Source organism: Phycodurus eques, chromosome 9 (assembly GCF_024500275.1).
Source record: "Phycodurus eques isolate BA_2022a chromosome 9, UOR_Pequ_1.1, whole genome shotgun sequence".
In the NCBI taxonomy this organism is placed as follows: Eukaryota; Metazoa; Chordata; class Actinopteri; order Syngnathiformes; family Syngnathidae; genus Phycodurus; species Phycodurus eques.
In genome coordinates, this window is record NC_084533.1 from 16,816,939 (window position 1) to 16,931,315 (window position 114,377).

General features: G+C 42.0%; 5 protein-coding genes across 7 annotated transcripts; 2 read left to right on the forward strand and 3 right to left on the reverse strand.

Annotated features, from left to right (window-relative positions):
- Window positions 1-43,071: 43,071 nt before the first annotated feature.
- On the forward strand, window positions 43,072-44,687 carry nkx2.5 (NK2 homeobox 5). The gene is made up of 2 exons (XM_061686211.1): window positions 43,072-43,387; window positions 44,086-44,687. The coding sequence occupies exons 1-2, from the start codon at window positions 43,072-43,074 to the stop codon at window positions 44,685-44,687; spliced, it is 918 nt and encodes a 305-aa protein (XP_061542195.1).
- A 2,845-nt stretch (window positions 44,688-47,532) lies between these two features.
- bnip1a (BCL2 interacting protein 1a) lies at window positions 47,533-50,780 on the reverse strand. The gene is made up of 6 exons (XM_061685856.1): window positions 50,682-50,780; window positions 49,959-50,051; window positions 49,800-49,891; window positions 49,345-49,449; window positions 48,178-48,296; window positions 47,533-48,054 (listed from the first exon to the last, which is right to left on the reverse strand). Exons 1-6 carry the CDS (start codon window positions 50,760-50,762, stop codon window positions 47,858-47,860), a joined length of 687 nt encoding a protein of 228 aa, XP_061541840.1. The 5' UTR covers window positions 50,763-50,780; the 3' UTR covers window positions 47,533-47,857.
- An 828-nt stretch (window positions 50,781-51,608) lies between these two features.
- Window positions 51,609-55,007, reverse strand: atp6v0e1 (ATPase H+ transporting V0 subunit e1). Its single transcript, XM_061686039.1, has 4 exons — window positions 54,805-55,007; window positions 54,341-54,388; window positions 52,017-52,128; window positions 51,609-51,896 (listed from the first exon to the last, which is right to left on the reverse strand). The coding sequence occupies exons 1-3, from the start codon at window positions 54,906-54,908 to the stop codon at window positions 52,035-52,037; spliced, it is 246 nt and encodes an 81-aa protein (XP_061542023.1). The 5' UTR covers window positions 54,909-55,007; the 3' UTR covers window positions 51,609-51,896; window positions 52,017-52,034.
- Window positions 55,008-55,654: 647 nt separating this feature from the next.
- rpl26 (ribosomal protein L26) lies at window positions 55,655-60,641 on the reverse strand. Of its 2 annotated transcripts, none has more exons than XM_061686510.1 (4): window positions 60,587-60,641; window positions 59,653-59,824; window positions 59,430-59,570; window positions 55,655-55,817 (listed from the first exon to the last, which is right to left on the reverse strand). In XM_061686510.1, the coding sequence occupies exons 2-4, from the start codon at window positions 59,818-59,820 to the stop codon at window positions 55,689-55,691; spliced, it is 438 nt and encodes a 145-aa protein (XP_061542494.1). In that variant the 5' UTR covers window positions 59,821-59,824; window positions 60,587-60,641; the 3' UTR covers window positions 55,655-55,688. The 2 variants fall into 2 exon arrangements, with proteins under 2 accessions (XP_061542494.1, XP_061542495.1); XM_061686511.1 differs by having other exon boundaries at window positions 60,577-60,600.
- Window positions 60,642-61,295: 654 nt separating this feature from the next.
- LOC133407754 (serine/threonine-protein phosphatase 2A 55 kDa regulatory subunit B beta isoform) lies at window positions 61,296-111,422 on the forward strand. 2 transcript variants are annotated; one of them, XM_061685974.1, is made up of 10 exons: window positions 61,296-61,470; window positions 95,750-95,847; window positions 96,913-97,078; window positions 97,759-97,871; window positions 100,941-101,118; window positions 101,237-101,401; window positions 104,464-104,633; window positions 107,847-107,938; window positions 108,021-108,144; window positions 109,583-111,422. In XM_061685974.1, the coding sequence occupies exons 1-10, from the start codon at window positions 61,392-61,394 to the stop codon at window positions 109,736-109,738; spliced, it is 1,341 nt and encodes a 446-aa protein (XP_061541958.1). In that variant the 5' UTR covers window positions 61,296-61,391; the 3' UTR covers window positions 109,739-111,422. The 2 variants fall into 2 exon arrangements, with proteins under 2 accessions (XP_061541958.1, XP_061541957.1); XM_061685973.1 differs by lacking the exon at window positions 61,296-61,470 and adding an exon at window positions 85,492-86,121.
- The last annotated feature ends 2,955 nt before the right edge of the window (window positions 111,423-114,377 follow it).

Here is a 114,377-nt window from a genome sequence, read left to right on the forward strand (position 1 = left end):
ATTGCTAACACTTTGTCAGAATGCAGCCAAACCCTACTCCAATTTTCTGCCTGACTTTAACGGGATAATTTTAGCTGCATGCATGTATAATGTCATGATTTACTGCGAGGATTAGTTTTTCAGCAGCCACAACGTAACCGAGGAACATCTCTCAAGGGTCAGTGAGTAAATTTCCCTGTCAGTAACTCTGAACCCACCATCCACTACACACACACACACACATAAACACACTGTGCTCTTCACCACACTACGTACACTAATTTTTCCAATAAAGTCCCAGAGCTCAGCCAACTGCCGTACTCATGCCAGCAGACAGGGACGTGCAGTAATACTTAGAGGGACATTGTTCACGTACATAACCCCAAGACACAGACACCTTTAATTTAAAAACACAACATTGTGCCATAGGATGCCTTGAACCTAAAATCTATTTCTAAAGGCTGATGTGAGTTTTTACCTCATATTTATGCTGTCAAATGAATTGGCCACTGTGCACAAAAATGAAAGGAGGCCTGCGACAACCCGTTTCTTTCAATTACAAACACAAGTCTGACTAGAACTATTTGTTCCATGACTACATCGTTACCATTAGTGTGCTTGACAGAGGGGATGCACTGACATTGTCTACTGCAGCAGTGTCAAACTCATTTTCAACGCAGGCCACATCGTAGTTAGGGTTCCCCTCAGAGGCCCATTATGCATGTGAAAACCAGCGCCGTCGTTAAAGCAATTTTACCCCCCACCTCAATCAATTAGGTGTTAAGAAAAAAAGTAATAAAAACAAAAGAAATGGAGCAGCACTGGGAGCAAACCCGTGACCACCGTCCCCACTGGTAAGGATGCAAGCCCACTAGCTAGTTGACAGTGTTAGCCAGTGGTGACGCTGTTTTCAACATCAAATACGGAAGCTTTTTAGTCGTGAAGTTACTCTGGTGATCACAAAACGCCAGCGTGCACAGAAGCTGCATTTCCCCGGGCAGTTCCTTAAACCTAAAATGCATCTCTTCCATTTGACATCACGTTTTGTACCACAACTGGATACAGTGGCAGAGAAGGGGGCGCCGGTGTCCTCAGTCTCCGAACACTTAGCCTATAAATTCCATTGTTTGTGGAGCGACCCCAAGACATCCAGAACATATTTAAGGACAAACATTCAAGTGTGTCCCGAAGTTACCATAAGAATCGCCCGCTAAGCTAGTTGTCAGCACTCAGTCTGCAAACATCAATAGCTAACAACATTGCACTAACTTGTAACATGTCCTTCGACTATCCTTTGGTGGCTGGAAAACAATTTTTGGTGCTTTACCATTTGTTTTTTTCCTTTTTCTCATGAAGAACAATGTACTATTTAAACCAGTGTGGCCAAATCTCATTCTGGAAATTACATTTTCCTCCTGTGTCATCCTGTATGTACTTCGAGCACTGTCCACATGCCTTTGGATATTATAATAACTTCTCCTTTTGTTTGCTTCATCCCACTCCGATTGCCAGTTCTCCTTTAATAGGTATGTTACTAAATCCAGATACCTGGCCGCCATTTTCTTTCCATTTCACTGTGCCGGATTTCCCACACTTGGATTTCGCAGAGGCCCACCAAAACCACGTTTCTCATTGTTTCACGCAAAGTAATCTTTGTTTTTTCAGGTCGATGACATTGTTGGAAAATCACTTTACCACCTCGTTTTTTAAATTTTCAATTCAGATGAGATTTTCCGTGGGTCTGACAGAGATGAATATGTCCCTCGATCTCAGCATCCAAAATCACACGTTCATAGGTAAGATTAATTTGCTCTTGTGTGGCCCAGGTTGAGATGGCTCAAACGGACGCCGCCACTGAAGAATCTGAAAATGGCCTGCATAAACATCACATCTTTTTCTAATAAGAAACATAGGAGCATTCTTCTTCTACCAAAACATTTCCTATTTATTTACACTGATTTCTGGACAAGTAAATTTGGGCTGATTTGTGACATAAAAAATGGCATAAAATCCTTACTCCTTATCCAATCATTACAAACTAAGGCTCGTTTTACTTGTGTTTAAATCTTTATATAATTATAGTCTTTATTTTGATATGCAGGTGACATGTTTTTTATGCTCTTTATCTCTGACTTACTATAATTGATATTTTGGCTCACCTCACCCAAAAACTCTGCTTCTTTGGCATTCTTGTCTGCCAGTTCATTCTCTGCTACTCCCAGGGTTGAACTGGCCATCGAGCACACCGGGCACATGCCTGTGTGCCAGCCGTCCTTTTGGACCGATTGCAACACTGTTTTTTTTCTTCCCTTTTTTCCAAGAGACCGGCCCAGAATTTAGAGGGGGTAGCACAGTGGTCCATATTGAAAATGGACAGGGGATTGAATCAATCAGGATATAGGACGAAAGCGGCCCCACCCCTTACTTGTGGGGTCAGTTTTTCACACTCTCGCAGTGTGACAGCCGTGACTCACCCTTATCCCCCTCAAAGAGAACAGTGTGCATTAAAATCCCCACACCAAATAACATTCCCACTTAAATTTTCCCAGATCTCATCGAATTGACCCTGATCTGTTTACAAGGAGTGTAGAAATGTATAACATTCACACTTCCCTCTTTTGTCCACACATCTGTGACTATGTATTCTAGATCTTTAACCCTCTTTATAAATTTTACACACCCTCCACCATTTATGTCTCCCTTCTAATGCTTGAATACCCTTCAATAACAAAGTCTAACGATATTTTAAGCCAAGATTCCTGAACACAAATTACAGTATAACAGGCTTGCTTTCCAAGTCTTGCACTAAGCCTTTAAATTTTTGCCTATTGACAATTAGGCTTCTCGCATTCCAATGTACTATTGAGGTTATCAATGGTGAAGGTGGTAATGGGTGAATTGTCTCTCCCTGCATAAGGTGTGCCTGAATCTTTTCCCATGACAGATTCCAATGTTCAAAAATGTTGCTGCTGTTTTCACAATCATTCTTGTTATCCATTTTTCTTCTCAGCTGGTCTGCACAATTTACCACCTAAGCATTAAATAAAATTACATTTTCTGACATGACCATATTCTCCCTTGGGGCTTGTCTCTGACTTTTGCTTGTCACTTGCGGTTGTGGACCCTCTCCTCATTCTCTATTTTGACCACCTCAGCATATGATAAATTCTTAGTTGCTCATATTTGTACCACTACTTTTTCCTAGCTGGGCAGCCGCTGAATGATCCCACCACAGTTACAACATTTCCTCCCCTCATCCCCACATTCTCCATATTCATGCTCCACACCGCATTTCCCACACATTTGCTTTCTTCTACAGACTTTTGCTGTGTCCATATCTTTGACAATTACTGTATAACACCTGACCGGAGAACGTTTATATGCTCAAATATCCTGCAGTATTTTACCCTCAGCGGCACGGTGGCCGACTGGTTAGAGCGTCAGCCTCACAGTTCTGAGGACCCGGGTTCAATCCCCAGCCCCGACTGTGTGGAGTTTGCATGTTGTCCCCGTGCCTGCGTGGGTTTTCTCCGGGCACTCTGGTTTCCTCCCACATCCCAAAAACATGCATAAATTGGAGACTGTAAATTGCCTGTAGGCATGACTATGAGTGCGAATGGTTGTCTGTTTGTATGTGCCCTGCGATTGGCTTGCAACCAGTTCTGGGTGTACCCTGCCTCCTGCCTGATGACAGCTGGGATAGGCTCCAGCATGCCCGTGACCCTAGTGAGGAGAAGCGGCTCAGAAAATGGATGGATGGATGGATGGATTTTGCCCTCACTACCAGCACATTCTCTTTAAACTCTAACTGGGTTACTACTGTTTCTCCTTTATGCGTTCTTTTTTTTGTCATCTAGATTTTCCATTAATTAATACTAGAAATGACTCCTCTTGCAACGTGTTAGCCTAACATTCTCACTTCAATTACAGTATATCCCTCTTGCAAACAGATTAAGCCTTTATGACATAAAATACATATAATTGTTGTCGAACAGCACTGCATCCTTCTGAGAAGTGTTAACATTTTCAGTTATTTCATCTAGGAACAAAACATTAAAAAACACCTCTGGGTATGATGCAATGCGGCAGCTGCAGTGAAGCCCTCACAAACACCTCCAGAGAGGAAAACTTGGTCTTCAGACACTCACTGACTACTAAAAACATGCTACACACATAACAACAATAAGAAAAAATGTCAGCATTTTCCCTCCCTTGTGAAAAGCAAAGACCCGAGTTTAAGATGTCTCTGAAAGAATATCCTGAGAGATTTCCCTTTAGTGTGGCATGTGTACAAAATAATTTTTCCACCCTGATCTGCTTAGTAAATGGTCGGGGCTATTTCCATTTTCTTCCACTTATCCGAGGTCGGGTCGTGGGGGCAGTAGCTTTAGCAGGGAAGCCCAGACTTCCCTCTCCAAAGCCACTTCAGCTCTTATGGGAAGACTCCGAGGTGTTCCCAGGCCAGCCGGGAGACATTGTCTCTCCAGCGTGTCCTGGGTCATCTTCGGGGTGTCCTCCCAGTGGGACGAGCCCGGAACACCTCACCAGGGAGGCGTCCGGGAGGCATACTAATCAGATGCCCGAGCCACCTCATCTGGCTGCTCTTAATGTGCAGCGGTTCTATTCTGAACCCCTCCCGGATGACCGAGCTTCTCACCCTATCTCTAAGGGAGACTCCGGACCCCTGCGGAGGAATCTCATTCGGCCACTTGTATCCAGGATCTTGTGCATAGGACAGAGGGTAGAAACGTAGCTCGACCGGTAAATTGAGAGCTCGCCTTTCGGCTTAGCTCCTTCTTATAGTGTTCTGGTGCCAAGTGCACATATGGACACCTTTATGCTTGAACATTGTGTTTGTTATGGATAATCCGTGATGAGCACAGCAATCCAATAACAGAACTCCACTTGGGTTCTGATTGGGGGGAGTGGGGGGGGGGGGGGGGGGGCGTGCTTCCCAATCACGCCCTTCCAGGTCTCACTGTCATTGCCCACGTAAGCATTGAAGTCCCCCAGCAGAATGATGGAGTCCCCAGCGGGAGCGCTCTCCAGCACCCTGTCCAAGGACCCCTAAAAGGGAGGGTAGTCCGAACTGCTGCTTGGTGCATCGGCGCAAATAACAGTCAAGAAACCCCCCCCCCCCCCCACCCCACCCCCGAAGGCGGAGGGAGGCTACCCTCTCGTCCACCGGGGTGAAGCCCAATGTACAGGCGCCAAGCTGGGGGGCAATAAGTATACCCACACCTGCTTGACGCCTCTCACGTGTGCAACTCCAGAGCGGAAGGGAGTCCAACCCCTCTCGAGAGGACTGGTGCCAGAGCCCAAGCTCTGTGTGGAGGCGAGCCCAACTATGTCTACACGGAACTTCTCAGCCCCACACACCAGCTCGGGCTCCTTCCTTACCAGAGAGGTGACAGTCCACGTTCCTAGAGCCAGCTTCTGTAGCCGGGGATCAGATCGCCAAGATCCCTGCCTTCGGCCACCAGCCAGCTCACACTGCACCCGACCCCTATGGCCCCTCCCACAGGTGTTGAGCCCATGGCAAGGGGTATCCACGTTACCTTTTGGGTACAGACTCAGCCATTAGGCACTTGCCTTCAAGCCCCACTTCCAGGCCTGGATCCAGAGGGGGGGCCCGGTGACCCACATCCGGGCAAGGGAAAATGTGATTCCATCGATTTACTGATCATAGGGGGTCTTTTAGTTATGCTCTGTCATTTGTATTTGGTGATTAGGAGAATGGAGTGTACACATTCTGTTTTGGAAGAAGAAGAAGAAATAATCAAAATGTTATTAATTTTGTTTAATCATAAAAATGTCTGAAGTAATATTCCAATTCATTTTATTCAAGTGAAAAAATAGGTCATGTAAGTAAAAGAAGCAAATCATTTCATATGCTTTGATGGTGACACAGCTGAGATGGAAAGACACGCACCCAACCACAGTGGTTGGGATTAAATCTCTTTGGCAGGCTTTCAGTCCACACTGGGAGCTGCTATTGCTTGAGCGTGTCTTGCCTGGGGGCCAACTGAGGTGAGAAAACCATTGTAAGTCATTTGTTACACTCATGACTGAAAAGAAAAGGCCTGCATCTTAAAATCTCCCTGAAAGCCACTAAAAAAAATCACCAAAAGACCCATTTTTAAAATGTGAGAGAGCCCAGACATGATGAGGGGAAAGGTTTGTGCTTAGTGTTTTTATGATTTACTGTGTGGGGTGCTCAATATGACATAAACGGAACCCCACACATATAACAATAGCTCCATTAACAAGTGCAGATCTCACCTCCCAAACTAGATGTCTGTTGTGTACTTTGAGAGGCAGCATAGTACCACAGGGCAGCCAGACTGCCGGAAAATACAAAGAGGCCAATTATTATCTTATCTGGTAACCACAATACATTATGTTTGCAATGAACTCTTCTTGTCATTTTTACTGTAGTGAACGAGTTGGGGTACATGTTATAGGAACATTCCACACAACCAGTTCCTCCTCTATTTGCGTCTATCGACAGCGCATGAGCTTCAGGTCGCTTCGTTATTGGTTATCATCACAATCACAGAGTCCGTGGCTTGGCCGAACTCTGTTGACCACAAAAATAAGGATTTGCTATTGTAAATATTGAACATTTACGGTTGTTGGCCCGACTGTTTTTCAAGCAGTCAGGGGAAGGAAAATTACTCTTAACACTACCCAGACCACACGATCGTCTTCTGCAGCTTTAAATGGATGCGCAGCCGTGGCCAAGTGGTTAAAGCGGAAGGAAACCCAAAATTTTGGGGGGCAAGAAAAGGTTGAATGTGCCCCCACTAGTCCAAACACGGTATTCTGAGTAATATTGCATTCATGGAATAAGAATGAATCCGATAAATTCATCAATTTTCACTGATACCAGGGGCAGCCATGTTAGGCAATATCACCCTCTGCTGTTGACTGAAATTAACTTCACAAAGTCACATGACCAAACCCGGAAATCAGGATAGCGGGCTTCCCCGCCGTGTATGCTGCAATAACTAGTACAACTACTGTACAAGTTGATTACATGATGGTTTTAACTCAAACTTTCGAGACTATTCCTCAACTTAATTATCCATCCCTCAATTTTCTGAACCGCTTATCTTCACTAGGGTTGCAGGTGTGCTGGCGTCTATCTCAGCTGACTTTGGGCAAGAGGCGGGGTACATCCTGAACTGGTGGTCAGTCACTCGCAGAGCACAAATAGACAAACAACCATTCGCACTCACATTCACACCTATGGGCAATTTTGAGTTTTCAATGAACCTACCATGCATGTTTTTGGAGTGTGGGAGGAAACCCACACAGGCACGGGAAGAACATGCAAACTCCACACAGACGAGGCCGGATTTGAACCCGGGTCCTCAAAACTGTGAAGCAGATGTGCTAACCAGTTGTTCACCGTGCCACCAATTTAATTATAAATTTTTAAATAATACATTTTAAAAATATATATGCCCTGCGATTGGCTTTCGACCAGTTCAGGGAGTACCCCCACCTCTCGCCCAAAGATAGCTGGGATGGGCTCCAGCACGCCCACGACCCTAGTGAGGATAAGCGGAAAGGAAGATGAATGAAAAAATATATAATTCTTTTTCCATGAACAATCAGAATATTGTTTCGACTAGTGGGGGCACATACAACATATTCTTGTCCCAAATATTTTTTGCATTTCCTTCTCCTTTCAGCCCATCGTCACTGTTGTCATCAACAGGCAGAAGAATGTGAGCAAACAAACAAAAAAACATCAGCCTGACAGAGCTTGAGAGCATGCAGCAATTGGCCAGCCACAACAACATTCCCCGGACCCACGGCTGTGGTGTCATGAGCAAGACACCAGTACCCAGGGTTGCTGCTCCAGTGTGTCCCACTAACAGTGTCTTTGCTCTGTGTTTGGTTAAATGCAGAGGAAACATTTTGTGTGCATGTGTTCGCGATAATAAAAAATGATTCTTCTTTTGTTACTCTGTGAAGCAACAGTAACATAGTGGCATATAGTGTAAAATTACCATCACCCACAGTTATCCTCCTACTACTATAATCCAAAAAAACAGTAATAATCAGTCAAAACAAATTACCAACACTCACCGTTAAATTAGGGTAACATACATTCATCCATAATACAGTACAATACTGTTAAAATAAATTACGGTAGAGGTATTGTTAAATTTCAATGACATATAGTATTGCACTCCATAATATAGTAGCATACTGTTAAATACATTACATTACTTAATTATGGCGAGAATGCTGTAATCCAAAATATGGTACTAGCATAGCACTGTTAAAATCAAATTACAGTAAATGCACTTTAAAATAATAAGTAGTAATTTAGTCTTTTGTGGTGAAATTCTTTAGTGGTGAACTGCATCATTTATAATCAATAGTAGCTATTTTTCTGTTAGTTAGTATCCAATGTATAGCCGCAACATTAAAGTGGTGTTTTAGTTTATTATTTTAACACAAAATCTAACCTATTTTATATGCATTTATATACTGATAGCTGTGAATGGCTGGTGACCAGTTCAGCGCGTTACCCCACCTCTTGCCTGGGATAGACTCCAGCACGCCCGTGACCCAGTGAGGATAAGCGGTATGGAAAATGGATGGAGGAATATTGTTGATAGACAAAATATATTTGTTGATAATTAATTTTCCCTTCTCTAGTTTGTGTGTATGTGTTCCTCTTCATCTAAAAACCCTGATTCCAATGAAGCAGAGGCAACAAAGACTGGGAAAGTTGAGGAATGCTAAAAAAAACAAAAAACACCTATTTGAAATATTCCATAGTCTAAAAGGTTAATTGGCAACAGTTGTGTGTCATGATTGGGTATAAAAGGAGCATCCCGAAAGGCTCAGTTGTTCTGAAAACCAACATTGAATGCCCATGACCTTCGATCCCTCAGGCAGCACTACAATTTCAATGTGCCATCATCAAAAATATCCGCTTTGTGACAAGTGTACTGTACCACCAAGGACTTAAGCTATCATGTCATGATAGCTTAGCAATTAGCATGGCTTCTCCATCTTTCTCCTGTCATTACACCTTGTCCTCCCTTCGTGATAATGATACTTGTCAGAAATATAAGTAAATCTCCGCACTGGAGGCGATGATTCGTGATTTTTGCTCCGCTGACAGCCAGCTTTCACCTTCGCGGCTCAGCATCATATTTAGCTCCTGTATGTTAGCTGGCCAACTGGAGCTTGTAGGTAGCTAAAAAAATAGCATGCACCAAGAATTTCCCAACATGAACAATGGAAAGCAGAGAGTTTTGGTTACTTTAAACAATATCTTGTTTATTTATCAAATTATTTTATGGAATTTGAACTGGCTGGCATCTGAAGCGTCTTGGTGGCCCGACACAGCGAGCTACTGGCCCTGGGCCACCGTTAATGTCTGACGCTGGATTTTTTTAAATATCCGGGAAACAATAGGTCGTAATGTCCAAGGTCGTCCAAAGCTCTCTGCCCATAGTCGTCATAGTAATGAAAGCTGGACTTTCCATTGTCCCAGCAGTATAGTTGGCAGACACGTACAGTCACTTACTTGGCTAAGACAGGGTAGGCCACTTAAAATGAGCTAAGTACAACGAGATGAGAAATAGGGTGTGTAAATTGGACTATAATTCTTTATTCCTGCGGTATTTTGACTAGAGTGTGTCACCGACATGTTATTAAAACACTTGGTAAATATTTAAAATTGTAAAAACAAGCAGCATATGTCTACTTTAAAGCATTTACATGACCAAGTTTCTAATTCTTTATCTCAAGCAATTACTGCATACAGTATACAGCACATATTGTGGATCATTTTCAGATACATCGATCATCCACATTATGAGATCATGCGCAATATAATATTATCCAATATAAGAGACATAGCCAAAAGAATGCATGTCAACCTCCAGTATGTCGCAACCGTCCAATCCAAATCTAGTTCACCACTAAAAAAATGTGCCACATATCATTCATAGTGCCTAACAGCTGCTTTACGCATCAAGCAAGCACACACGAGCACTGAGATGATGCATCATGTTCCACACATGTAGCTGAGGGTAATTGCACAAGCAGTTATAAATAGTGACATATAGTAAATAACATTCAATAGTATTATTATTATTATTAAATAGTAAATTTATATTTTAAATATATGCGGTGTCATGTATGCTGGAGGTTTTAGTCTGACTGAACCCAGAGGTGACCATCTGCAAATGGTCTTGCAAACATGTAAACAAACCATAATGCGTGTGCATGTGTTATTGTGATGAAATGCATGTCCAGTGTTATTAAAAAGACAAAAAATACAGCAATAAAATTTATGCATCACAAACTATGTAATACGAGCCATCAGGTTGAGCCTTGCAGGTTCGCAGCCGGACCATAGTGGGCTCTTACACCAGTGTGAGTGCTATAGGATTGCATACAATAATTGGATGTGATTTCCTGGCTGATTTGTGCTGGGATCATGTTGCCCGGGCTTAGAATGCTGCAGGGTGTTTGTTTCCATCTACTGGTATCAGGTCAGGTCCATAGCCCCCAAACGCATTTCTCTGCTCGTGATTTGGAGAGGGGAAAGTGATACTGCAAGTATTATTCCCTAACTTATTGAGGGTGTAAATAGATGTGGAGGTTTGCACTCTTGCAGGAATCTGCAGCTCCAAGCCAATTGTCCATGTGGCGACAGTTTCAGCTTCACACAGAAATGAGAAGCATGCAGCAGGCAACGCTGGCTGTGGCAGTTGACCAACCATATCAGGTGCTCTCGGTCCCAGATGCAGTGTGCGCCCTGTGCTCAATGTGCTCTGCTCATTCCTCGGCTGTACAACCCCAATTCCAATGAAGTTGGGACGTTGTGTTAAACATAAGTAAAAACAGAATACAATGATTTGCAAATCATGTTCAACCTATATTTAATTGAATACACTACAAAGACAAGATAAACTTGATTGTTTGTAGCAAATAATCATTAACTTAGAATTATATGGCTGCAAAACATTCCAAAAAAGCTGGGACAGGGTCATGTTTACCACTGTGTTACATCACCTTTTCTTTTAACAACATTTCAATAAATGTTTGGGAACTGAGGACACTAATTGTTGAAGCTTTGCTGGTGGAATTCTTTCCCATTCTTGCTCGATGTACAGCTTCAGCTGTTCATCAGTCCGGGGTCTACGTTGTTGTATTTTACGCTTCATAATGCGCCACACATTTTTAATGGGAGACAGGTCTGGACTGCAGGCAGGCCAGTCTAGTACCCGCACTCTTTCACTACGAAGCCATGCTGTTGTAACACGTGCAGAATGTGGTTTGGCATTGTCTTGCTGAAAAAGTGCTTGGAAATCCTTGGATGGCAGCATATGTTTCTCCAAAACCTGTATGTACCTTTCAGCATTAATGGTGCCTTCACAGATGTATAAGTTACCCATGCCATTGGCACTAACACAGCCCCATACCATCACAGATGCTGGCTTGTGAACTTTGCGTCCATAACAGTCCGGATGGTTCTTTTCCTCTTTGGCCCGGAGGACACGACATCCACAATATCCAAAAACAATTTGAAATGTGGACTCGTCGGACCACAGAACACTTTTCCACTTTGCATCAGTCCATCTTAGATGAGCTCGAGCCCAGAGAAGCCGGCGGCGTTTCTGGGTGTTGTTGATAAATGGGTTTTGCTTTGCATAGTAGAGTTTCAAGTTGCACTTACGGATGTAGCGCCGAACTGTATTTATTGATATTGGTTTTCTGAAGTGTTCCTGAGCCCATGTGGTTATATCCTCGACACATTTTTGATGCAGTGCCCCCTCAGGGATCGAAGGTCACGGGCATTCAATGTTGGTTTTCGGCCTTGCCGCTTACATGCAGAGGTTTCTCCAGATTCTCTGAACCTTTTGATGATATTATGGAACGTAGATGATGAAATCCTTAAAATTCCTTGCAATTGTACGTTGAGGAACATTCTCTTTAAACTGTTTGACTATTTTCTCACGGACTTGTTCACAAAGAGGTGAACCTCCCCCCATCATTGCTTGTGAAAGAATGAGCAATTCAGGGAAGCTCCTTTTATACCCAATCATGGCACCCACCTGTTCCTAATGGGGTTGTAGAATGATAGCGCACAAAGATTGCCTTTGACTCTCCTTTTATATTTAGCTTTTTATTAGTTTTTTTTCCCAAGCAAGATGATCATTTATCACCTCCTTTCACTATCATGTCAATGTTCCTCCTAAAATGGACCACAATGGGAGGAATTTAAATGGAAAGTTTTTTACTGTAACTACAGGCAAGCATCTGGTACATGCAGTTATCCATTAAAAAGTGTTTAGTTTCGCAATCTTCCTTTGAGAGTTGAGGCTTTCAATATGGGGATTAACTGTGAATTTCATTTGAACTGTTAGATTACACAAGACTTTCATAAGTACACGCTAAAGAATCTGAGCCGCTTCTCCTCACTAGGGTCGCGGGCGTGCTGGAGCCTATCCCAGCTGTCATCGGGCAGGAGCCGGGGTACACCCTGAACTGGTTGCCCGCCAATCGCAGGGCACATAGAAACAAACAACCATTTGCACTCACAGTCATGCCTACAGGCAATTTAGAGTCTCCCATTAATGCATGTTTTTGGGATGTGGGAGGAAACCGGAGTGCCCGGAGAAAACCCACACAGGCATGGGGAGAACATGCAAACTCCACACAGGTGGGGCCGGGGATTGAACCCGGGTCCTCAGAACTGTGAGGCTGACGCTCTAACCAGTCGGCCATCGTGCCGCCGCTAAAGAATCTCACTGTAAAAAAAAAAAGAAGAAAATACTGGTAGCAGGAATACAGAATATTTTACAGTGCATTTACTGGAATTTTATTTTTACAATATAATACCGTATTTTGGATTACAGCATTGTTCCCGTAATATAACAGTGCATCTACCTTAATTTATTACTCCTGTTTTATGGATTGCAGTATGTCACCGTAATTTAACAATACATCTCCCGTAATTTATGTTAAAACTATATTACTGTATTATGAATTACTGTATGTTACCCTAATTTAATAGTGAGCTTTGGTAATTTATTTTGTATATTACTGTATTTTGGATTACAGTATGTTACTATAATTTAATGGTGAGTTTTTACTGTATCTAAACAGTATGTTACTTTATTTTTGATGACAGTACACAATAATAGGATAACTGTGGGTTATGGTAATTTTACAGCAAGTATGTTACTGTTTCTTCCCACACAGAATTTACTGTCATGAACACATACACACAATTTTTTTCCTCTGCATTTAACCTATCACAGTTGTGGACATAGCAAGCACACACTGTTGGTGGTGACACACACACTGGAGCAGGGGGCAGTTCAAGTGCCCGGGGTATAGGTGTCTTGCTTAAGGACACCACAGCCGTGGGTCCGCGGAATGTTGGGGTGGATGACCCATTGCTCCAGGGCCTCTTATTTGAGGCTAAATGGCAAATCAATCTGGACCCAGCCATGTTCATCATGACAGCCAGTTAATATCGGAAAATCCTGTTAGAATTCTTCTTTTGACTGTAATGAGGAGGAGGCTTTGCTTTCTAAAACCAATTTAGTCACGTCTTCTCACTCAAAAATGAGTAGCATAGTTTGACTAATCACGTGTTGCCACAAAAATTGTCAATCATCAGTAAGATGCTGGTTTGGGCATATGACCTAATGATGGTGCCTACTTCCATCACTTGAGAGCAAGCGCAGGGTGTCTGTGGTTCAGTTGGTAGAGCCAGTCATCCACTGACCAAAGAGTTGGCGGTTTGAGTCCCGGCTTCGACTGTCTGCTGTTGAAGCGTCTGGGCAAGACACTGAACCCTAAATTCTGTCCAGGTCGGCATTGTAAATGAGGAACACTTCTCAATTCCCTTAACTTTTTAAACAAAGGAAATTATTATTATTATACTGTTCTAAACTGTTAAATTACAGTTCATGTCAAACAGGCATTGACGTTTAATTTATTTGAGGGGGATGACAATTTAACAGTGTTTTACAATGATTAAAAAAGACTGTAATATACTATTGTAAGCCACCATTATTTTCCAGATATTAATTAAAACATTTTGTTTCATGTTGTTAAATTACAGTTATTTACTGTTATTGTTAAATGACTAATTTAACTGTTAATTTACCAGCAAAGGATGACTATTTAACAGTCGTTTACTTTTATTTAACAGCAATTCGTTGGAGTGTAGGACAGTCCAATAGCTCTGGAGAATTTGCTTGCTGTGTTACACGGATAAAACAAAAGTTCTGGGAGAGGTTTAGCAGTTCATGCCCTCAGTTTTTATGTTCATAACAGCCATCATTATGATTTCACAGCTGTACAGCAAGCGGAAAGTCATTACAAAAAAAATCTCAACAAACTCTCAAACAAATATGCCTTGAGCAGCTCAAGACATGGTGAAGGACCAGTTGCTTTTTAATTGCATGCCAGTTTAAAAAGAACACAGCAAGAACATTGCGTCCCTTTTTTTTTGGAATGACATGATGTTTCTCCTTGAATTGAGATCCAATAAACCTCTCTGTGACCCAGATGGGACCGGACCAGCCTTCGCTAACGTCAAAACATCATTTTCCTGTTCTTTTATGGGGACTGACGGTACAATCCAAAATTGAAAAGTGCATCAACAGTGATCTTTGAAGAAATTATGCCGAACGTCTTGCATGCTTGCATTTTGTGATGCCCATGACCCACCTCCACATTATCTCTCAAACAGCTTTGCATTATTGTCTTGTTAATAATGATCGATCGTGCGTCATCTATGGTCCTAGATGTGAAAGCAACTGGCAAGATTGTGATGTTATACTAACTGTTCTTCTAAATGGCATCAGCAAAACACTGTCCGCTTTCAAGCCAGTTTTATGTATCTTCTTGTAAATTGCCTGATTGTCCCCCGAATGGATGTACAGTCAGAGACATTTCATCCAATCAACATTTCAGTTTACAAGACTCTGCCTTTTCCTAAACAGTTCATGTAAGAAAATGTACAAGACGCACATTATCATGGATCATTGTTTCTGTTTCCCCGCTTGGTAACTGCTGACCTAAGCCCGGCAGCTTTTAAATGCCTGACCTTCTTCAAACTTAATCTATCCGTGCTTTCCCAGATTTGTGAATTTAACTCGTGAGACAAACTGCCTGACATGTAGTATTTAGTATGTCTGGATAAAAACGGGCGGCAGGGTGGACGACTGGTTAGAGCGTCAGCCTCACAGTTCTGAGGACCCGGGTTCAATCCCCGGCCCCGCCTGTGTGGAGTTTGCATGTTCTCCCCGTGCCTGCGTGGGTTTTCTACGGGCACTCCGGTTTCCTCCCACATCCCAAAAACATGCATGAATTGGAGACTCTAAATTGCGCGTAGGTGTGAATGTGAGCGCGAATGGTTCTTCGTTTGTATGTGCCCTGCGATTGGCTGGCAACCAGTTCAGGGTGTACCCCGCCTCCTGCCCGATGATAGCTGGGATAGGCTCCAGCACGCCCGCGACCCTAGTGAGGAGAAGCGGCTCAGAAAATGTCTGGATGGATGGATGGATAAAAACGTATCCGTTTCCAGTTTGAAATTTTGGGATGTTTTCACTTTCACAGTTGAAGTGCTGACTTAGATTTGAAGATTTAAATTACTCAAAACAGTTTTGCCATGCAAATCAAGTGCACTGTTAATCTTTCAGGTCCAGGTGTTCAAGTGTCCCACCTGAGTTATGAGCACCTGTCCAATACCCTAGCGTTGAAAGAGTTGGATTATTCATTGGAAAGTATGCTTAGGTTTAGTGTCTTTAAAAGGTGTTCAATTAACTCCAAAATGGTTCTCCTCTTGTAGCCAAACGGCATCCAATTGTTAGCTTCAGTCGGTATTTTCCTCAGGGAAACCTGTATGTGTCTAAGCTCCCTGGTTGATGTCCAGGTGTTGCAAACATAAAGCAAGACTGTGAGCAGCAGGGCTCTAAATACGTGTCCTGGGGTGTAAATATCTGGAACGCCAAACACCCATGCTCGGCCGAGATGTTTACCTCATGAGCAAAGTCATCAGTAGAATGAATGTCACTGCCAAGGTAAATGAAGCTCTCCAAAGTCATAGCACCCACAGATTTAGGGCTGGGAGCAGTGTCTGGACGTACTTTAATTGTGTCTCTCTGTGGCTGCTTATAGTGTATCATGGTTTTCAGGCTTTTCATTTTTAGATGAGTTTTAATTTTTTTATGTTGTTTAATAATGTTTTTTTTGTTTTTTTATGGAGTTTTATCATTGACTTTGTGAATTCTTGCTTCATTTCAGTGTTTACTGTGAGTAAAGTCAAGATCAGTGAGTCTCTCATCATCAACGCACCCACTTCAGTCCCAATCAGCTATAGCTACAAATTTAATGTTGAGGAATGTTTGTCATGAGCTGTGCCCTGTAGTTCTTTTGATGGAGCTTGGGTGGAGCTTCGCGCTCCTCTCGCCCTCTCTCTCTCCCTCCCTCTCTCTCTCTCTAATCAGCACCACCTCGGCCACGCGCCTGTCATCGATCAGCCCTCATCATCACCTGCATAAAAGCCTGCCAGATCCCGGAAGCCCTCGCCAGAGTAATAACGTTCTCCTGTGGTACAACGGCTCTCAAACCTGCACGTAAGCTACGCCAGTCTTGCCATACCTCTGACCTCCGTGTTCTTCTTTGTCCTCAGTGCTCCTTCCGTGTTGCCCGCCGTGCTGACCTCCTCCACCACACCATCAAGCTGACCACCTGCTCACGCGACCGCCTGCCATACGTTCCCTCTCCCGACGACCTGCCAACAAATGATACGCAACTGTGTAAGCAATAACTTTCCTTGACCCCTGACTTTCAAAATGAAAATAACATGCAGAGAGAAGAGGGTTCCAGGACTGGATCTGTGTATTAACAGATTATAAATAAGATAAAACATGTGCTGTAGTATTAAATATCTGCAAGAATTCAACACCTCTGTTGTTTTTTTGTTGTTGTTTTTTTAGCTATTGACAAAGTTGCCACACTATTTTTCTGTTTTTATAGCTTTCTCACACAAGCTATTTATGCAACACTCCTGTCAAGTTTGAAGTCCAATTTTGGAATGTTATTATTTTAATTGCATTTATTTTGTAATCTGTCCAATGTGAATTCACTCCCATGTAAAATTTGGGAAGCATCACAGAGCGTTATTTCGTAAATACCACTTCCATGGCAAAGACCACCATTGGCTGTGCTTCATTTCCAAATAAGTGTCTTACTTCCAAATGGGAATTATATGTTGGGAGCAATGAACCAAGTGGGAGACACAAGTCTGGTGTCACAACATGCTGATTCAATCATACTTCATTATGTTGTCTTTGAAAAAGAGCATGCTGTTGTGCTGTCAAAGGATAAATGCATGGTGGCTGACTATGTCCTGTGTTTAGCTGCCATTCACGATCCCCAACATGGCACTGTTTCAGCTTCAAAGTGGGGCCAACATTAATGTGGACTTGCAGCATCTTCCTTACAAACACCACAGGCGAAGCAATATTCCTCACTATTTGAGTGCTTGGTGCCATAAAGCAGGCAGATTGTCTGCTATTTATGGTAAGCATTTCTTCCACGAGTTAGCATTTTGCGGTGACTCCTTATTTGGATTAGTTACGGACAAATGAACTTTAGTTGTGCTAGTGAAGGCAAAAAAAATACAAAAATAAAAAAGACCAGTATCACTTGATACAAAAATACAGCAATTAATTTGGAATGCACACATGCTACCCAAACCAAAACCAAAAAAGACACCGGCGGAATATCAAAACTACAGCAAATGCGCAGACCGGCAAATATTATCTAACGAAATGGTATAAAAATATCATATTACTATTATCATGACCCAAGCTATTACCATTATATTGCCTTATCATGACATTATCATAATATAAACTCACCAACTCAATGTACTTTTTGGCAATACAAATTGTAAACAGCAACAAACAAAGTGTATTTATGTGCATGCAAAACTCCTTCAAATTTATTTGAGACAACAATGATATATTTAATAGAATTAAAGGCTTTGCTATTACATTTTTAATTTTAATCAAACAAAGATATTTAAGATATTTTCAGTCTGAATATATTTTTTTGATAATTATACATATCTGTGAAAGATGCAGCCCTATGCGGGGCACAAGGAAGTGCAATTTGTAGGCCGGTCCCAATTCCAGATAAATGCAGAGGGTTGTGTCAGGAAGGGCTTGCGGCTTAAAACTTTGCCAAACAAATATGTGCGTTCATCCAAAGAATTCCATATCACATCGGTCGTGGCCCGGGTTAACAACGTCCACCATGAACCTACAAGTGGCTATTCGGCTACGGTGAGTCAAAGACAAAGCAAAGGTGGAAAGCGGGTTCTTAGGCAGAAAAGAGAAGAGGAAAGCACAGAGCCTAGCACTGAATGTGGGGACTTTGAATGTTGGGATTATTACAGGAAAAGCTCGGGATTTGGTTGTGTCAGGGTTCCTGTAATGAGTTGGACCCAAATACAGAGGCAGGAAAATGGACGGTTCAAGAATGAATGTTGATTGGGCAATCACTAGGTCGGAGGCAGACAACTGCTGGTAGGTGAGGAGGGGGAGCTGGAGATGAACGGGCTTGCAGGGAACGAGTCTGATGGTCAGCGAGTAATAAGGATGTTTCTGATTCTGATAAACGCAGGCTTGCAGGGAACGGAGACAGGTGGCAGGCTGCGACAAGCGCAAGAACGGGTTAGAACAATTCTCAAAAGTCTCAAGGTTTAGGATTGCTCGATTACAAACTCGAAGTAGGTAGTAGATAATCTGGTGGTGTGGTGGAGTCCAGGGCCATCTTAAATAGGGCAGCTAATTGGGGATGGAAAACAGCTGCTAAGTAACTCCAATGCACCACACCTGCAAGAAATCACACACACACACACACACTCTGGGGCAGAGCTCAGGATGCTGAGACAGCAGACCTGACAGTACCCCCCTCCGATGGGTGCCACCTGGTGCACGACACAGGCGATCACAGGGTGGGCACGACGGAAGTCACGGCTCAGTGCCTTGCACAAAAGCTGCCGGGCTGGGTTCCAGCGCTGCTCCTCTGGGCCATAACCCTCCCAGTCGACCAAGTACTGGAGGCCACGCCCACGGCGCCGCACATCCAGGAGCTTGTTCACAGCGTAAGCAGGATGTCCATCAATCACCCGGGGAGGAGGAGGGGGCACAGTGTGCTTGCGGAAACTGGCTTAATCTGTGAGATGTGGAAAGTGGGATGAACGCGTAGAGTGGCCAGGAGCTTAAGGCGCACAGCACAAAGGTTCACCAGAGCCTCAATCTCAAACGGACCAATGAAGCGGGGTGACAATTTATTTGATTCTACCTTGAGTGGTAGAGTCCTGGAGCTGAGCCCGACTCTTTGATCGACAGTGTAGGCAGGTGCGGGAATGTGGCGACGGTTGGCTTGTGCCTGAGACCTCGCAGAGGATTGTAGCAGAGTGGAACGGGCGAGAGTTCTGAAAGTGATCGAGAATTTGGCCACACTGCGAATGCCCTGTCGGAGTGACATCAGCCGTCTAGCGGCCTCCCTCCCACAGACAGGGTGGTCAAATATCTTTCTCATCTCTGCCATGAAGGAAGAGCATATTGAGTATTGTTCTATAATTTATACTCTATATAGGAGTTTTGTTCTATACTATCACTTTTACCCCAAAATCATGACGAGTGGGGAATTGGGCAATATTTAAGACTTCAAAGTACAGTAGAACCTTGATAAAATGGACCCTGATATAACGGATATCGGATAAAACCGACCGTCGGGACTGAACAATGTGTCCAAAAATAGTTTCCATTTGTCACTTTAACTGCCGTTGACAGTCTGTTAGTTCCAGAATTGGCCGCTGTTGTTTACTGGCCCTGTGGCGCATTGCAGGCAGAGAATGGTACTGAAGTATTTCCAGGTCACAGATATACAATATGACAAGATCACATTCCAAAAGATGTGCCTCCCGTGCCCATGTTGAATGTGGGGCATTGACATGGCGGCCGTGTGATGATAGTTCTATCATCTATTATGCATAAAGCGCTGGTGAAGGGAGTGCTGCATCGCTGCCCCTGTAACTCTGACGAATACAAAACACAAGTCTTTGGAGTCTGCTATTTTTGGTACAGTAACAGTTTTTTTTGTCAAGCTTTTCACCTAAGGCAACGAGTTGGAACTAGGAAGCACATCAATTCCTTGCAGCTCATGAAAGCAATTCACCTATGGTGAGTACTGTACATTAACAATTCCACTACCACCATGACCAACCAAGTCAGTTACCAGTGGTAAGTTTGGATGAAATGTGAAAATGTCAAACATTTTAAAGCTTTTTTTAAAATATATATTTACAGTAACTTTGTTCTGTACTGGGTGTTTTAGGTGAAAAAAACCTACAAAACAATTTTGTACTGTACAGCAATATGGGTGCATATGGCCTCAAAAAAGTGCTTCAGTATAACGGACAATCAGCTATATTGGACGAACCCCTCACCCTATTAGTCCGTTCTATCCGGGTTTCACTGTACCATATTTACGGTTGCTAAAACTCACCAGCTCTACTTGCGGAAAAACAGTACACTTATTAGTACAACTCATGAACCATGCTACGAGTGTGAGTACAAGAGCAATTCTGGCTCTTTACAGTGTAGCGTATAATGATTTGGGATAAAACGTCATTTATTTAAGAAATCAATTTGTCAAAGGTGAACGCCTGCGTTCACTTCCGGGTTAGTCCGATTTACGTTTTTTAACGTTAAAATTAGACTATTTTATCCGATAAATGGGCACCACGTCTCTTTTTAGATGTATAAAACTAGGAAAAAGTTACGAAAAACCTCTATGTCTCATATTCTGAAGGTTGCTACAGGAATTAAATAAGAGTTCTAGATCCCAGAGGTCTCTTGTCGTATCCAAACACACGAACGATACAGGTAGTGGGTTTTATATAAAATTTAATGAACTCTAACAGGGGTCTAACTACAGGGAAACAATACAGAGAAAAGGTCAAACAAAGTACAGGTAAGCATTCGTAAAGCCGGTCAAACTTGTGGTGTAGGTGTGAAGTGAGGATGTACGGTGAGCAGTGCATAAAGCTGGGATTCCTGTTGCCGTTAATTGAAACCCAAAGATGCACCACGTTGGACTTTAGTAGACCGCACGTTGGATTTACATTGCTTGAAATACAATTTAGGCAGGCTGGTCGATCTCCCGGATGCTTGGCCGGTCCGGTCGAGAACAGGTGGTTTTGATGGAAAAAGGAGGAAGAAAAAAACAAAAAACTTCAAGTGCAGAGCGGCCGAAGCCCGTGAGTGGGCGCTCGGAGCAGACGTGCGCCGCCCGTTTCCTTCCCAATGGAGCTTTGTCCGTGAGCTGCCCAAGCACCCGCACAGGTAGCTTGGGGTGCTGGCAGGGTGCTGGCAGGGTGCCCTGCGGCGGGGGAAGGTCAGGTGCGTCCTCACCACCTTGTGGTGAGAGGTGGGGCTTCCTGGCTGGGCCAGGTTCTTCTACAAGGTGAACGAACGAGCCCCCTTTCCCCCATCTGGGGACCGAAAGGGAGATAGACCGCACCTGTTACTACTACTTTTTTAAATAACTAGGATTATTTGTGGTTTTCGTCCTGTGGATTAATTACTTAAATTGAATTAATTTCTTACTTAATTAATTACTTTTCTTACTCCACTATGCACATTTTCAAGATGCATAATGGAAGAGATGTAACCATAGGCCACATGTGGAGTTGAGAGCTTAATAGTTGATAGTGTGTTGTTACCATCTCCACTTAAAGCTACATGACCCTTCTGTTGACAGTTTTTCTTTGCTTAAAAAAAAAAAAAAAAAAGCAAAGCAGCAGAATTACGGAGTAAAAGGGAAAAAGAGAGCAAATAACAGCTCTTCAAATGTTTGGATTATGAAACCAGAACATTAGTGCAAACCATAATGGCTGGCCAAGCAACTTGCCACAACTTCACTCTCCCAGGCAATGATGTAACGCCTGCCATTTCATAAGAAACATTCGTTTGTTGCCTTCCTCATAGTCTATTTATACCTTTCTCCAGCTACTCAAAGCAGCCTATGTTCATCTTTTGCCCTTTAAATAGTGGATTTGTTCAAGCCACTGAATTAGAATACAACTGCAGTGGTGACTTCATACAATTATTACTAGGTTGTATTTTTTGTTGTTGTTGTTGTTGTTGTTTGCACTCATTCTTGTCTGGTGCAAGCAGTTGAGCTCCGTGAATAACTGACTTAGTGGGCATGACGCACAAGTCACATTTTGTGTCTGGTGAAACTGGCGTTACTGACCAGTAAAGTGTGATTTGGTTACAACCAAGCCTCGGTTTATACTTCACATCAGTTGTCTCTGTCTGTAATTTAATTTGTAACACTCCACAGTAATGTATTAGCGGCCCGTGACAGTGATTTTACGTATTTCTGACCCTAAACCGCACTGCACTGACAAATATTAAAAACAGAAAAAAAAAAATGCATGGGTGTGAACTGAATGGCTACCCACAGCCGTCTGATGCGAGTCTTGCTATTTTAAAACTGCATTTCACAGCGTAGCACCTTGTGTCTACCTATGAGGCAGCCTTGATTTTTTTGGGCTTATTTTTTTATTTTACCCGTAGTCTGATTTTCTAATGGCTCCACTGCTACCCAGGCTGTACATCAAATCTGGAGAAGAACAGGTTAAAGCATCTGGCAAGTCATCGTCAATGTAAAAACATTGCCAGTCTGTACACTCCAAGCATCCTTAGAGTGAGGAAATACTGTCGTCCGATCAGATTTTTATAGTCTTCTCGTGCTGATCTGGGTACCTGAAGGCGGATGTTAACACAGGCATTAAGTACACGCTGTTATGGTAAGAAGCACCATGAGACAGAATTGGCAAGGATCAAAGTACAATTACTGATCCAAAACAGAGATCAATGACAAAGACGTGTTCTTCTGCATCTTTAATGCAAGTTTTCCACTTAATGCTCGTCTGACTTGTATCTGATAGACTGGACATTTGACAACAGGATAGCAGGAAGGGAAGGCAGTCTGTGGTAGTCCAGCCTGAGATGTTTCAGTCTCCGACGTAATACAGCTGTTTTTCCTCTTTTCCCAATTCGATTCCTGCTTTTTGTGTCAAGTCTCTGGAGCTGAGCTAGGATGTCCGCTGGTGTATCGCGATTGATGTCCATAGGGAGATGACGAATTCACAGCTGAGAGAAACTCTCCCCAACATGCCATGTTCCTCCACACCATGACAGGTGGGGAAGTTTGGCAGCAGTGTTGCTATGCTCAAAGTTAGAATCCAGTGAACAAAAGTTCTCACAAACCACATTGCTGGGTTACTGGCAAGTTCAACACAAAAAAAACTTCAAAGAAATAATATTAGGGATGGTAAAAATGATCAACAAAAGTGTATCAGAACGAGGATGGGGTGGACTTCTCGGTCATGCACACACTGCAGTGCCCCCATCCACTATGGCTCGATCCTGATGCTAATGGATACCATTAAGGGTTAGTGTTTGGGGTTAGGGTTGGAGTAGGGCCATGGTTAGAATTTGGGAAGTGTTGAAGCCACATTACAGTATTTCTGTTTTTTGTATTTCTGACATGTAATTCCTGATTTGAAAACACAGTGGACAAAAAAGGATAAATTATAAGTAATGAGTGTGAGTTTTTTTTAACTTAAATATAGGTAATGTTTAAAACTACTATGTTTGAGCATTGATGGGCGATCAGACTAAACTCTTCGGACACGTTTCTTGTGAATCGTCTTATCGTGTTAAACGTATTAAATTCGGATCGTTTTGGAAAAGTGAGAAGTGGAATTGATTTAGTATGTTAAGTACTGGCTTTGGAATTTAGGTTTATTGTCGGCTGTGAATAAACGTACGATAGGCTTGACTTTGACATTTGTTTGTGCTCCAAGAACACGCGTCCGAAGAGTTTAGCCTGATCGCCCCTCAATGATCAAATATAGCAGTTTTTATTAGAAAGACTTATTGGTAAAGTATATGTTAGAGTCAAGGTTAGCGTTATTGTTCGCGTGACAGCATCAGATTTTCATTAAGGGATAGGGTTATGTTACAGTTTGGTTTAGGGTTAGTTTTGGGTTTAGCTTGTGGTAACAATTATGGTTCAAGTCTCAAGGTTGGGGTACTACTAAGGTTTGGAGATTAGGGTTAGTGTCGGTGAAGCATTGAAGTATTGTAAAGAATACGCTATTCAAGTTTTTCTATAGCACAAATATGAAATCGATATATTGACGTGGATCAATCACTCAGCACATCCACAAGTCCCACGAACCTCTGAAGCTCACCCACTCCCCAGCAGTCAGTCCCATGACACTCTCCCTCTTTCTCTGCCACAGTCTCCTCTTTCTTTCATACATTCACTCTTGTTATCAACACTGCCATTATCAGTCCACTTTGTTTGCAGCTAAATGTTCAGTCTGACCTCATCTGTCTGGAATAGGATAATTACCAAATTGGGACATCATGTTTTAACAGTAATTTTGAGGTTAACAGCTCGCTCACGTTTTCCTGGTATTTTTGTGCTCTTCTGTGAAACTTTCCAATGTTCCTGTTCATCCACCCCAACCCTCCTCTTTCAGTTGGTGCAAACAAGTCCATAGTGTGATTGCTGTAGGAGTAATCACTGTAATCCCACAGTTTCCCAGGAGTTGGCAGGGCACCCTGCTTGTCTCTGAACATTTTGTCTATGCAGCGCTGTGTACGTAGTGCGTCGCGAACACGAGTGTAGAGAATGTGGCACAGTTTTGCAAAATGTTGCCCTGTTAAGTTCACCCATGCCAAAGCTACAATTGTGTTTCAAATGATCAGCGGAGCAAACATTTAAAACACAACTACATTTTGCTTGGAAGAGACATTTAAAATTATTTCCTGTTTACCTTATCATCTTCTTTTGACATTCTCTAAGAGGATCTTGTCATTTTATTCCACTCCCCTTGAGCATGTGGAGGGGAGTGGAATATGGATGTACATATATAGTACAGTGCATACAGTTTACTCTATATAGGTCAGTATTAGACTGACTCATCTACTCAGGTCCAGTGCACGAGCTGTACCCAAATTCCTGGAGATGACCACAGTTTATCCCTGTGGCAGCAAATAAATAACTTCTCGCTACCTGTTGGTGGATCGTGGAATATCGACTCTGATGCGCTCAGATGTATGATAAATAGAAAAATACAGATAATACTGAGGTATTAGGCTATACACACATACTGTAGGTTAAATTGTTGATACCCTTCGGCTAAAGAAAGAAAAAAACCAGCAATGGTCATTGAAATAACCTGAAACAGACAAAGCTATGAGAAAATTAACTAATGAAAAGCAGGTGCAGTGGACCTGGATTTGGATGGACCCGGAGCTCGATCGTGAACAGCAAATTTTCTAGAATAATTGACACTCCCCTAAAACATTTTTATGATTGCCTATATTAATAGTTTAAACCATAAATATACCACAAACTACGATCCAAAAATACTTTAATAGCATTTCAAATGCTTAAAAACATTTTTCTTCCAGATATTATTTGTTGACCTGCTGGACAGCTAGGGGGCCCCAAAATGCTCAGGGCGCTAGGACAGTTCTCCCCATTTCTCCCCCCAGTTGGACGCCCCTGCCTGTATGTACACGTCAACTGTTCGAATGATGACGATGGTGAGGAATTTATGTTGTTGCTTAGTAGCCTGCTAAAGTAGTTAGTGCTTCGGTTTTTACTAGAGCCACGCAGTGACAACACTAACTGCCTTGATATGTCAGATGTTCTGCTGAGCTGTTGTTATGGATTCTGCTGATTTTGATGGCATGTTAATTCTTAGTTTACCGAAACTATTTTGAGTCAAAGCAGATTTGGGCACCGCCAATACAGTATCCCTCCCCTGCTGACTGTCGATCACAAATCTAACACGGCTGCTGCTAGATTTGTGATTGGATGTACAAGTGCACAGTCTGCACACACAACAGCCTTCAGCCGTGGAAGTTTAGTTGAACGGACAATTAGTTTGATGTTTTTTTTTTGGCTTACTTAGTGCTGACTGTAACCATTTGTTGTCTAAATTAAGAGACAGTACACAACAATAAATATCAGTTGTAGTATTCTGGTGAAGCCAACAGAACCACCTTTTCTGCAAAAAGCGGAGCTGCAATACTGAGGCCACCAAACCGGACACACTCTACTCCTGATCTGCGGCAAAAATGTTATCCATAAAAGTTATGAAGAGAATCGGTGACAAAGGGCAGCCTTGGCGTAGTCCAACCCTCACGGGAAACAACTCCGACTTACTGCCAGCAATGCGGACCAAACTCTGATACTGGTAGTACAGGGACCGAACAGCCCGTATCAGGGGCTTCGGTGCCCCATACTCCCGAAGCAACCCCCAGAGGACTCCCCGAGGGACACAGTCGAACGCCTTTTTCAAGTACACAAAACACATGTAGACGGGTTGGGCAAACTCCCATGCACCCTCGAGGACCCTGCCGAGGGTGTAGAGCTGGTTGGAGCAGGACCAAAACCACACTACTCCTCGTGAATCTGAGATTCGACTTCCGACGGGCCTTCCTCTCCAGCACCCCTGAATAGACCTTACCAGGGAGGCTGAGGAAGGTGAGCCCCCTGTAGTTGGAACACACCCCAGTCTGCCTATCCAGAGGCACTGTCCCTGATGTCCACGCGATGTTGCAAAGGCATGTCAACCAGGACAGTCCGACAACATCCAGAGCCTTTAGGAACTACGGGCGAATCTCAACCACCTTGCCACCCAGGAGCTTTTTAACCACATCGGTGACCTCAACCCCAGAGATAAGAGAGTCCCCCTCAGACACCCCAGGCTCTGCTTCCTCATGGGAAGGCGTGTCGGTGGAATTGAGGAGTTCTTCGAAGTATTCTCCCCACCGACTCACAACGTCCTGAGTCGAGGTCAGCAGCGCCCGATCCTCACTATGCACAGTCTTGATGTTGCACTGATTCCCCCTCCTGAGACGCCGGACGGTGGACCAGAATTTCCTCGAAGCTCTCCAGAAGTCGTTTTCCATGGCCTCTTGGGACTCCTCTCACTCCAGAGTTTTTGCTTCAGCGACCACTAAAGCTGCATTCCATTTGGCCAGCCAGTACAACAGATACGCAAAGGTGCAGAGTGGCGAGACTACTACAGTGAGTGCATGAATAATGTATATTTGGCCCGACACAGTTGTGACAACAATCCCATGACAAAAAAAAGCATCTGGCGCTAACAGTCACACTGGACCAGTTCTAGATTTTCACATGCTTTCCAATATGCATGTGGATGGAAGTGTGATTACAGTGTACAGTGGAGAAATTTGCTTGTCTTTAGTCAAACAATTTGACGCAAAAACAGGCAGCAGTGCAGGTTGGGAAAAACTATTTTATATTTATTAACACAAACCAAAATAGCCCTTGAGACAAACAAAAATTAGCATTATTAGTCTACTGGTTTACATTTGATTGTGCAAATGGTCGTAAAGGTTGTGAGTTTTCAGCTGGATGCCCTACGTGAACACTTGTTTACATCTTCATATAATTGTATTTGTTTGCAAGAAATGATCCTAACAAGGAGGTATTAAGATGACAAACCTGTCATTCACTGTTACGGGAGACTAAATTAAATCTGACACGTCTGGCCCGTACTTGGCCATTCATTCCTCAGTAGCACCTATCGCTGCCCAAAGTGCCAATTTGAGGAGCATTTGGGGAATATAACTCATGTTGTACGTGCCTTGAGGTTGTCACAGAAATGAAGCACATAGGTGTAAAGAAATGCTTGAGCCTCTCCATGGCTCCTGGCAGCGTGCTGGCGTGGCCCCGGCTGCAGGAATGCTGTGCCCATCTGTCAATATGGAGCTGCCTTCGCTGGCAGATACCACAGAGAGGATTTTGTTACCTGGCTCTGGGTGGATTTCATAACCTGGCCTGGAAGTAGCATTAGGCCTTAGGGCTCCAGGAAGCTTGTGAGCTTGAATAAGAAGTTGTAAATGCATGTGTGTACACGAGGACATCTGTGTAGTACACACAGTTGTTTACTTCAGCAGACTTTAATGAGCTATGACTCAACAAATATCGATCTGTACTGTGTGGTCATCTCGCTCTCAGACCTTCTCCTTTGCCTCCTTGCTCTGCTCCCATCGGTCTAATACTTATCATGAATGGTCTTCTCTATGTGGTCGCCTGAATATGTGTGGTCGTGCGGAGGGGTGCGCCACCTGAGCGATGATTCTGTCTTTCCTGCTCTCTTTTTACCTCTCTCTCACACTGACACATGCACACACTCACTGCTGGGAAAACAGTGTGTTGCTGTATCAGGGCTCTGTGGCAAGTGGCAATTAGAAAGATCCAGACAGAGCACAAACTCTCTTCTCAAACAGTCCCCACTAAAGAGAGAGAGACAGGCAGTGAGAGGAGACAGGGAGAGAAGCCTCACTCACTGACATTGCCCTACGCATCTATTCATCTGATTAATTTGTACTGCTAGGTCCAGAAGTACTGTATACTATTTGGAGTTTGGACAATGATGTATTTCATTTGATTTAAATAACAGTTCAGATGTGACTGAAGTGTAGTCAGCTTGAAGAGTTTTTGCAACCTTTCACAATAAGAGACATTTTGTTTCAGAATATGTCTACTTTTAGTGATATAATTGTTAACGCCCATCATTTTTATTACTTGGACGAAAATACTGCCTTATATCGAGAACATCACCAAATCATCATCATCATCACCAAATTGTTAGAGATGTCTTGCCATGCCTTCACTGCTGCCACCTTCACAAGCACTCGTTTGTGGCTTTTGATGCCTTCAGTTTTTGTCTTCAGTAAGTGAAAGTCGTGCTTCTTCGGATTCAGATCAGGCCACTGACCCTCGTGTTATATTGCGGATCCAACTGACTTGGTTTAAAGTAGTTTTTATAAATGAAACTTGTTCTGCTTGGCTTAGTAAGTCAACATGTACAACGAACATTGTTATACATATTTACAATGAAATGGTTAGTAATTGAGTTGATCATAAAATATAAATAGTGTTTATTGTGATTGTTTTATATCTGACCCTTTTGGATAATTAAACACGGCAATATTGGACAATATTGCTTTTCCTGAAAAGCGAATGCAGCAGGAGGGTTAAAGAACACTATAAGAACAGTTTACAATCCAAAGCATACCGCATCATGTGTCAAGCATGGTTGAAGCTGTTCAATGGCATGCCTACAGTGTGTATGACTGCTAATTAAACAGGATCACTTGTGTTTAGTGATAACGCGACTGCTGCCAGGAGAAAGAATGTGAATTGTGAGGTGGGTAGGCAACTCGAGACTTTTGTAAAGCAAAGAAAAATAAAGATTCTTTAATGTCCAACTCAGTAGCCTGATCTTAAGCCAAGAAACTGAGGATAGCAAGAGTGAAAAACAAGCAGCAAGTGACAGCGGCTGCAGTAAAATGCGGCAAAGCAACTCCCGAGAGGAATCACGGAATTTGGTAATAGCCTTGGGATGATTTTTCATCCAAGTCTTGAAAATGGTTATATTTACAGTTATTTTAATTGCCCAAATAGTATTGACCCTTTAAAAATAACTACTTTGTATGTTATTTCTAAATGGCAAATGTCATAGATTTGTGAAACCTCTTAAAGGTGAAGGTCTCGGATGGTGTATCAAGGCAAACTTGTCAAAACCCTGTCATTGTCTAAATACTTTTAGACCAAACTGCAATTTTTTACATCTTTTTTTTGTGTGTATGATTCTTTATTAGGACTGGAGTACAGCAACTCTTCCGCCACACACATCTTGTTGACTGTCAATGCTGTGAGTGTCCCTGGCTGTCAAAGCCAAGGAATAATGGGTTGGAACTAATTTGATTCTGTCAGACACAGTGCATGTGCCAAGATGACGACACCATGTTCGATGTTCTAAATACTGTAGGAGTTGCCACCCAATTAAAAAGTGGTGAAAATGGGTGCGGAGAAAGTCAACAGTGTGCGTTTGTGTGCAGACTTGATGGAAACCAAAGGGCCCATCCTTGACCAAACACATGCACAGACACCAGTGCTCAGCTTCATGTCCATGTGAACTATGTGTTGGGCCTAGAATGGTAATCAAGCATTATTATTACAGTATGTTTGCCTTTTGGTAGGTTAGAGGTGCTCTTACCTCCAACCTCTTTGTCTCAGTGCCCTGTGAATTACTGGCGACCAGTTCATGGTGTAGTCTGCTTTTTGCCTGAAATTAGGTGGGAAGCCTCAAGCTCCTCGCGACCTTGAACGGGGAATAAGTTTTATCGTGTCAGTGCATTTGTTGTTACGTATTATAATATGATTCTGCCCTCTTGTGGTCAAAGTGTGTGCAGTGTTTCCCAACTGTTGACTCAATACACATTTTACATTAGAAAAAAACGGCTCAGCACCGAGCAAAATTGCCCCCCCCCCCCCCCCCAAAAAAAAAACAATAATAATTTTTAAAAAGTGGATACAGGGGCCAATTATTTAGTCTCTGCCGTCTAATGGAAGAGAGTTTAATTTTCATTAAACCTTGCTGGCATAGAAAGATGAACATACTGTATATACATAATTTGTAGGAAATTAATAACAATTTTCAAACTACTTAATTGAATTTGGATAATTTTCCGTGGCACATAAAATGATCTCTCACAGCACACTGGTTTGTAATCCATCCATCCATCCATCGATTTTCTGTACCGCTTTAGCCTCACTAGGGTCACTGGAGTTAAATTACTGTGCTCAATGAACAAACGTTATTCCAGCTTCCATTGATTTGGGAAAGATTGGCACCAGAAGTTGATTGGGTCACGATGGGTCAGGGTTCTGAGGTAGTTCTTCCACGCCAAACTCGTCCAACCATATTTCCATGCACTTTGTCTTTTGCGCAGAAAGGGGCCTTCTCAAAACTGGTCCAACATAGAAGTGTAGGATTGCTCGAAATGTCTTGGCAAGTTGAAGATTTGAGGGCTCAAGCCCAAGCAGTAAACAGGTTAGTCCGTATATTGTATCATAGAAGTCAAGTTTTGGTGTGGAAAAAGACGACTGATAGTCAACAGAGAGCACATTCATATCCAGATCCATCCATCCATCCATCCATCCACTTTCTAAAATGCTTTTGCTTATAGGGTCATATATAAACAAACAATCATTCATGCTCACATTCGTCATTTGGTTAATAAAACAAGCCTGACCAACAGTGGTATTCTGTGTCGTCCAGCCTAACCTGAGCTCGAACCCACATTGCCACCATTATTATTGGTTAGGATTGAGGGTGCTTACCCCTGGACTTACTCATAATTAACTATGCTATTTATCATGCTCAAAAATAGATATACATATATTTCAATGTTTGTGTTTTGTTATGAATATTTTTATGTTTTTGTTTTTTTTTTGTCTTCAAGGAAAGTAATATGGTAACCACCGTGTGTGGAGGCGCGTTGCCCTTGCACCCTATGTTGACATCCTGCCATTGCTGAAAATATTGCCTGTACAGGTAGTACATGTTTTACGATGGCAACAGTTTGACCCTGGAACAGATTGTCATGGTCTGTGTTTTGGTTTGGGTTTAGTTTTGTTCCATTTTTTCCTGTGTTCCATGTTTTTTGTGTGCTCATTTAGTTATTGTGTCAACCTGTTGTCGTCAACCTACCTTGTGTCGACCAATCAGCTCTCTCCAGCCACTCGCGTCTTGTCCAGGTGTTCCTCGTTGTCTCATCAAACTGTTTGTAGTTAGCTCCCTGGTTTCTTTCAGGTCTTGTTGGTTCATTGTCATTGTGGTATGTCATTGTCCCTGTCTGTTCGACGTCTTACTCACCAGTCATGTTTTGTTTCTGTTTTTGGTTTATTCAAGTGTTTCTTTGTTACTTTAGTTATCTATTGTGGGACTTTGTTTAATTTGTTTGATCCATGTTGCTTGTTTAAATATTATTTTTGGAGACTCGCGCACTCCTGCCTTGTCTCCCTGCTTCCCTGCACTTGGGTCCTCCACGTTTTTGCCTTGCCTTCCTCGCCTTCAAAAAAACAACAATCGTGACACAGATTACTTATTAATATTTCTAATGGGAGTTGTTTCAAAAGCTGAACAATTGAAACTGTTGAAACAGTTGTGGGAAAAAAATGCATATTATGTATCCTGTAAAGGTAGTATTTCCTAAAATGATTAATTGTATGACCTCATGGGCATTTTACTTTAGTTATTAATCCCTTTTACATATCCTGTCTGTATGTCAACAGTTGTACTGTAGTAAAGTTAGTCCCTTGAAGTCCATTCATCAGCTCATAATGAAGTACAGTATCCTACTACTGACCTCAAACGTCAGCTGCAGGAGGACGTAGACAAAACTAAAGCAGATGCAGGGTAAATGTCATCCTGCCTGGTCCCCAAGGGGGCCCAAACAACACCTTCAACTCACCAAAGTCCTGTGTGAAGTCCTGCCAAACTATGACCTTGACCTGGCAAGTGTGTGAATAGGAGGGAGAAGGTTTCACGAAGATGTTGCTGGCTGCATCGCACACAAAATAAATGATGCACAGACAGACGGCACTTGACATAGATATCATAGTCTATTTTCCCTGAGAACCTGACTCCAGATCAGTGGATGCTTAAAGTTTCAGCAGTGCAATGTGATAAATGATACGGTTGACTGACTTGGGAGAGTCTTTGCTGCAACGGGACAGATGTGAATCTAGATTATGAGCTTTAGGGGGGCTCTGGTTCTAATCAAACTATAAAGCATTACTGCATTATAAAGCATTAGCAAAATAATAAAACAAAGGCTGAAAAACAGAACATCTATTTGCAATTTGCTGCTTACAACACTTTCAAAATTAGCGTCATGAGTTTTTCTTTTTTTTCCTCAAAATATTTCTAAATAAATAGAAAGCTTCACAAAGTAGTCAATATTATCAATTTTTATTCACTCCTGTCTCAGCTGACCATATGAATGTGTGTCGTGCTTGTCGTCCTTAAGGTCACAGGTGAGCTGGAGCCTACCCCAGGTGCCTTTGGCGAGAGGTGGGAACCACCCTGAAATGGTCGCCAGTTGATCAGAAAGCACATAGACAAACAATTACACACAAATTCATGCCTCTAGGCAATTTAGAGACTTTAATTAACATAATGCATGTTTTCAGAATTTGCAGGAAGCTGGCCTACCCGGAAAAAAGCCGTCTCCGTTCTTTAATCCGGCCCATCGAGGATTTACATGATCCAGAGTCCTGTCATGTTTTTGTTTTTTTCTAAAATTGAAGTGGTAAAGATATAAATTCATTTTATCTATTTTAAAAATTTATTTATCTCATTAACTAATTCTTTATTTTTTTTGTAAGTATTGTAATAAAATAAACAATGGCAAAATCAACAATTGACAAATACATTTTAAACTTGTTTCTTTTATTTTATGAAATATTGTGTTAAAACTGATTTATTGTAAAAATCCATCCATCTATTTTCAACACCGCTTTTCCTGGTTAGAGCGCTGGAGCCTATCCCAGCTGACTTCGGGCGAAAGGCGGACTAAACCCTGAATTGTTCGCCAGTCAGACGCAGAAGCATTTACGTTTAACATTTTTATTTATGTTATTACATACTTATTTAATAAATTAAATTATTAAAAATATTTAAATAATAAAATATAATAAAAAAATCAAGGTATTATAACAATTTAACTTTTTTTTTTTTACCTCATCTATGAATGACCTGCCCATCTGTTCCCCCCAAAAAATCTGTGTATGTATATATATATATATATATATATATATATAATATATACAAATATTGCCTGTAAAATTTTTTTTTTTTTTTTTTCTTTGGGGGGGAGGGTGAGATGCTCGAACACCCCTAAATAAGGGTTCAAATACTTCTATGCAACAGAATGGCAAACACTCATCAGCTTTACTGTCAGGACAGCTGGAGTGTGTGAGTTCCTCCATTAGTCACCACTTGGTGGCGACGTAGCACCAATTGGAGAGTCCACAGAATTAGAGACAAATTATTATTGCTGGATCCCAGGTCGGTCTGACCATCCTCTAGTAACTAATTTGCAAATAAAGTACAGTGTGAACTAAACGTGTTTTCCTGAAAACAAAATGGTTTCAAAACAGACGAAGTTGCATTTCCATCACTGGGAGGCTACAGCTGCACAACAGCTGTGATATCTGATGTGTTATGACGTGATTCAAGGTCCAGTTACGGGTTCATCTGAGGTTTAAAGGTCAATTGAAGAATTAAGTTTCAAGAGAGGAGGTGAAATCATTGTTGTTATTGAATCGATTGCTTGAACATATTTCAACAGCAAAAGAGAACATAATACTAGGTTAGCTATAGGGGACAAAATCAACTTTTTTATTTACAGCAGAAGAGAATTACTTGCGCCTTTGTACATACACAAATATACGACATGCAGTCAAAAAGTAATGAGCCCAATTTAATATTTATATATTATTAAATAATGTATAGTTTGTCATCGCCCACGACCCTAGTGAGGAGAAGCGGCTCAGAAAATGGATGGATGGATGTTTATTTATTGATAAATAAAGACAAAGATTTCAAATCTAAAAAAAAAGTGATGTTAAACTTTTATTTATTAATTTCATTGGCCATTTCAATTTATTTACATTTTTTTCTGTATGTAAAATGGTAGTTATTCTTTATAAAATATATTTTTTGTTCATATTTTTGGGTGTCCGGAACAGATTAGTTGGATTGACACTATTTCTTATGGCACAGTTTTCATACATTCAATTTCAGTCACACATTTTCAAATGGATTATTCATGAAAACCTTGGCTCCACTGTATTGTCTGTGTATACGTATATATGAACAAAACAAAAAAAAAGACCTATGTGATAATCCAGTCAAGAATTCAAGAGCCTGACTAAATGAAGCTCTTCTTCTCATTTCAACATAATTGTTTGACGGTGGCCGACTGGTTAGAGCGTCTGTCTGCCTTACAGTGATGAGGACCGGGGTTCAATCCGCCTGTGTGAAGTTTGCGTGTTCTCCCCGTGCCTGCGTGGGTTTTCTCCGGGTACTCCGGTTTCCTCCCACATCCCAAAAACATGCATGGGAGGTTAATTGAAGAGTCTAAATTGCAAATCAGCGAATAACAAAGGATAGGTCCCCCCCTCCAAAAAATCCACAAATTCATGAAAGCCAAACTGAGAATATGCAGGGTGTTCACTGTAGTACAATGCAGGTAAACAACACGGGTTGTGTCATAGGATGAATTTCGTACACATCATGGTCCGCTAAAAAACAGACGTGGCCCTGAGTCGCCCCCGGGCCGTAGAACCTTTGCACTTGGAAAATTGTGTGTCTCCAAAAATAAATGGAAAATAAATAAAGCACTGCGATTCACACCTGTCCGGTGACACCACTTCAGGACATAGCACACTGATGCCTTGCAACCAGAATCACTCCACTGTGTGTGATCAGGCAACTCACGGAAGACGTCTTCAGGATGCTCCCACCTGTGCACATTTCATACAAAATCCACACATGCGACATCCATCCATCCATTTTCTACCGCTTATCCGGGGTCGGGTCGCAAGGGCAGTAGCTTTAGCAGGGACGCCCATACTTCCCTCTCCCCAGCCACTTCATCCAGCTCTTCCGGGGGGATCCAGAGGCATTCCCAGGCCAGCCGAAGGATATAGTCTCTCCAGCGTGTCCTGGGTCGTCCCTGGGGTCTCCTCCCGGTGGTACGTGCCTGGAACACCTCACCGGGGAGGCGTCCGGGAGGCATCCGAATCAGATGCCCCAGCCACCTCATCTGTCTCCTCAGCAGCGGCTCTACTCTGAGATCCTCCCGGATGACCGAGCTTCTCACTCTATCTCTAAGAAAGAGTCCGGACACCCTGCGGAGGAAACTCATTTCGGCCACTTGTATCCAGGATTTTGCTCTTTTGGTCACGACCCACAGCTCGTGACCATATGTGAGGGTAGGAACGTAGATTGAGTGGTAAATCGAGAGCTTCGCCTTTCGGCTTAGCTCCTTCTTTACCACAACGGATCGATATAAAGTCCGCATCACTGCAGACGCTGCACCAATCCGATCTCCCGTTCCATTCTTCCCTCACTCGTGAACAAGACCCCAAGATACTTGAACTCCTCCACTTGGGGCAGGATCTCATCCCCGACCTGGAGAGGGCACACCACCCTTTTCTGACTGAGAACCATGGTCTCAGATTTGGAGGTGCTGATTCTCATCCCAGCCGCTTCACACTCAGCTGCGTACTGCTAAAGTGAGAGTTGGAGGTCACGGCTTGATGAAGCCAACAGAATCACATCATCTGTAAAAAGCAGAGATGCAATACTGAGGCCACCAAACCGGACCCCCTCTACGCCTCGGCTGCGCCTAGAAATTCTGTCCATAGAAGTTATGAACAGAATCAGTGACAAAGGGAAGCCTTGGCGGAGTCCAACCCTCACCGGAAACGAGTCCGACTTACTGCCGGATATGCGGACCAAACTCTGACTCCGGTCCTACAGGGACCGAACAGCCCGTATCAGGGGGTTCGGTACCCTATACCCCACAGGACCCCCCGAGGGACACGGTCGAATGCCTTCTCCAAGTTCACAAAACACAAGTAGACTGGTTGGGCAAACTCCCATGCACCCTCGAGGACCTTGCCAAGGGTGTAGAGCTGGTCCACTGTTCCACGGCCAGGACGAAAACCACACTGCTTCTCCTGAATCTGAGATTCAACTTCCCGACGGACCATCCTCTCCAGCACCCCTGAATAGACCTTACCAAGGAGACTGTGGAGTGTGATACCCCTGTAGTTGGAACACACCCTGCGGTCCCCCTTCTTAAAAAGGGGGACCACCACCCCAGTCTGCCAATCCAGAGGCACTGTCCCCGATGTCCATGCAATGTTGCAGAGGCGTTAACCAGGACATCCCTACAACATCCAGAACTTTGAGGAACTTCGGGCGAATCTCATCTCATCCCGGGGCCTTGCCACCGAGGAACTTTTTAACCACCTCGGTGACCTCCTCAGAGATGGGAGAGCCCGCCTCAGAGGACCCAGACTCTGCTCCTTCATGGGAAGGCGTGTCAGTGGAATTGAGGAGGTCTTCGAAGTATTCTCCCCACCGGCTCACAATGTCCCGAGTCGAGGTCAGCAGCGCCCCATCCCCACTATACACAGTGTTGATGGTGCACTGCTTCGCCCTCCTGAGACGCCGGATGGTGGACCAGAATTTCCTCAAAGCCGTCCGGAAGTCTTTCTCCATGGCCTCACCGAACTCTTCCCATGCCCGGGTTTTTGCTTCAGCAACCACCAAAGCTGCGTTCCGCTTGGCCAGCCAGTACCCATCAGCTGCCTCAGTAGTCCCACAGGCCAAAAAGACCCAATAGGACTCCTTGTTCAGCTTGACGGCATCCCTCACCGTTGGTGTCCACCAACGGGTTCGGGGATTGCCGCCAGGAACGGCACCAACCACGTTACGGCCACAGCTCCGGTCGGCCGCCTCAGCAATGGAGGCCTGGAACATGGTCCACTCGGAGTCGATGTCCCCCGCCTCCCTCGGAACATGAGCAAAGTTCTGTCGGAGGTGCGAGTGGAAACTCCTTCTGACAGGGGATTCCGCCAGACGTTCCCAGCAGACCCCCACAATACGTTTGGGCCTGCCACCTTGGACCGGCATCTTCCGCCACCATCGGAGCCAACTCACCACCAGGTGGTGATCAGTTGACACCTCCACCCCTCTCTTCACCTGAGTGTCCAAGACATGCGGCCGCAAGTCCGATGATACGACCTCATCGAACTGCGACCTAGGGTGTCCTGGCGCCAAGTGCACGTGTGGACACCCTTATACTTGAACATGGTGTTTGTTATGGAAAATCCGTGATGAGCACAGAAGTCCAATAACAGAACACAGCTTGGGTTCTGATCGGGGGGGCTGTTCCTCCCAATCACGCCTTTCCAGGTCTCACTGTCATTGCCCACGTGAGCATTGAAGTCCCACAGCAGAACGATGGAGTCCCTAGCGGGAGCGCTCTCCACCGCCCCCTCCAAGGACTGGGTACTCTGAACTGCTGTTTGGTACATCGGCACAAACAAGAGTCAGGACCTGTCCCCCCACCCGAAGGCGGAGGGAGGCTACCCTCTCGTACATCGGGGTGAACTCCAACATACAGGCATCGAGCCGGGGGGCAATAAGTATACCCACAACTGCTCGGCGCATCTCACCGTGGGCAACTCCAGCGTGGAAGAGAGTCCAACCCCTCTCGAAAGGACTGGTACCAGAGCCAAAGCTGTGCGTGGAGGCGAGTCCGACTATATCTTGTCGGAACTTCTCGACCTCACACACCAGCTCGGGCTCCTTCCCGGCCAGAGAGGTGACATTCCATGTCCCTAGAGCCAGCTTCTCTAGCCGGGCAGGGAACGGATCGCCAAGATCCCCGCCTTTGGCCACCGCCCAGCTCACACTGCACCCAACCCCTATGGTGATGACCCCATGGGAAGGGGGACCCACGTTACCCTTTCGGGCTGTGCCTGGCCGGCCCCATTGGTGCAGGCCCGGCCACAAGGCACTCGCCTTCGAGCCCCACCTCCAGGGCTGGCTCCAGAGAGGGGCTCCGGAGACCCGCGTCCGGGCAAGGGAAAACTGAGTCCATTTTTTGTCGTCATCATAAGGGCTCTTTGAGCCGTGCTTTGTCTGGTCCCTCACCTAGGACCTGTTTGCCATGCGGGACCCTGCCAGGGGCATAAAGCCCCAGACAACTTAGCTCCTAGGATCATTGGGACAAACAAACCCCTCCACCACGATAAGGTGACGGCTCAAGGAGGGGCACATGCGAAATGAAAAACAAAATTTCAGGAATATATATATATTTTTAAATAATTTAAAAAAAAAAACATCTAACACTCCTATAGGATCTGAGCTGTGGGACTCATGTTAAGGAAAAATCTGAGACCCGTCAGAATTTGTGACCCCGGGGACCCGAGGTGATATTGTACGAGCTGTAAATTACGTGTGATCAATGTCTTGCTCTCGAACTTTATTTCATTATTTATTTATTTAACATGAATATTCGAACACATACACCAAGACACATAAATGTGTATACAGTATTTACAGTCCAAATATTTTGTCACTATACAGATTATATTTATTATTTACAAGGGCCACACGAAATGATACGGCGGGCTCGAGCTGATGGACAGACAGACAGCCAGATAAACAGCCAGATAAACAGCCAGATAGATAGATAGATAGATAGATAGATAGATAGATAGATAGATAGATAGATAGATAGATAGATAGATAGATAGATAGATAGATAGATAGATAGATAGATAGATAGATAGATATCTGAAAGGCAGCCCAGCTTGCTATTTGAGTTTAGTGATTAGATGAATGCTTCCACCAGTGCAGACGAGTGAGGAGACGCCGAGTGGTTTGCTCAATGACAAATTCTGCTCCAAAAGTCACCCCGATGGGACTTTGGATGAAACAAAGGTCATTTGCATATATAGTGCAGTGCTGAACTCTTTTTCCGTCGAAGCACAACAAGTTGAAAATACCATCTCAAAGCAAGATGTGGTATTATGTGTGTTATATTTGGCGCCTGTGAATAATTGCAATTAATAAAAAAAAATTAAAAAGTTCAAAAGTGTGAATAATCTGATTGAAAAAAAATCTATTCACAGCCATATATATATATATATATATATATACATATATTGTTTATTTTTATTTTTTTAACAAACGCGACCCTAGTGAGGATAAGCGGTATGGAAAATGGATGGATGGACACTTAGTTACTGTAGACATAACACTCACACACACACATACACGCGCGCACACACACGAACACGCGCACGCAAACAGACGCGCGCGTTTTAAAATACCCACACATTGGCGAAGCGGAAGTTTTTAAGTCAACTTATCTGCATCTTTATCTGGGCTGGAGATGTGCTGCAGGAAGACAGGTCAAAGGGTACGAAGCATTAGGGATATGAAACACATGCCGGACGTTCAATTTACAGTCACCACGACAGTTTACAAGGCAGCTAACAGCTCAGGGTTTCATTTTGCGCACGTCTCAAATGGATCCACACTACGAGTTTGGCGCTTTTTGGCGAGCGAAAAATGTGGACAACGTCCTGGGTTTACTTTATTGGGCCAATAATTAGGACAGTGTTGACTCTCGGGATTCCACGTCCATTCATCAGCTGCGGAGGCGCACAAATAGTCTTTAAAACTGTAAACATCGTCCAGGTCGGAGCCAGGGGGACCCATTTAGCCCGTGGCTGTGCTAAACGCTGCAGATAAAACAAACGATAATACTGTCTGTCTCCTGGCACAGTCGCCACTCGCATTAAGCAGCTTCGCACATGCACACGCAGTAGACACACGCGCGGTGTTTTGCGCACACTTCACTCCAGTCGGTTCGCATTATTGCACTTTGTATTCATTTTAATCGATATTGTTTCATGTATCAACAAGCTGTGAATGCAAAGTAGTCGCATCACTTTCACCGTGATGCGATCTGATTACAAAAAAAACAAAAAGAAAAATGTTAAAAGTAGCTCAAAAAGCACTATTACGATTATTCGGCGATTATGCAATAACTGTGAAGCAAGCAAGTGCCAAAACCAGGTGACCCAGTATTCTTTCACAGTATAACAATACAAAATCAAAATCTGAATACCTTTCTGTCCTGTATTTTTCCCATTGCAAAAAAAAAAATAATAAATAAAAATAATGTTCATTGGACATTTAATCCGAAAAAATATATAATAAAAAAATAAATATTTCATTTTCAAACTATTGTGTAGCTTGACCTGCAAAAATACTATTTTCATCGCTTGTATTACAGACATATCATAGATATCCCAAAATATAAGTATTAAAAAAATGAATAATAATTTCATGATCCCCATAATCATAATCACTGATATGCGGCTGCTTCCCCCCCCCCCCCGCCCCCCTCTGGTGCATTGAAAAAATAATCATAATAAAAAACGAAATTTATATACCACCCAACCACCACCACTCAAAGTTAAAACCAAGCCAGAGGCAAATAACTTAGGCGCTGATCGGCTGGTTTAATTTGTGGGTGTCACATATGACACTTCTGTGGGATAACTAGGCTAGCAGCGTGGGTGGGTGCGCGCGCGCGCGTCCAGGTTTGTTGTCGTCTGTTATCGCGTCCAGATAAGGCCGACAGTGGCTCCAGACGGCGGCGTGTGTAGCTCCTGGTTTCAGGTTCCGCGTTCAAACCTTTTGTCTGCTCACTTTGGTGACCTCTTGGCTGCCCCATTTCCTCGTCCACGATGAGCGACGAGATGACACCCAAAGTGTGCAGACGCACCAACGCCTTGTTTGTCGAAAACGAGGAGAAGAAAAAAATCACACCGTCATTGTCGATATGCATCGGCCTACATTACTTAGCCATTTTAAAAATGAACCTATTGGTCACCTCACATGAACCCCTCAATCAAGGTAAAGCACTGAGCGTTTCCCCAGCCAATGAATAAAGAAAGGTAAAATTATAATCGATGAATAAAGGATAGTAATGAATGTCATACTTGTACAGTATTATCATTATGAGGGAATGGAAATTGTAACTGAGTTATAAAGTGGATGGAAATGTGCAAAATTCCATGTTGTATCAGGTAACTGAAATGTTTATGAAGAAAATAGATGCTGCAGTACAAGCTTAGCAAACCAATTCCGTTCAATTTGTTGTTTGAATCAATCAGGCTCTTATCTATATTTATATCATTATTTCCATTGTTCATAGAAAAACTGGAGTTACAGTATAGCCTACTACTTAAAAACAACTCAACCACATTAAAATATTGTATGTGTCTGTTTTATTTGGGTAAGGTGGGGTATGCTTGTAATGTAGCAGCGAGATTCTCGGTTTACGACGGCTTTTTACGCTGCGTTAACCTGAACGTGTACAACCCCGCGTTAACGAGTCATACTTACAGGAAATATTTGTATGGAAATACGTTCCGGCCATAAATGTAAAACAATCTATAAATACGACAGTATACACAGCGTGCTTTCTTGTGCCTCGTGACGACATGTAGTATATTCTTCTTGTATCTTGACCGCCGTAAACCGAGGCAATAAGTATACGAGAAGCCATGGACGAACACAGGATTCGATTGTGACTGGTGCGAATCGGTTCACGCCAAAAGAAAACATCTCGTGCAACGATAAACGGGGCTCATTTAAAGCTTCCTTTGTAACCAATCGATTAGAAAGAACCACCACAATAATAAACAATCTCTCAGTGTCGATGAAAACTGAGCATTATTTTTTTTTGTGAAGGCATAAAGATTTGATATTTGCATGTCATTGTGCAGGTGCGAAAGCAAGAATTGAGATTCTGAGAACATTTACATTCCTTTAATCATAGAAGCCGTGTTGATGTTTAATTGTTTAATTGGCTGATTGATGACTTTTTTCCCTTTTTTCTTTTAGCTATAGGAAATATTACAAGCGGTTCTCAATCTTATGAAGCGCAGTCCTATGTCACAATAATAAACAAGCACAGAAAACAAAACAAAAAAAAACATATTTGTGAACGAAATTACTATATTATTGTGTAAAGGTAAACTACTTCATTCAACCCTTGTTTGGCGTGTCATTGTGCACGCGTGTACGTTCCCTAATAAATTGATCTGTCGAGCGGAGCAGTTTACCGTCGTTATTTTCACTTCCCTTGCAGCGGATGACAACACATGGGGGCCCAACATGTGTCAGAGCTCAGTCGTGTCAGTGGGAAATACACCACAGGGACCATGCTGCGAAGTCTGTCTCACTCCCACCTTCTCCATGCGTCATTACGCACGAAAGAACAGAGAGAGAGAGAGAGAGAGAGAGAGAGAGAGAGAGAGAGAGAGAGAGATTATTTGTCGTTGAAAATGAGTGGCGGTCTATACTAAGGACCAGTGTGTGGTATACCAAAGAAATACTTCAATCTGGTAAACATTGCGAGGAAGAAGAAGGACTTGTCGTCTTTTTGTTGCCTCCACATGACAGTTTAATAGTCGCTGACGATGTTTCCGAGCCCCAGCACGTCCACTCCCTTCTCCGTCAAGGATATATTAAACCTGGACCCCGGCCATGAGCTCATGTCTTCTTTGGAGCTTTCTTCTCGCATGGATTGCTGCGGCGCAACCTCCTCCTGCTGCATGCTGGGCCGCCTCAGACACGAGCCTCTGCGGGACACGTCCGCCGGGGCGCCGCTGTTTGACGAGGACCTCCACCTCCAGCAGCCCAAATTGGCAGCAGCCATTTACGGGAAACCTCTCTCGCAGATGGACCTGGTGAAGGAGGGAGCGTCAGGCCCGTTAGAGGAGATGCATGCCAAAGGTTAGTTCGTGACAAAAAAGAAAGAAAGAAAGAAAGAAATGTCCGCACAAATACAGCATAAGACAAGACATTTGATGTGGGTTTTTTTAAACGTTACTGACTACGTGTCAAATAATATATGCAATCATTTAACATCGGGCCTAATTAGTGGATTGTTTGTAACTTTGGGGGAAAAAAATTGCAACTCAAAGCTATAAGTGACAAGGTCATAAAACAGTACAATATAGTACAGTGACAGAACATTTAACCCAATATTGTGTGGGAATCCGCTGAATAAATGAGGTAATTTGCTGGGGGCGAAAAAAAAAAGAGACTACTGAAAAATGATCCAATCTGGATTGAAATGCGACGAAACTGAAGCGTGTACGTCATTTTCTGTATTTGTGTCAAATGTGACGCAAATACAAAAGGCAGCACTGGCTCCGAAGTCCATCCGCGGTTTTCTTTTAAATCGTCTTATTTTTAATTTAATTATTGAAGCTTACAGTGGTCACTTGTTATTTATATATATATATATGTATATATATATATATATATATATATATATTTGTATTTTTTTATAAGAACTGAAAAGGGGCCATACAACTTAATCCACAAATGTACAGGTAAAAAATGTACAGGGGTGGGTGGGAAACTATTATTATGATGATTATGATTAAACGAAAACCACGTTTTCGTCTTTGGTTCCGATGAATTAGAAGAGTTCAGCCCTCCGGCCGAACCCGCCGACGACACGACGAAACCTGACGATCCGAGCCGACCGAAGGCCCGCAGGCGCCGCAAGCCGCGGATCCTCTTCTCCCAGGCGCAGGTGTACGAGCTGGAGCGGCGCTTCAAGCAGCAGAGGTACCTGTCCGCCCCGGAGAGAGACCACCTGGCCGGCGTCCTCAAGCTCACCCCGACGCAGGTGAAGATCTGGTTCCAGAACCGCAGGTACAAGTGCAAGCGGCAGAGGCAGGACCAGAGCCTGGAGATGGTGTCCCTGCCGCCGCCCAGGAGGGTGTCGGTGCCGGTGCTGGTGCGGGACGGCAAGCCTTGCGTGGCGGCCGAGGCGAGCCCCTGCAACCCTCCCTATTGCGTGGCTCACGTCAACCACTTCGCATACAACAACTACCCGCAATTCAGCGGCTACGCCAACAGCGCAAACTATGCGTGCGGTTATCCCGCAGCCAGCGTGCAAACGGGATCGTCCAGTCATGGGAATTACATGAACTTTGGCGTGGGGGAGCTCAACAACGCGCAGCCCACCTTTCCCTCACCCAACGGTGGGACCTCGCTGCACGGCATTCGGACTTGGTAACTGGCTGCGTGCATCATATTCATCATCATCATCATCATCATCATCATCATTGGGGCAAAACGTTTTGGTTGATTTGTTTGAATATTTAACGATGCCTTTTTTTGGGGGTCATGGGATTTTTGTGGCATGAGAACAAACTAATAAAAAGGAATAAAAGATCACAAAAAATGTGATACCGTTCTAAATATGCACTGATGATCATGTACATATGTTGCACATGAATAACTGACCTGAAAAAATTTACCACGTTTTAATCATGAATGTGCAACCTATACGTGTTCGAATTAAGTCAATTCAAACGACTTTTTTTTTCCACTGTGCATGTGACACATATTAAAACAAAATAAAAACAATTTAACAGACCAGCCAAAATATGACCACCTGCACAGACGTAATAACATCGAATTTATCTTGAAGAACAATATAAATTCTGTCATATATGCTCAGTTGGTGTGATGGGCACAAGTGTATATAAATTTAACTTTTATTACTGTGGTTGTAATTTAGCGGTGCACTGCATACATCATAGGCCTACAGATAGCGTGCAATTGTTGACTCTCTTATTAAGTTAAATAAATAAACCAAAATATTACAAACGCCGGCCACTGCAACAAAGTAAGTAGTTCTAAAGCTGGTCTTTGGCTGATCACTCTAACATAGCCTATCGTTGAAGGTTGGCGTGGAAGTAATGTAATATTGTTTTCTGCTCCGTGGATGATAAAAATACTCCCAAAAAAAAGGCCTAATCTCAATTGCACCTCAATAAAATAAGAGCATCCCGCAGACTAAAAACAAGGGGGTGTCCACGCTCAGCCCTCTTGCATATGGCTTGCGTCTAGTTAAAATGTTCAAGTGGCTATTATGAGGCTTCATTCAATGTTCTTAAATAAGGTTCAAAGGTTGTTAGTGGTTTACATGTTTTACAACCTGCTGTCATCCACATGTACACTGACTCAACTTGTTGAATGGCTGCAGCCGGCGCACTGATGGCTATACACTACATGACCTTGACTCATGCTTACATGTAGGGCAAAGACTTTTACTGTTATACAAAATAGAAACATAAAAAGGGGTTCAAGCTAATTCTGTAGTATTATTCAAGATGCATTTTACTTTACTCACAGTGGAATGTTAAGAATAGTATTTCATTTAGCATAGTGTATGAAAACGTAAATCATGGTGAATTACAATATACCTATTTATATAACACACTGTAGAGTTGCAGTGCAAAAGGTTACTGCAAATCCATTGAGATGTTTTTTTTTTTTTTTTTTTTTTTTTTTTAAAAGCACAAACAAACAATAGTTCGAGTAATGCAATTCGAGAGAAAAAAAAATAAAATAATAAAAAAAAAAGAAGGATTCAAAACAAGCTTTGCTCATTAAGCACATACATTGCCCCTGAACGTGATTGGTTCTGTTCTTGTCTGACACTTTCAACACTATCATTTTAAACATGAGAAAAGTAACTCAGACAACCAGAGGTTCTGGCTGAGTTGAACTCTTACAGGAACATGTGGGAAACTAACGGCTTCAACTTACTATCATCGACTTGACGCTCAAGAGCCTCTTTGGTTCCAGAACCGCAGGTACAACTCAACTTAATAACACATTTCAACCATCCATGGAGAATGGTTATTTATTCATTAAACATGAACATATTTAAAATGATGGCAAGGTGAGATGATTGCAGCGAGGTCACGCAGCTCCTCTGGACACGCTCTCCTACGAGGTGCTGAAAAGGCGACGTCAGATAACAAATCCCCACACACCAAAAATATCCCCCACCATCACAACTCAAGCCACATTGGAGAGGGGAAAAACGGGCGGGATAAACTTTGCTTTTCCGGGTCTTATCTGAAGAAAGACAGGGACGTGCGCTGTTCTGTCTCGGTCATTCACGGACGCTCATGGCTAGGCAGCGACATGCGCTTTTTCGGCTTGCAAGATTAACAGGTGCATTGTGAGGCGCCAACACACTGAACGCTTCAAATCGGAGTAAAACGCAATGAAGAGTTGTGTTTGAAATGTAAAAGGGTTCAAAAGTGTGACATTTCCCATCTTTAAAATGCTCAAGCACTTCACAGCGAAACCTCTAAAGTCTAACAGTCCTGAGGTTGTACAATTTCAAAGTTTTTAGGAAGAGTATTCCTCTAATGTCAGAGTTCCAACCGCATTAGAGGATTCATTCTGGATATGTGTGGTTTGCTTTTTCTTTGGCTTTTTGCTAATTATTTTAATAGGACTGTTGCTGTGGATGATGAAACATGAGACCTGAGCATATTTTAAGAGACAATCATTAAAGGATATTTTGCTTATTCTTTGGATTTCTTTTGTGACACTTAAACCAAAAGAATGGTCTATAACAAGTTATGTTGTGATTATTATTATTATTGTTAACAGAGGTTAACTGCTTTCTACACCCATGCAGCAGTTAACTATGTGAAAAAGTGAGATTCATTAAAAAAGATAAGAATGACTTTGTTGTTTTTACATTTAAATTCAAAGAGCGGGAGACTTCTTTTAATAGTTGGATATACAGTTAATAAAGGTTTTATCATTGCGACATTATTTCTATCCATTATTTTCTATGGAATTCGGTTTTGTTTGACTTCAGAGGTTCCACGGTACTTGCATTAGATAAGTACATAATTCGTGCCTATTTGATTGGAGAATTGATAGTTGATAGAAATGCAGAGACTTTTAACATGAACCATTACAAAAACAAGAGAGAGAGAAATTTAGAGACCACCATTGTCACACGAACAATATATTCTCAGGAGTACTTTGTTGCCCAAAAATCAATACTGTCATAAGATCATTCTTATTTTCATAGTACATGAATGTTTAGTCAAATTTGTGTCTTTATTTGTGGATTTTGTACTCACTACAGTGGTTTATGTTGGCACTGGTTGAGAGAACAAGTTTCACATACAGAAGCTTCAGACACACATTATGCTACAAGTCCGTCCTTTCTCCCCCTTTCTTTCTTTCTTCTTTTTTTTTCTAGAAAAATATAACCTATCCATTGCGTGATGTGCAGTATTTCGTTCAACATACTAAATGGAGACAGAGAGCAGAAGCCAGCGAGGTAACAAAACATGCAGGACGTTTGAAATCATTTACGCTCACTTGGGGAAAGTACTGGAATGTGGTCATGGCTTGCACTCCTCAAAAGAAGGGAAAGAGTCGCTTCTTCAAGATGTAGAGGACTGTGGCGAGGAAGAGGGCCAGCGCAAGGAAGATGAGCAGTTTATCAGTGAGCTCTCTGCGGTTGTACTTGGTGATGAGTTTTCTCCCAAGCTGAATGGTCCCTGTCATGGTCTTAAATTCATCGTTGGCCTCCTGGATGGTCCTGGACGAGGTTGCTAGAAACAGCAGGAGAAACCGTTTAAAAAGACTTCAAACAACCTGGCTCAAACTCCCTGAATTCAACCTGACACACTTGATTAACCCCTTCCAAAAATACAATAATTATTTATCAGTCCAACCTAGTGTGGTCATCGCCTCCTCGCTCTGATGAACTTGCTGGGCCATCATTCGACTGATGCTCATCAGATTCTTTGTAATGTCACTGGACGTCTGGGCCAGGCCTTCTTTGGTGGTCTTCCTGAAACACAGAATAAGAAAACTAAATAATGTTGTTGAAGCTATGATTACAAAACAAAAACAAAACAAACAAACAAAAAATACAGTGGAGCCTTCAAGGTTGCATGCTCCTTTATACAAATGTGTTTTTTGTTTGTTTTGTTTTTCATAGCCATTAAAATTGACATTATTGTGACATATGAAAACAGTACGGATTTCTCCACCTTTGCAGCATAGAAAATATGACTACAGAGGCAATAAATTGAGCATGCAGTGTTCCCCTGCTAAATCCCGGTTATTATTTGTGCCTCAACTATATCGCAGATTTTTAAGCCATCCTTTCTTATTGTTTTTGTACAGTACACTATGTGGCGTGCCTTCAGTGGAGTGCCGCGTTGGGTCGCAACACGCTGAGCAGCACAGACGTCTAGTGTAAAGGCCTTTTTACGCTGCTCTTGGTGTTCACTGCGGGGCAGCGCAGGGACGGCAGCGTCCCAGTGCAAGCTTGCCCATATTTGGAAGTGGTTGCTTTACAGCCTACAGGAAGTAGTCAGATGTTTTTCCCGCTGGTTTGGACCTGATATTGTGATATGATGTTATATGGTCTCTCTCTATCCAGATGTTTAGCTATTGCGGGTGGGATTGGAAGGTATCCCCAGCGATGCACGGGGGGTTCGCTGTACGGGAGTCCTCGGTTTATGTTGTAGTTTCATTCCAACGGCAGCAACAAAACCCATATTTGTCGTAGTCTATCACGAACTTACGCTACCTACTGCAGTGGTAATGTCTTATTTACTGTAAAAAAAATTCTGTAAAACATAAATATAATATAATATAATAAATAAAATAAAGGCCATAAATCCAAAACTATAATGATGTCAGCAACTTGACTCTGGAACGGGTTATTTGAGGTCCATTTGCTATGGCGAAAAGTTGGTGTTAAATTGCCACAAACTGGAGGTCAATCAGTGTGCCGGAATGGAATGTGGTTCCACTGTACGAGTTTCAATCTGCTCGAACTGAAACCCGACTCTGATGCGTTTACTGAAAGTGACACACAGTCCCCTCACCTCTGCCTGGCGCCACTATCAGCTCCACTAAGCAGCGCCTGCTTCTCCATATTGTCGATTGACAATTTGCTGGCCAGGTTGGACTTCCTCCAGGCAGTCTGGTTGCTGCCAGAGAACGCGTGCACACACACACCCACCCACACACAAAAACATACGTCCTTTTAGATCATCCCAGTCAGCACATTTGCACAGAAAAAAGTGACAGAAATTCCATTCGTCCATTTTCTAAAATGATCGTCCTCATTAGGGTCACATGTGAGCTTGAGCCCATCCGAGAAGGAGACTACACCCTCGGTTGGTCGCCAGCAGGGTACATATAGATAGACAACTATTCACACACACACTCACACAAAGTTAGTCTTCAATTAACCTAACATGTGTGTTCTTGGAATGTGGGAGGAAGTACAGTATGTAGTAATAGCCCAGTAGAAATTTGTATTTTACTAAAAAGTTACCTCAGCATCTGTTTCCTGTGTCCCTGTACTTGACTGATCAAGGCCAGCTTTTCAGACTCTTTGTCCTGCTCCATTGCCATCTGCTCTAAATCCTGCCACAGACACCATTAGCGTTGATAACGATATGCAATGTGCAAATTGTCAGATAGAACTTCTCACTTGTATGCGCAACCGTAGATTGTAAAAACTCTTTTTCACGTCAGCGTTCAGTTCCGTCAACTTGATTTGAGGACCTCTGCACTCGTTAATGTCCTGGTAGAATATGACACACAGCATTTTTATGGGATCACGACCAGCAAAAGGATAGTATAAAAGCACAAGCCCAGATGCTACAATAAAACAAAAGAAAAGCTTCATTATTAAATAACTGTAGCACATAAACGCCAAACATCCATCCATCTTCTATACTGCTAATCCTAATTAGGGTTGCTAGTGAGCAAGAGCCTATATCCCAGCAAGCTGGGCACGTCCTGGACTGGTCGCCAACCAATCACAGAGCAAATACAGACAAAACAAATACACACACACATATGTGTGTGTATGTATGTATGTATGTATGTGTGTGTGTGTGTATATATATATATATATATATACACACACACACACACACATATATATATATATATATATATATATATATATATATATTCCCACTGCAACTGAAAACAGAGTTAATTCTCTACGAAAATCCCGCGTTATGGTTGAAATAAACGTAGTTGTAAACACTGCATCTGCTTTTGTCCACTTTTCGTATAATCGCGCATAATTGTCCACGCACACGCAGCTAATTGCTCAATAATAGCACTTCCCTGAAACAACAAGGCCAAAGACCGCTGTATTCTTACACGGCCACAATCAACACTGTCAAATAAAAATTCGCACCTGGATGAGAGCCTTGACTTCCAGGTCATATTTTAATATTTCTTGTTCGCAAATTCGGACGTGCACGTCGGAAGACGCCATGTTGCAAACGAATTCAATCATCGATATGAAGACTAGATACGACGGTACCCTGTAAAAGCCCCGCAAACCAACGTGCATACGTTGCGGCCATGTTGGGAAGGTCGACGTTCCAATCAAAGGCAATACATTGAGATCGAAATTGAGTCGTAGCTTGCTCAATTTTCAACCGATTTTCACGAGGTTTATGTTTTGTCAACGCCAAAGTGTGTGACATTACTTTTTAAACATTTTACAAACATTTTTTACATTTTAAACAACACACCTAAAAGATATTGTCCTGATAGAGGTACGTCCTATTTCTCCTGTGATTGTAAAGCGTTGTGTGCAACCGTATAAAGTACAATGTGCCTGAGTTGGCATCCTTGGACCTTTGGCTTTCTTGTCATCCATACATATGGATTACACAAACGACTTTGACCCTTCTGTCCTAGCGTCACCGTAGGCACGCAACTGAAAAGAAATCTGTCGTATCTACCTATATATCTATGTCACAACGCAGAGCTGGGTACGGCAAGCCAGAAGGACAGTCCTACTTCCGCCTTCCGGCCACTAGTTTTCACATGACCTCCCATTAGTTTTTAACTATTTTATGTAATTAAGTCAAAACGTATAAATGAACAATTATGCTAAATAGAAAATGTTAAAGTATAACAAAAGTTCACAATCTATATGCAACAATGTATTCTCTAATCCAATCAATGAAAAGCAGTACCAATAGAAACATTTTGATTGGTGGATGGTACAATAGCTCACAAAAGCACTAATGAGTCAATTAAATAAATAAAATAGGTGTCAGTAGAAAATAATTTTACATTAAATGATAATTTAACAGGGTCTGCACAAACAAATGGACAAAGTATGTTTATTTTACTTATTTTATAAGTTTATTCCACTGAACAGCAGCACTAAACATTAGTATACCATACACAAACCAAAAACTATTGAGGATTTTTACAATAAGGCACACTCAGCATGGATACATTTTTAAAGAGATTAGAGATTGTATTTTGTACAAGGCACAGGTGCGAGCGTCACTCCGTAAGGCCACACAGGGATGCGAGTTTAAGGCATTTCAAAGGGATTGAACCACAGCATGAAGTGAAGAGAAGACACTCCCTGACACTGCAGCAATGTCTGTGTTGAAAGAAATTCAGAGTAAAACAATTTTTTTTTTTTTTTTTAGAATTCAGCAGTAAAAAAAAAATCACTACAACATGCATAAAATGATGGATTTGACAAGCCGAAATGTTTTACCTGCACTGTCAGGACCATTTAAGACCAGTGGTAGTTCAGGTACCAGATGGCATCAGTGGACAGAGAAGGCCCGAACAGTGGGTTCAGCTGGGCCAGAATGGCTATCAACCAGCTGATGGAAAGAATACATATGGAGATTACGTTTCCTGCTCAACAACTACCGTAATTGTCTCTGTGTTGCCCCCTTGTGTCCATGTCATATGTAACAAGACCCGAACTGAAAACTGGCAGCACAATGTCGGTCAATTATTCAGCTACAGGCGGCACGGTGGCCGACTGCTTAGGGCGTCAGCCTCACAGTTCTGAGGACCGGGGTTCAATCCCCGGCCCCGTCTCTGTGGAGTTTGCATGTTCTCCCCGTGCCTGCGTGGGTTTTCTCCGGGCATTCTGGTTTCCTCCCACATCCCAAAAACATCCATTAATTGGACTCTAAATTGCCCGTAGGTGTGAATGTGAGTGTGAATGGTTGTTTGTTTGTATAAGCCCTGCGATTGGCTGGCAACCAGTTCAGGGTGTACCCTGCCTCCTGCCCGATGATAGCTGGGATAGGCTCCAGCATGCCCGCGACCCTAGTGAGGAGAAGCGGCTCAGAAAATGGATGGATGGATATTCAGCTACAAACACGTTTTTCATTCGTGTTGCACGGTGTATGAGTGGTTAGCACATTTGCCTCACAGCGTCTGAATCCTTGCTCTGGCCTTCTTGTATGGAGTTTTGATGATCTCCCCATAGTTTTGCTACCGGTTCTCCGGCTTCCTCCCACAATCCAAAAACATGCAAAGTTCGTGTCACTCAAGACTTTGCTCTAAATTTTCCCTCAGTGAGAATGTGAATAGTTGTTTGTCTATATGTGCCCTGGCGACCAGTCCAAGGTGTACCCACACCCTCAAGGTCACACGTGAACTCGGGCTGTTACTATCAAATATTTTATTATTATTATTATTATTATTATATACATTTTTCCATCGATTAATCAAGTAATCAATAAATATTTGGCATGAAAATATTTTTTTCCTGTTTCGTGTTTAACCAATTATTGTTTATTTGGCATTTTTTAAAGACTAAAAAAACCCAAATAAACCCCAATAAAGCAATACGACACGCGAGGGCGGCACGGTGATCGACTGGTTAGACCGTCTGCCTCACAGTTCTGAGGACCGGGGTCCAATCCCCTGCCCCGCCTGTGTGGAGTTTGCATGTTCTCCCTGTGCCTGCGTGGGTTTTCTCCGGGCACTCCGGTTTCCTCCCACATCCCAGAATGATGCATGGTAGGTTGATTGACAACTCTAAATTGCCCGTAGGTGCGAATGGTTGTTTGTTTGTTTCTATGTGCCCTGCGATTGGCTGGCAACCAGTTCAGGGTGTACCCCGCCCCCTGCCTGATGATAGCTGGGATAGGCTCCAGCACACCCGTGACCCTTGTGAGGGTCCCACATCCAAAAACATGCATGGGAGGTTAATTGACAACTAAATTGCCTGTAGGTCTGAATGTGAGTCAGAATGGTTGTTTGTTTGCATGTGCCCTGCGATTGGCTGGCAACCAGTTCAGGGTGTCCCCCGCGCCGGCACGCCGTGACCCAAGTGAGGAAAAGGGGCTCAGAAAATGAATGAATGAATGGATGGATGGATGGATGGACATGTGAGGGAGTGATATTGTACTCCCCAGGCTTTTTTAATCTTAGCTACTTTTTGAGTACTGTTTAATGCGAAGGACTACTAGTTTGATACACAGTTCTGAGGCTGCTTCAGCTTCAACATGTCAATTACGCATTCATACAATGGCTGCAAATAACGATGATTTTTGTAATAGACTAAACTGAATATCCCTCCGCAAAAATATTGATCATTGTTTTTCAAGCTAAACGCAGATGTTTGCAAATAAACGAAATCAGAGAATATTTACAGTTGAGAGACTGAAATCATAGTATTTGGACAATTTGAAGGTAAACAACTGCTCGAAAAGATTGATTACCAAAATAGTTGTCAATTAATTTGATGATCGATTGTCAATTCATCGCTGCGCCTCTACACGTGACCCTAATAAGGATAAGCAGTGCAGAAAATGCATTCATAATAAAATAAACTCCTGTGAAGTGTTAAATTTTACTCAGCACTGCCTCTTCACAACACTGACATTTTGATCTAAAACACACAATCACACAACTAACATTATAATGAATCCTATGGGGATCATTTTGTTTAGTGGTGAAGTGGTTTCAAGTGATGTGTATTTTATTTTTGTTGTTGTGTATTTAAGACACATGGCATACAATTGTACACAAAGAGGTGTTAAGTGTTTAACACAAAAATTGCCTGATACTTACAACAAGTAGCAGCAAACAGAAGTTAACACCAGCATTGTGATAATAACTCTGTGGGGAAAAGAAGACTTGTTTGAGGAATAATCCATTTCAACACAACAGCCCAAGTTAATCACAGGCAGAAATATGGGAAGTTGCATTGTTTTTTCCATAGATGGGCTATTTTTATTCTTTAAAACAAAATAGTATGACGGCATAATTAAAAAAGACTAACATAAAATGTAATATGCGTTTAGGGCTTTCACACAGCAGACACTTAATTAGCTTCGTGTTGAGAACACCAACTTTTACTCTTGGCAGCTAAGTTTGTTTAACAGTAAACAACACTGATGCAATGCAAAATAAAGCCCGGCAGTATACACTTATAATTATGACACATGACCCACACCGCAAAATAGTAAAAGTGATTGAAATTATTTTGACGTTGCGTTCGTAGTTTGCTAATGAAGTGAAGCTAACGCACTCACCCTCTGTTTGGTCCTTTGGGGATAAACCAGGGCACCACTCCTCCAACTATGCCCCAAAATATGGTCATCACGGACATGGAGATGATAAAACCTAATTCTACCATGGTAGCAGAGGCCTTACAAGGGCGAAGATCACACGGCTACAAACTACAAACTTGTCGCAACTTGAAACTAGAACAGAGTCAGCGCGCGTCACGTGATCATATCACGAGCCCAGAAGATAGTACCAGTGCGCATGCGCGACTCACATCCACGGGTGCACACGGCTTGTAGTATTTTATACTATTTTCGAAACACGCTTAAAACCCTTTGTGTAGTCTAAGTCAACGCATGGAATATTTTTCTCCTTAACTTTGTCAGATTTTCAAAACAGTACGCGTTGGTAAGATTGCATCCATCTCTTTACAGCAGCACTTTTGGTGGCGTCACTCTTCAGTCCCACCAACTGCTTTTGTACCCAGGAATACAGTATCGTATTTAATGATTCAAAGTTGACGTTAATTTGGCCGGATAATACGTTTACGTTGCCATGTGTACGTGTGAAGGACTGTAAATAGTTGCACTAAACCTGAAACTGTTGCAGCACAGACGTCCTGTACGTTGGATAAGTTAAAAGTCAACAAATGTGTGACCAAAAAGTGCCAAACTAAGGATATGAATAGTCAGATATTTTCTTTAATGTCCAACAATATATTAGACTTTAAACCAAAAGTCATACGTTTCCTCTGCTTGGCAGCTGCAGCATTAACTGTAAAACCTCAATCTTGTGTGAATATGCGCAGGGTCCTTTGCAACAATTAACCCTTTTCCTTCAAATCGTATCCATACAAGAAAACATGACATGGACAAATCATTTTATACAATTTATTGATAGCAAAAGATGTTTACTCCTGCATCTTCTCAATGGTCTCCTCCTTGTATTTGCCCTTCTCCTTTCCATCAGCGCGTGATTTGGCCTTGCGCTCCAGGATCTTTTTGCGGTCCTTGTCCAACTTTAGCCTGGTGATGACCACCTACGAGGCAAAGAAATTTCATAAGGGTCATTAAAATGATTTTTGTGCCCCCTTGTTTGATCCTCACGCATCAGTATCGACTGAAAATCTGACCAGATTTGCTTTAGTGTCACCAACAGTTAAAGGTCCTAATCGTGATTGCCACTAGAATGATTGTGCGGATTGCATGTCTCAGGGTACAGTGGACATTCTGTTGATTCAAGTCATTAGTCCGACAATATAAATATTCTATTAAGTCAGGTCTCCTGAACACATGGGTTAGCACAGGTCTTTTGATTTGAGAGTTTGAGCATAATTAATGAATGTTGGATTTATAATAAAAAAACAAAAAAACAACAGCATGGCACAGTGACTCAAGAGATTGTAGAAACATTCAACCCTGAGAAAGGAACAAAGATGGCACTGTCTGGTGGGTCTGTGAGTAACAGGTGATCATGTACTCCTTTCACACAAAATCAGTTAGAAAGCGTTGCAGATTTTCTGTGACCTTGAACAGCATGAACAGGGCAGCACTGAATAATTGCTTGCTATCCTATTTGTGATGGGGCTCATTGAGAAAGCCTGATGGTACAAATTTACACTGATCACGACTTACAGTATGCAGAATGACTCCGCTACAACAAATGGCATTTTTAATGTCATTAGCGTCCTTGATTCAATATGCTCATTTAAAACATTACCTGTTTGGGGGATATCACCTATTGGAAAGTATTTGGAACAAGTTGCTCCCTAAAACCATGAGTAAAAAAGGAAATACTTCCAGATGAATTTTCACACGATAACTGGAAACCTAAAAAAGACAAATTACCTTTTTGTTTTTTCCCCCTCTTATTTTAAATGCAGATGTTGATATATATATATATATATATATATAAATAAAATAAAATTAATTTGTCTGGACTTTTAAAAATTCTGATTAATTAGGTGAATAACAAAAGAATTATAGGACAAGTCTATGCACATCAGCTTCTGATGTTAAGCTATTGGAATCTTCTTAGATTTGTTTAAAAAGAACGCACCATGTTGATCTTTAATTAGCGTCACAACAAAAATGCACAAAATAAATTATTTCATCGGTTTGATTAAAAATCACCAATTTGAACAATTCTTCTGGGTGTAGATGCATTGTCAAATCCTGATGTATTGAGTCATTGGGTGTTATCAAGATTATATTTTAATATGTAGTCGAGTCACACCGTTTACAAAAACCTATCACTCTTCTACATTTGAAAGGTATACAGATGTCAAGATAGAGATTTCTCACTTTTTAAGCACCCATGAATGCAGCATCTATGTTAGCTATTGCAATTAAGTGAATTAACTGTGGGGAAAAGGAGGATATTGAATAAAATGGGCAGAGTCAATGGAAGTAAACAATAAAAATGTTAGTTTTTTAGCACCTTTTTGGATAATTTTAAGATGAGTCAAGAAAGAAAAGCACCCGTGTTGCCAACAACCTGCGATTCACAAACCATGTTAATGCACCAATGTGAACAAAGTTAAGGCTTATGCTCTACTTACTGTCTTGTCAGGCCCAAAAATATTAGAACAATTTTTTTGTTGTTGCTCTAAACACCACCAAAATGGATTAGAAATTAAACAAACATGGTGTTCTGTTACTGCAGACTTTTAGCTTTAAATCGAGGCTATTTATGTCCAAATCAGGTTATCTGTTTAACGAATTACAGTTTGTACTGTATATGCACCTCCAATGTTAAGGGACCAGATGTAATAGGACAATTGACAGTTCAGCTGTTCTATGGCGGCCAGGTGCATGTCATTCCTTCATAATCCCACTTTCAAGGAGCAGATGGTCTACTGTTCATCTTGTGTGCTATTTCCACTCGGAATCTGTTGTTGTCAACTCTCAATAAATACCTAAGGGCAATTTATAATCTTCAATCAACCTACTACGCATGCAAACTCCACACAGGCGGGGCCGGGATTTGAACCCTGGTCCTCTTAAAAAAAAAAAAAAATGTAAAAAAAAAAAAAAAAAAAAAAAAGGAATGCAGCGGCGAGCTCAGCAATAACAAAAGACCACAAAAAACACCTGTGCTGGGTGACCAAAGAATTTTTTCACAGGTGAATAAAAACTGCATCACAACAGTTGGCCAGATCAAGAAGGTGGGTATGTGTGTCAAAGACAACAATCAAGAGAAGACAGAGTGAATAGAGAGGGTTTAACCTAAATGTAAACCATTGGTGAGCCTCAAAAATTTAAAGGCAAGACTAGAGTTTGCCAAACATCTTTAAAAGCTCTTACAGTTCCGGAACAAAATCCTATGGAGGAAACCAGGATTAACTTGTACAAGAGTGATGGGAAAGAGGAGTATGGAGAAGGAAAGGAACTGCTCATGATCCAAAACGTACTACCTTATCAGTGAAGCGTAGGCATGTATGGCTTCCAATGGAACCAATTCACTTATATTTATTGATGATTTGACTGCTGAAAAAAGCAGCAGGACAAATTCAGAAGTGTTTGGGGCAATTATTACCTGCTCATATTCAGCAAACTTCTTCAGAACTCATTGGACGGGGCTCCATGGTGCAAATAGACAATGACCTAAAGCATGCTCTGAAATCCAAGTTTTTTTTTAATGCAAAGAAGTGGAATGTTATGCGATGGCCAAGTCAATCACCTGGCCTGAATCCAATTGAGCATGCAATTAACTTTAAGACAACACTGAAGGGGAACTGCCTCAAGGAGAAGCAGGAACTCAAGACAGCTGAAGTAGAGGCCTGGCAGAGCATCAGATATGAAATGCAGCGTCTATACATTCCAGACTTCAAGCTTTGACTGCAAAGGATTTGCAACCAAGTATTACAAAGTGAAAGTTTGATTTGTGATTATTAATTTCTCCAATTACCTTTGGTGCCTTAAAAAGTGGGAGGCATATGAATAAATACTTTTAATTTCTACAGTAATTTGGATGGAGAAATTCTGCAGTTAAGCACATGTTTCGTGTCACATCCATTGTGGCGGTGTTTCAAACCAAAAAGATGGGAACTGTGTCGATGTCCCAATACTTATGGACCTGACTGTCTGCATGAAATTTCCCTCATACTTCAATGAGGCAATTGAGCTGAGGCTGAACATTTAGCAACACTAAATAAATCCACCCGAAGGCACAGCTTTGAATGTAATTTTCCCCAAACATGAGGGGGCAGTATCGCTTGTTGTTGCTCAAAAAGAACGCAAAACACTCGACCGGCTGCATCCATAGTCATATCCTGTAGAAAGCATAAATTTGCCTTATCTAGTGATTTAACCAGCAAACGGTCGCCGCATAATAGGTGGTAAGACAAATGTATCATATAAAGCAATTGTTACTAAAAATGTAAAGGGTAGTCCAGTCAAAGTAATGGAAATGTGTTACACCAAATGCAACTCAGGCAAATAATGGAAAGTACAATTATAACAACCAGTAGATCTAAGATATTTCCTTCAGCAAAGAAATTGCAAATTAACTGACAGACTACACTGCACCCATTTTTAAGATTTATTTCATTTCACTTTGGCAGGTTAATGTATGCACAACTCGCTTCAGGTTGGCACTCTTCTCATATCCACTTGGGCAAGCACAAACACTCTAAAGAGAAAGTGGTCACCTTGCTGGGATGGATGCCAACATGGACTGTGGTTCCGTTCGCCTTTTCTCTCTGCACACGTTCGATGTAGATGACGTACTTCTTCCTATACACCTGCACCACTTTGCCAATCTGCTGGCCTTTGTAGTGTCCACGGACAACCTGTGTGGAAAACCGGAGGAAAAAACTAATCAAGAACATGCACATTAGTTTTCTTACCAATAATCAAGTTTAATTTCAGTACCTGGACTTCATCATCTTTGCGGATGGGCATGGACCTCACATTGTACTTCTGACGAAGCTCCTTGGACAAGGGTGAGGACATGATCTTCCTCCTGATGTGTGAGGGAGCATTGAAGTGCCTCTTGCGGTTTTTGCGGCGGGAAGATGTTACAAACGGGTTCAACTTCATGATGCTGGAGGAGAAAAGGCAATTTTAAAGGAAAATTTATCAAGAGTTCATCGTCAAATATACACATATGCTATAAAACTAAATTGTAAACAGAGATGCTGACTGGTGCGGCAGAGGCCTAAACAATTAAAAATGCACACATAAATCACATCTTTAATTACTATTAAAACTTTATACAACAGTACTAATCACAGTAGTGATCAGGAATTCAAATGGTGGCAAACCATGACAGACAGCGTCACCTTTAGGGCTTTCTAAGCCGATGCCAATATGAATGGTTCAAAATGGTTCCACTTTTCTAGCTTGTAGTTTAATATTGTATCCATACGATAACAACGGTCCAAAAAGCACATACTATAGCTAGCTGAGCATGTCTGAACGCTACCTAGTGCGTTAGCATCGTTAGCATAATAGAGAACTCGGCCAAGGGGCTAAATAGTCTTCCCTTCGCAAAGTTGATCAACCCCAAACGCAGACTACATAATTGCAAGCGTACAAAGTCCGAATGCTTAAACATGTTTTCTTGCAGACGAGATCTGTTACATTCATTGACTTGACAACATGTGGATATTCACGGACGCTAATGGAGGGGCTAGCAGCAGACGTCGTAAATCAGTCATCGTTCATGAACATCGCTACAATATGGGTCTATTTGTAAGGTTGGACAGTTTTAAAGGGGTCTTCGGTATTTTATTTAGTACAATAGAAGTATTGTAACGTGGATGGATCACGATTCGTGAGCGAAACTTCACGCACAGAATCTTACCCTGAAGTGTACTCCGCTGTGGCCGGCGGAAAAGAGGCTGGCGAAGTACTTCCGTTGGCACAAGTTCACACTCATGTCTCGCGAGATGTCACATAAACCTAATCATAAACAACTATCCAGTATTTATCCTGATTTTGTCCTTCTAAACTTGCATTTGATTAGTTTAATTGGACAAATAATCGGAAAGTAACACGTAAACGATATGTGTCTCTTCTATAAGGGCTCACCTTTGTAACATTGTGGCGTATTTGTTTTTTTAATACGAAATATAACCACAAGATGGGGCTAAACGTGTTAATGTAGACTATAAACTAGAAATAAGTTGTGTATGATTCATCAAGTTTGATGTAGTATCTTTCTTGACACGAGGACATAGTTTTACAAATTTATGTATATGTTGGCCCACATTCAACATTTAGCACATATTTCACGTGCAAAAACGAACACCGTCAGCAGTAGCTTACTTTTTTTATTTTTTTTTAATACTTGAATACAGTGAAGGCAAAGATAGACAGCTACACATACATAATTCATCTTCCTCCCGCGTGAGAAGACGTCAAACAACATTGGGCCGAGTGACGTTCAGTTGCAGCTATCCCACCTGAGGAAAAAAAAAAGCGGTGGGTGGGGGGGAGTTGCTGTCATAGCCCCCCGCGTAGTGGACAAGCCGTTTCCCCTCCCAAACGACCGGCAGGCAGCAACCCACGGATTTCTCTCTGGCTGTCTGTCGTGGAGGCAGTGCGGATGTGGAACCTGCGAGCAAACACTCCACACCCGTTGGCCAGCATCGGAGAAGGAGGAGAAGATGAAATGTTTTTCCCGTTACCTTCCGTACATCTTCCGGCCGCCGAGCACCATCCTGTCGTCCACTTGCCACACCGAAGGTAGGGCGGGGACACGGAGGGGATCTCGAGAAAGGCAGTGAGTTGTTTACTTTGTGACATGGATGTGTACGATCATCTATAAATGATGCGAGAGCAAGTCGCAAGCGAGTAGGGATTTAAAACAGATGGAGAAGTTTTATGGGACATCCTTGAATGTCAATATTTGGAGATGGTACCACGGTTGAAAATGACTTTATGGTGTTTGTGATGCATGTTTTTTTTGTTTTTGTTTTTTCGAGACAGGGGTGCATTTTCTCTTTTATGGTGTTTGCAGCAAGAGAAATATATTCCACATGTTTAGTGATTCACATTTTGGACAGCTAATAGACTTCCCCTTGTTGAGTAGTAAAGTGCCCATATAAAAATGTCAGCAAAGTGTATGGGTGAAGTTGAAATGCTGACCTATGTCCACAATTAGAGAGCAGGTTCATTGAAGACTCTAAATTGTCTTTACTGTAGGTGTGAATGTTTATTTATTTATTTTTATTATTTTGATTTTTTTGTCTATGTGTGCCCTGCAATTGGCTGGCGACCAGTGAAGAGTGTACCTCACCTCTCACCTGAAGTCACCTGAGATAGGCTCCAGCTCACCCATCACCCTAAGAATAAGTGGAATAGAAAATGGATGGATGGAAGTTCATAAGAGCTGGTCAATTTATCCTGGTGGTGATTGCACTGTCAGACGTGATTGCACTGTCAGTCCACAAGAGTATCATCAGTATTTGCTATAACCAGCCGATTACTAGGTCATCGTGTGGAGACTGGGCCGCTGCATTATTTAGTTTTGCATGGTTGCCCTCCTTCCAGTACGCTCTGCCCTAAAGAAGGTAGACTGATACAGTACAGTATGTGATGGTCAAAGCCTGTAGAATACACTACAAGACATGCAAGCCATTCATACATGTTCCCTCAAGAGTATGGCTTTGTGGGCTAAGTTCAGGTCCTGTACTTTATACATTCACCATCTGCTGCCAACCTGCCACCACAACCTATATAGAGCTCTGCACAGCAAATGTATAGTACTGTATATGGTATGTACCGATAGTAACCAGCCACATTAGGTTCGCCTACTGTCTAGTTTTTGATTGACCCTTTCAGAGCTGTGCATTTCACAATTAACAGTGAAAAAAAAAAAATCATATCAAAAAGCATAATTTCAATATTCGTGCATATATTTAACTTGAGGATTTGAGTTTTCAGTCATGTCTCTCTGCTGGTCACAATAAATGTAACCTTCACAGAAGAAGCGTTATCAAGCTTATAATTTGGGGTGACACACACAACAACTGCCCTGTAATAAATCAAGATGAGTCACTGATGGTATAGTAATGGTATACTTACGTGACTTGTATGCAGGCTGTATGGGTTCAGTTCCCACTCAGTCACTGTTTGAATAGGAGTGTAAATGAGTGACTGGCAACTAATCTGCCTTTTTCCTGATGTCAGCTGGGATAGGCTCCAGACCTGCACTCCCCAATGACTAAAAAAAAAGGCAGAAAAAAAAAAAGGCTGTAGAAAATGTTGGAATGGAAGCAATAAGTCGTTTTTAAAAAGAGACCTTTGAGACCTGTATACAACAGTTTGCATTTTCCGTCTCCAAAACGCCATTGTTGTACAAATGTAAACCCAAACCTGCACTTCTTTTCTCCCATTCCCCCATAAGTGTCTCTGAAGCTTTCATCCATCACAGTTTGTCATGAGAAGACTACTAGAGGCATTTGAAAGTGCAAAGCTTTTCCCTGTGTACCAGTACTCAATAGCTCCTTTTACACTTCCTGTTGCAGCCAGAAATTATCCACGCTTTTCCCAGGTTGCTGTTCTGTATAAATGGCGTGAACACGGAACGGTGGGAATAATTTGGTTATCCAATATTTCGAGGTAGTATACTGCCAGAAAAACTCCTGTGTAAAAGGAAATGCCAGGACAGCGGTGTGACGTTTCACACTCGACACTCACTTCTCCCATTTTGTTATGCGTTGAAAGAAATTTTACTGTCGGCATGCACGTGCACATATAGAAACCAAGTGGTGCTTAAGCACCTATCCTTTTGCCCTGGATAAAAAAGTGGCCTTTTTGCTGCAGCCCCTTTTTTTCTTCATTGATCTTTTTGGAAAAAAAAGAAAGAAAATCATCTTCTCTGTCATCAATTCCACCTACAGTGTTTTGATATTCTAGGGACCTGTATTGGACTCCTTGCGAGAATATATGCACCCATCCTCATTTATTTGGGGTTATTCAGAGGTACTTTAAATGGTGGCAGGTGTGTGCTGACCCCCATTTAACATGAGACTGAATGTGATTACATAATTCAGCACAGCCACACAGCCACATCCCATTTACTGTATAAGAGGGTGTGTGCTCTCGTGCAACCATGTTATCACAGTTGTTGTTTTTTTTTACCTTATACTCCCCCCAAAAAATCAATTTAGTTGTACAAGTTATAGGTTAAGTAATAGTGGAAAAAAACTTAAAAATGAGTTATCTTAGTGTCATTTGTACATTACATTACTGATGCTTATTAAAAGTCACCTCTTTGTTAATAGTGGTATTTTTGACAGTGTTGATTGTGTTAACAGAAATAAATACAGAAGTTAAAAATATACAAGTTTTTTCTTAATTGTATAAATAATTTTGGTGATGGGTGTCCTTTTTCCCGCGACCCGCATGAGGATAAGTGGTACAGAAAATGGATGGATGGGTGTCCATTTTTTGGGCTTGAGGGCTTTTGAGCTTGAGGACCTGCCTCCAAAAATCTGTGCACGTGCCTGGCTGTCGGTTTTTATATACGTCATACTAGATGCCTGCAAGGAAGTTGCCACACATCTGATTATCTGTTTGCGGGAACTTGTGTTGCTCTGGGAAAGTGCACACAGATCTTCCACTTTGTCAAGCTCTGTACAGTTGAATAAATGCCAGCTATACCTTCATGTACATGATTTGATACATCAAGTTTGCTGGAACTCTTCAAATATTCTGTTTGCTTGTTCGTCAAGCAACACTGAAGTGACCATTTTGGATGTGACGTCAAATTGTACAGTATGTGAGGTATCTATGTTTTACATACAGCCCCTAAATGTGAGGACAGAATGCCAGTCCGCTCTGCATTCACTTGCCTGAGATGAGAGCTGGTTCTCTGCTGCTGTCTAAATGGAGGAATAAGAAGCAGTTAGCTGCAGAAAGCAAATGTGAGCTGTTGGCTGTATTGGAGCCTACTGGAGAATGATGACACAGCAGATGACCTTGGAAATAACAGCCCCCTGCCCCTTGCACGCACACAATCTATTGTACACTGTATGAGTGACTTGCAAAAATCAGAGCATACACATGTGTTCGCTTACATTTAAGTTTGATTCTCAGTGCGATCACACCAAACAACTTTGATAAAACTTGTATGTATGCAACTCTGAGCCCCTTCCTGTTTGCAGTGGTGATAGTTAGGCTGACAGATGCAATTAGACTGGCATCTAACAGGAGAAGGTTACATGGAAAAGGTTGACACGCTGCGGTGACCCCTAACTGGACAAGCCCAAAGGAGCAGAAGAGCAAGAAGATGGAGTAGATGCAACTCTTGTCCCCCTCCACCACTCATTCCCCACTCCACTCCACTCCACACCGCACGCCACCATTTCTCAGCATTTATGCCCACTCCAGCTGAGCAGAGTTCGCCCCAGGAAAGATGAGTGTGGAGTTACCATGTTAGTGGAAAATGCATTACATAATCCTGGTTGTTGACCACAGTGTTCCTCGTTTATTGGGATGGCTGTGATGGGCCGGCAGCACATGCATTCACCTAGGTTCTATTGCACGCATGTACACACACACACACACACACACACACGCAGCTTTGAACTTTTTTTTTTTTTTTTTTACTTCAGCACGTTAAGTCTGGTGTGACGGATTAAGTCTTTCAGGTTTCCGATGGCTATGTGCTGTTGTGTATGAGTAAGGGAAAATGGGTATCCACTCTGTGACACTTTGTCACAGCTCACATTGTCCATCAATCAACCAAGCAAGTGCCACCTCAGCCTCAGCATTGTCTGTATAGGGTCATCAAAAAACAGTGACACATTACTCAATGACTACAATAGATGCTATGCAAGGAAGTTTTGTGATGAATGACTTCCTTTGGCATTTACCTTATTATGGTTTTTGGTTCCCCCCATCCCCGTTGAGCTCAGGGTGATTCGGTTGGCATTTTAATGGTATAACACTTAGTTTTGTGAGTAAGGGGGAATGTGAATTTTATGGGTATGTTTGCTCCATCACCATACTTCAGGCAAGTTATCCTTTCATATCGAACATGTAGTACGCCGCTGTGGTTGCAAACACCCATAAGGCATGTAACATGAGTCCTCATCCACAACCTCTCTGATGCAATTTGACCAGCTATGCTGAGATGCTAAGAGTTTCTATGCTCTACTATTTAAGAGATATTTATTTGACTGTAGGCCTGCTATAGCAACACAAATCACCACCTTTTTCCAAACTTTTAGACCTCTCAAGACCTCTAGCATGAATTATGACTTCTATTCTTTTGTATATATGGAGAAAAATTACTTATATAGATTATATTCTTAATATTATATCTTAATATTTTTAATATTTCTAATATTATTAAATATTACGTATTCTGCTTTACTATCGTGCTATTTTTGGAAATTCATACTCAAGCATTAAATAAATATAAGAAATTGCTATGGATATATCTATCTATCTATCTATCTATCTATCTATCTATCTATCTATCTATCTATCTATCTATCTATCTATCTATCTATCTATCTATCTATCTATCTACCTACCTACCTACCTACCTACCTACCTATCTATCTATCTATCTATCTATCTATCTATCTATCTATCTATCTATCTATCTATCTATCTATCTATCTATCTATCTATCTATCTATCTATCTATCCGTAGCAATTTCTTATATTTATTTAATGCTCGAGTATGAATTTCCAAAAATAGCACTGTGATTTTCTGGATTCTCACTCCCTATTGTGTACTGTACTTCTTGAGCATTCACTCACTCAATTGTATCGTACTTTTCTCGTAAAAGAGATTACAGTTTAATTGATCAATAATATCTATTGAGACTGGCTCAAATAATCATGTGGAATATGATACTTGGGGCTTGTGGTGAGTCTGCTGACTCAGCACAAGAGAATAGTCAAGTCGGTTCTGCAGGTCAATCTTCAGTAAAAGCCTTCATCTGAATGCTGAGTATCAAGCATTCGCACAAATTATATTATGTGTCAGAAAATATATTTTTTATTGTTTATCTTTCTCAGTTTAAAATACTTCTACTCATCTTGGAAATATTTTTCAATCAATTCAAAGTGAGATCGTTGATAGAAAAGTAATTATGTCCTTATAGGAACAAAGAGCACAATGTACACACACACACACACACACACACACAAATGTATGTGATGTTGATCCCCCCATGCTTCTCACAACTCTTGGGAGGCATGTCTTCTGTGATGTACCTTAATGTATCAACAAGCATTTCATTTCTTTGTTGTTCTTTACATTATCCCCAATGCTGCTCACAGTCACAAAAGTACCGCAGAACCACTTTACTCGAATGCACCCGCTTATTAGTGTCACATGTAACTGAGGCTTATCCCGGCTGACTTGAGGCAAGATGTGCAGTACACCCTGGACTGGTTGCTAGTCAATCACAGACAAACAACCAGGAGAACATGCATAGTCCACACAGATGTTCCAGTGGGAAGTCAAATATAGATCTCATAATTGTGGGGCAGACGTGCTATTGACTATTTCACTGCTCTGCTCGGACATTTTCTAAGGGAATAATTTTACCAACAATTTTGGTTGTGTCACAAAATAAAATGCAAGACCATTGTGCATAGCATCATGTTAAACGTCAGCATATCGTGGAATATGCTGTTTATATGCTTTATTTTTTATACATTTGATGTAAGGTGATCTAAGTGACCCTGTTAATGGTAAAACGCAAAATAGGGATGTATTGGAAAGGAGTTTGTCCATCTCACAACAGCACAATAGATAAGTCAGGCAAATGCGACATTAATTTGATATTGAAGAAAATCAAGGAGATTGATTGTGTGGGCTTTGTGGAAGGAGGGTCGTCATCATGCTTGCAGTGCAATAATGTAACTACACATGATGTGATTTTAATGGGCTCAATCTGGTATCCAAAGCCCATCAGGTGAATCTCTGGAGGGAGCTGAAATGTCTGTGAAAACACAACAACATGCCCGCGTCTTTCTCTCACGGCACTCATCTGTAGTCTCACATTACCGCAAACACTTCCTGCTCGGTCTCTTGCAGTGAGCCGACATGAAAACAAGGAATGATATGAGCAGTCACAGTATCAGCATGAATCCCCGCATCCACTGGAGACCGTGTATTCTTACAGTAAACACTGATGCAAGTTTTACTGTCTCTTTACCTGTCTTTCACAAGATGAAAACATTGAAGTTGTTTTTCTGTCCTCTTATTCAACTTGTTGGTGCAGCTCAGCGTCGTGATCCCCTTTGTTACAAAAAGTCTTACAGAAAGACTCCTTATTGAGCTGGACTGCTGGGCCTGACAGGCTGCAGCACAGAGACACCACTACTATTGGGAGTGAAATTTATATATAGAACACCAGGATGTGCACTCCCTCTCCCTGCCCATCTGTCTCTGTGGTTTTCAGGAAAGATCCTGATGGGGTGAACGAGACAAGTTGCTTCTAACTGCTATTTGATTTATTTATTTGTTTTTGCTTCTTCAGTAAAAATCAGCAAATTTAAATGGAGGGAAGCAAATCTGACTCAAAGTTAAGAGGTTATTGGTGATTGGTTATTTGTCTATATGTGGCCTGCAATTGAATGGCGACCAGTCCAGGGTGTACCCCACCTCTCGCCCAAAGTCAGCTTGGATATAGGCGCCAAACACTATTCACACCAAAAAACAAAACGTAAAATACCTGAAACAGGTGCTGTTGATTCTGTGGCTGGTAGGGCCACACACAAACTAACTAACAGGGAGAGTCAAGCCAATTGTAATCGCAAGAAATTTACAATAAAAACCTTCTCAAGGTGCATGTGGAGCAGATCTACAATAATACTGTGCTTCTCTAAATGCCCTCTTAGGAATAAATCTTGAACAGAAACGAGTAAATGATACCCCTCGCTTTGGCGGTGGTACAGAACATTTCAGAGCAGTAGAACAAACAAGCGTGTGTGTCTTTGGGAAGTCCGTTTTCATGAGCTCAGTATTTCATAATTTCATGATGAAAAGGATTTGCAGCACCCTCTAAGCCCGCGGCCACCAGGCAGCCCCCAAGGATCACATGACTAGCCTGCCGGCCTTTTCTAAATATAGCTCCCCAGTAACTGAACATTGTGATTTTCTACGGATGTTGTAGAATTGAAAATCCAACAAATGATGGAAATAAAGTGTTGCATACTGATATTTATCTGTTTGCTACATTGTTGTTGATAATTATTGTAAGAAATCACGTAAATTAATTTGGTTTGATATTAATAATAATATAATAAAGGTAATTTGAGCATATTGGTTATTTCAAAAGTGCGTATCCAATTTCTAGCATTTTGCATTAATCAGTACACAAGAAGTAGCTCTCAGTTTCAAAAAGATTGGTGACTCCTGCTCTCAACCATACTTCGCGGTATGGGCTAGGGGTAATAGAATTTTAATTTGCAAAAAAAAAGAAATACATGCAACCACAGTTGGTTTGATGACGATCACCTTCCTCTGATGCTCATTGACGTAAAATAGCAAAACACACACTACAATTGTCTATTTTCATTCAGTAGATTTGTATGTTGCCCCAGATGACAGTTGACCTTCTGATCTCTTGGTAATTCACTTGGGAGGAAGGGGAAAGTGGACTCAGTGTCACAGGTTAAGTGGCCCCAGGTAGAAATTCAGGGACTTGAGTGTCCTAACACAAACCGAAACAGTATTCATTTGAAACAATCCCCTGAAAATAAAACACAAAGTGCAATTTGAAGTGAGTTAATGCTGTCAGCATGCAAACCTAGCAGCACCGACTCGAGTAATGGCAACCTTCCATCTTGGACTTTTAATGCTCCCCCCCTACACTATTTTCAATCTGCCTCTGAAAATAGCTTTGCCAAGTCATCACTTCTTTGTTTGCACGGGATAACCTCAGTATAACGGGGTCGATATGAATCTGGAATAAAAACATAGCCGAACAGGGACAACTACATAGAAAGAATGCTGTTTTATAAGGGCGTCTTCTCAGCACCGTGGACACTGGGTAGTAAGTGTTTGTGCATTTTTGACAAAGGAAATGTATTACATCACCTGTCATGCCAAAAGTGGGGTAGACACATAGTGATCATGGGGACGAATTTGAGGTCAGCACAGACCTGATTTTTGACGAATTATCTTGTGATGTGGGGTGTGTTACAAATGATTTATTTTGCCAATCGGCTTCAAAAACAGTCGGTTCTGATAATCGTAAATGTTAAAACCTGTTTGATATTTATGATGCCCTGTGGCACCAAGCTGCCTTTCACAAGTCAGTCTTGGTACTATGAAAGAAATCTGTTTAAAAATTGATTAAGACGTTACAAGTCGTCACTGATGGTGTAGCGGTACACTCGCCTGACTTTGGTGCGGGCAGCGTGGCTTCAGTTCCCACTCAGTGATGGTGTGAATGTGAGTGCGAATGGTTGTCTGTGTCTATATGTGCCCTGCGACTGACTGGCGACCAGTTCAGGGTGTACATACAAATATACATGCATTGCTGCCGCCGTCACTGTCGTCATCGGCTGTTTCGTACTCCTTGACCGCTGGCAGCTAGATCCATTCCACACATCCACCATCCACACACAGGTGTAATTTCTGAATATTACTTGGCGGCAGACGAATATGCGAGCGCATTGACCCGAGGTTCCGCCTGTGCGCTCGGGACCTGATTTGGATAAGTCACAGGAGTTGACGAGACCAGAAAAAAACACATACGCCGCTTCTGCTGTTAAGAAGTAACAGTACTTTTACTCTGTTACAATGATCTAAATGTTGCTCGCTACATTTATCAACTATTTCATGCAGGAGACTACGACTTCGACTTCCGCATTGGCCGCTGTTTGCGCCAATCCAATTTAAACACTAGTGATGTTTAAGTCTAGTTCACCAACCAAACGACACAGGAAAGTCACATGACCGCACACGTCTTCTATTGGGCTTCCGGGGCATAGGTACTAACACTAGATAAGCCAGCCCGGCTGATCGTCGTGCTTATGTGGCCACCATGTTGGGAAGGTCATTGTTACTATGAAGGCTATGGCGCACCACTCGTGTTTACATTTAGACGAACAAAAACAACAACTTTCATGTGTTGTAGTATTTGTCTGGCACTGTCTGCACCAATGTGGATATTTCAGCCCACTTATAACTTGGGAACACACCGTGCAGTACATTGCAGATGTAGTTTTGGCTGTGCATACACACACACATAAACACACGCACACACACACATATGCACACAAAGTAATATCAGAATTTTGCACATTTACATTTTATTTTGTTATTTTTATTTTATTGATGTTCATGCTGTGGTTAAAAAAATCAGAAGATACTCACTATTTACTTAGTACTTGAGTAATTATTTCACTGTGTACTTTTTATTCTTAAGTAATTTTGTGGTCTACTTTTTACTTTTACTTGAGTCAGATTATCGTCACGTAACAGTACTCTTACTTGAGTACAATATTTGCCTACTCTACCCACCTCTTGAGCGAACATCGTCTATTGCTACACTTACGTATAAGCAACATTTTTGCTCATCAGATTAGCCAGTGTCGTATTTGTTGCACTGATCTTTTGTATTTTCGCAGTGAGGTGCCGCGGGTCGTGGCCCTGGTTGTGGTCCCAGCGGAAACACGAAGCACACGTAACATCGGCGGCAAGAGCTGATCCACTAGTACATCTTGTATTAATTAGGAAACGCGCCTACAATTATCTAATTAGTTTACGGATCTTAGTGTTAAATGTTTTAAGTGACGGAACGATGTTAGTGATTATGTCACAACACAGAATGAACTAACTTCAAATTCAGAAATGGCCAATAAAAATAGAAAAATACCTTACTTAATATTTTCCTGCAGGATTCATTTGGGATTAGCCTTTGAAGTCGGTAATAGTGAAAAATTAAGTGAAACAGACAATGACTTTAGTCAATTCTTTTCCAAAATGAGTGCTTAAAGAGGGGAATGCGATTCATGTGGCACAACTTGAGGTGGAGATGGGCCTGGCTCAAGTGGGAGGCCAAAACAAAAAAAGCAAAGAAATGAAGCAAAAATTGTACTTGAGTGGTGTAAATAAATGTTTTCTGCGTGAAGAAAATGTGTTTATTTTGCCTTATTGTCCTCTTCAGAGTCTTCCAGATTGCTGAATTTATTTTAAAATGAAAAAAATTCTCTGCAATGTTTGTTCTTGTTTTTTTGTCACATTTTTCATGCCTTTAGTGTTTGCATGTCTGATTTAACATTGCTTATATTATTGTGGTTGTTATTTTCAGTGGTGTACAACTGCTCTGCATAACACTGAGAGCAACATAAGAGGTGCAAAATAGTCGAAGCACAACCATAATACACACATATACACACACAGATGGATGATGCACGATGCCACAAGTGGAGTCATAACTTTGCAAGCCAATTCTCTGTCTGTCACTGGTGTATGATTCGTTTTCAAATGCCACCTCATTTATTGGCAAGCAATAAAGAAAGCAAGACCACCTGGTGTGAAGTATTTAAGTTACCAATTTTATGTAAGCCAGTAAAATGCTCCATACTTGCTCCTTTTGTCAGATTTAGGCTGTTCTATTTATGTGGTCATAAAGATGCATTATTGTAAATCAGGGGTGTCAAACTCATTTTTGTCTCAGGCTGCCTCGTAGAGGCCGTAATGACTGTGAATCCATATAAATGTAGGCTATAGGTTATATTATGGTAGCCCAGAAAACACAAAATACATAAGACTTGGGAATTTAAATAGCAACACCGAGCTGTTCTGTAAATTGTGACATCCAGGGAAAATTAATTTTTGGGGTGTAGGCATAGCTAGCTAGCTAAATCCAAGCTGTAGCGGTAGAAAAGGGTCAAGTAATTACAACTAAGTAATTTGCAAATGGGATTGATAGCCACTGATGCTAAGACTCTCATTTCTTATATAGTAGGGGAGGGGTGGCTAATGCCGGATGGCAAACTATGTCAATGGGCGCCGTTTTAGCCTCACCCCAAAAAAAAAAAAAATTAAAAAATCAGGAAAACTGAAATAGTGGAAAACGCTATAGCTCTGCGCAATTCATTGATACATTGTCCTCAGTCCTTGCACATGTTATCAGCAGTTAACTTCAAACGTGTAATGGATTGATAATCAAATCGCTGAATTCACTTGACAGGGTCTTTAAAGGTTTTATGATGGTGACAGTTTGAGCCTGGACCCAATCACTTTACATATTTCCTATGGTAAGAAATTATTTTTAGATTAGAACAACAAACTGTATTCTGCTCTGGCAATAGCCATGATTGTCATGTGTTTTGGTGTAGATTGCAACATGACTAAGTGTGTCCAGAGAGGCGGATTACAGTCAGTCAAGGAGAGGCAGACTACAGTCAGTCAATCATAGGGCGCATATAGGCAAACTAGCATTCACACCCAGGTTCACACCTATGGACAATTTAAAGTCATTTTTAGTTCCCTAACTTGCATGTTTTATGTTTTTGGAATGTGGGAAGAAGCCACAGAGCCTGGAGAAAACCCACACAAGCATGGGGAGAACTGGCTAACTCCACAATGAAAGGGCTGAGGTTCCAACCCGAGACCTCAGAGGGCAAGGCAGACTAACCACATTCCACAACGCGATGCTGACCAGCACTTTTTAATTTTTTTTTAACAGTAATTCACTTTTTTCCCACTCTGATGTTCAGATCCAATTCACTGGTGTAATGTATCTGGAATCAAATGGTGTACTTGGAAATGGCCTCCCAAGCGAGCAGTACGCAGCACTAAAGGGATTTAGGTGACACCACACTGGAGGGAATATTTCACTGAGCCCATCTGGCCTGCCCGAAAGTGCTGCTGAGTCTCGAGGCGAGATGGTCGGACAGTAAGCGGTGGGGATAGTTGCTGGGGGAGGGGAGAAGATAAGGGAGAAGATTTAAGGGGGCAAAGAGTTGAATGTTGGGCTTGGCTGTGGCACACTGAGCTGCCTCTTTCCATACCAAGCACTGGGCGCTGGCCTATAACACCCACCTCCTCCTGCTTTTATTTCTTTTTTTCTGCCTTTCTTTTGCTTCATAGGTTACCTCCTTATTGTCACCATTCTCTCAATCTCTGCCTCCTCTCTCTCTCTCTCTCTTTCGCTCTCTCTCTCGCTCTCTCTCTGCTCATTGACAAGCGTTTCTCCAGCCTTTCCGCTCCTACGGAGGGCTGATGGGATAGGGTCAGGGCCTCCAGGTTACCATAGTGATACTTTGTGTCCTGATGTCATTCGTATTGACAATGTGCAACTGGGCCAAGCTGTTCTGGCACCGGGGTTGTTTACTGTTTACACTCACTTAAAACATTCATTTACAGATTTTTACATGTCAACATACATACACTGACACTGTCATTGCTTGCATGTTGAATTCTGCTTATAAAGGTTGGATTTGTGTAAAATAATAAAATTTTAAGCCAAAAGTAAGCTGAATGTCTTCATTTGCATTACACATTACCTGGTTCATCTCAGTGCGTCTCATTATTGTTGTCTTTGTGTTTACCGGTGTCTGCTTTCCGGTGTGCCTGTGCATGATCTCTGTTGTCTGCATTTGAATGCATAGTGCTGTCCCAATGCATCATTATGCAGTGCTGAGCTCCCATGCCAGACCTCAACTGTCAGCCTGCTCCCTGCGTGTTGCTGGACATTAGTTCTGCTTACTGTGAGGCCAGGGGCAGGCTAAATATGGATTTAAAATTGATACAGTCACATAAGTCTATCGAAATGGCCTTTGCAGTGCTCGCTCAGGACACACGCACGTGTCGATCAACTGTTTATTGTTTTTAAATCTGATCTTGACTTCCAGCAAGGGCACATACTATTACTCTGTATACACATAATGGTGATTTAACAGAATGATTAATATCAGGTCACACATCAACGTATTTCCATATGTACTGTAGTACAGTAGTTGTATAGTATTGTAATGCTCATTTTGACCAGACGGTGGTGCGCCAAGATCACTTTGTATTTGGGCAGCTGTCCCTCTTGCTACTGTCTTTTAATGCGCGTGTGTGTATATACAGTATGTGATGCTAAAAGATATGACTATAAATTTCCGGTACAATATTACATTCATATACGTCCACCGCCCCCAATAATTAATACCCTAGCCAAATCGTTTGTCTAAGGGATTTTGTGATTTTTTTTTTTCAGGCTGGATATGACGGGAGAAGTAGAAGGTCTGGAAGAAGTTGTGTTACAGATATTAATGAAAACATATCCATCATTGTCATTGTTTTTTACATTTTGTTAATGAGACCCCTTGACGACCCCCTCCAGCATCACCAACACACAGACTCACACAGACACACACACACACTCACACACATGAATGCACACTGTAGTAAACCTTATACTTTCTTTAAAATATATTACATCATAAACAAATATGAATACAGCAATAACAGAGAATAATTAAATACAATGAAAGAAACAAACAGAAGCAAACACTAAATAATTAATTAAACAGTTAAAACAAAAACCCACATGTTGCAATGCAAAAATAAAAAAAATAAAAAATCATTGCCATAGTTTTTGCTTTGTTTCGCAGCGCGCTTGCTTTCTTTTATGTTAAGGATTACCTTGTAAAATGATCTCAAAAGTGTTGCTTTCTGGCCTTCCTTGATGTCAAATCGTCTAAATGTCCTTGTATGGTACCTGCTCCCCAACTGTGTGGTTGATGCTCATTATGCTGAGGCCAGTTAAACGTTCCTGGGGCATGGTTGACCTCAAGGAAGTTTTTAAAATAGCTTGAGCTTTGAAAAGGTTATCTGCTCGAGTCACAGTGACAGGGCGAGTAAGAGCAATTTTCATCCACTAGGCGACTCCTAAAGGGGGCGCAAATTCCCCATACAAACGCCAATAATTGAAATGTAATTTACTGTTTTGTGGAGTCCCCTTTTGTTTCCGTATCTGTTTGTAAGAGTGTACCTCCAAATTTGCCTTTATGTAAGCTGCATAATAAACAACACTATAGTCTGCCGCAGGGTACTCATTCGGCGCTCAAGCCCCAATTCAAATGATGTTGGGAGATTGTGCAAAACGTAAATAAAAACCGAATTCAATGATTTGTAAATCCTTTTCAATCTATATTCAATTGAATACACTACAAAGACACGATATTTAATGTTGAAACTGATGAACATTATTGTTTTTTGTTTTTGTTTTTTTGCGAATATTCTGTCATTTTGAATTTGTTGCCTGCAACATGAACAGGAAAGTTGAGGAGCGGTCAAAAATCACCGGTTTGGGACAGTCCACAAGTGAACAGGTTAATTGGAAAAATGTAAATGTCATGATTGGGTATAAAAGGGGCATACCAGGAAGGCTCAGTTGTTCACAAGCAAGGGTGGGACGATATTCACAACTTTGTGAACAACTGCGTGAGCAAATAGTCCAACAGTTTCAGAACGTTTCTCAACATGCAAGGATTGCAAGGGGCATCTTGGGGTAAAACATGGTGTAGGGCGGCTTGGAATTTGTCTGAAAGCGGCGCTCACAATAACTGCAGTCAAATTCATGGCACAATGGTGTGTTGTGTTTTGAAATTTCCTTTGTTTTTATTTTATATACAACATGTCATCATCGGTCGTGAAATTCGTTTAGCGTGTGTGGCGCTACTATGGTTGCTGGAAGACACTGATCAGCTGGCTCCCTTGCTTTCCCATTGATGGCCTTCCAAACAGTTCACTCATATGCATATAAGTCTGATTATATTGCTTTTTTTGTACAGTATTTATTTGATAGAGAATACAAAAACACATGCTCCTCCAAAGTAGCTTGTTAGCTGAGCAGCACTCATGTCTCACGGGTGACGCCTAACTTCCGTAAATCCGCTACAGGGGTTCATTTCACGTTTAAAGGCTCAACATATTTTCCAAATGGATTTCTGTGGTAATCACGTCTCAATGAAACTCCGCTTGCCAGTTATTGCAGCCTCTCTGAGGCTTCAATGAGTTACGTCTCATGAGCGGTTGCACACATATTTGCCCCGTACATACAAGGGTGTGTCAGAAGTCAGATACAGGAGGATCGGCGCACCTTGACACCGGGCAAGCCGAGCGCGTAAAAATGAAGACTTAGGCATCAACGGGAGGATATGGCGCATATTGCACATGCCAGAAACCGAGTATAAATACTATTGGTCAATTAATATTCAAATTGGCTTTGTTGGGAAAAAATGCTTGTAATATCTGTGAAAAGTTAAGACAATTGCGATTTTTGTGCATATTTGCTGGCATCTAGCAAGAAACATGAAGTAGACACACCTAATTTGCTTTAGTGGGCCACAAACAATTACAGAATGTGGTGGGCAAGAGCTTGGCCCTGGGCATTGAGTTTGCCATGTGATCTATGTGATCTGGAGCATTTTAGCCATCAATCCATTTTCTCTACCACTTGTCCTCATTAGGCTGGTGGATAAGCTGAAGTCTGTTTCCCATCTGACTTTGGGTGAGACAAAGGGTTCACTCCGGATTGGTTGCCAGTCAGTCGCAGGGCAAATATCAACAAACAAACTACTTACACTCACATTCACACCTTTGAACCTTTTAGAGCACTGGTATCAAACTCAATGTCTGGGGGCCAAATCTGGCCCGCCACATAATGGTATGTGGCCCGAGAAAGTAAATCATATGCATCGACTTCATATTTCTTGTTAAAATACAAACAAATAAAAATAAAATGCAAATTGTCTTTACTGTTATTAAGGTTGAGATATTGCCCTAGAAAGCAGCATTATCAATTTGCGGCATTGAAATGGTGTGGTGGGAGGTGCAGCACGCCTCACAGTTTTGAGGTTCTTGGTTTGACTCTCAGGTCCGGCCATCATGTCTGGAGTTTGCATGTTTTTATGCCTCTATTAATCCATTTCTATCCCGCTTTTCCTTACTATAGTTTGAACTGGTTGCCCTGCCAATCGCAGGACACATATAAATAAACAACACCCTTACAATAACATGATGGACAATTTAGAGTCTTCAGTTAACCGAGGAAGTATGTTTTTGGAAGATGGGAGAAAACCCACCCAAGCACACGGGTAGAACATGTAAACTCCACACAGGAAGAGCAGGGCCAAGATTTTAACCCCAAACGTAAGAATTCTTAGGCTGATGCGAAAACCACTATTCCACAGTGCTGCCCTCAAACATACCTATTAATAAAAATAATATTAATAATAATAATTCTAAATTTATTAGAGAAGTATGATTCATTTAGGGCTTGACTGTGCATTAGATTGTAGATGATGAAAATATAATTGACAGACAGCCATGATGACAAACATACAGACGGACAAGCCACTGCTGCGAGCAATTCTGCTATTTTTCAAATAATCAGTCCCTGAGGTGACTTCGCAACCGTGATCCCTCATGCCAGATCAATAACAGAGGCAATAAAAATAAAATCCTTTCGCAATGAGAATCTGTCTCTGTGAGCCCATGACATGTTTCTATTAAAACAAGTGTCATTTATCTCTGGTGGTACTGATCCACCTTGAGCTCAAATTTGTGTGTGTGTGTTTGAGCATGTGTGAGTGTATCCCTAATAAAGAGAAAATTGTGGCTTGACAGCTTGCCACCCTGTGGGCACCCTAACTACAGTCTATCTGTGATCCACGCTGCAGCTGCTCTGCCAAATGGGATTTTACTGGAGATTACAGCCTCTAAATGAGACAACCTCGCAAGTGTTTGCCTTTTTGTTGACAGAGTGCTTTGTGGACTGTTGTAACAGCGCGTTGTGTTTTTTGGTGTGTGTGAGACTCTTGGGCTGAGGTGCATAGAGAACATGCTCTGTGGTCACATGGGGCTGGTTGGAACATGACTAAATCGCTGCAGGGAAAACCTCTCTGGCAGCATGTCGCCACCAAAAGGGGAGGTGGTGGCAGCAGGTGCCATAGACACACTTTTAACAGCACTACCTCATGTTGAATACATACAAGACAATTCTTCATTATCTTCATTACAAAAATGATTTTAGCTGTATTGCTTTGTTCTTCCAGCAGAATATAAAGTGAGAATTACAGAAGCAGAGATTTGCTTCCCTGTCTTCTGGGGTTAGGCTCTGTCTTTCCTAGTTTCTTCTGAGGGAAAACTCCTTTTCTTTTTTTTTTCCTCCCACTGCTGAGGTGCACAGCTACAGCGGTACGAACGTTAGCACCTTTTTCGATTGGCTGCTACTGTGCTATGTATGTCAGCGTACATTTGTATGGCTCTATTCAAGTCGTATGATTTGTGCAGCGCAAAGCAACTCTCCTTCTCATGTCTTAACGAGGAAAAGTTATTTTGCGACATATAGCATTATCAGTTTATCGCCCAGCAATAAAAGACACATTTTGATGGACCGTCATAGTCTCTGTGCAGTGAGACTGAAGGCTCTTCAGCAGCGCCTCCGTGCTGAGCCAATGTCACCTCACACGCTCATGGCTGAACTCAACTGGACTGAGAAAGGAACTAATCAATTTAGGAAGTGATTGATCGCAGTTTATAGTGATTAAGCTACCAGGTTTTTCTCTGTAGTGACCGTATAGAGGAGTCACCAAAAGGTTTCCAATGAAATAGAACATTACGATTTCACCACAACCTTCCTAGCGACCCGACTAGTCTCCAGGAGACGTCTCCGCAACCAGTGATGAGTGGAGACTTGAGTCGCCATCAGGTCGCCAACTAGTCTCCAGGCCAGTGAGATAGGGGCCTAAGTCGAGAATGATGCTGTTAGAAACGTCACGGTAATTTTGACAGTTTGACGTCTTGGAATTTCACCCGGTACAAGCGATTTTTGATATATTTAACTGAAAAGGGGCTCGAGGAGATAAGTTACAGTTTTATTCTAATTTGAAGGCTTTTTTGGACCAGATTTTCTACATGCGATATCACACATAAACGTTCCTCAAAAAGGCAATTTTTTTCCGGCACAAAAAATGTAATTTCTCCGAAAACCACCATCCGATTTTTAAAATTCAGACTTAGCATTTGGACAGACTATAATTTTTGGGCAAACCTTTCAAGTTTTCACATTGCTAATTATATGTTTAATTTACTTCAACTGCGTGGCAATTAACACCTTGAAGCATTTTTTTGGGCTTTGTCAAACTGCTGCTCATTGTGAAGTAAGCTGCGTTCACTGCCACCTTGCAGCGCTTGTATCGCAAATTTTTGCTCAGAAATCAAAGCAAAAAATTGGCCAAAGGTCGGCTCTCTAACGGTACTGTGATTTGGGGTATTGGTCTCTAATGCCTTTTTGAAAACAATGTCTGTAAAGACACATTTGTTAAAGAGCTCATTTTACTTGAATGTAGAATGGAAATAAGAGAATCTTCATACACAGCAATTTTTTTTTTTTTTTAACCCTATGATGTTTAAAAATAAGGAATATTTTACTATTGCTGCAGTGAGAACTGGCCACGGTCCTGAACGTGAGCATTTGCATGTTCATTTACTGTACGTACTGTACGGGCAGGTGGCTTTGTATTCACTCTCTAACCTGCTTAACCTACTTTCCACTTGGCTGTCTTTCATCCGTCTACAGAGATAAATATAGCAGGCTTAACAACGTGCACAGTTTGTCCATGTATGTCAAGACACACAAATGGTTCCGACTATTGTCTGTGCCTTTACCCTGAACGCATCACTGATTATTTGACTAATGAAACCTGATTCCTCTGAGAACATGTACTTCATATTCAGTCCATTAACCCGACCGGTATAAAACATGTTGGGACATCTTTGGGCCTTTATTGAAATGAATATGACCAACATAAAGACATTTTATGATGTTAATTGTCCAATTATGTTGACAGCTGTTGTACTGTATTGCAATGCCAGTTGAATTGCAGTTTCCTAGCAACCGGAGAGGTGCAATTAAATTATTTTTCTTCCCGCTTAAGTGGCACCATTTCCACTCAGCAATTTCAGTCTATATTCCCCCAAATCCACAGTTGTGTACATGCTTTTTCACCTTTAGGCCTAATTGTTTGTCAATTTACATCTTACCGCTCATATTTTGTTGGTTATGGGGGGGGGGGGGGAGCCCAAAACACTTGTACAATCCGTTCATTTGATGAATTCTGTCCTAGAATCTTCCATCCTGAGCTAATGATTGTACATGCATTCTTTTCAATTAATTCACTGTCAAGGGAGTTGAGAATGGGGATTTTGGGGGAGGGGAAAGGAGAGCCAGGGGAAAAAGAAATCCAATCCTGCTGGTCTGAGGACTCTGAGCAATACAGCATTAGTCGCATGCTGATGTAATTGGAATGGCAGCAAGAGTAAAGCTTGCAGGTTTAGGCACAGCCTGTAGGCTTGATTTAAAGCCCACACACAAACTATACACCCCATCCCTTTGTATCTTTCGCCTCTTCCCTTCTCCACCTTATCTCCTCCACCTTGCCTCACACTCTATTCATTCACCAGCTACTGCCATGCATCTCCATCTGCACCCTTTTAAAAGAACAGTGTAGCAGCACTTCATCTCATTTAGATGCTAACAAACTGCATTTTTTTTTAACTTGCACCTTTAATATGATTTACACACTTGGCTGACTATGGACACAAAGGTTAGGTTTTATTGCTGAGTAAATATCTCCCGACCAAAGTGCAAAGCTAGAACAGGATGAGCAGGTGGATCCGGGCCAGGGTGCTTGCTCGCTGGGCTTTGCTGCTGCTCAGTCCCCTGACAGATGGACTGGCAGGGCAATCCTATTACCCCCATGTGTTGAGCTCCTTTAAATGCCAGGGTGGGTTGCATAGTTAATGGGAGGCAATGCATGTTTGCTGGTAGAATCTCATGCTACTAAATCATAATCATCCTCATTTGTTTGATAACACAGAGGAGATACAGTATGTCACCCAGAAATCATGCAACAAACTGCAGCTGTTTTTACACTGATTGTCACACAACTTAATGTAACATCAAACTGCTAAAAAATGCTATCGCAAATAGACTTTCTGTTTTCTGTGTACGTTTTTTACTCTAAATTTGGAAGTATTCAAAAAATTAGAAATGTATTGAAATGTTTTAATTTGAACCCAATGCTCTCAGTCTACCGTATAATTCTTTCCCCTCATGGGATTACTAAAGAATTTAATTTATCGATGAAAATATGGCCCACCAGGGGTTTGTGACCTGTGACCTCTTGCACTATTTGTGATTTGCTTGCACTGATTTCTGCTGTAATTTTGAGTCAATACATGAAGAAATGCCGTATATCTTATTGTTCAAAAACATTCAAACTGCTGTATACTCTGAAGGTTGATGCCATGAATATTATATATTTACATAATAAATTGGAACACAGTGTACTGTGTTGTGAGCCTCCTCTCATATACTGTACTGGACACAGTTAGCGTGCCTGCCTCAGGTTTTGGGTTCGAATCTCTATTCAGGTCCTCGTGTGAAGTTTGCATGTTCTCCCCCTGCTTGCGTGGGTTTTCTCTGCATAATCTGGCTTCCACATTCCAAAAACATATATGTTAGGTTAACCAAAGACTTATTTGATCTGTGTATGAATGGATGGAAGTGACTGGTGAGTGTACTCGCTCAGGCTTGTATTACATCTTGGCTTTTATTTTGTAAAATTTAGAGAATATCTAAGTATACAGTATGTTGTTATGGTTGTAGGCCCATGGTTCTTAAATTGATTTGTTGCATTAACTGGATGAAATCTTTAGTGAATGTTGGCTGTCAGTGTTGATATGTCCACGCCTACATACGATACGCACATATGTTACTTGGTATGCAGACAGCGGCCTTTCACCGGCATCCCCGAGTCAAGCAATTACCACACATCAAGACAAGCAATTGGGCATGACTAAAATATCATTGCCCTGTGATTGTCCCGATACGTTTGGATCGGTAGAATCTAATTTAGCCCACTTTGTTGAGGAGAATTGAGGACACGCTTTCCAATTGTCGAGTGCTCCCCCTGAGCATTTCCTGCAAGCGTGAAGCACGGCGGCCCGGCCGTATAGATGTGCTGTCACAGGTCTTTACCCAGCAGACATGCAGTGCAATGACCAAGTAAGTGAGGGACCAATGAACCATGAGATGCAGAACTTGAGGTCCTTCATGAGAAAATGATTATTGATCTTAGGTCATGTAAATTGGCCAATTTACGAGGCACAGCGTTATTGTTCTGAGCCACTTGTCTTTCGTCCATTGGCCATTCTGTACTGTCACTTTCTGAATTGGCTCCAGAGAAGTATGAGGGGTGGGTGGAATGGATAAGGGGAGATGTGATTGAAATACAGTATATATGCATAAGTGCAGAGCAAGGCGGCATTGATCGCAGGCTTTGTTTCCTCCTTATACACACAATTCTGTACCTTTTACATCCTTATCTACTCTTTATTTGTCTTTCACACATACACCAAACCTGTCGCTCTCCTCTGGCAAAAATGAACCTTCCAAGCGTGAGACTCCTTTCTATTAAATCCATTGTTTCATTGATTTCAATTCCATTCAGGTGTGCAGCTTAGCTGACTTCTCAGTGGCAGAGTATCCCTATTGTCCTTCTAGAATGATCCTGTTTAAATATTGATAGAGACGGGAAACACTGCGGACCACTCAGTCAGATCTAGGAGGTCAAGGATGGAAGCGTTTTTCAGCAAATTTCATTAGGGGAGCAACGGATGTAGAGAGGGAAGCACACAACCACACAATTCTCCAACAGCTTTCATTATTCCCTCCATGGATAATGCCCAGTAATGTATTCCAGTGGAGGTGAAGGGTGATGGTGTGTAAAATAGCATAATGTAGGAAGGTGCTTTTTGCATTGACAGTCTGCCGTCCTCACAGCCAGATCCCCATTAGAAGTGGAGCTGAGGATCTGATGTGCAAATGGTCCTGTGGATTAGAGAGCTAATGCATTTAAGAGAGGGGGCTCACCAATCCCTTTATTGCCGCTGCTGCTGCTGCTGCTGTGCATTGGGGACTTGCACAAGGGGTGATACCCAGTCCCTTTGTGGAAGCGGAGAGATTTAGGTTTAAGTGAGTAGATAAGAGCAGGGACTTATGCTTTTCTCACATACACAAAGGACCATCAAAGATTACCGTATGTCCAGGAGTACGCATATTGCAGTGTTATTAAACTGTCAATGAGATCTTTCTAGAAGGAGGCGCAGACGGCAGGTCTACTAATCTAATTAATCAGCGTCTGGGCTTCTTCTGCATCCTCCTTTCTTAACAAACACTTCTTCTCCATGTCTGTTTTTGTAAGCCTTTGTGCTTTGATTTATTTGAATACACTGCCTATCCCGCAATATCTGGCATACACTCCTCTGAAAGCCTCGGTTGTCTTTGCTGTCTGCTGCTGTCTTTCTTTATGAATAAAGTGAGTAAAAAAATAATTAAAAAAAAGGTAACAACAGAGCAATGCACTGCTACTAATATTTGAGTGACCAAATGGAAATAAATGCAGTACATGTGCATTCGCATAAAATTGTCCTTCTAGAATGGACGCGTAAAATTCATATTCAATGTATTAAGTAGATATGCATATTGGTCAAGCTCCCACACTTATTTTTTTATATAAATTAACTGCAAGCAGTCAATGTCCACGCAAACAGCAAATAAGTAGGCTTGTGTCCCCCCTTGCTGACAGGGTGGACATTTTTAGCAAATGTTAGCAGTTAGCATTTAGCAAGCACATGGTGGACCTTCACTTATGATTCAGTAAGCAAGCAGCTTTAGCAGCTTATGGTGTTTAACAATTGCTTTACATTTCTGAAAAGATTTTCTCTCTGTTGATATTTAACTATGACAGAGTTGACATATTAAGCTTGACACGATCCAACTACATACTGTACAAAATATAATGAAAATCAGGAAACATAAGTGTAAATAATTATCTTGCAACTATCCACTGTTTCAACCCCCATTAAAGAAAGATTGAAGAAATATTGGTATGTCAGTGAAAGCATCAAAGGGTTTCTTAAAGACACAGTCACCCCACAATGACATGGTGGACAGCAATTTCAGGGGTGCATGCAAAATGTGCAATATTATAGGAAATATAAAATGCATGGTCAAAATGACCGTTATATCAAATAACAATTTATTATATTATTATTGCACACACTGTAGTTAGCAGAAAAGGGTGTGGGACATGCCAAAATCACATACATTTGATGTGGGGGCAAAATGTATAAAATGAAGAAATTCCATTTTAAAAGACTTCTCACTGTCATAAATTGTGCTAAATTGTTTGACCACTTATAAGACCTCAGAGTTTCATTGCTATCCTACATCTGAGTGATTCTGAAGAGGACCCCAAAGGCATTTTTAAGTGATGTTGATCATATATGGTGATTTTTGTCCTATTGTTATACCCTTTGAGATTTTTCATTTTTGTCGTTTCAATGTTAGAACCAGCCCCCCGAGGGCAACAATAACAAGAAAACAAGTTTCAGACCGCTGCCTTACATTTTCCCTTAATGAATGTTCATTTGAAATGCCATTACCTATTAGTCAATCGTAGAAGTGTGCAGTGACATTAGAGATGCCTCTGCAGAGGGGTGGCTGAAATGGTCTCTCATGGTTTAAAGAGGCAACCCGCTACCAGACCATAAGGCTGCTGTCAGTTTAACACCAACTATCGTGACTGGTGTTCATCAGCATACTTTATTAGATTCTTCTTTGGGTGTGCGCAAGAGTCATTTGCATCTTGTGAGTCCGTGTGTCTCGCAGCCTGCATGGGAGGGGCCCTTCTCTGCTCAAGAGCGGAGGCAGCAGCGTGTGTCGTGTGTGTAGCGAGTCAGCTCTGTGAATGAGATGAAGACGATCGTGTTCGATTGGGAGGAAAAGTAACGGAACCACAACAGAGGTGGCGAACTTGGCAATGCAGAAGTGAGCAAGCTGTGTTGACGCATAATCCGGCCCGCCCCGCTGGTACTGGGAGGGGGCAGCAGAGCCATCCTCGACCTGAACTCAAATCCTGGAGGAGAGATTTACGAGTGCGCCGCTGCACCTGGCTTTACGTGACATTTTTCCTCATTTATTTATTATTATCATTTTTTATTTTTTTTTTATCTTTGGGTCACACGCCATTCACTGGAGATTAACGTGAAACAGACGACGACATTTTAAAGCAACGCAATTGGAAAAAAAAAAAAACTTGCAAGCGCCACCCGGCACCGTTTGATCACCTGAGTGAGTCCGACTATTTGATCGCAGTCGTTCCACCGCAATGACAAGCGCCCCGCTGGTTCCACGGCCCGCCTGCTGACGGAACCGGGCCAGGATGGGAGAGAGGTCTGCCGCTGTCAGGATCCCGAAGCAGCCGATTCATCAATGGAGGAGGAGAGCGACACCCGGAAAATTAACAGCAGCTTCCTTCGCGACCACAACTATGCAACCGAAGGTATTTCCATTTTAAACCCACCGCGTGGTTCTTTTCGTACAACAGGACTGATAAATGAATGGATCAGAACATTTGAGCAGTGGCTCTATAATGTAATGACACAAGGTACCATTTCGAGCATCGTCACGGAGTAGCCTGGTGGAGAATTGGACATGATGAGGTGCAAATCCAGTCATGCCATTTTAGGATGACCAAGGCTTTCATCTCTGTGGCCTAGCCTAATTTTAAAAATAATTAAATAAAATATAAAATAAAAATACATCAAAAAAGGCGGTTAAATCTTCCATTGTGAACATATAATGCCTTAAAGCTCTTGAATAAAGAATGACAAATATTTTCCAACAAAGAATTATAGTTTAAGGTCTAAATTAGTCCAAACGAGTGTCTCTTTCGCCTCTCTTTTGCTTCACTGCTAATATAAAAGAATGGGGAATCAATTGTATCATTTTGCTCTCACTGAAAATGGAACCAATGAATGTCAAAGGTCTCCCGCACGCACGCACAAACACAAACACACTGATAACTGAGCATTGAACAAAAGCTGTTATTGCCGCTTCAGAGCAATAATTGCTGCTGCTCCTATATCGTGTGTGTGTGAATGCGTGTCTGTTGTACTCCTTGACCACACACATCGGCCTCTTGATTATTTGCCTGTTAGCTGTTTGATGGTTAATAGTTCCCTCATGTTCCACCAATCAGCTCGGCAAGCTGCTTGCTCAACATAAAAACATTGATTTAAGTTAAGCTAAAGGCTGTCATTAATCAAATCACTTGTCTCGTTAGGACTGCTCTGGCTCCATAGTCACTAATTATGCAGATTGGTTTGTGGTTTTTGATGGCTGAGGTGGGACGGGTAAGAAAATAACAATAATAACTTTAACTTTCAGCAATTAACTAAATGTGCTATATTGTCATGGATCATTTTTGAGTGCTTTTGAAGGTTTGTTTATTTTTAAAGTTCCTTCACCCTAGGTACTGTCACGCCAATGTTTTTCATTATGTTTTTATTTGATTTCAAAGAACCTCAACTCCTTCCACCATTTCAGTTTAAATGCAGCATAACTAAATTGAGCATCTTTATGAATTCAAATAGCAGTGCGCTTCTTGCTGGGTGTGTGCAGGTTTACAGGATGGGTCAGAGGCCGCACCCTAATGCTGCCGGAGTTGCAAAGCTTGAAATGCAGTGTTTTCAGGTCAGTGTGGTGGAGTACTGGCTGACTGGTTGCTTACACACAGAGGAGGACACTAAGAAGTGGGGGATGGATGTGATGGATATCTTTGTTTGCGCAGAGATGAAAAACTGGAGCATCTTCCAGTTAGTGTTTCTGCCTGACTCCTACAAAAGAGTCCCAGTCTTTTCCTTGTTTTATTCAAGACAAAATGGATGAGAGGGACACAAGTTGTAAACGACTGCCCTGCCTGTGGACCATCTGTGCTTCTCAAACATGCCAGGCCTACTTTTGTTACATTTTATTGCTTTAATTTATGATCGTCACACCTCGTATATCATGAATGGGTGTGCATGAGTCTATTGCTTGCTCCCCCTAAGTGATATGAAGTCAGACTACAGCCAAAGATTATAAGAGCAGGTGTCTGGGTCTACCTCCCAGCCTCATGATTCACACACATACAAACACGTTCCATCAGGCCCAGTCCATTCAGAACACTCATAGAAATTGACAGTTCTCTGATGAGTGGTAGCGAACTTTGATGGATCCCCCCACCACCCCACCCTCCCCTAGGCAGTGCTTGCCCAGAGCAGCAGGAGCCTGTAATGATGTCACATTTTAATGATATCAATGGCGCTGACCTTTGCCTTGCACCAATCCCATGCCTGGCTGAGTGTGTGGGTAGTTACACTGATGAGACAAGATGTCAGTAACTATACATTCACAGTCACTTTAGGCACCACCCGTCAAAACGTCATCGTTATTTCAAAGAACGAAAATGACACTATGGTCTCATTTGCCAAATTCAGCAGCAGCCACCTGCAGATGACACATCCATCGCTAATGGCAACTGGATAGATGGTTCTGGGATTCGTGACTGCATGTCTCGCTGTTAATGTGCGCGCTGACTTAATGTTGTTCTCTTACAACACAGACCAGTGATCAATTTAATACTCTCTACCTAAGAGGGTAAAAAAAAGATGTAAATCGCTTCCTTGCTGTGAGACAGGACCTAGCCTAATGTCTGCCTTGCTATTGATTTTTGTTCCTTTACGGAACAATGACCTAAAGATCTCTTGGTAGTACACGTAATCCTTTCCTCCATCTCTCCCCTGCCCCCCACTTTCTCTCATTTTTTGCAGTTTATACATGTGACTATGAGGCACTATGTGATATGAACCCTTCGTCTGACTGACTACTGAGGCAGAATTCATATCGGAGAGCTCACAATTCTTATTGCTCCCGCTTGTGAGAGCAGCTCAGCTTGCCTGTGCCAAGGCAAACGGCCCGGGGCTACACTTTAGGACCCCGGCATGAAAAGACTTAGTCCACTATACCCCCAGGTCCCATCCATTATTCACCACGAAACGTTCATAACACCTCGCCTCACCACATAGTGCCAGTCGAATAATATGTGTGTGCGTATGGGGGTGATGGGGGTGGGCGCTTAATGGCAAGCTGTGAAGTTGGGGCAAGTCGCACTCCTTATTCAGCAGCTGCTTTCTTGCCCTGATTAGCTTCATATTAGGTCTGCAGCGCCATGAAAATTTAATGAGAATTTATGAAAGTATACCAGTGGCTCTAAAGCTGCACAATTACAAATATATATTTTTTTCTCAGCTCTGCTGCGGTTTCCTGGTCAGCTATGCTGAGACGCTGTGACGGCTTCACCATGTGTGAGTCTTTCAGTGTGCTGACAGCCAGGAGGCTGAGCAATGTTTGACCTCTCTGAACTTAATAATCGGGTGCATTATAGTACATTTTGATAGCTGGTCGCTGTGTTCGTATGGGACAGCACACAGAGTCTTTTATATTCTGGTGATTATGTCAATGTAGAAACATGAATTGCGACTTTCCCAGAGACATCTCATCTTTGATTCCTTCAGCCTTGAGAACAGGATGAAAGGATTTCAGATAAAAAGCGTGGGGGAGCTTTTGTTTTCTTGGTGGATTAAAATTCAATGTGTCCCCGTTACACCCCCCACCGCACACCCTGATGCATCACTCCTCCCTCCATTCCGTGTCTAATTTCGATTCAATATCAACAAGAAAGGTTGGAAGGCTTCTTGGTGTTTGATGGATGCCTGAATCGATCATTGACTTCATTCTAATATCTGTCCTGTGCTGTGTCTGCTGTTAGATGTGTGCCATTTGCCATGCGTTAAGAAAGTCAAAGAAATTGGGGAGTGACGCCTATTTCTGTGGAGTAGGGCGATGCCGAACATACATACACCACACATACGCGCATGCACGCAGACACGCACACTCACAAAAGGACAAAAGACGCAGCCACGCTCTCATGGGGCTGATCGAGGAGAAACCAGGTTAATTAGCTTGTTCACATCAGATCTTTACAAAGAGTCATGCTCCTCTCATGAAAAGAGCTGCTTTATGCTCTTTGGCTTTGTGTGGAGCTCATAAAGCTTAATAAACCCCTTAATCACATGGCTGCCACACCAGTTGGTTAGCAGCAGGGTTTGTTCAAAGTTTTAATTGATCTTTATTGTAATACAGCTCTGAATCGAGGCTGTGATCAACTGTTTATTCTTGACAGAAAAGTGATCAATTAATGCTTAATATACTGCATGTGTGATACAGTGGACCCTTAAAGGCCAAACACAATTGGTTCTGGTACGCTGGTCGACTGCCAATTTGGGTGTATTTCAAAACAAATGTTCCCGTCACCATCATAAAGCCTTTCTTAACTGTACAGGCAGTATTTCTTTTCTCAAGTACATGGGAACACCCAAGAGTATCAAATCAGAGGCCACACAAACTATAAACACTTGCGGTACAATTGGAATTTTTTCACTTAGGGGTGTACTCACTTTTGTTGCCAGCGGTTTAGACTTGAATGTATGTGTGTTGAGTTATTTTAAGATCTGACGTATTCTGAACTGCTGAGCCTCATTTGCATTGAAAAATGCCTTCAATTGACCATATATGGTTGCAGCAATCCCTTTAAAAATCCACGGATTGACTTCCCCCTCCAAAAAAGCGGGCAAAGAAAAAGAATGTCTCCGCGGGACCGACATGACTGAGGAACTTGTCAGAGAAGTGGAAATGTAACCCAGCTATAATTTACTTTTATTGGTTACAGAAATGGTCGAAACAGTGGAGGACTGGTTAGCACATTTGCCTCACAGTTCTGAGGATCCAGGTTTAAATCCGGCCTCGTCTGTGTGGAGTTGCATGTTTTCCCCGTGCCTGCATGGGTTTTCTCCGGGTACTTCTGTTTCCCGCCACATCCCAATAACATGCGTGAACATGCCTTAATTGAAGACTCTAAATTGCCCGTAGGTGTGAATGTGAGTGCGAATGGTTGTTTGTCTATATGTGCCCTGTGATTGGCTGGCGACCAGTTCAGGGTGTGCCCCGCCTCTCGCCCGCAACCCTAGTAAGGATAAGCGGTACGGAAAATGGAAAATGGGTTACAGAAACAAACCAAAAAATACTGTATGGAACAATTAATGTAGGTGTTACCTACAATAGGAAAAATTACATGGGGTGGTGGGAGAGTTTAACCCCTGCTGTTAACTCGGATGGCTTTGGTGACTGTCTTGGTGCGTTGAATTTGTAGTTTCATTCTTCTACCACAAGGTTTTGAGTGTATGCATGGAAAGAGAGTCGTGAAAAGCAGGAAGAATTAATTGAATGTTTCTTAAAACACAAAGAGACTTCACATGTGACTCTTTGGTGAATTACTCAAAAACAAAGTGGCAAGCTACATTGAGGAGACCCTTACTCTATCCCTACTTGGCTCAATTATCATCCAATAGAATATCCGTCCTCTTCAGTTTCCTCACCTTTGTCCCAACTGCTTCTGGCCCAGCAACATTTTGGTCCCTGACACACACCAGTTTTCCAGGTTCTTGAACAGTTCTTTTTTTCCATGTTTGACAAACAAAACTCAGAGTTTGGTTTAATATGGAAAATTGCTTTGTGTTGAAACAGGACCTTCCTGCTTTGAATGTTTTCATGTTACTTCTGGTGTATATTGTTCAAGTCCAAGCCAAGTTTATTTGTATAGCCCTTAATCAAAATAGAGTCTCAAAGGGCTTCACAGGCACAAGGAACTGCAAAGTGGGAGATCCACCTTTCAGGATGACCAGGCTGCAATGGATGTCGATTGGTCAACATTTATCACATACTGTAGTATGGTGCTGTACAATGTTAATTAAGATGGCATAAGAGTCAATTTAAAGAGATGAAGCACCACAGGTGTTGCCTTCAGGAAAGTGGTTCTGCCTCAGGACGTGACTCCAGATTACTGCAATCGCGTGGGTTACATAATTTTAATGGCATGTATAGTTGGGTGCTGTCGGCATAACAGTTAAAGCTAATCTTAAACTGTATTTGTGTACGATATCACCAAGTGGTAACATATAAACACTGAGCAAAACAGGGCCAAGTACTGATCCCTGCAGGACTCTGCAAGTGATAATACAATAGTCAGCAGTCACTTTACCATGGAATACACGTTGCGTCCTTTCAGAGAGATAAGATCTAAACCAAGAAAGTGCTGAGCCTGTAATACCGATATACATTTCGAGGTATTGATGTGGTGTCGCTGTCCGTAGATTAAGAGCCATAGTCCAAATATCAATAGTTCAAATAGATTGGTAGAGGCCATGTGATCATTAAGATGTTGTGCTCAAGTTTTTTTCAAGACTGTTCCAAATAAATGGGAGATTTGACGGTCGTATAATTGCAAAGACTCCCTTCTTATTTTCTTGTCACGCTCTTCTCATAGCCTTTGTTGTCGGTGGATCCTTGTTTGGTATTGGTGTTGCAAAAAAAAAAGCCAAAGAAAAATCAAAACACTGTTAATCCTTCGATGCCAGCTGAACTGAGCTGTAGTGAAGAACATTGAATGCATAATGGCAATTTCAAGTTTTTGGGCAATTTATGAGACAAACAACTACCCATATTTTGGTCAGTATCTGTGTAAACCTTTGGGGCTTTTAAATTTTGAGGTACCTTGCATTCCTGTGTCCCTTGATAATACTACGGAAAAGACAATGACATGGATGCTGTTGGTTGTCATAGTGAAGGGAAAGAGAGCGTGACGTGAATTATCCCCATGAGTATGATCCTTTGACGTAGGCAGCTCAATGCAAGTGCTTTAATCCTGCCCTCACCACGTCTAGAACAAAGCCTATGTTGCTCTCTGGATTGATGTACAAAATACGCTTTCCGTGCAGATGAACCGTTTTGGGCTGCATGATTTACACAACAACACCTCTCGAGGTTGGCTGAAACCTCAGTTTGTGTTCTACCCTTGACTGGATGTCAGCAGAAAGTGTTGTCTCGAGGTGAGCCAGGGTGCGTCTATTTTCGCCTGGGTCAGTCTGTTCCAATCAGCGGATCTACACTATCATTTATTGACCTACTTAGTGCAACAAGCCTAAACCGTCACCTGTACTGAATCAGTCTTTCCCTCCTCCCTTCTCTCCATCACTAACAATTCTCTCATGTCTATAAATACATTCAATATCCCAGCACCCTGCGTATTCTCCTGGCTCCCTATTGCATTTCAGAATCAATAATACATACTGTATCTATATTTCCATTTAGTTATTTGGACTCGCAATTCCATATTAGACTGGTGAAAGAAAACTAGAAGAGATTTATAGCAGCTCACCACATCACACAGCAGCAAGCCAACTGTGTTATTTACTGGTTTGATAAATGTGTGTTATGTCAAGCATTGCAAGAAGCACTGACCTGTCCATGTCAGACCTAGCTGGACACAATTGATGGCCTTTGTCTGGCTAGGGTCTGCCGATGAACCATGCTTGTGTGTGTGTGTGTGTGTGTGTGTGTGTGTGTGTGTGTGCGTGCATGCGTTTTTGCATATAATTACATGTGAGCTTCATAATCACCACCCTACTGTTAATCTCCCATGAACCTATAGTTAATTACAAATTGGAATTTATTGACTTGCAATTGCTCTACTATGATGTGTCTAACTTCACTGTAAAAGGAAGCATATTAGCAAGGTTAAGACACCAACACCAGGAACACCTTGGCCAAATTCTGAGTTATGGGGGGTGTGAGGGGGGCAAAAGACATTCTCTTTATATTCTCAGTATTTTTCTCTCATTTTGATAAAAACTGTGTTAAATGTGGACAGTATTTACAGTAAAATGCTCAAGATTAAGAAGATCCTCAACACAACAACAGAGTTTCTTCCTGTTTTTCCACTTTTTTTGTGGCGCCAGGATATGGTCATTCAGCAAGTACAAATCCTCTTTAACTCAAAATTTGACCACGTATAAATCACTTTGGGTTTAGGCCAGTCAAATAGGAGTTCCATTAGTGCCTGAGATAGAATAGATCTTGTCTGCCTTGAATACATTTGCATGCAGGGGGGGAACTAATTTAGGGGTTTCATCTCAAGTTTCAGCTTCAGTGACTTTTGCTGTCTGTTCATTCTGTGAAATGACTGAAGGACGAATTGGTGTGTAAACTTGCTAAATGGCGTCCATCAATTACTGTTTCTCTTCACTGATTTAATGAGTTAATGATGAGGAAAGATTGGTGGAGAGAGAAAGAGCAACAGAGAGCGAGAATTAAAGGGGTTGAAAAGAAAACCTTGGATGTTGTAATACTGCTCAGCTGATTCATGTGGCAATAGTTTTGGCCTGATTCGTGTGTGTGTGTGTGTGTGTGTGCGTGTGTGCGTATATGTGTATGTGTGTGTGAGGCAGAAACCCTCAAATAAATGCACAAAAAGGGAGATGCATTTGTAAGAGCGTGTGCCACTTGTGCAATACATGAGTAACTGTTTTTAAAAATGTATTTATTTATTTTTTCACAAAATGTTATTAGTTTCCTGATTGAAATGTAATCGGTCATGGCGCCACTTCATGTCTACTAGAATAGGCTTGAACAATAAAGCATAAAGCAAATAAGGCTTAAACAAATCAACAGGGCCGTGAAAATATTATTATTCCTACCTAGCCTCTCCCTGGCCCCTCCACCATGCTTATGTAGCAGCTTTACTTGGACACACACAGTAAGCTGGTCTGCAGGTAGTCTATTGTGAGGACATCACAAATCCTACGCTTCCGGAAATATGGTTTCTGCACTCTCGCTGAATTACAGCTAGCATCAGCAGCAAAGTCCATTGGCACACATGCACATACACACAACCCCTCTGCCTGCTGCTTGAGAAGGAAATGGTCTCCATAGCAACATTCCCCTCTTCTGTTCACAAGAAGGTCCACAGAGGGTGTGGGAGGGGGGGATACTAAACAACTATAGCTCTTCTCTTGCTCTCTTTCCCGACTAAAATAATTTTCTTTGTTAAAAGAGAGAGGAAGCCTCTGCTGTGCAATGTGTGACACACATAGTAGGTCAGGGATGTGTAATCGTCACAGCCGCCAACAGTATTTTCTTGCATAGGAAAAGCTCCTGTACATTAAGGTGAGGTGTGTGTTATTTACTTGTGGTACCACTGTAGATATGCATTAAGAACTGTAGTTAGAAATAGCAAAAAAATCAAATGCATATGTTTTTACATCACTAATACAGTATGTTCCGACATGGGCTACAGGATATACCTGTACTGTACACTTGCAGTCCATCCATGCATGCATTTTCTGAGCCGCTTATCCTCACTAGGGTCGCGGGCTGCTGGAGCCTATCCCAGCTATCATCGGCCAGGAGGCAGGGTACACCCTGAACTGGTTGCCAGCCAATCGCAGGGCACATATAAACAAACAACCATTCGCACTCACATTCACACCAATGGGCAATTTAGAGTCGTCAATTAACCTACCATGCATGTTTTTGGGATGTGGAAGGAAACCGGAGTGCCCGGAGAAAACCCACGCCGGCGCAGGGAGAACATGCAAACTCCACACAGGCGGGGCCGGGGATTGAACCCTCAGAAGGCAGACACTCTAACCAGTCGGACACTTGCAGTCATCAAATTAAAAAACATGCCTTTACAACGATAATCATGCTTAGTATCCTTAGAGAGGGCACTGTTTCATACAAATCAGTGTTTCTAATATGTAGCCCATCTTATTGGCAAAAGCTATAGCTCTTGTATTGGATCTCATTACAATGTGCTGGTGTAGCAAATATGGACAATGCAGACATGTTGGATACCTTTTTAATGAAGCTGCAATTAAGTTGAGATCAGGGACTTCAGACCTGTTAGTGTGACTGCAACATCCTTTCGAAAACACAAGAGTGTAATTTTATGACACAAATTTGGCTCTCATTTCTGAAATAAGGTTCTGGATATAAGCCAGTCACTTTCTCGTGACCCGAGCGTGTCTGAGATGTGTCCTCTGCTACTTAATGCCTGCGCTCTTCGAAATCGCACCACTCTCTAATTTGTGTCTGCTTTTTTAAATTTTTATTATTTTTATTTTTTTTAGAGGCTGATACGCCTTGTGCACATCCACACTGACATTTCTCTCTCTCCTCTCTGTGTGCTGCAGCTGACATTATCTCAACAGTTGAGTTTAACTCATCAGGGGAGCTGTTGGCCACCGGGGATAAAGGAGGCAGAGTGGTTGTCTTCCAGAGAGAGCAGGAGGTAGGAAATGCCCACAAAGCAACACAGATCATGATGAAACTCCAATGCACTTTGACAGCTTCAACACATTATAGAATCTGTAATGTGGGAAAATTGTATTATTTGTAATTGTAAAGTAACCTGAAACTCAGACTCAGACGATGGCATCAAAAATACATGAAAATGATTGAAAAGAATTCTAAATATTCAGCGCTGTTCAGATATACCAAATGCATCTACGACGTTGCACATTAGAATAATCGAATTTCCAATAGTCACCCCAAATAAATTATCCAGTTTGCATTGTTAATTATTGTACACTTACCTGACCACAATTCTTCTTTTATAAAGATAATATCGCTAGTGTTCACTCACACTGTAAGATATGTATTAATCAATTAGTTTACTATTTAATATATGGTGGTGTAGGACTGCAATACATCATACTAAAAGCTTTGTGTGGTTATTTTATTTAGTTTACGTGTATTTACACAAAGTGTTGCAACAGTCTGTGAAACTTTCCTTGATAATTCACATGAATCTATGGAAATATACATATATATTAATGGGAATATCCTGGAAATTACTCAAATTTCAGGTTAGTCTGGAACATGTCTTACACAATTGAATCAAATAATAATAAGTTGATCAGTATGATTGACAATTAAAAACAATTGTCATTAAAAGTGTCCAACTATGAATATTTCCACAATATCCCAACTAAAATTCCCATGGAAAGCCACCCCCCCCCCAAAAAAAACCAAAAAACATTACGCAACCCTAGCGACATGAGAGAGGTCAAATCTTAGTGAAGTATTAACATGACCTTTCTTGTTTCATACGTACTTTTATTGATCTCATTAGATTGTGCAGTCGTACTGTACCTAATATCAAAGACTGAAAATATTTATGTGCCTTATAGGCTTACACAATGTTTTCATGTTTGCAGAACAGCAAAATGCAGAGTTTAATTAATGGTCTCAGATACACAATGATGTGGGCCAAGATTTGGCACATAATTTTTTTAGTATTCTGAAGTCAGAAAAGTCAATCTGTAATTATTTAGTATATGTTTTAACTTTGCAGAGTAAAAGCCAGCCCCAGCGTCGAGGGGAGTACAATGTTTACAGCACATTCCAGAGTCACGAGCCAGAGTTTGACTACCTGAAGAGTTTGGAGATAGAGGAGAAGATCAACAAGATCAAATGGCTTCCACAGCAGAACGCCGCCTACTTCCTGCTCTCAACCAATGGTCAGTCATCTCCTCTGACATTCCAGTAAAAAAAAGGGTTGATGACACTAATGTCACAGAAAGTATCTTCTCATCTGCTCGTGTGAAGGTGTTTGTGTTCCACTCGGTCAAGCGTGTGCCACCAACAGAAGGCTTTAAATTGAGAGTTTCACGCATGGCTACCACAGTGCACGTAGACACACACACACACATCAAATCATATCATCTCTTCACTTGCGCGCCAAGATCCACGGAGGAGACGTCTTGCAGATTGTGGTCGTCACGCATGGCTGCTACGGAAACGCTGGTGGAGGGTGGAGCAGATGGTGGAGGGTCCTGTGGCGTTGGCCTCGCCACAATGACATCAATATACACAGCGGATATTGAAAGAAAAAAAATGAAAAAAAACCAGGAACAACGTGAGTGGTGCCATCGTTGTCATTGGACCGAGAAGATGAGATGTAACTGATGTTTGAAATGCAGAATTGGAATGCACCCAGATGGCTTTTTCAAGGCGGGGAATGTCATCAACTTGTAGATTGGTATCGGTGACATCGCAATCTGTGCCACCATTCATCATCCTGCACCCAGCTACATGCCAGATTGGATGCCCAACCCCCACACATCTATCTTGTATCCAAGACTGACTGTATAGTGAGAACTTTTTGAAGTGATTTTTATTTTTTCCCCTCATTTCTCAGACAAGACCGTGAAGCTGTGGAAAATCAGTGGGAGAGACAAACGGCCAGAGGGCTACAACCTGAAGGATGATGATGGACGCATTAAAGACCCGTCCACCATCACGTCACTACGGGTAACCACGCAGAGCAAGATCCGATCTATCACCTCGTTTTAGTCAACAATTCTGCATACAATGTTAATAAATACACTGACAAAATGGTTTGCCAAAGTGTCAAAGATACACAAGAATAAGGACTATGCTTTGGCTAACACATCATATGTCCCCAAAAGGCCATCATTCCCGCATCTGCTATAGATCTAGTGGTAAGCACGTTTGCCTCACAGTTTTGAGGTTTTGTGTTTGAATCTCAGCTCTTTGTGGGGGTTGCATGTTCTCCCCGTGCTTGTGTGAGTTTTCTCTGTGTACTCTGACTTCCTCCAAAACATGTTAGGTTATTTGAACACTCTAAATTGTCCGTCAATGTGAGTGGAACTGGTCATTGTCTATACTGTATGTGCCCTGCGATTGGCTGGCGACGAGTTCAGGGTGTATGTGTACCCTCTCGCCCAAAGTCAGCTGGGATAGGCTCCAGCTCACCTGTGACCCTAGGACAAGCACAACATGGAAAATGGAAGGATGTTTCCTTTGTCCCTCTTTCCAAAAAGTCCAACATTTTAGAACCAACAAGTCATAGCTCACCAGGAGAAATATTTTAAATACACAATCGCATTAATATAAATACAATATATAATACACAGTAAACCTAATAAATGAAGCAAAACATTATGTAGTTTGATTACAATAAAAAATAAATTGAATAGCCATTTGACTATAATGTCCAACAAAGCAAATGGAATGACTTTATCAGTGACGTATTTTGTAATGTTATGTTATTGTTTGACTTCTCACACATTGTGCATTGATTTTAGTTAGAATGTGCTGCTGCAGACTTTGCTTAACATGATCTGATACAATCTAATCCCAAAACTTCAGATTTAGGTTTTATCTTTTATGACAACTTCCATGTGCTGTGTCTCAACCAATATGAAGACAGAGAGAAGACAGCCAGTTGAAAGTGAGGAATGAGTGATCAATATGTGCAATGAGGTGAAGACCACGGCGGGATCATCCTCGTTATCATTCCTCCTGCTGTTTTCATCATGACACGGAACTCACATAGGACAGTGTGTGTCTGTGTGTGTCATAATAGATTAGTGCTGTGTTCAGCGTGTCTGTACCTCTTTGTCTGGCTAGCCAGGGGATCATAGAGACATAGAAGACAGGCTGGGACTGTGGAAATCCTATTTAGAAGGTGCGAAATCTGCATGAGCAGAGGGGTGGGGATAGAGTGTTGCTGAAATTTCATGTCTACAGAGCCTTAAAAAAAACATGAATATACTTGCAATTGATGTGGTGTTGTGTTTTGCACGGTAGACGGAATTGCAAAATATTACATCTTTGTTTCCTATAAGGAGGGAGTTTATCGAGAAGGGTTATGGGCCAGCTGAGCAGTGTTAGTGTCATTGTAGGGGGGCTATGGGTTAATATGCTCCATCCCTCTGGACAGCCAGTGAAAGACATGGGAATGAAGTGACACCCGTGAAGATACAGCAGCCTGCTGGGCTGACGCGTCTCTCTGTCAGTGCCAGCATCGGACGAGAAAAAGAGGGAAGAAGCAGTCGATTTGTTCTCCTTGTTCACTCCCCTACCCTTGTTCTTTGTCTGGGTTTTATCTGGCCAACGGGGGGCTGCATGCAGACAGGGACTGGGGTATCTTTGAAGCTTCGGCGCAGCAACTGTTTATATGCATAGTGTGTGTGTGTGTGTGTGTTTGTGTGTGTGCAAGAGCGTTATTGCTAATTCTGGCGAGTTCAGTTATCGTTCCTCAGCAGGATTTATTGACACCCTTAGGGTATCGGTATCTTCTTACGTTTTACCCTTTACTTCCTCTCTTGCGACCGTGCACATACATAAAACTGAGAAGACTATTTCAGCTCTTGTGTGTGCGTGTGTGTGTGAGTAGCACAGATATTCACAGTCTGATCGTGGCGGCTCATCAAACAGCCCCAAGCGCTTGCATGGCTCCCTGCGCATCATTAAGATGTGTAGAGTAAATGTCATATGAATCCCTGCAATCACAAGCTTGTGGTTCGTGTACATAGTCGGAATCTTTGTGGTCACACTTGCACGTGTGTTGTCTGCACTGAAAATACAGATAAACAGACCTCCAGCTAAACCAGCTTCAAAGAACATGGATTATCATATCAGTGATACTGGCCACATGCGAGGCTTCACCATGTTTTTAGGGCAGGGAAATTTTGGGGGGTGAGGGGGGGGGGGGAAATCATGTTTATTTTGATTGATATTGAAATCACAATTAATAAACATGATTATTCAATGATTTCAAAATATAGTATTTATTGAACTACAGTACCAGGACTCAACTTAAATATAAATGAAAAGAGGAACGTGAAAATAAAATTAGAAACAAGTAAAATAATATGTTAAAATAATAGCAATATAAAAAATAATGAAATTAAAAAAAAAATACCTGCTCTTCCTGTTTGTCAGGTTTTGGCCTTTTAGGGGCAGTGTGGTGCACACATGGACATACACTTACATTAAAATACGAAGAGGAGAAGAAGAATGTGTTGAACTTTATTATTTTCACAGATTAGAAAGAATTTATGCCCGTGAGTCTTGTTATATTAACTGTATGTGTTTGTAGCGTTTGTATGTGAATATTCGTTATTTGAAGGTAGATCTCTCCCTCCCTGTCGAATGCTAATTTTTGCTAGCCGGTCAATCGGGTTTTCCATTGAGTGCTAGCAATAAGCTTGCTATGTTTGTAAAATGAACTATGTCTTGTATTTAAATATACAAAGTGTGTAATTATTTTTGTTGTTGTTTAGTTTTAAAGTAAACTACAACTGGGGTGTCACCAAACAGCTTAAAGCATAGTTAAGGGAGGGCAGAATAACATATGTCTCACACTTGCTACTGCAAGCAACACAGATGCCTTCAGGGTGCTTTCACAATGCAGGAACTTGCATGCACCAAGCAAGCTGTTAGGTCAATTAATCATTTTTCTTCAATTCTAATGTTTTTATGATCGTGAGAAGAAAAAATTGAAATCACTATTACATTTCCATTGATCGGCCAGCCCTAGTTTATGTTCCGTTTTTTGCTCCCTCTTTTCAGGTGCCAGTTTTGCAACCGATGGATCTGATGGTTGAAGCCACAGCCAGGCGAGTGTTCAGCAACGCCCATACCTACCACATTAACTCCATCTCCGTGAACTCTGACCTCCAGACCTTCATCTCCACCGATGATCTCCGGGTGAATCTGTGGAATCTGGAGATCACTGACCGCAGCTTCAGTATCCTCTTTCCTTGCTTAATTTAGAATCATGGACCTCAGTGCGGCATCGTGAACAAATATTTGACACAAATCCCATGCTTAACGACAACAGTTCTTCCTTAGTTCCCTGCTCTCAGACATTGTTGACATCAAACCAGCCAATATGGAGGAGCTGACCGAAGTGATCACCTCAGCTGAATTTCATCCCCAACAGTGTCACACTTTCGCATACAGCAGCAGCAAGGGCTCAATAAGATTGTGTGACATGAGGCAGGCCGCGCTCTGCGACAAGCACTGCAAATGTGAGTACCAGGGGAGAGCATTATGGGTGAAAATGCTTTAAAATAAACAAAATACTAACAGTAGTTCTGTATTAAATCCAATGCAAGAGTTGTATTAAAGTGGAGATAATTTCCTGAAAAATTCAGGGATATATAGTTAAAAAAATAATAATTCACATGATATCAGAGGCATGGCTCGTCCTTCGTCGAGTCTGATGATAATAACTAAATCACCTTCTGGGCATTCAAAATGCTGCCGTGTTGTGACGTCAGCGGTTGAATGCTATCGCTAGAGGGAGCGGTGGCCTTCGCTTGTAAACCAGCATGGACGAACGCAAGGAAGGCTGTGGCAGTGACTTCAGCGATGAAATCAGCAAAATGGCGATCCTTTGGGAATTTAAACAGGCTAATGCTCTCTCCTGTCACGTTGGAACATCCTGCAGCCACACAACGTTTCGGCATCTTAACTTGTCTGGAATAAAACCACTCGCTTTGCTGAACTACTAATGCATGAGCTAGTAAACAATGCAACTTTCTGTCATTTGCTTACAACACATGTCAAACTGGAAGGGGCAACGTCATTTAGGGTGGCAGATTTGAAAGCGAAAAAGTGACAAACATTTAACTATCCATCCATTTTCCGTTCGGCTTATTCTCACTAGGGTCACGGGCGTGCTGGAGCCTATCCCAGCTATCTTCAGGCGAGAGGCAGGGTACACCCTGAACTGGTCACCAGCCAATCGCAGGGCACATATAAACAAACAACCATTCACACTCACATTCACGCCTACGGGAAATTTAGAGTCTTCAATCAACCTACCATGCATGTTTTTGGGATGTGGGAGGAAACCGGAGTGACCGGAGAAAACCCACGCAGGCACAGGGAGAGCATGCAAACTCCACACAGGCGGGACCGGGATTTGAACCCCGGTCCTCAGAACTGTGAGACAGATGTGCTAACCAATCATTTAACTAATTCAATGTAATTCTTTTGGATGACGATAGTTATTTATAAAGCATATTTTGTTGTTCATGACAAATGCATATTTCAGCCGATCCTTCTCATCTTCCCTTTAAATACAATACTGCTTAATGCAGTAATGCTTAATTTTGATTGCCAGATATTTAGTTTGATATTTTGTGAGATGTTAAAAATATTACAAACACGTCTCAGTGTGCAATGCAGTACTCTGCTAACTACAATTGTAAACATTTCGTTGACTGTAGACCTTTCTCACAAGACAGTCTAACATTAATTTGTTGTAATATTAGTTTTCGAGGGTAGTGCATTATTTTAATTTATTTGATTATTTATTATTGTTTGGTGGTGGTGGTGGTGGGGTTAGAGCTGTAAAATTTAATTCTCTGCTATCAGGGTTTCAGACATGCGGGAAATGGCAGAGGCAAACAAACAAACAAGCAGTGCAGTCTCAGTGCTCAAAAGGTTTTGTTTTGTTTGATCAGAGAGTAGCCTAACTCAAGACTTAAGACCCGAGCCCAATAACAAAATTATCCAACGGGCACAATAGAAGAAGATAAAAACAGAAGAAAAAGTGAAGGAACACAAACCAGACAACGCGTACCAAATAAACCCAGGAGATAAATATACAGACTGCAATTAGAAGATGAAACACGAGTGCAGAGAGTATGGGCGGAGGGAACTAGATGATTGGCTAAGGCACATGAAGTGCAAGGTGAAACGAACAAAACAGTTAACATTCGACAAAGGAACAAAGACAAAGTCTTACAAAAAGTATTTGAAATATAAGACATAATTGTTGCATGTTCTTGTGGAATGCAAAATACTGCGGACTGTATAAGGCACTGCGGATGGAGGAAAGTACACATGTGGTGGCCTACACTCGCAAATTGACAGTTTCATTATTTCAGACTGGACTGCAGCTTTGTGTGACTGCGACATGCAGCTGTTCCTCTGTTCAATATGCCACCACTGATAATCCATCAATAAATCTCAGTGTGTGTCTTAAACAATGAACGGCCAAGCCTCCGAGACGTAACATCACATGCAAGCACTTAAGTTGAATGAATAATGAATACATTGACATTTAAAGCAGAATAATCGATGGCAAGAGCAATTGCATTAGGCCTTCATGGACACACCTTGTTGTCCAATAATGTCCTTCATTTCCTTCAATGTATTGACGTTTTCACTGTCGCATGTGTTAACTAACGCAGCCTGTTGTGACACATGATGCATTTTGGTTCAATAGGGAATGTTAGAATTGTGAGCATCATGGAGTGAATGTGAGGCTCAAAGAGCGCCCACACACAGAAGTACACGCACTGCAGGTGAGCTGAAATTCGCAATGAGATGAGACAAATGAGAGAAGGATGAACAGAGAGAGAGGAGAATGCCAAAAATAGTGAGCCCCAGGATGGAAAGAAAGAGAGCGACCAGCCCCCCTGCCAACTCCCCTGGAAGCCTGTTATGTGCCCCTAGAGGGGGGCGTGGGGCAGGAGCGAGGCCAAGGACGCACACACACGCATATAAACATGCATCACTGACACACACACGTAAATCCAGCGGGGCTCGAATGGGTCCAACACTTAGACATTGATTTGTTTTTTCTTATTTTTATCTCCGTCTAACGCCCTCCTCACCCTCTCATTTTTCCATTTTTCACTCCACATCCCTCATTAGACTCCCCACTGGCACACCACAGCAGAGAGGGAGATGGGAGGTTGTTGGAGAGGGGGAGGAGAGGAGAGAGGTGAGGAATTGTGGAGGGGCAAAAGAGGAGGAGGAAGAGCAGAAAACAACAATAAGTTGACGCCTCACGATGGAATATCTGTCTCTCATCGGCTGCGTGCAGATGAGCAGCTGCCAGAATCAATATGAATCATAACCAATATTTACCCATCATGCTGACCCATGACTGTCTCCCTAAACACACACACACACACACACACACGAATAATCCAGTAATCCTGGAGAATACCCTGGCATTGTTGTGTTCTTATTGTCAGGGGATGATGCCTCCGCAGTGAAATCTCAGCGTGATGCGATGTCAAATCTGCTCTCTATGTTGAAAATATCGGCGCATTTTTCTTTCCTTTTATAGACTTTGAGGAGCCGGAGGATCCCGCCACACGCTCCTTTTTCTCCGAAATCATCTCATCTATCTCTGACGTGAAGTTCAGCCACAACGGCCGCTACTTGATGACAAGGGACTACCTCACTGTTAAAGTGTGGGACCTGCAAATGGAGAACAAGCCGCTTGAGACATACCAGGTATGCATACGCACAACCGTATCAATGTTGCCTTGCAATGTAATCACAACGTATTGATTTTGGCCAAAGCGCTCAACATAATCCTGTTATAGTGTCACACTGCAACCACGCCATATTTAGCGATCAAGCCCGGATTGCTTATTGAGCCTGTAAGAAGACAGATCTACGTGCTATTGATTCAGCCTGAAGGGCAAAACCTCCCACTGTGGCGGGTCACACGGGTCACATCCGCACTGTCTGATCAAGGGGGAAGCTATCTGAGGGCAGATCATGATTGATAAGGCGTCCGCAGTGCTCAAGGGATTTCTCAGTCCACTTCCCTCTCCACCTGCTGCCCGTCTCACCATCGTCACTGGGTCTGCGGGGATTACCCAGAGTCAAGCGTGTGGACGTGCAGTTTATGGGTGCTTGCTCATTCTCTTGGTGATTCTCTTGGGAGGCAGCACTGTGGAAAAGTGTGGACATAATTCAAACTGTAAAACGTTGGCTTTTTGTCTGCATCGCTTGCTTTTCATTCTCTCGATACTCACACGCTTAAGATCTTTGACACCGTAGCTTTTTAAGACAAACACATTAATATTCACAAGGCTCCAATAAATTCTAGTTGGCGACATAGTGCTGTCCAAATTTGGTCAATTTAAAACATTTTCACAATCCTACACTATTGGTCAGTCCCCATGTCTGTGTGTGTGTGTTTTATTTTTAGAACTTATTGACCAATCTAAAGTATTGAAAATGGCTTGCTCTCTTTGACAGTGCAATGTTAATGACTCAACAAACCTTTCTTTTGGGTCTTTTGGGTTTCCTGAAAAATGTTGTTTTGGGAGATATGAGGATTCCGCCGATTCCAACGAAAGAAGCTTTTGAAGGCCTCTTTTTAAACTCAAGAACGTTCACCTTTTTTTTCCAGAACAGTCGAAAACCTGATATACCCATGGCCAAAAGTAAACAGACCAACAGTTTAGTATAAAAGTGCCTTCTCTACCATTTCATTGGTAAAATAAAGAAATTTGTCTGTGTTTTGTGGTATGACAGAGGCAGAGAGCAAGAGAGAAAGAGAAAGAGAAAACAGTGGCAGTAAAGGAAGTGTAGCTGTGTGTCCATGTAGCACAAAAACAATAAAGCTACTCCAGAGAGACACTTGGCTGACCAAAATCTCTTTTATTCTCCAAGTATCCTGAGGAACAATCATGTGCATCAGTTAATTCATCGTGCCAGGAAATAGGGCTCAGAAAAAGGATTCATATCGCCTGGAGTGCATAAATAGAAGTCGCCCTGCAATCTGTATTCAATTGTCTCCACATTTTGATTTTTGAAAAACAAATTACTCAGAGTTCATACAAACAGGAGTCCACTGCAGTGAACTTATAAATAGACCATATAAAGAAAACCTTTTGATATAGTTTTACCCATCCCACTTTATGAGGGGCCATTAGGGACATAATTTAGGATTAGCTCTCATACTTATTATTCAAATGCTGTCATACACACTACTGAAAGGCTCTTATATACAATACTGAAATGTTTTCCCTCATAAACACCTGTTAACTGCTCTCATAAACACCAGTGAAACGCTCTCATACACACAACTGAATGTCTTGCTCTCATTAGCACAACTTCCATCCATCCATTTTCTGAGCCGCTTCTCCTCACTAGGGTCGCGGGCGTGCTGGAGCCTATCCCAGCTATCATCGGGCAGGAGGCGGGGTACACCCTGAACTGGTTGCCAGCCAATCGCAGGGCACATACAAACAAACAACCATTCGCACTCACATTCACACCTACGGGCAATATTGAGTTGTCAATTAATTTACCATGCATGTTTTTGGGATGTGGGAGGAAACCCATGCAAGCACGGGGAGAACATGCAAACTCCACACAGGTGGGGCCGGGGATTGAACCCTGGTCCTCAGAACTGTGAGGCAGATGCTCTAACCAGTCGTCCACCGTGCCACTAGCAAAACTTAAATGCTCTTATACATGCATGTCAATTGTGTTCACATGTGCATGTCAAATGCGCGCACGTCAGACGCGCTCACACTCACATGTCGCTCGCACTCACACACGAATAGTGTCAAAAACTTAATTTAGTTATGCCTAGATGAGACTACAGGATTTTAGCCCCGATATTGGCCCGATTTGCTATCACGGACGATTTCACGGATTGGGCCTGACATTGTTGTCGGGAGCAACAAAACTTCTTGAAGTGTGACATAATCCACAACCAACGATTTGGCGTTACGATAACAATGACGCCAAAATGAAAAGTCGAGCATTTTAAATTTTTTGGAAAGCTTCCGTGTGGTGTGACATATGAACGACGGCTCTCCGACAGCACACATTGACATCGACCAATAGGTAGTTCATTTCAAAAAGTGAAACTCCTTATAGAAATGCACTACACACACGCAGAGTGAAATATTTCTTGATTTTTTTTTTAATATGTATAATTTTGATGATTATGGCTTACAGCTAACAAAACAAAAACAAATTCACCATCTCTAGAAACTAAAATATAAGAGTACTAGAGCTCAAGAAAAAGTTCAAGAGCACCTTAAAAGTAGTTAGGATGCAGACTAACATTTGTTAGTCTGTTGAAGTCTTGTTGAAGAGATTGGTGGATTGATGGAAGTTTTGTAGATTTACAGCTGGTAAAGTCTAGAGTTCAGCCCAAAGTCGAGACTAAAAATAATAGCATTAAACTGCAATTTGATTAATGGAATGGTAGTGGTTTAGCTGAGAATGATACAAGAAAGTAGCAAATGACTGTAAAATGTGTTAACATCCATCCATCCATTTTCTGGAAAATGGAAACTTTTCATTGAAAAAACCTAAACTTTTCTTTTCTGATAAAAGGTTCCATGTCCAAAATAAAATAATGGCTTTCTACATCTGTTATTATATTGTCAAGATAAGTTCATACGATGACATATTTTTCTGCTTGAAATTGTCACAAATCTTTTATGAAAGCAAACATTTGATATTCACCCTAGGTTGCATGTCAAACACTCAAGCTCTAAGCCTGGTGTTGACACCCACTCAACAATTATTCATAGACCTCATAGTTATTGTGCTTAATACACATTTTACATTATTTCAGATTATTGAGTATGTGACAAAATGTACTTGTAAACACACACATACATGTAAATTAAGTGATATGGGAGGGTGCTTTGACATTCCCAACATGATTATTATTATTTTTTTTTCTAGGTTCACGACTACTTACGGGGCAAACTTTGCTCCCTCTATGAAAACGACTGCATCTTTGACAAGTTCGAGTGTGTCTGGAATGGATCAGACAGGTGACATTGCCTCCATCCGTACACCCACCTCCCATCAGACCCAATAACACTCTCCTCTCTCTACTTTCTGCTCTCCACTCAGTGTCATAATGACCGGCTCCTATAACAACTTCTTCCGAATGTTTGACCGGAACACAAAACGGGATGTCACGCTGGAAGCATCTAGAGAAAACAGCAAGCCCAGAGCCATTCTCAAGCCTCGCAAGGTACAAGCAACATTTCAAACAGACTTAAGAGTTAATGTACATTAACGGAGTTAACTGAAATATTAGGCACTGCTGTCATTGTGATACAGTACAGTTCTACACGACTGCAAAGTGCAGCCACGGCCATAATAAACGTTGTTTTTGTGAATACAGTGTTCCCCCCCCTCCACCTCCCCACTCCGGCCCTGCTCTATTGCAGACATATTTTGTGGAATTTGTCTGTCGCAGAAATCCAGACCATATTGTGGGAATCTGTGGTCTATAGCAATACATTTTATGGGTTTTGACACCGTTTCATGTTAATAAACTATACAGTACAGTAATCACATACATTTTGATTCAAATGCATAAAAAAAATCAATATGTATAGCAAATAATGAATATTTAAACAGTCTTGGGGAATTTCCATCCTCTTGGGCTCAAACTGGCTGCTGGTAACATCACACATTCTCGGATAGAACACTTTTAGTTTCATTTTAAGCACTACGATTGACCCTGCAGCATCCTTCGTCTTTGAAGGCTTCTGGTAGGACGATCCTTACCATTCGGGAGAAGATAAAACCAGATATGCTTCGGGAAGGAAAGAGTTACATGGCCATTGTAGTTAAGAATGCTTTATTTGTGTTCCAGCTTGACAAAACAACTGGCTATGGAACGCCATGCCTTAGGCATCACTGACATCTAAGGGTAGTCACTGCTCACGGTGCTTATCAATAGTGTCAATTGTTTTCGAGACATTTTATCATGGCATTTTTTGATGTTCAATTATGTTTAAATGTGTTTAAAGCATGTGGAAGTGATAACATTATACAGTATAGGCTCTTTTAATGTGGTCTCTACAGTATATCGTGGCTTTTCACCCGTTGCGTGTGGGTCTTGAGCGTAGCCCCTGCGTTAAACGGGGGTCACTATACTATCCTGACAGTGTCAATAGAAACTGAACATTATTATTTTTGTAAAAGCGGAACATTTGATACATCCATCCATTCTTTACCACTTAGCCTCACTAGGGTCGCGGGCGTGCTGGAGCCTATCCCAGCTGTCATCGGGCAGGAGGCGGGGTACACCCTGGACTGGTTGCCAGCCAATCGCAGGGCACATACAAACAAACGACCATTTGCACTCACATTCACACCTACGGGCAATCTAGAGTCTCCAATTCATGCATGTTTTTGGGATGTGGGAGGAAACCGGAGTGCCCGGAGAAAACACACGCAGGCACGGGGAGAACATGCAAACTCCACACAGGCGGGGCCGGGGATTGAACCCGGGTCCTCAGAACTGTGAGGCTGACGACGCTCTAACCAGTCGGCCACCGTGCCGCCCATTTGATACATGTTAAATATAAATATATTGTGTGTGTGGTCATTGTTGTAGTGTTAGGCTGTAAAAAAGGCTGTAAAACTGCTCCCCCTGATCGGGCATGCTATTCTGGCAGGTGTGCGTGGGCGGCAAACGCAGAAAGGATGAGATCAGCGTGGACAGCTTAGACTTCAGCAAGAAGATCCTTCACACGACGTGGCACCCGCACGAGAACATCATTGCCGTAGCGGCCACCAACAACCTTTACATCTTCCAAGACAAGGTCAACTAAAGTGCGCTGACATGTGCGGGGCGTCGGGTTGTGTTTGTCGAAACACAGAAAGCAGTATGGAGTCCTGATGTACATCCTGGGCCTCCCTGGGGCTTGTCACTGCTAACCTGATTTGCATTGAGAATGTGCAGCGTTTTCCCGCAAGTGGACGTACAGTTCTGGAATCTTTGGGGACGTGACAAAGTTTTCCTATCATTTAATTTATTTAGCCATACGCACACGGACAGAAGGGAATCCTGCACAACAAGATTACAGCTGCATGAGCAACAAGATGTAGCAAGACCCTGGAGACAAAGATGGGGGTGTGGATACAATGAACGAAACCGAGCACGTGATAGTAACTCGTTGTCATGTAGCAAGAGCGCCTCCTCTCTATCAATCTGCTGCAGTGCAAGTGAGGCATCATTTGGGACAGCACCACCTGCTGCTGCAAATTTTAAAGGGCAGAAGAAGAGACTTTTCTGCCTGTGACAGACAAGTGATGAGTCTTTCTACTTTAGTCTGTGGTGTGAATGAGACTGTTTTTAATGGTTTTATTTATCAATGATTGTGGTTAGCTGCTGTGGTGCCTTCTTTTGGTATGTGGGGGTTCAATGTAGGGGGTGTGAGCATCGGGCAGGAGTGTAAATGTCTCAACTTTAGGGGTTTTGTTTTGTTTCTCGTCTGTCTCTTCAATGAACAAAATGGTTTTATGGCAAAGCAATGTTTGAGGTAACAAGAATGACGACGCCTCCAGGGGCTTTATCACTAAGACGTGTACAATGTAAGTACAGTACAAGCCTGTCGGCAATGTGAGGTCGGTTTACAAGTGACATTAGAATCTCATTTCCCTCCTTGAAATAATAAAAGCACCAATTGATTGACCGATAAATGTACAAAGAAAATAAAGTTGTAATCTCCCCTTAAAGAAGACATAATATGCATTTTTTCACAATTGAAAATTGTTTCTTGGTGACTAAATAACTTGTCTCCTTTCATCAAAATACATCAAGAATCAAGAATTGTAGGACACACATTGTACACCTTATATGCTGTCTTGCCGTTTTCAGGAGCCTGAGCTTTGCGACTAGCGAGGCTTCAGGGGCTGTCTCTCTCGTCCTCTCGCCGGCGAGAGTGCGCTGTGGCCGGCCCGTGTGTCTGTGTGTGTGTGTGTGTGGGGGGGGCCACACTGGGCTTTAACTCGTGTAGGCAGCGGTTTGTACGCTTTACTGTGTATGTGGCGCATGTGAATTTTCCATAATATGTCCCCTTTAAGAGACAAATTACAATTCTAAAATGTTGCATGTGATGGACAACACTTGATGACATTTAGATCAGTTGAACTTCTACAGACCATGTGGTGCACTCTGTGGGGTCGTAGTTACTTTCTTAAGTCGTGTTTTTAACTCAGATTGTTTGTCCATACTTGTCGGAGGAGGGTGGTCACATGTTGCAGGTTGGAATTTAGCACCTGTCTGAAGTTTTGTGTGAAGAGCCAGCGTCCACTGAGGTAAGCACTAAATAAAAAGGTCTAAGCAAACTCTGTGAAATCAGGGAATTCATACTGTACAAACTTTAAAACAAACTTAATTTGTGAAACTTTTATAGCTCAGAATGTAATAATACGAATGACCATGCAGTCTTCGTGCTTACTGGACTTTTTTTGATTATAAAATGTAATAAAGATGTGCAAGTTCAAACCAAACCTCTGATTCTGTGTATTTGTATTGAATTTCGTTTGTATTCTGTGTATTTCATTCTGTGTATTCAGCCTTTGAAGTAAGTGGGCCCCCCAAGTGGACAAAACTCTATAATAATAATAATGTAGCGCAAAAGTGTGTAATAATGATAATAGATGAATTGATTTATTAATATGATGATGATTATTACGATATAATAATTATGAATTCAATTATAACACAAACCCCAATTCCAATATAGGTGAGACATTGTTTAAAATGTAAATACATCCATCCATCCATTTTCTGAGCCACCGTGCCGCAATGTAAATACAAACAATACAATGATTTACAAATCCTTAACCTATATTCAATTGAATACAAAGACAAGATATGTGATGGTCAAACTGATAAACTATATGTTTTTTGCAAATATTCATTCATTTTGAATTTGATGCCTGCAACCTTTTTGCTTCTTTTCCAATTCTTGCTTGATGTACTTCAGCTATTCAACAGTCCGGGGTCTTCGTTGTCGTATTTTGCACTTCATAATGCGCCACGCATTTTCAATGGGAGACAGGTCTGGACTGTAGGCAGGCCAGTCTACAGTTTCTATAGAAGAACGGAATTTAATTTCATAAAATTTCAAGGTTCAAGACAGCGCTCGGGTTTCAAATTAAGGTTCCAAAACAGGGTTAGGGTTTCAACACAGTTTTAGGTTTTCAAATTAGGGTTTTAAAACAGCACTACTGTTTCAAATTGGGGTTGCAAATCAGGGTTAGGGTTTAAAAACATGGGTAGGGTTTCAACACAGGGTTAGGGTTTAAAAACAGTGTTAGGGTATCAAATTAGGTCTTAAAAACAGGTTTAAGGTTTGAAAATGGGTTAGAATTTCAAAATAGGGTTTCAAAACATGGTTAGGGTTTCAAATTTGGGTTTCAAAATAGGGTTAGGGTCTCAAAGTAGAGTTTCAAAACAGGATTAGGGTCTCAAAGGAGGGGTTCAAAACAGGATAAGGATTTCAAATTAGGGTTTCAAAACAGGATAAGGATTTCAAATTAGGGTTTCAAAACAGGGTTAGAGTTTCAAAGTAGGGTTCCAAAACAGGGTTAGGGTTTCAAATTAGGATTTCAAACATGGGTTAGGGTTTCAAATTAGGGTTTCAAAACAGGGTTATGGTCTCAAAGTAACGTTTCAAAACAGGGTGAGTATTTCAAATTAGGGTTTCACAACAGGGTTAGGGTCTCAAAGTAAGGTTTCAAAACAGGGTTAGGTTTTCAAATTAGGGTTTCAAAACAGGGTTATGGTCTCAAAGTAAGGCTTCAAAACAGAGTTAGTCTCTTAAAGTGAGGTTTCAAAACAGGGTTAGTTTTTGAAATTAGGGTTTCAAAACAGGGTTAGGGTTTCGAAGTAAAGTTTCAAAACAGGGTTAGGTTTTAAATTAGATTTTCAAAACAGGGTTAGGGTCTCAAAGTAAGGTTTCAAAACAGAGTTAGTTTTTCAAATTAGGGTTTCAAAACAGGGTTACGGTTTTGAAGTAGGATTTCAAAACAATCCTAGGGTTTCAAATTATGGTTTCAAAACTGGGCTAGGGTTTCAAAGTTGGGTTTCAAAACAGGGTTAGGGTTTCAAAACATGGGATACAGTTTCAAAGTAGGGTTTCAAAACAGGGTTATGGTTTCAAATTAGGGTTTTAAAGTAGGGTTGTTTGAAAAGAGGGTTAGGGTCTCAAAGTAGGGTTTCAAAACAAGGTTAGGGTTTCAAATTATGCTTTCAAAACCGGGTTAGGGTTTCGAAGAAGGGCTTAAAACAGGGTTAGGTTTTCAAATTATGCTTTCAAAACAGGATAAGGATTTTAAAGTAGGGTTTCAAAACAGGGTTAGGGTTTCAAAACATGGGTTAGGGTTTCAAAACAGGTTTAGGGTTTCAAATTAGGGTTTCAAAACGGGGATAGGGGTTCAAAGTTGGGTTTCAAAACAGGGTTAGGGTTTAAAAGCAGGTTACAGTTTCAAAACAGGGTTTCAAAAGAGGTTTATGGTTTCAAATTAGAGTTTCATTTTTTATTTTATTTTTATTTTTTTCAAAAGTGTCCAGTTCAGGTGCATGGCCTTGCAGAGTGGTGGATCTGTATGTCTTTGTGCTGAAAATAATTTGCTGTGCAACAGGGGAGTTTGAAATACTCCCTCTGCTTATTTTAATTTTTTTTTAATTATGCTGATGTTTATTGAAAATGCAGCCTTACAGAAAATGGTTTGAGGGGACGGACAGCGGGATAGATTGGACAAGGGGACTAGGGGTGAGAACCACAGCAGAACAATAGTGAGACAGTCGAGAAATTTGAACACACGTAACATTACAACAGTTATTTGTATATCGGGGGGTGCGAGACACCCGGTGAGGACTTGCAATAACTAACCAAGAGAAACAGATAAGAGAGAAGAGAAAAGGGCAGGACAGGATGTGGGAAAATGAGCAAGGCAGTGCTACTGTCGAGTGGTGCGGTGGGATTCTTTTTTCGTGTCCAAACACCTGTAAGAACCTGTGAGTTGATATGTTAGTGTAACCTGCGTTGTGATAAGTGATTCCAGCACAAAGTAATTAAAGTCTATCGTCTTTCCATCAAACTAACTAGTGAATGAACACGATATCACATGCATGTTAGTCAACTGGTGTACTGAGCCAACACATGAAGGAAGGTCCCTCATGTCTTCCCTCACGACATCCATCAACCTAGTCTTTGGACTTCCTCTAGCTCTCTTGCCTGGCAGCTCCATCCTCATCATCCTTCTACCAATATACTCACTATTTCCCCTCTGGATGTGTCCAAACCAGAGAAGTCTGCTTTCTCTAACTTTGTCTCCAAAACATCTAACCTTGGCTGTCCCTCTGATGAGCTCATTTCTAATTGTATTCAACCTGGTCCCCCCAAGAGCGAACCTCAACATCTTCATTCCCGCCACCTCCAGCTCTGCTTCCTGTTG

Bases quoted from the DNA above. Each gene is read 5' to 3' on its own strand.
- nkx2.5 (XM_061686211.1), top strand. From the start codon at position 43,072: ATGTTTCCGAGCCCCAGCACGTCCACTCCCTTCTCCGTCAAGGATATA. The intron at 43,388-44,085 runs GTTAGTTCGTGA...CCGATGAATTAG, and splicing joins AGAGGAGATGCATGCCAAAG to AAGAGTTCAGCCCTCCGGCC.
- rpl26 (XM_061686510.1), bottom strand. From the start codon at position 59,820: ATGAAGTTGAACCCGTTTGTAACATCTTCCCGCCGCAAAAACCGCAAG. The intron at 59,571-59,652 runs GTACTGAAATTA...TTTTCCACACAG, and splicing joins GCAAAGATGATGAAGTCCAG to GTTGTCCGTGGACACTACAA. The intron at 55,818-59,429 runs GTGACCACTTTC...TTTGCCTCGTAG, and splicing joins TTGGCATCCATCCCAGCAAG to GTGGTCATCACCAGGCTAAA.
- atp6v0e1 (XM_061686039.1), bottom strand. From the start codon at position 54,908: ATGGTAGAATTAGGTTTTATCATCTCCATGTCCGTGATGACCATATTT. The intron at 54,389-54,804 runs GTGAGTGCGTTA...TTTTCCCCACAG, and splicing joins CCCAAAGGACCAAACAGAGG to AGTTATTATCACAATGCTGG. The intron at 52,129-54,340 runs GTAAGTATCAGG...TCTTTCCATCAG, and splicing joins TCTGTTTGCTGCTACTTGTT to CTGGTTGATAGCCATTCTGG.
- bnip1a (XM_061685856.1), bottom strand. From the start codon at position 50,762: ATGGCGTCTTCCGACGTGCACGTCCGAATTTGCGAACAAGAAATATTA. The intron at 49,450-49,799 runs GTAACTTTTTAG...GTTCTCTGGCAG, and splicing joins CACAGGAAACAGATGCTGAG to CAACCAGACTGCCTGGAGGA. The intron at 48,055-48,177 runs GTTGGACTGATA...TGCTGTTTCTAG, and splicing joins GGAGGCGATGACCACACTAG to CAACCTCGTCCAGGACCATC.
- LOC133407754 (XM_061685974.1), top strand. From the start codon at position 61,392: ATGAAATGTTTTTCCCGTTACCTTCCGTACATCTTCCGGCCGCCGAGC. The intron at 61,471-95,749 runs GTAGGGCGGGGA...TGTGTGCTGCAG, and splicing joins GTCCACTTGCCACACCGAAG to CTGACATTATCTCAACAGTT. The intron at 108,145-109,582 runs GTACAAGCAACA...CTATTCTGGCAG, and splicing joins CCATTCTCAAGCCTCGCAAG to GTGTGCGTGGGCGGCAAACG.